Source organism: Oncorhynchus tshawytscha, linkage group LG20, assembly GCF_018296145.1.
Source record: "Oncorhynchus tshawytscha isolate Ot180627B linkage group LG20, Otsh_v2.0, whole genome shotgun sequence".
Lineage (NCBI taxonomy): Eukaryota > Metazoa > Chordata > Actinopteri > Salmoniformes > Salmonidae > Oncorhynchus > Oncorhynchus tshawytscha.
Genome location: NC_056448.1, coordinates 6,670,917 through 6,815,095, shown reverse-complemented (window position 1 = coordinate 6,815,095; position 144,179 = coordinate 6,670,917). Strand labels below are relative to the sequence as shown.

General features: G+C 42.5%; 1 protein-coding gene across 6 annotated transcripts; it reads left to right on the top strand.

Moving 5' to 3' along the window:
* The first annotated feature begins 27,736 nt into the window (after positions 1-27,736).
* Positions 27,737-126,150, top strand: LOC112219617 (mitogen-activated protein kinase 10). 6 transcript variants are annotated; one of them, XM_024381019.2, is made up of 14 exons: positions 27,737-28,023; positions 49,130-49,201; positions 59,454-59,623; positions 81,856-81,985; positions 82,376-82,434; positions 84,370-84,508; positions 84,916-85,081; positions 87,056-87,127; positions 100,906-101,088; positions 109,505-109,629; positions 116,439-116,465; positions 117,608-117,671; positions 118,138-118,215; positions 125,865-126,150. In XM_024381019.2, exons 1-14 carry the CDS (start codon positions 28,021-28,023, stop codon positions 126,005-126,007), a joined length of 1,431 nt encoding a protein of 476 aa, XP_024236787.1. In that variant the 5' UTR covers positions 27,737-28,020; the 3' UTR covers positions 126,008-126,150. The 6 variants fall into 6 exon arrangements, with proteins under 6 accessions (XP_024236787.1, XP_024236789.1, XP_024236791.1 ...); XM_024381021.2 differs by having other exon boundaries at positions 49,130-49,228; XM_024381023.2 differs by having other exon boundaries at positions 125,860-125,991.
* The last annotated feature ends 18,029 nt before the right edge of the window (positions 126,151-144,179 follow it).

The following is a 144,179-nucleotide window of genomic DNA, read 5'->3' as shown; positions in this document are numbered from 1 at the left end:
AATTCACTGTATCACAGTTCCAGTGGGTCAGAAGTTTACATACACTAAGTTGACTGTGCCTTTAAACAGCTTGGAAAAATCCAGAAAAGTATTTTATGGCTTTAGAAGCTTCTGATAGGCTAATTTACATCATTTGTGTCAATTGGAGGTGTACCTGTGCATGTATTTCAAGGCCCTCCCCCATTCTTGATACACATGGGAAACGGTTTAGGGTGAAAAACCCAGCAGCCTTGCAGTTTTTGACACAAACCGGTGCACCTGGCACCTACCACCATACCCCGTTCAAAGCACTTAAATATTTTGTCTTGCCCATTCACCCTCCGAATGGCACAATTAATGTCTCAATTGTCTCGAGGCTTAAAAATCCTTCTTTAACCTTTCTCCTCCATCTACACTGATTGAAGTAGATTTACAAGTGACATCAATAAAAATCAAATGTATTTGTCACATACACATGGTTAGCAGATGTTAATGCGAGCGTAGCGAAATGCTTGTGCTTCTAGTTCCGACAATGCAGTAATAACCAACGAGTAATCTAACCTAACAATTTCAAAACTACTACCTTATGTGTGTACAAGTGTAAAGGGATAAAGAATATGTACATAAAGAAATATGAATGAGTAATGGTACAGAACGGCATAGATGCAGTAGATGGTATCAAGTACAGTATATACATATGAGATGAGTAATGTAGGGTAAATAATTTATTTATTTATTATATATATTTTTTACCCCTTTTTCTCCCCAATTTCATGGTATCCAATTGTTTAGTAGCTACTATCTTGTCTCATCGCTACAACTCCCATATGGGCTCGGGAGAGACGAAGGTTGAAAGTCTGGTGGCACAGCTGGCGCTGCCTTTAACCACTGCGCCACCCGGGAGGCCACACTGTAGGGTATGTAAACAAAGTGGCATAGTTTAAAGTGTCTAGTGATACATGTATTACATAAAGATGCAGTAGATGATAGAGTACAGTATATTCATATACATATGAGATGAGTAATGTAGGTTATGTAAACATTATATTAAGTGGCATTGTTTAAAGTGGCTAGTGATATATTTTACATCAATTTCCATCAATTCCCATTATTAAAGTGAATGGAGTTGAGTCAGTGTGTTGGCAGCAGCCACTCAATGTTAGTGGTGGCTGTTTAACAGTCTGATGGCCTTGAGATAGAAGCTGTTTTTCAGTCTCTCGGTCCCAGCTTTGATGCACCTGTACTGACCTCGCCTTCTGGATGATAGCGGGGTGAACAGGTAGTTTGCCCCCGGTGATGCGTTGTGCAGACCTCACTACCCTCTGGATAGCCTTACGGTTGTGGGCGGAGCAGTTGCCGTACCAGGCAGTGATACAGCCCGACAGGATGCTCTCGATTGTGCATCTGTAGACGTTTGTGAGGGTTTTTGGTGACAAGCCAAATTTCTTCAGCCTCCTGAGGTTGAAGAGGCACTGCTGCACCTTCTTCACGATGCTGTCTGTGTGGGTGGACCAATTCAGTTTGTCTGTGATGTGTACGCTGAGGAACTTAAAACTTACTACCCTCTCCACTACTATCCCATCGATGTGGATAGGGGGATGGTCCCTCTGCTGTTTCCTGAAGTCCACAATCATCTCCTTAGTTTTGTTGACGTTGAGTGTGAGGTTATTTTCCTGACACCACACTCCGAGGGCCCTCACCTCCTCCCTGTAGGCCGTCTCGTCGTTGTTGGTAATCAAGCCTACCACTGTAGTGTCGTCCGCAAACTTGATGGTTGAGTTGGCGGCGTGCGTGGCCACGCAGTCGTGGGTGAACAGGGAGTACAGGAGAGGGCTCAGAACGCACCCTTGTGGGGCCCCAGTGTTGAGGATCAGCGGGGTGGAGATGTTGTTACTTACCCTCACCACCTGGGGGCGGCCCGTCAGGAAGTCCAGTACCCAGTTGCACAGGGCGGGGTCGAGATCCAGGGTCTCGAGCTTGATGACGAGTTTGGAGGGTACTATGGTGTTAAATGCTGAGCTGTAGTCGATGAACATCATTCTCACATAGGTATTCCTCTTGTCCAGATGGGTTAGGGCAGTGTGCAGTGTGGTTGAGATTGCATCGTCTGTGGACCTATTTGGGCGGTAAGCAAATTGGAGTGGGTCTAGGGTGTCAGGTAGGGTGGAGGTGATATGGTCCTTGACTAGTGATCATAGCTTTCACCTGGATTCACCTGGTCAGTCTATGTCATGGAAAGATCAGGTGTTCTTAATGTTTTGTATACTCAATGTATATGTTTTCAAAAGCATCAAATTGACGAAGTAAAACAGATGTTTCCTGTTGAATACTTCTTGACCGCCTTGCAAGGATCTCACTGGAAAAGTTGAATGCCATTAGATGTAATTTTATTCAACCAAAAATCTATGTACATTAATAAAAAGAAAAGAAAATCCCAATCCTTACCATCATAAACACTTCAGTTTCATGGCAACACCAATACTAGACATTTATTGAACTCAACAGTGTCAAAAAGACTGTCCAACAACCCAAACACCGTGCGAATGACCTTGAAGGAGAGACTACATACAAAGGCTTAGACTACTGCAGTCATGCAGGCCAAACGGAAACTTCATTATAAGGGTTTGGGAATCAGATAAATGATCAGGCAGAGGGTCAGCGAGTAGCTAGCTAGGGCTCTAAAATTAGCAGCAAGCAGCACAAACTGTACTGTTTCATGCTAGCTAGGTCCCAGTTTCTATCTCAAACTAAACAACTTAAAAGGCTATGACGACATAATCACAAAACTTTTTGGCAACACTTTCTATGAAGCACGAACACAACGCCTTAAGTGTCCGATAATCCGATATGATGAACTTCAGGGATTCTTGAAAATTGGGACTATCAACTTTTTAAAATTATAATTTCAAATATATATTTTGATAGATCAAATTATCAGCTATCACAACATGTAAAGAGACAACCTGTTTTTTGTATTTTTTTCATAAAATGCAACTGGATTTATGTTAACTCCGTCAGACACCATAAAAAGCATTAGATTTGTACATTTATTGTTCCACACGTGTGTTTAAATGCCTTGATTGTGTAATTGTAACAGATTATTCAAATATGAAATACAAATCTCCAAATGTTTGTTTTTGTTTTATAGTACTATAAATGCAACAGCATTTTTGCATGTTTTTCTAGATTCAGAACATAAAGCATTTATAAATCCAAAATTATGCCTTAAATCTAGCACAGCAAATATTTCAATAGATTAAGGAGATGTTACAGAACAGTCATTAACAGAGTCATTAACAGTTATCAGATACTCAACATACATATTTTTGCCTCCAAAAATAAGTTTAACACAAACATTTGTAAAATATGGAAAATTATTCATTATAAAATCCCTAATAAAAACAGAAAAATTCTATCAGATAATTCTGCAATCTGATGGACTTGACAAAAATGTAATTTTTCTTCATTCAAAGTATCAAATATTTTTTTCCTCAGTTCCTTTATGACCAAAACCTAATTAAAATAAACATATCTGAAACAAAATTCATATTCTGCCTTAATCTATCAGGGAGATGGAGTTGACGGTCTACAGTTGGGGCCATGTTGATTTCAATATTGTTTACTTAAATCTATCAAACTAGAGAACTTTACAGACCATGAGTGGTCTTGTTACACAACATGTAATGAGGACATGAATAGTGGGTCCTTATGGTATAGCTGACTGATGCTCATTCATGAATTAAAGATTGACAAATCTGTCGGAGTTGACAAAATCCCGAGACATTTTTCTTTTTAGGAATCACAGTTTTGAGAAGAAAAAAAATCTACAACGGCATAGAGGGCTATTGCAAGAAACTACCAAAAACCCTTAGAATTTTTTTTGAGAGTTTGAAATTGAGATCCTTTGCTCATAGAGCCGACATGGAAATGAATAATAACAAATATTTTGAAGATTCAAAAACAAATATTTGTCCTTATAAAATTCCCCTTATTTTAAATTAAGATAAAATAATTATAAAATAAATAAATCAAATGAAAAAGAAAAAGAAACATTTCCCTGGATGTGAATCTCTCCTTTCATGAAGGATTCAATAAGCATCTAGATACATGGGCTGAGATACATTTGAATTTGAAACAATTCGGTGCATTTCGGTTTGATTAGGGGAACGAATTGATGCGATTCGGTTCGATGCACTAACATTTTTTTGCATGAACTCATTCATTTTCCATTTTAAATTCATATCTACTGCTGATTGGAGCTCAGGCGATAGGCCTCTGTCTGAATCCGAGATGACTTCTCTAAGCTGAGTTGGCCGTGTATGTGTGTGTGTGTGTGTGTGCGTGTGCGTGTGTGTGTCAATGGTATGTGCTGAGACTTTGGGCTTTTTGTCCCCCCACTTACCTGAAAACGCCATCATCCACTGATTAACTTGTCATTTTTGCAGATTGAAAATGTTTTGAGATAGTACTATGTCGATATCTACACTTAGAAATAAGCGTGGCGTTTAGCCAATTAGTATAATGCAGCATTGGCTTTCACCAGTCTTGAAAGTGAATGGTTTAGATATTTGGAATTTTACAGAGAGCTTCTCCCGCTCTGACCAATGAATGTGAAATTATTGCTGTTCTTAATGAAATTACTCTGTTCATGTTAAAATGACAAAATACACTGACTGTTTAAAACAAAACTGTGAAAACTATTTCTTATGGTGAACCTGAACAATCTAAATACAATCTGAATGATTGAAACCCCAAGCAGCAGTTGGATGTGAGTTGTATCCACTCCGGTAGGCTACACAACTCCAGTTAAACCATTTTCTACAGTGCATTTGGTAGCAATGACCCAGCAAATTACATTGGTTGTCACTCAACTAATAATGCCTATGATTTGACATTGCGAAATCCATTTTTACAAGCATCTGAATGATGAAGGTGCCAGATGTACGAACAGCCTATTAGAACAGGGATAGGCAGGGGTGCACTGGACCTCTGGCTGGTCCACTTTTAGCCTAGTTGAACAGTCTAACTTTTTTTAGTTTGCCCAAAATGATCATTATCTGGCTAATAATGGGTTGCTTCAAGGTAAGAAACGGGTCGTTGCGGGGGCCTGGTGGGGGAAAAAATGGGCTGGTGTGTTAAAAAATGTCCAGGACGATTTCTGGTCTAGGTCCACACCTGGGGATAGGCCTTTTTGGTGTACATTTTGTGTGTGTGTGTACAGAGCGCTCTGTGAATATTGCACCATCATTTTCTGTGCACTCAGTGAACGCTCTGGTTGTCTCGCTTCACATGCTTTTCTCAGCTCTCATCTGAGATGCAGTAAGTGAAATATGACCAATGATTTGCATAGGGAGCGACACATCACATTTCCTCTGCCTGTGAGCATCACAGCTCTGCTTATAATGTGGCATGTGAAATGGGAGAGCCTAGCGATTGCAGCAAACACAGTATCATCTCGCCGTGATGTTCTCTGGTGGATTTAGTGCTCTCAACATTTTTTGTTCTTGTAGAATTGAAACAAGACCCCTTTCTCTTGGTCACAGAGGGAAAACATTTGGTGCTTAAAGCTGAAGTCAGCAGGCATTTGAATGGCGTTTCTGCATCGCTCAGAGGGCACTGGGCATAGAATGCTATGTTCCCAGTTATATGAAATGCAGCCAATTGTGTTTTGTCACTAAGTATGATCACATTTATTTTGCAGTTATGAGGTGAAATATTATAGTTAGTAGTTTATAATTTGATCGTTACTATAAGTTAGAAAGCCTTTCAATCCACTTGTTGAATAGCGAAAAATCATGATTTTTTATATTTGTACTGTGTACTTGAGATAGTGTCCACAAAAGTGACTATACCTCAGCTATTTATAATTATTTTTTACCTAAAAGGTGATATTTTTTATCTTTGTCAGTAATAAGCATTACTAGGTATTGTTAATTGCCCTCATAAATAATTTAGGCAGAAATTCTACATTTTACATTATATTTAACAGGTTTTAAAAGTAACTGCCCAGTGAAAATCTTGCTTAATAAAAGTTAATATTCTGTTAACTCATACCCAAATAATCTTGGTTGACTCGTCCCATACTTACAATTGTGGCCAAAGCATAAATAAATAAATAGAAAAACACTTAAACTTCACCTCTAACGTGTATCTCAAACAGACAGTTTAAAAAATGCTTGCTATCTCATCATTAGATATGATGTAATAATCTTGAGGAGGATAAACTGGCCAGCGGTCTAACAATCAGCGGTCTAGAGGAGGAGGAGCTGGCTAATCAGCAGTCGACTTGCATGAAGAAAAAAAATGTATGACCGGTATACACCCACACCATTCCAACACAGAAAAGCTGCTTTTTAACACAATTAAAACATTTTTGGAGGAAATGTTATTTCACTCAAATTTTAAGTAATTATAGGTCAAATTTCATTGAAACTTGGAAAAACTGGGCAGTTACTTTAAGGGGGCAGGGTTGTACTATGGCAACTACTCTAGCTGAATTATCCTGCAATTAATTGCTTTATTTCCACCACAAGATAGAACTTGACGAAACTATTGGTAAAAGTAGGGCAGAGTCAGGAACACAAGTATACACACGAGACCTACATGCAAATAGAACTAGTCTATTAGGCCTAGAGACAGTTTTGTGAATAGTGAAAACAGCAGTTGATGGGTCTTGGAAAGAAAAAAAGAAAGTAAAAGAAACGTCCTCTCACTGTCAACTGCGTTTTTTTTCAGCAAACTTAACATGTGGAAATATTTGTATGAACATAACAAGATTCAACAACTGAGACAAACTGAACAAGTTCTACAGACATGTGACTAACATAAATGGAATAATGTGTCCCTGAACAAAGGGGGGGGGGGACGACAAAGTAACAGTCAGTATCTGGTGTGGCACACCAGCTGCATTAAGTACTGCAGTGCATCTCCTCCTCATTGGCTGCACCAGATTTGTCGTTCTTGCTGTGAGATGTTACCCCACACTTCCACCAAGGCACCTGCAAGTTCCGGGACATTTCTGGGGGGAATGGCCCTAGCACTCACCCTCCGATCCAACAGGTCCCAGACGTGCTCGATGGGATTGAGATGCGAGCTCTTCGCTTGCCATGGCAGAACACTGACATTCCTGTATTGCAGGAAATTACGCACAGAACGAGCAGTATGGCTGGTGGCATTGTCATGCTGGAGGGTAATATCAGGATGAGCCTGCAGGAAGGGTACCACATGAGGGAGAAGGATGTCTTCCCTATAACGCACAGCATTGAGATTGCCTGCAATGACAACGAGCTCAGTTCGCTGATGCTGTGACACACTTCCCCAGATCATTACGGAACCTCCATCTACAAATTGATCCCGCTCCAGAGTACAGGCCTCGGTGTAACGCTCATTGCTTTGATGATAAACGCAAACCCGACCTTCACCCCTGGTGAGACAAAACCGCGACTCGTCAGTGAAGAGCACTTTTTGCCAGTCCTGTCTGGTCCAGCAACGGTGGGTTTGTGCCCATAGGCAACATCGTTGCCGGTGATGTCTGGTGAAGACCTGCCTTACAACAGGCCTACACGCCCTCAGTCCAGCCTCTCTCAGCCTATTGGGGACAGTCTGAGCACTGATGGAGGGATTGTGCGTTCCTGGTGTAACTTGGGCAGTTGTTGTTGCCATCCTGTACCTGTCCCGCAGGTGTGATGTTCAGATGTACCGATCCTGTGCGGGTGTTGTTACACTTGGTCTGCCACTGTGAGGATGATCAGCTGTCCGTCCTGTCTCCCTGTAGCGCTGTCTTAGGCATCTCACAGTACAGACATTGCAATGTATTGCTCTGGCCATATCTGTAGTCCTCATGCCTCCTTGTAGCATGCCTACGGCACGTTCATGCAGATGAGCAGGGAGCCTGGGCATCTTTCTTTTGGTGTTTTTCAGAGTCAGTAGAAAGGCCTCTCTAGTGTCCTAAGTTTTCACAACTGTGACCGTAATTACCTACTGTCTGTTAGTGTCTTAACGACCGTTCCACAGGTGCATGTTCATTAATTGTTTATGGTTCATTGAACAAGCATGGGAAACTGTGTTTAAACCCTTTACAATGAAGATCTGTGAAGTTATTTGGATTTTTATGAAGTCTTTGAAAGACAGGGTCCTGAAAAAGGGACGTTTCTTTTTTTTGCTGAGTTGATGTAGATGAAAGGGAAGTATGAGAAACCTTTTCCAGGAATTTTACAAGGTCCTTAGAATGCTGCAGTGGACCTTCTTTGGCATTCCTCTTGGCTAACCAAGGAACCAGCAGAGCATGCATTTTAATGCTGGTGGTTGTTGTTTTCATGGTGGTGGGAGAACGTTCTGTAGCTGTGTAAGAAGTTTCTTTCGATCACATCTGGTTCTCATAGCAAATCCTTCACTCAGCATTCCATAAACATGCGCATGAGTATTAGCCCACAATATCTTCAACATGAGTAGAAAGTTTATACTCAAGAGTTTAACTGTAACGGGATTCTTCCTGGGAAGGAGAGGTGGACCAAAATGCAGCGTGGTTGAAGTTCATGTTTTTCAATAAGAACTAAACATGAACATAATACAAAACAATAAACGTGGAAAACCCGAAACAGCCCTATCTTGTGCAACAAACACAAAGACAGGAAACATCCAAAGCAAACTATGGTCAGGGTGTGACATTAACCATAAAGAGTAGCAGCTGACTTCAGTCTTTGCTTAAATAAATGCAGCTCAAAGTTTCAGTTATTGCCATTCTCAGTAAAACAATGTATTCTACAGCAGTTGATGGGTCTTGGAATATACGTACATGAAAGTGAAGTATGATAAACATTTTCCAGGAATTTTACAAGGTTTTTAGAACGCTGCAGTGGACCTTAGAATGACAGGCATATTTCTGAGCTGAGTTATAAAAGCCCTTTAACTGTGAACTTGTTAAATCTAGAAGTGAAAAAACAAAGCTTTTCATGAATGCTCAGAGAGGGGCCTAGATCAAGGCTAGACTTGACATCACATTCATTGACCAAGGACAGTAGCGTTTCTGAAGACCCATAGCAAACCGGCTATGTCACACGCCCCAAACCGGCTCTGTCATCCCCAGTTGGAGAATTCCTGAAATAAGGAAAGAATAAGCAGGAAGGGAATCCTCCATGCAGGATTTCTGAAAAAAAAAAAACGTAACTTTGGGAAAGTTACCAGAATTGTGTAATCCTACTCAGAATCTGCAGAAGCTGGGAATTGTCCTATGACCCCAGTGACTAAATTGATCTGCACAGTTTCTAATCTCTCTCTCTGCAGCAACCAGTCTAATATGAACATCAGTATTTGCATAGATGAATCATTCTATGTATAGTCAAAAAGGCTGGCATCCAGTCACACAGAGAAAGCAGGCAGCAGGGCCTTTTGAACCTCCTCCATGTCAATCCAGAATTCACACAGTGGACAATAAAGCTAGCCTCGCTAAGCTGCCTGATCTCGCAAGCTTACAGGAATGTTGCTGCAAGGATTGCAGTCTGGAAGGGCAGCAAAGGCGTGATCATTTTAATCCCGCCTTTTCCCATTACAGTTGCATCAGACCAATCTGCGTCCGCTGATGAACTATGGGGGTGGTTAAGTTGATGACGAATGCGTAGTGTTGTTGCTGACAGGCAGTCGACAACAACGCATGTAAAGTCATACTTATGAGGTGATAGCTAAATATAAAGCTTCACATGACAGTCTGCACTCTGTAAAATAAACTTTACTCCATATCATACCTTCTTCATTCTATGGGAAAACATATACAGGTATAATGAACAAAAATATATACGCAAAGACTTAACTGAGTTACAGTTCATAGAAGGAAATCAGTCAATTGAAATAAATTCATTATGCCCCAATCTATAGATTATTACAGACAGAAATAAACCTCAGCAGAAATGTTGCTTATATATTGAGTCCGTGTCAAAACGGTGGACACACCTACCCATTCCAGGGTTTTTATTTATCTTTACTATTTTTTCATTGTAGATTAATAGTGAAGACATCAAAACAATTAAATAACAGAACAAATGTTTAATCAAAATATATTTTTGATTCTTTATAGTAGCCACCCTTTGCCTTGATGACAGCTTTGGACACTCTGTCAACCATCTTCACCTGTAATGCATTTCAATTAACATGTATGCCTTGTGGAATTACTTTCCTTCTTAATGCTTTTCAGCCAATAAGTGTTGTTGTGACATGGAAGGGGTGGTATACAGAAGATAGCTCTAGTTGGTAAAAGACCAAGTCCATATGATGGTAAGAACAGCTCAAATAAGCAAAGAGAAACAACAGTCCATCATTACTTTAAGACATGAAGGTCAGTCAAGCCGTAAAATTTCAAGAACTTTGAACTTGTGCAGTCACAAAACCATCAAGCGCTATGATGAAACTGGCTTTCATGAGGACAGCCATAGGAAAGGAAGACCCAGAGTTACCTCTACTCCAGAGGATAAGTTCATTAGAGTTAACTGCACCTCATATTGCAGCCCAAATAAATACTTCAGAGTTCAAGTAACAGACATCTCAACATCAACAGTTCAGAGGAGACTGCTTGAATCAGGCAAATTGCATAGTCATAGTCAAATTGCTGCAAAGAAACCACTACTAAAGGACACCAATATCAAGAAGATACTTGATTGGCCCAAGAAACAGAATCAATGTATATTAGACTGGTGGAAATCTGTCTTTTTGTCTGAGTCCAAATTTGAGATTTTTGATTCCAACCGATGTGTCTTTGTGAGACGCAGAGTAGGTGAACGGATGATCTCTGCATGTGTTGTTCCCACCACGAAGCATGAAGGTGGTGGTGTGATGTATGGGTGTGCTTTGCTGGCGACACTGTCAATTATTTATTTAGAATTCAAGGCAAAATTAACCAGCATGGCTCCCACAGCATTCTACAGCGATACGCCATCCCATCAGGTTTGCGCTTAGTGGGACTATCATTTGTTTTTCAACAGGACAATGACCCAACACACCTCAAGGCTGTGTAAGGGCTATTTTACCAAGAAGAAGAATGGAGTGCTGCATCAGATGACCTGGCCTCCACAATTTTGATTTGTTTAACACTTTTTGGTTACTACATGATTCCATATTATGTGTAGTTTCATAGTTGTGATGTCTTTACTATCATTCTACAATGTAGAAAATACATATTATGTGTAGTTTCATAGTTGTGATGTCTTTACTATCATTCTACAATGTAGAAAATACATATTATGTGTAGTTTCATAGTTGTGATGTCTTTACTATCATTCTACAATGTAGAAAATACATATTATGTGTAGTTTCATAGTTGTGATGTCTTTACTATCATTCTACAATGTAGAAAACACAAAAAAAGGAAGGAAAACCCTTAAATGAGTAGGTGTGTCCAAACATTTGACTAGTTCTGTATATATATAGCTAGTTCTAACATTTCTTAATTACTTTCTTTTAATTTTGGCAATTTGTGTGTAATTTGTATTGTTAGGTATTTCTGCACTGTTGGAGCTAGAAATAAGCATTTCACTACACAAAATGTGTATTCGACCAATACAATTTTATTTGATATGTACAGTTGAAGTCGGAAGTTTACATACACCTTAGCCAACTACATTTAAACTCAGTTTTCACAATTCTCGACATTTAATCCTTGTAAAAATTTCCTGTCCAAGGTCAGTTAGGTTCACCACTTTATTTTAAGAATGTGAGAATAATAGTAGAGAATTATTTATTTCAGCTTTTATTTATTTCATCACATTCCCAGTGGGTAAGAAGTTTACATACACTCAATTCGTATTTGGTAGCATTGCCTTTAAATGGTTTAACTTGGGTCAAACGCTTCAGCTAGCCTTCCTCAAGCTTCCCACAATAAGTTGGGTGAATTTTGGCCCATTCACCACAGAGCTGGTATAACTGAATCAGGTTTGTAGTTCTCCTTGCTTGCACATGCTTTTCAGTTCTGCCCACAAATGTTCTATTGGTTTGAGGTCAGGGCTTTGTGATGTCCACTCCATTACCTTGACTTTGTTGTCCTTAACCATTTTGCCACAACTTTGGAAGTATGCTTGGGGTCATTGTCAATTTGGAAGACCCATTTGCGAACAAGCTTTAACTTCCTGACCGATGTCTTGAGATGTTGCTTCAATATATCCACATACTTTTCCTGCTGAGCAGCCTTTTAGGTTATGTCAGTATAGGACTCGTTTTACTGTGGATATTGATACTTTTGTACCTGTTTCCTTCAGCATCTTCACAAGGTCCTGTGTTGTTGTTCTGGTATTGATTTACACTTTTCGCACCAAGTACGTTCATCTCTAGGAGACAGAACGCATCACCTTCCTGAGCGGTATGATAGCTGCGTGGTCCCATGGTGTTTATACTTGCGTACTATTGTTTGTACAGATGAACGTGGTACCTGCAGGTGTTTGGAAATTGCTCCCAAGGATGAACCAGACTTGTGGAGGTCTACAATATTTTTTCTGAGGTCTTGACTAATTTCTTTTGATTTTCCCATGATGTCACGCAGAGGCACTGAGTTTGAAGGTGTGCCTTGAAATACATCCACAGGTACACCTCCAATTGACTCAAATGATGTCAATTAGCCTTTCAAGCAACCACAAAAAGCTGCAGTTACGGGACAAAGATTTACATCCTAAATCACTTCTCAGCCCTAGTCATTCTAAATGGAGAAAGAAGTTTAGTACGCAAGCAAAGTCTTCCCAAGGTACTGATACAATCTGTTAGTGGAATTGTAAAAGATGAACTATTGATAAAATATTTTTGGCTTAGTGGCAAGTATGTGAAATATTTTCAGGTGAACTTCAGTAACTACAATGCTGTCATGAGTTTCTTGAATGAGAACCAGAACCACTGGAAGTTCATTGTGAGTAAAATCCTTTTTCCAAAATTGATTTAGATACATTTTGTGAAGGATTATGAGGGTTGTGATATGGGTAATTTAATAGTAAAATCATTTAAGGGATCAATACATTTCTATATTGCTTGCCCAGTATCTGCATGAACAATCAGGCCAAGTGTTTTTGGTTGACCCTGCTGGACAGAAAGAGAAGGAGGAATCGGAACATGCTGCATTCAAATTCCTGTCTTAGTTATTCCATTGTTCTGGATCTAATACATATTTGCATTTTACTTACATTCATAAGTGTAATCATTTTTTATGACATACTGTGAAAAACTTGGCTGCTGGCTCTGTCACTTTCAGACATGCGCAGAGCAGATTGAAAGAGGAAGGATAGCTCTTGACTTGAACCACAGGGGTTCTCTGTAAAGAGAGAGTAATCCAAAAGGCACAGACACATTCCTTGACTTTCAATTGGCACCCTTGACCTGGGTATTTTCTCCCAATTGGCTCTGTGGTGCTTAGTCAATGGGAACTCCATTGCTGGCCCCATCATAAAGTTTTTACACAGTCTGGCAGTCTGACTAAAGTGCCAGAGGTATGAGGAGAGACATCCTCCTTTGTATTTATGGGTACAAATATTTCCTAACACTTTGGATCCTATTCTTGGACAGTTAGAAGACAATGCTTCAATGCAAAAAATATATATAATTTCTAATTACTGTCCATGAGTAACCTCAACCTTGTGGTTCTGAGGGTGTTTCGTCCAATAACGTGCCAACTAAATTCTACCACTGACTAGTCTCTCATGCCCCTATGAACAGGGATACAGGGCAGTAGTTTTTAATCTAAACCAGACTTTTTTACTGGAGTACACTAACCCCTAATTGGGGCACTTTTTTTGACACACCGTAGCAGTTTACAGATAAGAAATCAAGAAGATCAAAAAGTAGATTGTTGTAAGGGTGTATTACGTCCTGTGCTGGCCCCATTGTCATATCCATTCTGGATTCTGAGTGGTAAAATCATAGCTGAAAAATGCCTCTATGTATGTGTATACTGTATGTGGGAATATTTTATGTCCGTCCTACATGTAGTGTTCGTACATGGAATATTCTTCAACGGCATATATCATAAATTGCTATTTCAAATAGAAGTATTATGTTCAACAACTGACATTTTCAGATATTATTTTGACAAACACATTTGAACTATAACACACTTTGGTACTTACAATTCATTCTCTATTGTCATAGATTTGGTGGGCACTGTCATCTGTGATCTTTGTGATATGACTTTCTTTAAGCACGTACTGATGAAACTGTCACTTAATATTTTTTTCTTAAAATTTACAAACACTCTACATTTATTCACTCTGTGAAAGGGTTGGATCCTATACTGTACATATGTACATGAATGTATTGTGTGGTATCCCAGGAGGTCAACACCGAGGGATGGTAATAGCGGGGAGGTACGTGAGGCGATGTTGGTTCCCTCTGCTGGGAATACGGGAGCTGGGCACCCCGACACGGACAGCTAAGTGGAGGTAACTAGAGGAAAGTGCCAACCAGCCGTGGAGGCTAAATAAAAGGAGCACGATGGCACACCGCGGGAGAGAGATGGACACCAGTTAAGCGAGAGAAGGAAGACTGAGCTAAACCTAAGTTATTTCTTTGATATATTTATTTTCTGTCTTAAGTAAAGTTGTTTTTCTGATAAAAGCCTCCCTGTCTCTGTGTCAATCTCTGCACGCTCAACCCAACACCCCACGTTTACCACAATAGTTAAATTGACTGTGCATATATGATAAACAGAGAGTAGCAGCACTGTAAAAGAGGTTGGGTGGGGGGGGACACTCAATGCAAATAGTCCGGGTAGCCATTTAATTTCCTGTTCATGAGTCTTAAGGTTTAGGGGTAAAAACTGGCACGGTCTCTGCTTTCTTAATGTGAGAGAAAGGCAGGCAGGCTGGCAGATTCTCTGAGCGATGGTCCTAAAGTCAACCATTCAATACGCTAAACAGCCGTTGCATTTTAATTGGGATTGGAATGATTTTGGTCTACTTTTTTGTAGCCTACTTTGGCATTTTTGGTCTTGTGCTAGGGTGGATTTCGTGTTGGATAAGCTTCAAGATTTAAGAGACTTACCCAGTGATATTTTGTATGATATTCATGACATAATCTGTGTTTTAGCACTGTAGTGGGATTGCAATTTTCCTAATAATTCCTAGTTATAAAGTTGTCCTATCATTTACTTGCATCATGTCGCAAAGGGATTCATAGGATTTTTGTATTCTAAAATCAAATCCAATTTTATTTGTCACATGCGCCGAAAACAACAGGTGAAATGCTTGCTTTATACAAGCCCTTAACCAACAATGCAGTTTAAAGAAAATACCCCTCCAAAAATAAGAGAAAATAATAACAAAATAATTAAAGAGAAGCAGTAAAATAACAATAGCGGGGCTATATACAGAGGGTACCGGTACAGAGTCAATGTGTGGGGGCACCGGTGTCGAGGTAATTGAGGTAATATGTACATGTAGGTAAAATTATTAAAGTGACTAGAGTATCCAATACTCCAATACTCTACTCAGCAAACTGGATGCAGTTTATCACAGTGCCATCCGTTTTGTTACTAAAGCACCTTATACCACCCACCACTGCGACCTGTATGCTCTAGTCGGCTGGTCCTCGCTACATATTCGTCGCCAGACCCACTGGCTCCAGGTCATCTACAAGTCCATGCTAGGTAAAGCTCTACCTTATCTCAGTTCACTGGTCACGATGGCAACACCCACCCGTAGCACACGCTCCAGCAGGTGCATCTCACTGATCATCCCTAAAGCCAACACCTCATTTGGCCGCCTTTCCTTGCAGTTCTCTGCTGCCTGTGACTGGAACGAATTGCAAAAATCGCTGAAGTTGGAGACTTTTATCTCCCTCACCAACTTTAAACATCTGCTATCTGAGCAGCTAACCGATCGCTGCAGCTGTACATAGTCCATCGGTAAATAGCCCACCCATTTTGTCTATGACTAGGGTGGCTAGAGTCTTTGACAATTTTTAGGGCCTTCCTCTGACACTGCCTGGTATAGAGGTCCTGATGGCAGGAAGCTTGGCCCCAGTGATGCTCTACCCTCTGTAGTGCCTTGCGGTCGGAGTCCGAGCAGGTGATTGTTGGTGATGTGGACACCAAGGAACTTGACGCTCTCAACCTGCTCCACTGCAGCCCCGTCGATGACAATGGGGACGTGCTCAGTCCTCCTTTTCCTGTAGTCCACAATAATTTCCCTTGTCTTGATCACGTTGAGTGAGTGGTTGTTGTCCTCGCCCCACACTGTCAGGTCTCTGACATCCTCACTATAGGTTGTCTCATCGTTGTCAGTGATCAGGCCTACTATTGTGTCATCAGCAAACTTAATGATGGTGTTGGAGTCGTGCCGGGCCGTGCAGTCATGAGTGAACAGGGAGAACAAGAGGGAACTGAGCAGGCACCCCTGAGGGGCCCCTGTGTTGTTACCTACCCTTACCAACTGGGGGTGGCCTGTCAGGTAGTCCAGGATCCAGTTGCTGAGGGAGGTGTTTAGTCCCAGGGTCCTTTAGCTTAGTGATGAGCTTTGAGTGCACTATGGTGTTGAACGCTGAGCTGTAGTCAATGAATAGCATTCTCACATACAGTAGGTGTTCCTTTTTTCCAGGTGTGAAAGGCAGTGTGGAATGCAATAGAGATTGCATCATCTGTGAATCTGTTGTGGCGGTGTGAAAATTGGAGTGGGTCTATGGATTCTGGGATAATGGTGTTGATATAAGCCATGACCAGCCTTTCAAAGCATTTCATGGCTAAAGGTGTGAGCTCTACGGGTCGGTAGTCATTTAGGTAGGTTACCTTAGTGTTCTATTATGGTCTCTTGAAACATGTTGGTATTACAGACTCCGACAGGGAGAAGTTGAAAATAACAGTGAAGACACTTGCCAGTTGGTTAGCGCATGCTCGGTGTACACATCCTGGTAATCCTTCTGGCCCTGCGGCCTTGTGAATGTTGATTTAAAAGTAAACCTTTGTCACCCCTGCCCAGCAACTGGGGTTTATCACACTGGATGTGTCCCAAAATGACACCCTATTCCCTATATAGTGCACTATTTTTGACCAGGGCCCATAAGGCTCTGGTCCAGGGTTTCCATTAGCCGGTAATAGCCAGCTTTTGACTATTAAAAAAAAATCTGATTTTAAATAAAGTTGGTGCCAGCCAATTGTTCCGGGATAATTTTTAAACTCCCATTGCGAAATAATGCATTTTAGCCTATTAATTTAATGACATACCAGTCGATGTACCACGAGTGCTGCCACAGCTCCCCAAATCGCTTGTTCATTGCTGCTGGAGCGAAACGTGCTTTTACTGTATAAGCCCAATCATTGGGCAACAATTCTAATTGCAATCGTGTCTTAAACTGTTTTGATGGCCACAATTAAGAAGGGATTTGAGATTTCTCAACTGGTAATTGAAGTGCACTTCCCATATGTGGCATTCAAAACTACTGGGAACTTGTACATCTCCAACTTCAGAGTGTTCAAGACAACTGGGAACTCAAAAAAACGGGAGGGAGGGAACACAGCCATGGGAGACTTCTCTCTTGAAGAGAACCAGAGAGAGAGAAAGAAGCTGTCACTGCTCCACAATCAGCAAAGAAGTCCAAGATATGCCTTTGGAGCTTCTTTATGAAAACCAGTAATGCACCTGCCTTAAGAACCCAGAGACAGGTCATCGAGCAAGAGCTGGACAGCTACACTCTGATGGCAGCGGACAGTGAGGCTGATCCTTTGGAGTGGTGGCGAGTTCAAGCATCCAACTTCCCACAAGTGAGTTGTCTGACAAAGAAATACATATGCATCCCTGCCACAAGTTTGCTCTCTGATAGAGCATTTAGCACTGGGGTCAATGTGGTCACAGGCCACAGGGCAACTTTGCAGCCAGAAACTGTCAATAGGCTGGTGTTCCTGGCACGGAACTTGTGAAGAGGGAGGCATTGAATTGTTGCATGGTGAACTGAGAAACATACAGACTGTCTGGATAATGCTTGCTTGAAGAAGTTAGTTTGAAAAGGTTTAAAACTTGAATACTTTAAATATTATCGTATTACATTTTCTGCAAATTTAACTCCTGGTTTTGTTTATGTTTCATGTTTGCACAGTTTTACCACAGAAGTAAGAAAAATATATATAAAAATATGCAATGCCCCCTTTCTGTTTCTATAAGATTGGTCTGCTTGTGTTGTCCTGCAGTAGCAAGCTTACTATATCGTCACTTTCTTAAGCCATGGATGGATATGGGGACTTGTGGTTTTGATTGAATTATTTGTGCTGGCCAATGATTATGACTGCGATTTCAATCTAACCATAAATTAATATGTTGGCCTCTCGAGTGGTGCAGTGGTCTAACACTGAACCCAAACCAGCTGCGTGCGTGCACCATCGTGCAAAAATCTATTTTGTCCCCCTACACCAAACGCAATCACGACACGTAGGTTAAAATATCAAAACAAACTCTGAACCAATTACATTAATTTGGGAACAGGTCAAAAACCATTAAACATTTATGGCAATTTAGCTAGTGAGCTTGCACTTGTTGTGTTTCGGAGGACGCATGGCTCTCGACCTTCGCCTCTCCCGAGTCCATACGGGAGTTGCAGCGATGGGACAAGACTGTAACTACCAATTGGAAACCACGAAATTGGGGAGAAAAAGGGAGAAAAGTTCAAAACATGTTTTTTTAAATAATATGTTGTGCAACTGGTCTGAGACGATTTGAAGTTTAATATGTAGTCTAGTAGGCACACGGTAACTAGCTAGATAACTTAGCTGGTTCATTGTTGTCCATGCGAGGAAGTTAGGCTAGCAAGCATTTTAGCTAGGTAGCCTATGACAACAAAAACTAAAAGTGTACTGTATGACAGTGCCACAGACCGTTTTGCCAACATGAAAGGGGAGGATGGCAATGGCGTTCAACTAGTCTTAATAATATTAAAAGTAGGGTGAGTAAACAGTTCTTCTTTTACTTGCGCGCACACACATACACACAGACTGAAATCAGTACCATGGACAGCCACATGATATTTAAACACATTGAGTGGACTAAATCGTTTTTGGTATCTTTAAGTTTGTTTCCTCTGTATTAAACTAAGCATACAGTGCATTCGGGAAGTATTCAGAATCCTTCCTTTTTTACACATTTCGTTGCAGCCTTAATCTAAAATGGATTAATAAAAATGTTCCTGATTACAATCTACAAACTACTACCTCATAATGACAAAGTGAAAGCAGGTTTTTAGAAATGCTTACTCATTTAATAAAAGTAAAAACAAGTACCTTATTTACATAAGTTTTCAGACTTTTTGCTATGAGACTCCAATTTGAGCTCAGGTGCATCCTGTTTCCATTGATCATCCTTGAGATGTTTCTATAACTTCATTGGAGTCCACCTGTGGTAAATTTAATTGATTAGACATGATATGGAACACACTCCTGTCTATATAAGGTCCCACAGTTGACCGTGCATGTCACAGCAAATACCAAGCCATGGAATTGTCCATAGAGCTCTGAGATAGGATTGTGTCGAGGCACAGATCTGGGGAAGGGTGCCAAAAAATGTCTGCAGCATTGAAGGTCAAATCAAGGGAAAGATGAAAACCTGCTCCAGAGTGCTCAGGACCTCAGACTGGGGCGAAAGTTCACCTTCCAACAGGACAACGATCCTAAAAACACTGCCAAGATAACACAGGAATGTCTTCGGGACAAGTCTCTGAATGTCCTTGAGTGTCCCCCTTGAGTGGCCCAGCCGGAGCCCGGACTTGAACCCGATCTAACATCTCTATAGAAACCTGAAAATATCTCTGCCACGACCCTTCTCACCCAACCTGACAGCGCTTGAGAGGATCTGTAGAGGTGAATGGGAGAAACAACCCAAATACAGGTGTGCCAAGCTTGTAGTGTCCTATCCAAGAAGATCAAATCAAATGTATTTATATAGCCCTTCGTACATCAGCTGATATCTCAAAGTGCTGTACAGAAACCCAGCCTAAAACCCCAAACAGCAAGCAATGCAGGTGTAGAAGCACGGTGGCAAGGAAAAACTCCCTAGAAAGGCCAAAACCTAGGAAGAAACCTAGAGAGGAACCAGGCTATGTGGGGTGGCCAGTCCTCTTCTGGCTGTGCCGGATGGAGATTATAACAGAACATGGCCAAGATGTTAAAATGTTCATAAATGACCAGCATGGTCGAATAATAATAAGGCAGAACAGTTGAAACTGGAGCAGCAGCACGGTCAGGTGGATTGGGGACAGCAAGGAGTCATCATGTCAGGTAGTCCTGGGGCATGGTCCTAGGGCTCAGGTCCTCCGAGAGAGAGAAAGAAAGAGAGAATTAGAGAGAGCATATGTGGGGTGGCCAGTCCTCTTCTGGCTGTGCCGGGTGGAGATTATAACAGAACATCAAGGCTGTAATTGCTGCCAAAGGTGCTTCAACAAAGTTCAAAGTAAATGGTCTAAATACGTATGTAAATGTGATATTGCCGTTTTATTTTTTGCAAAAATGTTTTTTTTTAAACTATTTACTTTGTCATTATGGGGTATTGCTTAGATTGAGGAAAAAAATACAGTTGAAGTCAGAAGTTTACATACACCTTAGACAAATACATTTAAACTCAGGTTTTCACAATTTCTGACATTTAATCCTGGTAAAAATCCCCTGTTTAAGGTCAGTTAGGATCACTGATTTATTTTCAGAATGTGAAATGTCAGAATAATAGAGAGAATTATTTATTTCAGCTTGTATTTATTTCATCACATTCCCAGTGGTTCAGAAGTTTACAAACACTCAATTCGTATTTGGTAGCATTGCATTTAAATAGTTTAACTTAGGTCAAATGTTTCGGGTAGCCTTCCACAAGCTTCCCACAATAGGTTGGGTGAATTTTGGCCCATTCCTCCTGACAGAGCTGGTGTAACTGAGTCAGGTTTGTAGGCCTCCTTGCTCACAGACACTTTTTCAGTTCTGCCCACAAATTTTCTATTGGATCAAGCAGCTGTCGGGAGACCTCAAAAGAGTTGATCCACACAGCTAACCCAAAGTGTGCTAAATCGAAACAGAACCGAACACATAAAAAGTGAACCGGTATGGTACTAGGGGTGGTTCAAATGCTTTTAAGATACAAGTGCATCGGTCCGCAAGACCCCAAATCAATCAAAATGTAGCATGCATTGGTCATATAATTTTTAAGTTTTAAAAGTTTAAAAGTTTAAAGTTTTAAGTTCCTCGGCATACACATCACAGACAAACTGAATTGGTCCACTCACACAGACAGCATCGTGAAGAAGGAGGCTGAAGAAATTTGGCTTGTCACCAAAAGCACTCACAAACTTCTAGAGATGCACAATCGAGAGCATCCTGGCGGGCTGTATCACCGCCTGGTACGGCAACTGCTCCGCCCACAACCGTAAGGCTCTCCAGAGGGTAGTGAGGTCTGCACAACGCATCACCGGGGCAAACTACCTGCCCTCCAGGACACCTACACCACCCGATGTTACAGGAAGGCCATAAAGATCATCAAGGACAACAACCACCCGAGCCACTGCCTGTTCACCCCGCTATCATCCAGAAGGCGAGGTCAGTACAGGTGCATCAAAGCTGGGACCGAGAGACTGAAAAACAGCTTCTATCTCAAGGTCATCAGACTGTTAAACAGCCACCACTAACATTGAGAGGCTGCTGCCAACACACTGACTCAACTCCATTCACTTTAATAATGGGAATTGATGTAAAATATATCACTAGCCACTTTAAACAATGCTACCTAATATAATGTTTACATACCCTACATTATTCATCTCATATGTATACGTATATACTGTACTCTATATCATCTACTGCATCCTTATGTAATACATGTATCACTAGCCACTTTAACTATGCCACTTTGTTTACATACTCATCTCATATGTATATACTGTACTCGATACCATCTACTTTTGGAATTGTTAGTTAGATTACTTGTTGGATTATAACTGCATTGTCGGAACTAGAAGCACAAGCATTTCGCTACACTCGCATTAACATCTGCTAACCATGTGTATGTGACAAATAAAATTTGATTTAATTGATTCAAACGTTACGAATCGTCAGTTCACTTTCTTTCTACCTTCTGAAAATACGCTAGGAAGAGTGATTCGCACATTGACCAACAACCGAGGTAAAGACAATTTCAAGTTGGATATTCAACGTATATTCGCTCTTTCAAACCTCAATAGCTTTCAAACCACTTGAGTCACAGTCTCCAATAAGTGTCATGATGATGGAAAAATTGCGCACAACATTGCACAGGTGTTATTTACACGATTTGGACATTAATTTGCTTTCTACATGTGGAAATGTTTATTGTATTCCTAGTTGAATTAGTTAGGGAGTGTAAACAAAGTACACACTTTTATTTACATTTGAATTTCAATAGCTCCTTGGTCATGTGACCTAATGACTTCAAACGAGGTTCAGAATGTCCACTCAGTGGGCCTACACATTGCACACCCTTTAGTTTGTCAATTTTCATCTCACTGTCACGTTCTGACCTTAGTTCCTTTGTTTTTGTCTGTGTTTTAGTATGATCAGGGCGTGAATTGGGGTTGGCAGTCTATGTTTGTTTTTCTATGTTGGTTTTTGAGTTCGGCCTAGTATGGTTCTCAATCAGAGGCAGCTGTCAATTGTTGTCCCTGATTGAGAATCATACTTAGGTAGCCTGGGTTTCACTTTTGGTTTGTGGGTGTTTGTCTTCCGTGTCAGTGTTTGTCGCCACACGGGACTGTTTCATTCATTTCACGTTTATTGTTTTGTATTTCGTAGTGTTCAGTTTATGTTGTAAAATAAACATTATGGACACTTACCACACTGCGTTTTGGTCCTCCGATCCTTCTTGCTTCTCCTCCTCAGAAGAGGGGGACGAGATCCCTTACAGAAACACCCACCACAAAAGGACCAAGCAGCGTGGTAATGGGCAGCAGCAGCAGCAGCGGCCAACATCACAAGACTCCTGGACATGGGAGGAGATTCTGGATGGCAAGGGACCATGGGCACAGGCTGGAGAATATCGCCGCCCCAAGGCTGAGCTGGAGGCTGCGAAAGCCGGTGGTATGAGGAGGCAGCACGGCGGCGCGGCTGGAAGCCCGAGAGGCAGCCCCAAAAATGTATTGGAGGGGGCACACGGGGAGTGTGGCGAAGGCAGGTAGGAGATCTGCGCCAACTTTCTGTGCTTACCGGAGAGAGTCTCGTACTGGTTAGGCACCGTGTTATGCGGTGGAGAGCACGGTGTCCCCAGTACTCGTGCTTAGCCCGGTGCGCTACATCCCAGCTCCCCGTATCGGCCGGGCTAGAGTGGGCATCGAGCCAGGTGCCATGAAGCCGGCTCTGCGCATCTGGTCTCCAGTGCGTCTCCTCAGGCCGGCGTACATAGCACCAGCCTTACGCATGGTGTCCCCGGTTCGCCAGCACAGCCCAGTGCGGGCTATTCCACCTCGCTGCACTGGCCTGGCTACGGGGAGCATTCAACCAGGTAAGGTTGGGCAGGCTCAGGGCTCAAGAGCTCCAGTGCGCCTTCGCGGTCCGGTCTATGCGGTGCCACCTCCACGCACCAGCCCTACGGTGGCATCCCCCCGCACCAGGCTGTCTCTCAGTCTTCTCCCTACAGGTGCTCCCGCCTGTCCAGCGCCGCCAGAGTCTCCCGTCTGTCCTGAGCCGCCAGAGTCTCCCGTCTGTCCTGAGCCGCCAGAGTCTCCCGTCTGTCCTGAGCCGCCAGAGTCTCCCGTCTGTCCTGAGCCGCCAGAGTCTCCCGTCTGTCCTGAGCCGCCAGAGTCTCCCGCCAGCCAGGAGCCGCCAGAGCCGCCAGCCAGCCAGGAGCCGCCAGAGCCGCCAGCCAGCCAGAGCCGCCAGCCAGCCAGGAGCCGCCAGAGCTGCCAGCCAGCCAGAGCCGTCAGTCAGCCAGGCGATGCCAGAATCGCCCTTCACTCCGGAGCTGCCGGAGTCTCTCGCCTGTCCGGCGCTGCCGGAGTCTCCCGCCTGTCCGGCGCTGCCGGAGTCTCCCCCTGTCCGGCGCTGCCGGAGTCTCCCGCCTGTCCGGTGCTGCCGGAATCTCCCGTCCATTCGGGACCTGTTGTGTGGGTCTCCAATTCAAGGTCGGCGGCGAGGGTTGCCGCTCTAAAGAGGCCACAGAGGCGGGCGAAGAGGCTTAAAAAAAACTATGGTGAAGTGGGGTCCATGTCCCGCGCAACTACCGTTGGCATGCAAAACATTCAATCTAAAACAAAACAAAGCGTAACACGTTATAAATAATATCAAATATCAATGCAGAATGACGAATTAGCCATCCATTGTGTTATTTCATAAAATGTCTTACAATGTGTCACTGTTGTCAAAAGATTATAATACATGTTAAATAAAGTTACTAACCCAGTCAGTCTTTGGGCCAAATCCAGGTTCTTTATCAGTGGCACACATGAAGCAGTTGTTGGCTTGTTGAAATCTGAAATCATAGGCATGAACTGAACATATGGCTGTCCCACACAGCTACATAAAAATAAAGAATTAGCATTTACTTAGAATTAAATGTCATTACATACCAGAAATGTTAGTATATCCACAGCCATTTCTTTTCACAGTTGCTTCATGTGTTTTTGTGAAGGTTCTATATCAATTTTGGAGGAGTTGTTGGGAAAGTTCTGTGCAACTACCTTGGCCATCTACACCAAAAAATACAATAGAGTTTTCGACCTAATTGTCACATAACAGCTAACCATTCATTATTGAAAATATAACTATCAAACCTGCATTACAAAGACCCCACAGGTGAAAGTGTCCTGCTACACGGTGTGAATTATTTCCTCTCCTTTTCACTTTGTCTTTTCCATGGCAGGATCTTCTCATTTTGAAGTATTCTCTTTTTTATGTAAACATAATGGAATTCTGATTAGTTATAGGCAAATGAATACACAGGCCAACATTGTATGCTGTTTTCCTTATCACTATAATCTAGTAGAGGTCATTTCCTTCATGCCCCATTATACATACAGCCTAAATTATAGGCACTGAACAATTTACAGGATAATAATAAAAGTAGCATACAGTCTTGGCCAAAATTTTGGAGAATGACACAAATATGAATTTTCACAAAGTCTGCTGCCTCAGTTTGTATGATGGTAATTTACATATACTCCAGAATGTTAAGAAGAGTGATCAGATTAATTGCAATTAATTGCAAAGTCCCTCTTTGCCATGCAAATAATTTCCACTGCATTTCAGCCCTGCCACAAAAGGACCAGCTGACATCATGTCAGTGATTCTCTCGTTAACACAGGTGTGAGTGTTGACGAGGACAAGGCTGGAGATCACTCTGCCATGCTGATTGAGTTTGAATAACAGACTGGAAGCTTCAAAAGGAGGGTGGTGCTTGGAATCATTGTTCTTCCTCTGTCAATCATGGTTACCTGCAAGGAAACACGTGCCGTCATCATAGCTTTGCGCAAAAAGGGCTTCACAGGCAAGGATATTGCTGCCTGTAAGAGTGCACCTAAATCAACCATTTATCATTAAGAACTTCAAGGAGAGTGGTTCAATTATTGTGAAGAAGGCTTCAGGGCACCCAAGAAAGTCCAGCAAGTGCCAGGACCGTCTCCTAAAGTTGATTCAGCTGCGGGATCAGGGCACCACCAGTACAGAGCTTGCTCAGGAATGTCAGCAGGCAGGTGTGAGTGCATATGCACGCACAGTGAGGAGAAGACTTTTGAAGGATGGCCTGGTGTCAAGAAGGGCAGCAAAGAAGCCACTTCTCTCCAGGAAAAACATCAGGGACAGACTGAAATTCTACAAAAGGTACAGGGGTTTGACTGCTGAGGGCTGGGGTAAAGTCATTTTCTCTGATGAATCCCCTTTCTGATTGTTTGGGGCATCTGGAAAAAAGCTTGTCCAGAGAAGACAAGGTGAGCGCTACCATCAGTCCTGTGTCATGCCAACAGTAAAGCATCCTGAGACCATTCATGTGGGGGGTTATTTCTCAGCCAAGGGAGTGGGCTCACTCACAATTTTGCCTAAGAACACAGCCATGAATAAAGAATGGTACCAACACATTCTCCGAGAGCAACTTCTCCCAATCATCCAGGAACAGTTTGGTGACGAACAATGCCTTTTCCAGCATGATGGAGCACTTTGCCATAAGGCAAAAGGGATAACTAAGTGGCTCGGGGAACAAAATATCGATACTTGGGGTCCATGGCCAGGAAATTCCCCAGAACTTAATCCCATTGAGAATTTGTGGTCAATCCTCAAGAGGCGGGTGGACAAACAAAAACCCACAAATTCTGACAAACTCCAAGCATTGATTATGCAAGAATGGGCTGCCATCAGTCAGGATGTGGCCCAGAAGTTAATTGATAGCATGCCAGGGCGGATTGCAGAGGTCTTGAAAATGAAGGGTCAACACTGCAAATATTGACTCTTTGCATCACGTTCATGTAATTGTCAATAAAAGCCTTTGACACTTATTAAATGCTTGTAATTATACTTCAGTGTTCCATAGTAACATCTGACAAAAATATCTAAAGACACTGAAGCAGCAAACTTTGTGGAAATTAATATTTGTGTCATGGGGATTTTTTAAAAGGCAGTATATGAGGCTGAATTAACTGTTTCGCTGCCAGACAATGCTCCACTGATAGCCAGGTGTAGCAGTGATAAGGTGTTGGGACTGCTGTTGGGACTCTGCTAGAGGGACAGCTTTATGTAAGGCCCTAACAGTTTGTAGGCACTGTTTGTCACCGTTATAGTGCAAATAATACTTGATCAGTTTGGGTTTCTTGCAGTAAATCTGCAGTGTCCAAATTATTTATATCTATGTTCCAGCCCCCAGATAATCCGCTCGAGGAAAATTCGGCCCATGGGTGAATTGGGGACCCCAGTTGTATTGTGTGATGCCCATATCCCTATATGTCTCTCAGAAGTATCTATATGATCAACAAAAGCATTTTTAGCATAGCAGTTAAAAATAGCAACGATGAGCACTAACACATCAACTATAGTCAGGAAGTAATTTAGCATCAAGGACTTCATTCCTCAGTTTGGGCCCTGTCACCTGTTTGTAGCTCACTATTTGCCCTCTAGTGGTTAAAAAAACAATTGCGAATACTATCAGATTTACAAATGTGTGCTTGTTCAAGGGATCTCGGTGAGATGTGTCTGGTCAATGTTCATTTGGAAGGAAGACAGTAGGTAGGCTACATCACCATTGAATATCTCATGTGCCAGTGTAGGGTGTTGTCTTTCGGATGGGACGTTAAATGGGTTTCCTGACTCTCTGTGGTCACTAAAGATCCCATGGCACTTATTGTAAAAGTAGGGGTCTTAACCCCAGTGTCCTAGCTAAATTCCCAAACTTGCCCTCATACCATCATTGCCACCTAATCATCCTCAGTTTCCAATTGGCTCATTCCTCTCCCCTGTAACTATTCCCCAGGTTGTTGCTGTAAATGTGAATGTATTCTCATTCAATTTACCTGGTAAAAAAATATATTAAATCAGTATTCCTTTAAAATAATTGTTATGTGTGTGCAATACATCCTTTAATGTTTATAAACTCAAAAGGGAAAGATATGTGTGTGTGTGGAATGAGTGAGTGAGACCTATGATATGGCCAGGCGCGCTTAACCGCCTCCCCGCATATCTTGAGCGCACTGGCAGGACGTCGCAGGATCAGAGAGAGGGAAGCTCGAGCTTCTCTCCTTCATGCACACCCCTCCCATCCATTCCCGGCTATGCTTTGGGTATGACGTCACATGTGCTCCCTTAGGTTGCCATAGCAATTTCTTTCCCTAACCCCGTTCTTTTTTCTGTCCCTCCTCCTTTCTGGTACGTTCCCAATGGTACAGCCAGCATCTTGCAGCATAATGCTTACAAGACGGTAAACGGGGAGTGATTCAGCATTGCAATCGTAATTTCAAGGCTATACCGGTATTTTTTTTTTCTTCCATCGCTGCATTTTTTTCTAGTTATCTCCATGTTCACTTTTATTTTTCTGTGCGTGCTAAGTCGTTAAATGTCTCTCGTCGGAATGTTTTGAACAGAACTGTCACCGGCCTAGGATCGTCGTCAGCTGGCACGGAATGGTATGTTTGCTCGGTGTGGTGTGGTGGAACAGTGATGTTGATGCAGCGGGAACCTGCTGACGGATGGGGTGATGATTATTGCTCTAAGGTTAATGACGTCGACTAATGGCGTTTCTTTCAGTCTTAGAACGCGACAGCGACAATAACAAACCTCTTTTGATTTGACTTGTCCAGTGTTTGTTATAAATATGTGGTCAGGGATGGAATTAATAAGGTGTTGATTTGATATGTTATTGATGCAGGACACAAATGTTGTTGTCCACGAGGATGTTTTTTTCTACCCTTGATTGATGGTCCTGCCTATACATGCACCGACATTTCATAACATCCCTTTCATTATCACTAGGCTGATGTGTTAGTATGTAGGCCTCTCAACAATTGAGAATATAATATCAACAATGTTGCAATCTAAATATGTCAATACATCAATGAATGCTATATTATTTAGCGTTTATAAGGCATCACGATAGGACTTAAGGCTAGATCTGGGCCTGGCTACATTTAACTTACATTTGATCAATTTAAACGGTAGACCATTCAGCCAGGACTTTATAGATAGGCCTATGCACCCACTCTCAGATGTCAGCTGAACCTTGTGTGGGCTATGGACTCAATCACCTACAGAATGACTTTGCATCAATGCATCTCCGTTATAAAAGTACACATTTACAAACTCCTCCAGAAACAAACTAGTCCAGAAAGATCATGAATGAATGGACCACCTGACATATTATTGCACAATGCATGATGAGATGTGAGAGATCTCATGAGATTGAATCTCAAGAGATTGAATACATTATTGATACAGTAACAGGTGCTTGAAATTTGAACACAGCAAAACACACTGATTGTTTTGGAGTTGTCAATATATATATATATAGCTTCTTACTGAGTTGTGTTATGCTATGTGAATGAGACAATCATCCGTTTTAAGGTGGTCAATATACTGTATAGCCATTAAGTTGTTGTGGTGATCTTGGTACAACGAGAAAACAAGGTCTCATTAGAATATGTCAAAATAGTGGCATTCAACCATTATAGTTTTACAGTACCAGTCAAAAGTTTGGACACCTACTCATTCAAGGGTTTTTATTTATCTTTACTATGTTCTACATTGTAGAATAATAGTGTAGACATCAAAACTATGAAATAACACATATGGAATCATGTTGTAATCAAAAACGTGTTAAACAAATGATTTGGATTCTTCGAAATAGCCACCCACTGCCTTGAAGACAGCTTTGCTCTCAACCAGCTTCACCTGGAATGCTTTTCCAATACCCTTGAAGGAGTTTCCACATATGCTGTGTCACACCCTGGCCATAATAGAGAGGCTTTTTATTCTCTATTTTGGTTAGGGTGTGACCAGGGTGGGCATTCTATGTCCTTTTTTCTATGTTTTGTATTTCTATGTCTTGGCCTGGTATGGTTCTCAATCAGGGACAGCTGTCTATCGTTGTCTCTGATTGAGAACCATACTTAGGTACCCTTTTCCCCACCTGTTTTGTGGGAAGTTAACTTTGTAGTTGTTCAGGCCACATAGCCCAAAGCTTCACAGTTGTTTTTTTTGTTCTTCGTTTTGTCGGCGTCATTTTTAAATAAAGTTAAAATGTACGCTTACCATGCTGCACCTTGGTCCAGTCCTTCAGCCAGCCGTGACATGCTGAGCATTTGTTGGCTGTTTTTCTTTTACTCTGTGGTCCAACTCATCCCAAACCATGTCAATTGGGTTGAGGTCGGGTGATTGTTGAGGCCAGGTCATCTGATGCAGCACTCCATCACTCTCCTTCTTGGTCAAATAGCCCTTACACAGCTGGGAGGTGTGTTGGGTCATTGTCCTGTTGAAAAACAAATGATAGTCCCAATAAACACAAACCAGATGGGATGACATTTCGCTGCAGAATGCTGTGGTAGCCATGCTGGTTAAGTGTGCCTTGAATTACAACGTCATAACATTAAACATTCTTCAAAATGAAAATGTCCTACACCCTTCAAAAGATTAGAATCTTGGCAATCAAACTATGTTTTCTGATTTAAAATAGCTATTACAGAGAACAAATACCATGCTTTTGTTTCAGATGAGCAATCAACAACAAAAACATTTTCCGCCATGACAGTTTTTACACATTCACATCTGAAGGTAAAATTATGACTTACATTCTGATATCTTGCTCTTATTTCTCTTGCGGAGGGTCCCAGTGATTACATGAAGTGCCGTTTTCTTTAAATCAAAACATTTTGTAAACCGTTTGTGCTGTGAATTCCATGTCTATCATTTTTTTTACGGAGCATTCGACACAATTACACATGGTAAACAATCGTTTATCTAGTCATGGATGGTTTCAGTGCATTCCTCTGGATGTTTGCAACACAGCCAAATGTCATTGTTTTTTTTGCGGGGAGTATTGACCGAAGTGAACTGATTTGAAGACAACGAGCAATGACTACCTTGCACACCAATAATTTTAGCGAAGTTTTGTTGATTGACTGTATTTTTACCCAATGACCACTGATCTTCTTGAAATCTAGCTGGGTAGATAGCCAATGAGCTGAGGTAAACGCCAGTATTTAATGGTTTTGGGTTGGACCACCATTCCTTGTTTGTAAATGCACGCGTAAGGAACTCCATTCTCGCCTTGACTATCAGAGGAGTTGCCGTGACGCTTGTTACGCGCAGCAGTATTTCAGAAAGTTTCAACGATTTCATTGAAGACATCATGGCGAATGAATCAGGGGAAGCGAAGTCAAAGTCTAAAGTGAAAAAGTGAAAGTGAGACAGATTTTTTGTTTGAGGAATCTTTGAGTGTTATGATTCAAACAGGAACTGTTTCTGCAAGGACAGGACGTACTTCTGGACGGGTAAGTGCTAATGCCATTTTATGAAATAAATATATATATATATATATTCTTTGTGCAAAATAAATATATATATATATATATATTTAGCAATTCCACACTGCACAAAAAAATGAAGGGAACACTAAAATAACACATCCTAGATCTAAATGAATAAAATATTCTTAATAAATACTTTTTTCTTTACATAGTTGAATGTGCTGACAACAAAATCACACACAAATTATCAATGGAAATCAAATTTATCAACCCATGAGGTCTGGATTCTCTCTCAAAATTAAAGTGGAAAACCACACTACAGGCTGATCCAACTTTGATGTAATGTCCTTAAAACAAGTCAAAATGAGGCTCAGTAGTGTGTGTGGCCTCCACGTGCCTGTATGACCTCCCTACAACGCCTGGGCATGCTCCTGATGAGGTGGCGGATGGTCTCCTGAGGGATCTCCTCCCAGACCGGGACATCCGCCAACTCCTGGACAGTCTGTGGTGGATGGAGCGAGACATGATGTGCTCAATTGGATTCAGGTCTGGGGAACAGGCGGGCCAGTCCATAGCATCAATGCCTTCCTCTTGCAGGAACTGCTGACACACTCCAGCCACATGAGTTCTAGCATTGTCTTGCATTAGGAGGAACCCAGGGCCAACCGCACCAGCATATGGTCTCACAAGGGGTCTGATGATCTCATCTCCGTACCTAATGGCAGTCAGGCTACCTCTGGCGAGCACATGGAGGGCTGTGCGGCCCCCCAAAGAAATGCCACCCACACCATGACTGACCCACCGCCAAACCGGTCATGCTGGAGGATGTTGCAGGCAGCAGAACGTTCTCCATGGCGTCTCCAGACTCTGTCACGTCTGTCACATGTGCTCAGTGTGAACATGCTTTCCTCTGTGAACACAGGGCGCCAATGGCGAATTTGCCAATCTTGGTGTTCTCTGGCAAATGGCAAACGTCCTGCACGGTGTTGGGCTGTAAGCACAACCCCCACCTGTGGATGTCGGGCCCTCATATCACCCTCATGGAGTCTGTTTCTGACCGTTTGAGCAGACACATGCACATTTGTGGCCTGCTGGAGGTCATTTTGCAGGGCTCTGGCAGTGCTCCTCCTGCTACTCCTTGCACAAAGGCGGAGGTAGCGGTCCTGCTGCTGGGTTGTTGCCCTCCTACGGCCTCCTCCACATCTCCTGATGTACTGGCCTGTCTCCTGGTAGCGCCTCCATGCTCTGGACACTACGCTGACAGACACAGCAAACCTTCTTGCCACAGCTCGCATTGATGAGCTGCACTACCTGAGCCACTTGTGTGGGTTGTAGACTCCGTCTCATGCTACCACTAGAGTGAAAGCACCGCCAGCATTCAAAAGTGACCAAAACATCAGCCAGGAAGCATAGGAACTGAGAAGTGGTCTGTGGTTACCACCTGCAGAACCACTCCTTTAATGGGGGTGTCTTGCTAATTGCCTATAATTTCCACCTGTTGTCTATTCCATTTGCACAACAGCATGTGAAATTTATTGTCAATCAGTGTTGCTTCCTAAGTGGACAGATTTCACAGAGGTGTGATTGACTTGGAGTTACATTGTGTTGTTTAAGTGTTCCCTTTATTTTTTTGAGCAGTATATATTTTCCATGTCAGATATATATATTCATTTTTTTTATTCAAATGGAATAGAGTAGAACAGCAAACACACACATGGCCACTGCGCCTGCTACTCCTCTCCATTTCCATATGAAATAGCCATTGGGTGCTGTTCAGGGGAGGGCAGGCCCACAACAATAGCCGGAGTTTAATGGAACAGCACTTCATCTTAGTGACTGTTCCCTCTGCTCTATACAATACATATCTGTTTATTTTATGTGATGATAAAAGGCTCATACAATACAAATATTTTTTAAATGTTTTCTTTCAGTGATAGCGACTCCGACTGGGAGCCCCCGGTGCCAAGCTTCCCGCCCTACCTCTGCCCCCTCTACTCCTGCCTCCAGTGGTGTTCATATGCCACAGTTCATTACTGCAGGCATGACTGTGCCTCAGGGCCAAAAGGGCACAGCATGGAGGCGTCGTTGTGCTCTGTGTCGCATGAACTGCACCACTTGTTCAGTTTGCCTCTGCTTTACATCAGAAAGAGACTGCCATGGGACATGGCACAGGCAGCAAAATATTGTGTAGAGGACTTCCAAAGGGTGTACTGTTTTTTTTATATTTTTTTAAAATTTTCTAATATTTTTTAAAAACATTTTTTGTGTGTGTGTGTGTTAGAATTGCTTTTTGATATGTTGTATATAGTTATTTGCACTGTTGTATATAGTTATAGGTCATTTCAGCAATTCGGCCACTTGGGTACATTTGGGCAACTTGTGTGGGACACCTGGGTGACTTCATGCTAAATGTCATGTAGCTCACCCATTCCTGAAGTTATCAGTCTGAAACGTTGCACACCTACAGTTGCCCTCTTGTGTTATCCATCAAACTTATCTCCAGCATTCTATCTGACTGTGTGGCTATTCTAGTACACGTGAAAGATGATGCTACAACAATAAAAAACAGAAAACGTATGCTCTTGCTTTCTCTTTTCTTCCACCAGATCTACTGTGTTATATTCTCCTACATTCAATTAACATTTCCACAAACTTCAGAATGTTTCAATTCAAATGATACCAAGAATATGCATATCATTGCCTCTGGGGCTGAGCTACAGGAAGTTAGATTAGGGTATGTCTTCAGGCGGAAATTGAGAAAAAGGGATGCAGCCATAAGAGGTTATTAAGAAGGAAAGAAATTCTACAAATTAACATTTAACAAGGCACGCCTGTTATTCAAATAATTGAAATGCATTCCAGGTGACAACCTCATTAACTGGTTGAGAGAATGCCAAGAGTGTGCAAGGCTGTCATCAAGGCAAAGGGTGGCTACTTTGAATAATCTCAAATATATTTAACACTTTTTTTGGTTGCTACATGATTCTATGTGTTTTTCTGTAGTTTTGATGTCTTCACTATTATTTTTCAATGTAGAAAATAGTCAAAATAAAGAAAAATCCTTGAATGAGTAGGTGTGTCCGAACTTTTTACTGGTACTGTATATGTCACCTATGTCGATGGCAACATGATGACATATTACTAAAAAGATAGCCTATGTCTGAAGAGGATACTGTGCAATGCCAAGAGGCGGCATCATGGGCCAAAATGTGTGTTACTTTACAGCCTATTGCATATGATACTGGTGAATACTGTATGGCTGTTGAGCATGGTAAAAAGGGAAGATGTGCAATCCAAGAGTAGCACTAGCCAAAAGGTTGTTACTGAACAGCCCATTGCATGCATACAAGGCTTAAGAGAGAAGGTTTGAAAGACTGTAACCTTGTGGGCTAAATTATTGAACACTATGAATGGGAAGAAGTGCTGCCGGGAGTAACTTAACAATTAATCAATTCATTTATTTGTGTGCTGGTTAGAATGTGCTGCTATCCTCCTAAGAGATACACTAGACCCACGTAGGGCTGCGTGCCATATGACACCTTATTCTCTATTTCAAATCAAATCAAATTTTATTTGTCACATACACATGGTTAGCAGATGTTAATGCGAGTGTAGCGAAATGCTTGTGCTTCTAGTTCCGACAATGCAGTAATAACCAACAAGTAATCTAGCTAACAATTCCAAAACTACTACCTTATAGACACAAGTGTAAGGGGATAAAGAATATGTACATAAAGATATATGAATGAGTGATGGTACAGAGCGGCATAGGCAAGATACAGTAGATGGTATTGAGTACAGTATATACATATGAGATGAGTATGTAAACAAAGTGGCATAGTTAAAGTGGCTAGTGATACATGTATTACATAAAGATGCAGTAGATGATATGGAGTACAGTATATACGTATACATATGAGATGAATAATGTAGGGGTAATATAAACATTATAATAGGTAGCATTGTTTAAAGTGGCTAGTGATATATTTGACATAATTTCCCATCAATTCCCATTATTAAAGTGGCTGGAGTTGAGTCAGTGTGTTGGCAGCAGCCACTCAATGTTAGTGGTGGCTGTTTAACAGTCTGATGGCCTTGAGATAAAAGCTGTTTTTCAGTCTCTCGGTCCCAGCTTTGATGCACCTGTACTGACCTCGCCTTCAGGATGATAGCGGGGTGAACAGGCAGTGGCTCGGGTGGTTGTTGTCCTTGATGATCTTTATGGCCTTCCTGTGATATCGGGTGGTGTAGGTGTCCTGGAGGGCAAGTAGTTTGCCCCCGGTGATGCGTTGTGCAGACCTCACTACCCTATGGAGAGCCTTACGGTTGTGGGCGGAGCAGTTTCCGTACCAGGCGGTGATACAGATACATACTCTCGATTGTGCATCTGTAGAAGTTTGTGAGTGCTTTTGGTGACAAGCCGAATTCCTTCAGCCTCCTGAGGTTGAAGAGGCGCTGCTGCGCCTTCTTCACGATGCTGTCTGTGTGGGTGGACCAATTCAGTTTGTCTTTGATGTGTACGCCGAGGAACTTAAAACTTACTACCCTCTCCACTACTGTTCCATCGATGTGGATAGGGGGGTGTTCCCTCTGCTGTTTCCTGAAGTCCACAATCATCTCCTTAGTTTTGTTGACGTTGAGTGTGAGGTTATTTTCCTGACACCACACTCCGAGGGCCCTCGCCTCCTCCCCTGTAGGCCGTCTCGTCGTTGTTGGTAATCAAGCCTACCACTGTTGTGTCGTCCGCAAACTTGATGATTGAGTTGGAGGCGTGCGTGGCCACACAGTCGTGGGTGAACAGGGAGTACAGGAGAGGGCTCAGAACGCACCCTTGTGGGGCCCCAGTGTTGAGGATCAGCGGGGTGGAGATGTTGTTGCCTACCCTCACCACCTGGGGGCGGCCCGTCAGGAAGTCCAGTACCCAGTTGCACAGGGCGGGGTCGAGACCCAGGGTCTCCGAGCTTGATGACGAGCTTGGAGGGCACTATGGTGTTAAATGCCGAGCTGTAGTCGATGAACAGCATTCTCACATAGGTATTCCTCTTGTTCAGATGGGTTAGGGCAGTGTGGTTGAGATTGCATCGTCTGTGGACCTATTTGGGCGGTAAGCAAATTGGAGTGGGTCTAGGGTGTCAGGTAGGGTGGAGGTGATATGGTCCTTGTCTAGTCTCTCAAAGCACTTCATGATGACGGAAGTGAGCTCAGTTACCTTAGCTTTCTTGGGAACAGGAACAATGGTGGCCCTCTTGAAGCATGTGGGAACAACAGACTGGGATAGGGATTGATTGAATATGTCCGTAAACACACCAGCCAGCTGATCTGTGCATGCTCTGAGGGCGCGGCTGGGGATGTCGTCTGGGCCTGCAGCCTTGCGAGGGTTAACACATTTAAATGTTTTCCTCACGTCGGTTGCAGTGAAGGAGAGTCCGCATGTTTTGGTTGCGGGCCGTGTCAGTGGCACTATATTGTCCTCAAAGCGGGCAAAAAAGTTATTTAATCTGCCTGGGAGCAAGACATCCTGGTCCATGACGGGGCTGGTTTTCTTTTTGTAATCCGTGATTGACTGTAGACCCTGCCACATACCTCTTGTGTCTGAGCCGTTGAATTGAGATTCTACTTTGTCTCTATACTGATGCTTAGCTTGCTTGATTGCCTTGCGGAGGGAATAGCTACACTGTTTGTATTCGGTCATGTTTCCGGTCACCAAAGCAGTGGTTCGCGCTTTCAGTTTCACGCAAATGCTGCCATCAATCCACGGTTTCTGGTTTGGGAATGTTTTAATCGTTGCTATGGGAACGACATCTTCAACGCACGTCCTAATGAACTCGCTCACCGAATCAGCGTATTCGTCAATGTTGTTGTTTGATGCAATACGAAACATATCCCAGTCCACGTGATGGAAGCAGTCTTGGAGTGTGGAATCAGATTGGTCGGACCAGCGTTGAACAGACCTCAGCGCGGGAGCTTCTTGTTTTAGTTTCTGTCTGTAGGCAGGGATCAACAAAATGGAGTCGTGGTCAGCTTTTCCGAAAGGAGAGCGGGGCAGGGCCTTATATGCGTCGCGGAAGTTAGAATAGCAATGATCCAAGGTTTTTCCAGCCCTGGTTGCGCAATCGATATGCTGATACAATTTAGGGAGTCTTGTTTTCAGATTAGCCTTGTTAAAATCCCTAGCTACAATGAATGCAGCCTCAGGATATATGGTTTCCAGTTTGCAAAGAGTCAAATAAAGTTAGTTCAGAGCCATCGATGTGTCTGCTTGGGGGAAATATATACGGCTGTGATTATAATCGAAGAGAATTCCCTTGGTAGATAATGCGGTCGACATTTGATTGTGAGAAATTCTAAATCAGGTGAACAGAAGGACTTTGACTTAGTGCACTTTATACGGCTAGTAGGTTCAACCTCTTCATCATCAATAGGCTTTCGGTAATTGTTTACAGTCTAATTGGAGAGACAATTAGATTAAATATAAGTAATACAGTATTTGATTATTGTTACTATTCAAGTTGTTTAATTTGAAGCATAAGATATACAAAATCCTCATGTTTATCCTGCTGTTTCAAGTAATGTGATGTGGGCTTAGATAAACATATACAATTCATCAACATTGATTTTGAGGTATGCTCCAATTCCCCCCATGGAGTGGTCTCAATGGCAATTGTCAAGCCATTGATAGATAGATTCAATTGAGCATTAAGTGTGGCCGTCTTGGTGTAGCCTGCTTTGCTTTTCATTTGTGGTTCTTGGCGTATGATACAATCTGATGTTATGGAACAAACATCAGTGTGTATTGAAGAAGAGATAATGATGAGGATACTGTAGTAGGAAAGTCTGATCTGGTCACTAATTAAATGTTGCAATACGAAAATAAGAACAGACATTTGAATAATGTGTTTTTGTAAATTTGACACCTCAAGAGGTAGCGACAGACTGCAAATTGGCCTTTGACAAATTGTTGTAAATGTGTTTGGAAACATAATCCTAAAAGTCAAAGGTTAGAAACAAGGAGTCAATGTCTTAACTGCATCCTAAAGTCATTTGTATTTGTATTCATTAAAGATCCCCATTAGCTGTTGCCAAGGCAGCAGATACTCTTCCTGGGGTCCAAACATTAAAGCACTTACATTACACCACTACATACAGTGGGGCAAAAAAGTATTTAGTCAGCCACCAATTGTGGCAAGTTCTCCCACTTAAAAAGATGAGAGAGGCCTGTAATTTTCATCATAGCTACACTTCAACTATGACAGACAAAATTAGAAGAAAAAAAATCTAGAAAATCACATTGTAGGATTTTTAATGAATTTATTTGCAAATTGGAAAATAAGTATTTGGTCAATAACAAAAGTTTATCTCAATACTTTGTTATATACCCTTTGTTGGCAATGACAGAGGTCAAACGTTTTCTGTAAGTCTTCACAAGGTTTTCACAAGGCCCATTCCTCCATGCAGATCTCCTCTAGAGCAGTGATGTTTTGGGGCTGTTGCTGGGCAACATGGACTTTCAACTCCCTCCAAAGATTTTCTATGGGGTTGAGATCTGGAGACTGGCTAGGCCACTCCAGGACCTTGAAATGCTTCTTACAAAGCCACTCCTTCGTTGCCTGGGCGGTGTGTTTGGGATCATTGTCATGCTGAAAGACCCAGCCACGTTTCATCTTCAATGCCCTTGCTGATGGAAGGAGGTTTTCACTCAAAATCTCACGATACATGGCCCCATTCATTCTTTCCTTTACACGGATCAGTCATCCTGGTACCTTTGCAGAAAAACAGCCCCAAAGCATGATGTTTCCACCCCCATGCTTCACAGTAGGTATGGTGTTCTTTGGATGCAACTCAGCATTCTTTGTCCTCCAAACACGACGAGTTGAGTTTTTACCAAAAAGTTATATTTTGGTTTCATCTGACCATATTACATTCTCCCAATCTTCTTCTGGATCATCCAAATGCTCTCTAGCAAACTTCAGACGGGCCTGGACATGTACTGACTTAAGCAGGGGGACACGTCTGGCACTGCAGGATTTGAGTCCCTGGCGGCGTAGTGTGTTACTGATGGTAGGCTTTGTTACTTTGGTCCCAGCTCTCTGCAGGTCATTCACTAGGTCCCCCCGCGTGGTTCTGGGATTTTTGCTCACCGTTCTTGTGATCATTTTGACCCCACGGGGTGTGATCTTGCGTGGAGCCCCAGATCGAGGGAGATTATCAGTGGTCTTGTATGTCTTCCATTTCCTAATAATTGCTCCCACAGTTGATTTCTTCAAACCAAGCTGCTTACCTATTGCAGATTCAGTCTTCCAAGCCTGGTGCAGGTCTACAATTTTGTTTCTGGTGTCCTTTGACAGCTCTTTGGTCTTGGCCATAGTGGAGTTTGGAGTGTGACTGTTCGAGGTTGTGAACAGTTGTCTTTTATACTGATAACAAGTTCAAACAGGTGCCATTAATACAGGTAACGAGTGGAGGACAGAGGAGCCTCTTAAAGAAGAAGTTACAGGTCTGTGAGAGCCAGAAATCTTGCTTGTTTGTAGGTGACCAAATACTTATTTTCCACCATAATTTGCAAATAAATTCATTAAAAATCCTACAAAGTGTTTTTCTGGATTTTTCTTTCTCATTTTGTCTGTCATAGTTGAAGTGTACTACCTATGATGAAAATTACAGGCCTCTCTCATCTTCTTAAGTGGGAGAACTTGCACAATTGGTGGCTGACTAAATACTTTTTTTCCCACTGTATATAAAAATAGACTACATATAAAGCCAACAAATAAAATCATTGCATTGCAGGTAGAAAATATCCTGATAAAAAAATATCCTATGGATCACATTGGCTACACATGCCTGTCTGAAATGAACTTGAAACATTGTATCAACTATCAACGGGTCCAGCCATAAGCTCTTGCTAGCAAACTTGCAACATTGTATGAAATATTCAGGGCCCTCAGAGTTTCCAGTGAACTGACAGACACAGCTATAGGCTATTTTGGCAAAAGATAAGAGCTCATCAGGTAGACTTATTTTATGACGTTTCCCCTGGATCAGAGCATTGTATTTTTTCCCTTTCACGCTGAGTGGTTATCGAAAGGGAGAATGCTGGAAGGATTTTTCAAATACATTGAGGAACTATTGCCATTCTCAATGGATGTTAAAGATTTAATTTGCTTGCTGTTTGAGGTGAAGAAAACATTACTTTGAGAAACTCCACAGCTCATTAGTGGCGGTGCGTTAAGCCATTCAGAAATACTATCAGATCCCCAAATGGGCACATTTATATGCCTACATTTGCGTACAGGCCAGGTAGTCTATAGGCCTACGTCTATGCGTAATCAGGTGCATGTCTTTACTCAACATTGACAGTAGCACTCCAAACGAAAGACAGTGACTAAATTGACAACTCGTAAATTAAACAAAATGAACCAAATCTTGTGTAGCATTGGTTGTGCGCTCTGTAAACAACATGTCCACTCTGACAATGGGAACGGTAAAAGAATAATAATAAGGTTGAAGTCGGAAGTTTAAATACACTTAGGCTGGAGTCATTAAAACTCATTTTTCAACCACTCAACAAATTTCTTATTAATAAACTATAGTTTTGGCAAGTCGGTTAGGATACCTACTTCGTGCATGACACAAGTAATATTTCCAACAATTGTTTACAGACAGATTATTTCACTTATAATTCACTGTATGACAATTCCAGTGGGTCAGAAGTTTACATAAACTAAGTTGAATGTGCCTTTAAACAGCTTGGAAAATTCCAGAAAATGATATCATGGCTTTAGAATGTTCTGATAGGCTAATTGACATCATTTAAGTCAATTGGAGGTGTACCTGTGGATGTATGTCAAGGCCGAGCTTCAAACTCTGTGCCTCTTTGCTTGCCATCATGGGAAAATCAAAAGAAATCAGCCAAGACCTCGGAAAAAAAATTGTAGACCTCCACAAGTCTGGTTCATCCTTGGGAGCAATTTCCAAATGCCTGAAGGTACCACGTTCATCTGTGCAAACAACAGTACTCACGTATAAACACAGTGGAACCAAGCAGCCATCATACCGCTCAGGAAGGAGATGCGTTCTGTCTCCTAGAGATGAACGCACTTTGGTGCGAAAAGTGCAAATCAATCCCAGAACAACAACAAAGGACCTTGTGAAGATGTTGGAGGAAACAGGTACAAAGGTATCTATATCCACAGTAAAACGAGTCCTATATCGACATAAACTGAAAGGCTGCTCAGCAAGGAAGAAGCCACTGCTCCAAAACCGCCATAAAAAAGCCAGGCTACGGTTTGCAACTGCACATGGGGACAAAGATCGTACTTTTTGGAGAAATGTCCTCTGGTCTGATGAAACAAAAATATAACTGTTTGGCCATAATGACAATCGTTATGTTTGGAGGAAAAAGGGGGACGCTTGCAAGCTGAAGAACACCATCCCAACCGTGAAGCACGGGGTTGGCAGCGTCATGTTGTGAGGGTGCTTTGCTGCAGGAGGGACTGGTGCACTTCACAAAATAGATGGCATAATGAAGATGGAAAATGATGTGGATATATTGAAGCAACATCTCAAGACATCAGTTAAAGCTTGGTCGCAAATGGGTCTTCCAAATGGACAATGACCCCAAGCATACTTCCAAAGTTGTGGCAAAATGGCTCAAGGAAAACAATTTCAAAGTATTGGAGTGGCAATCACAAAGCCCTGACCTCAATCCAATAGGACATTTGTGGGCAGAACTGAAAAAGCGTGTTAATCATAGTGATTTTGAGAGTATTTTTATAATTATTTTATTAACGAAGCATAAAGCTGCCATTAGAAGTTACATTGTTTTAGTTTGACTATGACTATGACAGACAAAATGATAGAAAAAAATTCCAGAAAATCACATTGTAGGATTTTTAATGAATTTATTTGCAAATTATGGTGGAAAATAAGTATTTGGTCAACAAGCAAGATTTCTGGCTCTCACAGACCTGTAACTTCTTCTTTAAGAGGCTCCTCTGTCCTCCACTCATTACCTGTTTTAATGGCACCTGTTTGAACTTGTTATCAGTATAAAAGACACCTGTTCACAACCTCAAACAGTCACACTCCAAACTCCACTATGGCCAAGACCAAAGAGCTGTCAAAGGACACCAGAAACAAAATTGTAGACCTGCACCAGGCTGGGAAGACTGAATCTGCAATAGGTAAGCAGCTTGGTTTGAAGAAATCAACTGTAGGAGCAATTATTAGGAAATGGAAGACATACAAGACCACTGATAATCTCCCTCGATCTGGGGCTCCACGCAAGATCTCATCCCATGGGGTCAAAATGATCATAAGAACGGTGAGCAAAAATCCCAGAACCACACGGGGGGACCTAGTGAATGACCTGCAGAGAGATGGGACCAAATTGACGAAGCCTACCATCAGTAACACACTACGCCGCCAGGGACTCAAATTCTGCAGTGCCAGACGTGTCCCCCTGCTTAAGCCAGTACATGTCCAGGCCTGTCTGAAGTTTGCTAGAGAGCATTTGGATGATCCAGAAGAAGATTGGGAGAATGTCATATGGTCAGATGAAACCAAAATATAACTTTTTGGTAAAAACTCAACTCGTCGTGTTTGGAGGACAAAGAATGCTGAGTTGCATCCAAAGAACACCATACCTACTGTGAAGCATTGGGGTGGAAACATCATGCTTTGGGGTTGTTTTTCTGCAAAGGGACCAGGACGACTGATCCGTGTTGCCCAGCAACAGCCCCAAAACATCACTGCTCTAGAGGAGATCTGCATGGAGCAATGGGCCAAAATACCAGCAACAGTGTGTGAAAACCTTGTGAAGACTTGCAGAAAATGTTTGACCTCTGTCATTGCCAACAAAGGGTATATAACAAAGTATTGAGATAAACTTTCGTTATTGACCAAATACTTATTTTCCACCATAATTTGCAAATAAATTCATAAAAAATCCTACAATGTGATTTTCTGGATTTTTTTCTCATTTTGGTCTGTCATAGTTGAAGTGTACCTATGATGAAAATTACAGGCCTCTCTCATCTTTTTAAGTGGGAGAACTTGCACAATTGGTGGCTGACTACATACTTTTTTGCCCCACTGTATATTGTCCTGCTAATAACAGGGTTAATGATATATCTGTGAGAATATCCAATGGGCTTTTATATAATTCTAAATTCATCATTAATAATAATAACAATAATAATAATCGCTTTGTTTGTAAAATAACAATATTTTGGAGATTATTTAGTTTTCAAATAACGTAAAATGAGTGAGGGAAAGGCCATTCTTGAACATGGGGTGAGACTTTGTAACTAATTTGTAAATAAAGGCAGTTTTTAAATTTATTTATCTTTTTAGAGGGAGATAAACCTACAATCATCTCATGGGTCACCCATTCGGGGGCGGCACAGTTATTTAACCAGCATCTGTAGCAACACAGCTTGCACTGCTATGCAGTGTTTTAGACCGTTGCCCGTTGCGCTGTATAATATGACCGGTCGGGAGTGGCCTATAGTTCTACAGTAAGAGCAAAATAATCCTAACAAAATAAAATAATACAAATCTTAGTGCAACAACAGTTTTCGTAAATAATACTGAAGTCATGCACAATTATCAGTTTATATTTAGGTTTATGTCGCCCAGTTCATTGTCAGTTAGAGACACAGTATGACCCAAAAGCATAATGAATGCTCTAACTCCCCCTTGTGCAATGAAGTGGTGACGCAGGGTACCGTACTACACCACAAATTACCTCAAAGTCTCGCAGCATAATCGCAAAACTTTTAGTGAAGCAACCACTGTAGTGCACTACTTTTGACCAGGGCCCATAGTGCACTATGTAGGGAATGGGATGCTATTTGGGACGTAGCCATATCTGCCCAGCCCCTCCCCATGATAAGCAGCAGCATAGGGAGAGGGATTATGTGTGTGTGTATAGTCTCTGCCCAATCCTCTCCCATGATAAGCAGCAGCATCACATCTGTAACGCGAGCAATCTCATTAAGGGGTCACACAGCAAGGCAGGGGCTATCAAAGGATTTAACAGACAGCATTAATCTGGACTGATAGCCACAGTGAAACTGATCCTGATGTGCACCACCACCTTCATGATATAATATAATATAATACAACGTCTTTATGTGGAACAATGGGCTTGAAATAACTTGAGACATTTTTGCGGTACCTTCTGTCCTCTTTGAATAGAGGACAAGTTTAATTGCTCAGTGGAATTCAATAGTATGCTTTATTGTCCTCATGTGAAGACATTCACAAATGTAGGTCACAATTTCTCAAACTACAGTTCTACGTTATAAGTAGCACATTAAACCAGAATGTTTAGCAGTAAAAATATAATATTATTGCTTCAGATAATTGCAAGTGATTTACTTATGTTCAAAGACTGTGCGGAACTGCTTGCTCACTGCTTGCTGCTTGCTCACTGAAGGGCTAGATGTTCAAAGTGGGTTGCTCCGGCCCTAGCATCCAGCTTGATTATGTTTCAGGTTGATTTAAGAATGTGCTAAATAGACTCACTATCCATGTTCATGTTCCAGCCCTCGGGAAATTGCAGCATCAGCAAGTTTCCATTTCCATCCTACACCGCCATCGTTCACACTGACAGAGGGAGGGATATAGAGGAAGAGAGAGAGAGAGATGTGGAGAGAGAGCTGGAAGAAAGAAAGATAGAGAGTGAAGTGTGTGTGTCTGTGAATAACACAAAAGCTATTCAAGCTGTGTTTTTGCTATTTCTACCTCTTCAAATTCAAATGACCTCTTTAAGGCCTTGAATTGTGTCATGCATTTTTTTTAAATATGTAGGATAATTGGTGTCATGGAGCATATGTACATGACTTGTAGACAATGACACTGAAACAAATTATTGGTTGAAGAAAGACTCTATTGTATCTCTTCAATGTATAGCCAGGAATCCTGAAACAAAATAGAATATGTTGCATTGAGTAGCGCATTCCATTTGCCAACAATACTTTGACATAAGGCAACAAAGTTGACTGTTTGTTGTGCAAGCCAGTTACTAAAACAATGTAACTTGTTAACCATCTTTCTGTTGTGTATAAAGCTGCCCATTTTAAATGTACATGCTCTAGCAATATGAAATATATTATTAGAACAATGATCAAAGTATTTGTAGAGTATAATCATATCAGTTAACCTACCTTGTGTGTTTGTCTGAAGACCCGCTCTGTCTCCTTATTTAAGTGCTGGTGTGCATTACGCAAGAGGCAAATTAGACTACGAGCTACGAGAATATCCAAAGTGATGAATTATCCCGGGGGTGAATTACTTCATGAATGTGCATTGTGTGACTTAAAGAAGAAGTTATTTCACAAGTTATTGAAGTGTGTGTGTATATAAAACTGTTGTTTATGATGTTGTATGTCCATGGGAAATTACGCATTAATGGTAGAAATGTGTTTTGGGGCTATCATTCCTAGCTGAAGGGAGTTCCTGGAAAGACTACTTAGGTGCTCAGTTGGCTTTTGCCTGGGGGGAGAGCAGGCAATAGGTTGGCTAGAGTAGAGTTAAACCAGAGTTTTGTTATAGAAAATAGAGTTGTTGTCAGAATAGTATATACTGAGAATATCTTTGATTCAAGTCTTTTACAACTTCCTGTTTGTTATTTTCCATACGAAGTTTATTGGCCAATTAGTCCTGTTAATATTTGTAAATATGATTTAACATGATTTGACATCATTTTTTCTGTGGCCAATGACCTTGAGTCTTCTTGGATGGGGACTTCTAATGTAAATCTATGGCAGTACAAACTGTAGATTTTGTACTTGAGTGACAGAACACTGAGCCAATCACAACGCAACTAGATAACAACATTGCTGTATGTAAAAAAAACAATTTCAAATGTTGCTACATAAGACCGAATCAGGTGGTGAGTCATAATTGTTCAGCAGTCTTATGGCTTGGGGGGTAGAAGCTGTTAAGGAGCTAGAATTGGCGCTCCGGTACCGTTTGCCGTGTGGTAGCAGAGAGAACAGCCTATGACTTGGGTGACTGGTCCTTTCTCTGACACCGCCTAGTAATGAAGTCCTGGATGGCAGGTAGCTTGGCCGCAATGATGTACTGGGCCGTACGCACTACCCTCTGTAGCACCTTACTGTCGGATGCCAAGCAGTTGCCATACCAGGTGGTGATGCACCTGGTTGTGTCGTCAGCAAACTTAATGATGGTGTTGGATTTGTGCTTGGCCACGCTGTCGTAGGTGAACAGGGAGTACAGGATGGGGACTGAGCACTCACCACTGAGGGGCCCCTGTATTGAGGATCAGCGTGGCAGATTTGTTGTTGCCTACCCTTACCACTTAGGGGCGGCCCGTCAGGATGCCATTACCACTAGGGGGCGGCCCTTCAGGATGGTCCAGTTGCAGAGGGAGGTGTTTAGTCCCAGGGTCCTTAGCTTAGTGATGATCTTTGTGGGCACTGTGGTGTTGAACGCTGAGCTGTAGTCAATGAACAGCATTCTCACATAGGTGTTCCTTTTGTCCAGGTGGGAAAGGGCAGCGTGTAGTGCTATTGAGATGGTGTCATCTGTAGATCTGTTGGGGTGGTATGTGAATTGGAGTGGGTCTAGGGTTTCTGGGATGATGGTGTTGATGTGAGCCATGACCAGCCTTTGAAAGCACTTATTTTAGGCAGGTTTCCTTCGCGTTCTTGGACACAGGGACTATGGTAGTCTGGTTAAAACATGTAGGTATTACAGACTCGGTCAGGGAGAGATTGAAAATGTCAGTGAAGACACTTGCCAGTTGGTCCGCACATGCTCGGAGTACACGTCCTGGTAGTCCGTCTAGCCCTGCGGCCTTGTGAATGTTGACCTGTTTAAAGGTCTTGCTCACATCGGCTACATCGAGATCGGATACGGAGAGCGTGATCACAGTTGTCCGGAACAGCTGGTGCTCTCATGCATGTTTCAGTTTTGCTTGCTTCGACGCGAGCATAAAAGGCTAAATGCCTGTCTGGTAGGCTTGTGTCACATGCTATGCCTGTTTGATGGTTCATCTGAGGGCACAGTGGGATTTCTTATAAGCGTCCAGATTAGTGTCCCAGTCCTTGAAAGCGACAGCTCTAGCCTTTAGCTCGGTGCGGATGTTGCCTGCTATCCAAGGCTTCTGATTGGGATATGTACTTACAGTCACTGTGGGGACGGTGACTGAGGTGGTATACTCCTAAATGCCATTGGATGAATCCCGGAACATTTTCCAGTCTGTGCTAGCAAAACAGTCCTGTAACGTAGCATCTGTGTCATCTGACCACTTCCCTATTGAGAGAGTCCCTGGTACTTCCTGCTTTAGTTTTTGTTTGTAAGCAGAAATCAGGAGGATAGAATTATATGTCTTTGTGCATGGAGTTAAGCTGGTCTTTTTCCTCTGGTTGCACATGTGATATGCTGGTAGAAATGAGGTAAAACAGATTTAAGTTTGTCTGCATTAAAGTCCAGGTCCACTAGGAACGCCACTTCTGGATGAGCATTTTCTTGTTTGCTTATGGCCTTATACAGCTCGTTGAGTGCGGTCTTAGTGCCAGCATCGGTTTGTGGTGGTAAATAGACAGTTACGAAAAATATAGAGGAAAACTCTTGGTAGGTAGTGTGGTCTACAGCTTATCATGAGGTACTCTAACCTCAGAGATATAACCTGTATATATAGCGTAGGGTCCTACTGGGGAGAATAGGATGGCCAGAGATATTTGGGCCAAATAAAGGATCACTACTAGTAATATGCTGCCCAATGCTCAGCCACTATACTATGTAAGGGATATAGACGTTCTGTAAATTACCTTGGAAATAATAGACGAGGCAGTGCTGAGTTTTCCAAGCATTTTCCAAGCTAATGTACAGAATGGAGGCGTTTATCCCGCGAATACCACAGTTACCAAAGAAAACGGCTAACTACACAATGACATAATGGGTGGACTGGCGGCCATTGCGAGTGTATCCATAAGAGCAAAGCAGGAAGTAAAAGCAGGAAGTAAAAGCAAGTGTACTTATCAATATGTGCTGTGATTTGTTGATTCAACTCAACTGACCTTACTAAAAATACATTCCGTAGCATGAGCCACATCAGTTAACAATTTGAATGAACATTCTACATTACCATGGAAATCATTGCATCATAATACCAGGCAGCCATTGTGTACACATGAGTCAAATTGCCAGGGTTTCAGACTGTTGTATTCATTGTTTTTATATGTCTGCTGCTGCAATTTACTTTCATTTTTTTGTGCTTCTTTGCAGTGCTTCTTTTTTTGCTTCTTTTCATTTTTTGTGCTTCTTTGCAGTGTTGCAGGACTTGAGACCGGTCTCAGTCCTGAATCCAGTCTCAACACCACATATTGAGTCCCTAGGTTTTGTCTCAGTGTCTGCATTTTTTTTACTCGGTCTCGGACAATGAGGACTCGTAATTTCTTGCCGAGACCAGCAGAGTGAAAAACTCATAATTATCAGCCCCTAAAAACCGCTTCGCCAGGCCATATGTCCACACTCTTTCCATGACACATTAATATCTAGTTGCCTATTGAAACCTGGGCTTCCTGTTTTACTTGTAACATTACTGTCCTTTACTTTTGTTGAAAAATATCCCAAAATTTTGTCGTGCTCATCAGAATTTCCTTGATTCGCTGTTAAGGAAGAGTGGGGGACATTGTTTGGAAGTTGCACACTCACTATTAGTAAGAGGAGACCAGAGGAAGTTGTAACATAATTTGTATTTTTATCTATACTGAACATAAATATAAATGCAACATACTACATGATTCCATATGTGTTATTTCATAGTTTTGATGTCTTCACTATTATTCTACATTGTAGAAAATAGTGAAAATAAAGAAAAACCCTTGAATGAGTAGGTGTGTCCAATCTTTTGACTGGTGCTGTATGTCTAAAAGACACATCTGGATTCAGATATAGGATATGGTGCATATCCACAAAACTCAAATTATGGATTGAAAATGGTCTTTAATAGAATATAAAAAAACGTGTCATGTAAAGATATCCCTTTTCGCCCAGTGTCTTGACAACTACTATAGTCATTGTCATCCCAAACTCCCATACAAGTTGGCTACCGTACACACAGATCTGAGACCAGGCTACACTGCCAGAGTCTAGAAAGACCCCCACTCTCCTCTACCTTCCACAGGTTGTTGCTGTAGAGAATGTGTTCTCAGGCAACCTAACTGGTAAAACAAGGATTAATAAATGAATGAACCTCTAATCTCTAACCTCTCTTCTCTCCTCTGTTTGTGTATTGCAGGTATTTATGAGCAGGCATTTCTTCTATTACTGCGGTGAACCAGTCCTAGATGTGAAAATAGCCTTTTGTCAGGTGTGTGTTCCTTACAGGTAAAATAAGGTACAGTATTCATTCACTTCCATTTCCTCTTCATTAGTGTTATGTCTGTTTCATAGAGCTGGAAAGAGTGTTAGCACTATTGAGGGACTAGGTCTGCCTTAAAATGGTGGTGGTGAAAGCCTTCTACGGGGCCACCCATGCTAAAACAGGCTTTGTGGCAAGTGTACCATCTATCCAAATCAATGGTGTGTTTGTGTCATATGATGACCCAACAGGTACTGTAGCCTTGTCCTATACTGTATGTGCTGTAGCGAACTACTTTGTGTTAGCGTTAGTGTTAATAAATCAGTGATTCCCAAACCAGGGGTCATGACCCCATGTTGGGCCACCTATTGTGAAAATGGGGTCCTGGGAGAATTTCCAAAATCGTGAAGAAAAAATATACATACAAAAATATATATATATTATAATATCGTCTTTGTATCTAAACATCATTCTAATGTGGTTAGCCTTAAAAATGTATTTAAATGAGAATTATTCAAATCTTAAAGAGAAATTCAATCAGAAAGCGCCCTTAGATCATGGGAAAAGGCCACACATGGCTAGGCCCGATATGCTATGAAACCACACACTATTGCAGAGACTTCAAAGTCATTACATTCCTGGCCTCCAGGGGCGGACTAAAATAATAATTCAGGCTGGGAATTTGACTCCATCCCAGGCCATCCTGTTCACGCAAACCACCAGACCGCTAATTTTGTAGGCTAACCCTATTTGTTGATGTAACGGGTACTGAACTAGTTATACATTTGGCCACTATGTTCATCTGGGAAGAAAGTTATGCACATTACAAAATACAAACACTTAGGCTACTTATTGGTCAGTCCCATCTGAACACTGAGTTTTCAAGGTATGCTATGGCTATGGGTGCACCCTCAAAAACTCACTAGGAATACACCAATCATAGCACATACAAGGCTAGACACACAAAACTATTAGCCTACATTTTTTTTAAAGAGAAGGTGATAAACAGAGTTAGCTCAAATGTTCAAATGATTATCTTTATATTCAAGCATATCAAAAGTATCAAAAAAACTTCACACACACACATTCACTGAACTTGAACATAAGCTACAACAATGTAAGTAAGTATAATACAAAAGTCGAAAAAGCACTTCTCTACAAAAAAATGTAGATTACAATGTTCACTCACTGGTGTCCATAAAGCAAACAGCACAAAAGTAAACACATCTATACACTGAGCCAATGAAATTGAACATTGGCTACATAACTGCAAGTATAATATGAAAGTCTAAAAAACATGCCTCTGTCAAAAGCTTTAACTCAACAGCAAATTTTCTTTCACCAATGTCAGCCTGTTAAGGAAGAGTCATAGCATCACTACTTTAGAGTAACCAGTAAGTAATTACCACTAGTAAACCAGTAGGCGGCAAAGTAACTCACTGCTCTCTGCCATCTTGTCAATTATGTCATCTTTGTCAAGTCCCATAAGAATATCCTTCTCTGTTGCCATCAAAAGGAATGCTTCAAGGTTCTCTTGAGTGAGGGAGGTTCTTAGGCGGTTCTTCACGAATTTCAGGGTTGGCTACATAACTGCGGTCCTCTCACTAGTCACCTGAGTGATGGATAGAGTGAGGAGGAACTTGTAGCCCAAACCAATGATGTGATACTCATCCGTGAGCAGATTGTACTGAGACAGGAGAAGATAGCAGCATATCGGGCAGTTTTTACATGTGGAACAACTGCTCACCAACTTCACACTTTCATCAGGATCCTCAAAGCCTTCCGCTGATTCATCACTGGTGGCGGCGGCCCTGGTGTTGTACTCCTCCAATGCTGACTGTTTCAGTCTTTCCCACTGTTGTGCAAGGCTGATCAGTTCAGCCTGCAATGCCTCAACAGTGGCATGTTCATCAAATTCAATTTGCTGAGCTCCTTCATGGCTGTCTCACAGCACTGCATTTGCTGCATAAATGAGGTGAACACTTTCAACAACAGTGTCCAGTACCACATGTGGATCTTGATTTTGTAATCCATGTCTGCATTAGCAATGGGCTCGTCTTCTGCCAACTCACCTGATTTTCTCTTCTGTTTTTTGTTCTCTTCTCTGGGAGAGCAGTCTGAGCTTTGGCATCACAGTCCTGCTACTCCTCCAGAATGCCATTGTCCCACTCAACAAAGTTGTCTGCTGCCTTCTTCACACCCTCAAAGTCTCGGGCACACTTTCTCAGGTTATCCTCTGTTCCAGTCACCAAGTGCTGTGCTGTTACGATATCCATGCCACTGGTTTGCAAGTATTTAGAGAGATGGGGATGTCTGCTCAAATATCCTGAGAAAAACCTCAGCTGTAAGTATGGTTTCATACTTTAGGAGAGCATCATTGTACCCTTGGGCCTTGCTTCGGAAGGCAGGTTTTATGGTCACATCCTTTTCAATTCTTTCCATAGTGATGACCACATCTGTGTAAAGTACACGGTCAGACTTTGCAAAGCTTCCAAATACTTTCCTCAAGGCCTCGTCTTTGGCCCACCAGCCTGTTTCACCAATTACATCAAGCCGTCTGTGTCTCCTGTCCTCACTGGTTTCCTCCCATAGCTTCATGCGCTTGTAGGAATCTCAAACGAACACTGCAATGTCATTCAGTAGTGAGAAAAGGGATTCACTTGCCACAACAACCCCAGTGGTGTCAGTTAGCACAAGGTTGAGGACATGTGAGTGAAACCATATGTGTACTTGGTTAGGAGACTACTGTGAGCAATGCAGAGAAGCCCCTGTATTGTCCCTGCATATGATCTGCACTGTCTGTTGCATTACCAACACACTGTTTGATATCTATGTCCATCTTCTCAAGGTGCTGTTTCACAAGGTCCACTAAGTACTTTCCAGTCGATGACTCACAGTCAATGACTGCAATCAGTCTCTCTTGGACAACATCAGTGACATATCGCAAACTACTGCACACTGGTCTTTGGATGTTAAATCCTGTGTTGTGTCCATTTGTATTGATAACATCCCTGCCTTTCTCACTTTAACAGCAATTGTCTGCTGAATCAACATTCTAATGATTCTGATTTTGCTTAACAACAATATAAGCTCAAGAAACTTGCCATGATTGACGGAAGTCTGCTTGCTGGCTCTGAGGAAAAAGGCTTCTGCACTTTCTCTATGGGTCTTGCTTCTCTCATGTTCCTGTACTCTCTGATGGGCATGTTTCCAGGCCTGCATGCCTCCTTTGACAAATGCACTATCACTGGCTGAAGGTTTTGCAAATGCAAGACATACTGAGCAGAAGTGAGTTACTTGATTGTATGTCAGACATTTTCTGTTTGTGCCATCTTTGGAGTGGAATACATTGGGAAAGACACATTGAGGGGTTTGTCTCTGCTAGGTAAAGCCCCGCCTTATCTCAGCTCACTGGTCACCATAGCAGCACCCACTCGTAGCACGCGCTCCAGCAGGTATATCTCACTGGTCACCCCCAAAGCTAATTCCTCCTTTGGTCGTCTTTCCTTCCAGTTCTCTGCTGCCCATGACTGGAACGAATTGCAAAAGTGAGTCTCCAGCTTCAGAGACATCTCCCTCACTAGCTTTAAGCACCAGCTGTCAGAGCAGCTTACAGATCACTGCACCTGTACATAGCCCATCTGTAAACAGCCCATCTATCTACCTACCTCATCCCCATACTGGTATTTATTTATTTTGCTCCTTTGCACCCCAGTATCTCTACCTGCACATTCATCTTCTGCCGATCTACCATTCCAGTGTTTAATTGCTATATTGTAATTACTTCGCCACCATGGCCTATTTATTTCCTTAACTTACCTCATTTGCACTCACTGTATATAGACTTTTTGTTTTCTTTTGTTCTACTGTATTATTGACTGTATGTTTAGTTTATTCCATGTGTAACTCTGTGTTGTTGTATGTGTCGAATTGCAACGCTTTATCTTGGCCAGGTCGCAGTTGCAAATGAGAACTCGTTCTCAACTAGCCTACCTGGTTAAATAAAGGTGAAATTAAAAAAAGTATATATATTTTTTTGGATGGTACTGAAAAAAATAAGTAAAAATCCTCTCTCTCTCTCCCTCTCTCTCTCTCTCTCCCTCTCCCCATCTGTGGCAAGGACCTTTCTCTTTTTTATTCTCTCCCTCTCTGCTCCACCTTTCCTTTTCTGACCGTCCATTTCGCCGTGCGACTTGTCTAAAATGTTATCGGTAGACAAGCAGGTAGACGGTTGCTATGTGCGTCGCGCGTACCCTTGTGAGGGGACACTGCAGCGAGAGAGTGAGAGAGCGACATGCATCTAGCACACCCATCTCATTAGTGGTTGTGAGATAAAATACACATTAAAAGTATGTGATGGTGAGTTGAGAAGACCATCATAAATACTGTTAGAATGTTTTTTCATTGTCTGCCATAGCCCGAAATAAAAAAGTTAACATTGGCTGTTAATTATATATGTTTTTTTTCACATGGTTGGGGTCATGATATTTTTCAAATATCAAAATGGGGTTGTGAGCCAAAATAGTTTGGGAAGCCCTGTAATAGATTGTTATCATCATAGTTGTCATGCCATCCAACAGTTAGCTACATCACATACAGTATGGGACAATGTTACACTACTGGTGCTAGTGGTGATAACGAACCAATGGAAGATTCTTATGTTAAACTGATTGGGGTTGATTATTTGTTATTTGTTGCGATTCGAACCACTGGCATCATATCATAAATGGCGTCCAACTGTGTAAAATATATAGAAAATATATATTTTGATCATTTGCAGCAGAGTCAACGATGAATGGATGGATACATCTCTGGGATGTAACCTGTAGTTAATAAAACCTGTCTAGAGCCCTCTCACTAACTTCAATAAAATATTGCAATTATATAAAATCTTTATTAATTACGATCAAATTAGCCTTGTCAGTTTAATTGTTAGTCGGCTCTAGGATGAAAAGCATGTCTCTTGGTAGAACTGGACTTAATGGACTGACTGTTGATTTTCTTCCCTTAGTCTAGTTATCTTTAGATATTGCATGTGACCCAAGTGCCACCCTATTTCCTATGTAGTGCACTATTTCTGACCAGGGCCCACAGGGTACTGTGCATAGAAATATAACTAAAGCACTATATACAGTATCTCTGGAGTGCAAGTTCACAGCTCTCTTATCCAGAATTATGTGGATGTGATTTGTCATGGAATATAGTTGGATTATGTACGCATCTTTGGACAAGCAATTACTAGATTGGACTGGACATGTACTGATATGCACACGGAGTCATGTGTGCGTCCTATGTGGCTCAGTTGGTGAGAGTGTGGCACTGGTAATACCAAGGCTGTGGGTTCAATTCTTGCAGGGATCACATGGATTTTTTTGGAGTGGAGCAGTCCCACTCCATTTGTAATTTTGTTACTTTATTGTAGAGATAGTAAAATGATGGAAAGACAGGGGAGATAGGAGGAGCATGAATCAAAGGGTTTTGGGCCGTATTCGAACCCATGCCGACTCTGGCATACAATGGGGCAAAATAGTATTTAGTCAGCCACCAATTGTGCAAGTTCTCCCACTTAAAAAGATGAGAGATGCCTGTAATTTTCATCATAGGTACACTTCAACTATGACAGACAAAATGAGAAAAAAATCCAGAAAATCACATTGTAGGATTTTTTATGAATTTATTCGCAAATTATGGTGGAAAATAAGTATTTGGTTAATAAAAGTTTATCTCAATAAAAAAACTTTGTTATATACCCTTTGTTGGCAATGACAGAGGTCAAACGTTTTCTGTAAGTCTTCACAAGGTTTTCACACACTGTTGCTGGTATTTTGGCCCATTCCTCCATGCAGATCTCCTCTAGAGAAATGATGTTTTGGGGCTGTTGCTGGGCAACACGGACTTTCAACTCCCTCCAAAGATTTTCTATGGGGTTGAGATCTGGAGACTGGCTAGGCCACTCCAGGACCTTGAAATGCTTCTTACGAAGCCACTCCTTCGTTGCCCGGGCGGTGTGTTTGGGATCATTGTCATGCTGAAAGACCCAGCCACGTTTCATCTTCAATGCCCTTGCTGATGGAAGGAGGTTTTCACTGTATGTGTGTGCCGGGTCAGCGGCTGGACTACACCGGCCACTGGGATCACATGGAGGTTTAATGCAGACCTACACTGTAGACATACCCACAGCACCATGTTGCATCCCTATCCTGTCCGGTTTATGCTGCCTGCTGGTTATGTCTCCCTGCTAGTTATGTATGATGATACGCCCACTCTCATGCAAGTCCTTTGTCCACAGAATACTGTACTGTATGTTTTGTTTTCATGGTTGTCTGTGAATGTCCATACAGAAAAAAGGATTGAGGAAATGGAGGGAGTGCCTTCAGAAAATATTCATACCCCTTGACTTATTCCATATTTTGTTGTATAACAGCCTGAATTCAAAATGGATGAAATAAAAAAAAATCTCACCCATCTACACACAATACCACGTAATGACAAAGTTTAAACATGTTTTTAGAAAACTTTGCAAATGTATTTAAAGTGAAATACAGAAATATCTAATATCTTTACAGAAGTAATCACAACCCTGAGTCACTACATGTTAGAATTGCCTTTGGCAGTAATAACAGCTGTGAGTCTTTCTGGGTAAATGCCTAAGAGCTTTGCACACCTGGATTGTACACTATTTGCACATGATTCTTAAAAAATCTTCAAGCTCTGTCAAATTGGTTGTTGATCATTGCTAGACAACCATTTTCAGGTCTTGCCATAGATAACTCTGCATCTTCCAGTGTCTGGTGGAAAGCAGACTGAAACAGGTTTTTCTCTATGATTTTGCCTGTGCTCCATATTTAGTATTTTTTTTAATCCTGAAAAACTCCCCAGTCCTTGACAATTACAGGCATACACATAACATGATGAAACCACCTTATGCTTGAAAATATGGAGAGAGGTACGCAGTGATGTATTGGATTTTCCCAAAACATATCACTTTGTATTCAGGACAAAAAGTGAATTGCTTTGCCACATTTCTTGCCATATTATTTTAGTGCCTTGTGGCAAACAGGATGCATGTTTTGGAATATTTTTATTCTGTACAGGCTTCCTTCTTTTCATTTTGTCAATTAGGCTAGTATTGTGGAGTAAATACAATGTTGTTGGTCCATCCTAAATGTTCTCCTATTACAGCCATTAAACTCTGTAACTGTTTTAGTCACCATGGTGAAATCCCTGAGCAGTTTCCTTCCTCTCCGGTGACTGACTTAGGAGCGGCGCCTGTTTTCTTGTAGTGACTGGGTGTATTGATACAACATCCAAAGTATATTTAATAACTTTACCATGCTCAAAGGGATATTCAATGTGTGCCCATCTACCAATAAGTGCCCTTCTTTGCGAGGCATTGGAAAACCTCCCTGGACTTTGTGGTTGAATCTGTGTTTGAAATTCTCAACTGAGGGACCTTACAGATAATTGTATGTGTGAGGTAGAGAGATGAGGTAGTCATTAAAAAATCAGATTAAACACAATTATTGCACACGGAGTGAGTCCATGCAACTTATTATGTATAGTTGAAGTCGAAAGTTTACATACACTTAGGTTGGAGTCATTAAAACTCATTTTTCAACCACTCCACAAATTTCTTGTTACCAAACTATAGTTTTGGCAAGTCGGTTAGGACACATACTTTGTGCATGACACAAGTAATTTTTCCAACAATTGTTTACAGACAGATTTTTTCACTTATAATTCACTGTATCACAATTCCAGTGGGTCAGAAGTTTAGATACACTAAGTTGACTGTGCCGTTAAACAGCTTGGAAAATTCCAGAAAATTATGTCATGGCTTCTGATAGGCTAATTGACATCATTTGAGTCAATTGGAGGAGTACCTGTGGATGTATTTCAAGGCCTACCTTCAAACTCAGTGCCTCTGCTTGACGTCATGGGAAAATCAAAAGAAATCAGCCAAAACCTCAGAAAGAAATTGTAGACCTCCACAAGTCTGGTTCATCCTTGGGATGAATTTCCAAATGCCTGAAGGTACCAGGTTCATCTGTACCCAAGTATAAACACCATGGGACCACGCAGCCGCCATACTGCTCAGGAAGGAGATGCATTCTGTCTCCTAGAGATGAACGTACTTTGGTGCGAAAAGTGCAAATCAATCTCAGAACAACAGCAAAGGACCTTGTGAAGATGCTGGAGGAAACAGGTACAAAAGTATCTATATCCACAGTAAAATGAGTTCTATATCGACATAACCTGAAAGGCCGCTCAGCAAGGAAGAAGCCACTGCTCCAAAACTGCCATAAAAATAGCCAGACCACGGTTTGCAACTGCACATGAGGTCAACGATTGTACTTTTTGGAGAAATGTCCTCTGGTCTGATGAAACAAAAATATAACTGTTTGGCCATAATGACCATCGTTATGTTTGGAGGAAAAAGGGGGAAGCTTGCAAGCCGAAGAACACCATCCCAACCGTGAAGCACGGGTGTGGCAGCATCATGTTGTGGGCGTGCTTTGCTGCAGGAGGGACTGGTGCACTTCTCAAAATAGATGGCATCATGAGGAAAGATAATTATGTGGATATATTGAAGCAACATCTCAAGACATCAGTCAGGAAGTTAAAGCTTGGGTGCAAATGGGTCTTCCATTGACCCCAAGCATACTTCCAAAGTTGTGGCAAAATGGCTTAAGGAAAACAAAGTCAGGGTATTGGAGTTGCCATCACAATGCCCTGACCTCAATCCTATAGAGAATGTGTGGGCAGAACTGAAAAAGCGTGTGCGAGCAAGGAGGCCTACAAACCTGACTCAGTTACACCAGGCGCTTGATTGATTGATTGGTTTGTATTATGCAGTCTGAATATATGCTTTATGCTTTATGTTGCAGACATGTTGTAGTCATCATGATATTAATTAAAATTGCATTTTATACACTACTTGACCAAAAGTATGTGGACACCTGCTCTTTCAACATCTCATTCCAAATTCATGGGCATTAATATGGAGTTGTTCCCCATTTGCTGCTATAACAGCCTCCATTCTTCTGGGAAGGCTTTCCACTAGATGTTGGAACACTGCTGCGGGGACTTTCTTCCATTCAGTCACAAGAGCATTAGGGAGGTCGGGCACTGATGTTGGGTGATTAGGCCTGGCTCACAGTCTGCATTCCAATTCATCCCAAAGATGTTCAATGGGGTTGAGGTCAGGGCTCTGTGCAGGCCATTCAAGTTCTTCCACACTGTTCGAGACAAACCATTTCTGAATGGACCTCGCTTTGTGCACGGGGGCCTTACCCAAACTGTTGCCACAAAGTTGCATCATTAAGATTTCCCTTCACTGGAGCTAAAGGGCTTAGCCTGCACCATGAAAAACAGTCCCAGACCATTATTCCTCCTCCATCACACTTTATAGTTGGCACTATACATTCGTGCAGGTAGTATTCTTGCATCCGCCAATCCCAGATTCATCTGTCGCACTGTCAGATGGCGAAGCGTGATTCATCACTCTAGAGGACGCGTTTCCACTGCTCCAGAGTCCAATGGTGGCAAGCTTTACACCACTCCAGCCGACACATGGCATTGCACTTGGTGATCTTAGGCTTGTGTGCGGCTACTTGGACATGGAAACCCATTCCATGATGCTTCCGACAAACAGTTATTGTGCTGCGTTGCTTCCAGATGCAGTTTGGAACTCGGTTGTGAATGTTGCAACCGAGGACAAGCGATTTTTACATGCTTCAGCACACGGCGGACACGTTCGGTGAGCTTGTGCGGCCTACCACTTTGCGGCTGAGCAAAACAGCACAATAATATAACTTACAGTTGACTGGGGTAGCAGGGCAGAAATTTGATGAACTGACTTGTTGGAAAGGTGGCATCCACATTGAAAGTCAGTGAGCTCGTCAGTAAGGCCAATGTTTGACTATGGAGATTGCATGGCTGTGTGCTCGATTTTTTTTTTTACACCTGTCAGCAATGGGTGTGGCTGAAATAGCAGAATCCACTAATTTATTTTTGTATATATAGTGTATTTGTTGTATTTTTTGAAACTGCACTGTCGGTTAGGGGCTCATAAGTAAGCATTTCACTGTGTTGTATTCGGCGCATGTGACTAATAACATTTGATTTGATTTGAATGAATGAATAAACGCACAAACAAATGGACGAACAAATTACTTAAATGTAATAATTCAACTGGTGGTAGAGCCAGTCAGAGAGGTGAAAGTGACATCACTGACCTTTGTTTGTTTGTTTACTGCAGGGTTTTGGTAAACAATTGGATGTGTCATACATTGGCAAGCATTACAACATGAGCAAATGCAAAGTGGACAACCAGTTCTACAGTGTGGAAGTAGGAGATTCCACCTTCACAGTTCTCAAACGTTACCAGAATCTAAAACCCATCGGTTCTGGAGCTCAGGGAATCGTCTGGTGAGTACTGGAATCCTCATTTTACACTCTTTATAGTGTAGTGAATGAAAATGTACATTATAGTGGCAAAACCAACTGTATACCTTAATATTTGTTTGATGTATAATGTGTTAGTAGATAGTTGTGTGGCTGTATGGTCATTGCATTATGATCTTTGCAAAGATTTATACTGTGTATCAAGGTGGCACGTGTATTTGTATATGTGTTTGTACAGCATGTGTGAGATTAAAACCTTGAGTTTGATTAATGAAGAGTTCTAGAAGAATACCAAATTGATTATTAAAGCTGCAAGCAGCAATGCTGGGGTTCAAGCTGTGGGCCCACTGTACCACCATCAGGACAAATAGGGCACAGCACCCTAGGATGAGCTACTTCTGTCATTTTACCATGCTTGCCAAATATCAGAACTCAACATCAAACAGATCATGCAATATGCGATTGATGTATTTTGGACCATTTGTATTGATGTTGACTACTTTAAACGTCTTCTTCTCCAGAACCGCTTAACTGATCATTACCAAATTTGGTACATAACATCTATGTACCCATGTTTTTGAATGCAGGACTGTAGCTCAAACTTTATGGCCGCTATGAGCCAATGAGCTTGCATTAATGTTTTTTCTTGTCCAACAGGGCCACCATGCAGCCAAACTGAACCATACTTTTATTTTTTAAATTTATTTCACCTTTATTTAACTAGGTAGGCTAGTTCAGAACAAGTTCTCATTTACAACTGCGACCTGGCCAAGATAAAGCAAAGCAGTTCGACACATACAACAACACAGTTGCACATGGAATAAACAAACATACAGTCAATAATACAGTAGAAAAAGTCTATATACAGTGTGTGCAAATGAGGTAGGATAAGGGAAGAAAGGCAATAAATAGGCCATGGTGGCCAAGTAATTACAATATAGCAATTAAACACTGGAATGGTAGATGTGCAGAAGATGAATGTGCAAGTAGAGATACTGGGGTGCAAAGGAGCAAGATAAATACATACATACAGTATGGGGATGAGGTAGTTGGATAGGCTATTTAAAAATGGGCTATGTACAGGTGCAGTGACCTGTGAGCTGCTCTGACAGCTGGTGCTTAACTTCTCTAGGATAGGGGGCAGCATTTGGAATTTTGGATGAAAAGCATGCCCAAATTCAACTGTCTGCTACTCATCCCCAGAAGATAAGATATTCATATTATTAGTAGACTTGGATAGAAAACACTCTGAAGTTTGTCTGTGAGTATAACAGTAGCAGGCAAAACCCCAGAGGACAAACCATTCAGATTCTTTTTTTTTAGGTCACTCTCTTTTCATTGGGAATCCAGATTTCTAAGGGACTTGCTTGCAGTTCCTACCACTTCCACTGGATGTTACCAGTCTTTAGAAATTGGTTGAGGTTATTCCTTTGTGTAATGAAGAAGTACGGCCATCTTGAAAGAGGGTCACTTCATGTGTACTGTTTGATAGAGGAGCGTGACCAGAAAGCATGCGTCAGTTTGTTTTTTATTTATTTTATTTATTTTACCTTTATTTAACCAGGTAGGCAAGTTGAGAACAAGTTCTCATTTACAATTGCGACCTGGCCAAGATAAAGCAAAGCAGTTCGACAGATACAACGACACAGAGTTACACATGGAGTAAAACAAACATACAGTCAATAATACAGTATAAACAAGTCTATATACAATGTGAGCAAATGAGGTGAGAAGGGAGGTAAAGGCAAAAAAGGCCATGGTGGCAAAGTAAATACAATATAGCAAGTAAAACACTGGAATGGTAGTTTTGCAATGGAAGAATGTGCAAAGTAGAAATAAAAATAATGGGGTGCAAAGGAGCAAAATAAATAAATAAATAAAAATTAAATACAGTTGGGAAAGAGGTAGTTGTTTGGGCTAAATTATAGGTGGGCTATGTACAGGTGCAGTAATCTGTGAGCTGCTCTGACAGTTGGTGCTTAAAGCTAGTGAGGGAGATAAGTGTTTCCAGTTTCAGAGATTTTTGTAGTTCGTTCCAGTCATTGGCAGCAGAGAACTGGAAGGAGAGGCGGCCAAAGAAAGAATTGGTTTTGGGGGTGACTAGAGATATACCTGCTGGAGCGTGTGCTACAGGTGGGAGATGCTATGGTGACCAGCGAGCTGAGATAAGGGGGACTTTACCTAGCAGGGTCTTGTAGATGACATGGAGCCAGTGGGTTTGGCGACGAGTATGAAGCGAGGGCCAGCCAACGAGAGCGTACAGGTCGCAATGGTGGGTAGTATATGGGGCTTTGGTGATAAAACGGATTGCACTGTGATAGACTGCATCCAATTTGTTGAGTAGGGTATTGGAGGCTATTTTGTAAATGACATCGCCAAAGTCGAGGACTGGTAGGATGGTCAGTTTTACAAGGGTATGTTTGGCAGCATGAGTGAAGGATGCTTTGTTGCGAAATAGGAAGCCAATTCTAGATTTAACTTTGGATTGGAGATGTTTGATATGGGTCTGGAAGGAGAGTTTACAGTCTAACCAGACACCTAAGTATTTGTAGTTGTCCACGTATTCTAAGTCAGAGCCGTCCAGAGTAGTGATGTTGGACAGGCTGGTAGGTGCAGGTGCGATCGGTTGAAGAGCATGCATTTAGTTTTACTTGTATTTAAGAGCAATTGGAGGCCACGGAAGGAGAGTTGTATGGCATTGAAGCTTGCCTGGAGGGTTGTTAACACAGTGTCCAAAGAAGGAAGTATACAGAATGGTGTCGTCTTAGAGGTGGATCAGGGATTCACCAGCAGCAAGAGACCTCATTGATGTATACAGAGAAGAGAGTCGGTCCAAGAATTGAACCCTGTGGCACCCCCATAGAGACTGCCATCCAATATGTTGAGTAGAGTGTTGGAGGCTATTTTGTAAACAACTTCGCCAAAGTCGAGGATCGGTAGGATGGTCAATTTTACGAGGGTATATTTGGCAGCATGAGTGAAGGATGCTTTGTTGCGAAATAGGAACCTGATTCTAGATTTAATTTTGGATTGGAGATGCTTAATGTGAGTCTGGAAGGAGAGTTTACAGTCTAACCAGACACCTAGGTATTTCTAGTTGTCCACATATTCTAAGTCAGAACCGTCCAGAGTAGTGATGCTGGACTGGCGGGCAGGTGCAGGAAGCGATTGGTTGAAGAGCATGCATTTAGTTTTACATGCATTGAAGAGCAGTTGGAGGCCATGGAAGGAGAGTTGAATGGCATTGAAGCTTAGTTCGTTATTTAACACAGTGTCCAAAGAAGGGCCAGAAGTATACAGAATGGTGTCATCTGCATACAGGTGGATCAGAGAATCACCAGCAGCAAGAGCGACATCATTGATGTATACAGAGAAGAATGTCGGCCCGAGAATTGAATCCTGTGGCACCCCTATAGAGACTGCCAGAGGTCCGGACAACAGGCCCTCTGATTTGACACACTGAGCTCTATCAGAGAAGTAGTTGGTGAACCAGGCGAAGCAATCTTTTGAGAAACCAAGGCTGTTGAGTCTGCCGATAAGAATGTGGTAATTGACAGAGTCGAAAGCCTTGGCCAGGTCGATGAATACAGCTGCACAGTAGTGTCTCTTATCGATGGCGGTAATGATATCGTTTAGGACCTTGAGCATGGCTGAGGTGCACCCATGACCAGCTCTGAAACCAGATTGCATAGCAGAGAAGGTACGGTGGGATTCAAATGGTCAGTAATCTGTTTGTTAACTTGGCTTTCGAAGACCTCGGAAAGGCAGGGTAGGATAGATATAGGTCTGTAGCAGTTTGGGTCTAGAGTATCTCCCCCTTTGAAGAGGGGGATGCCCGCCGCACCTTTCCAATCTTTGGGAATCTCAGATGATACGAAAGAGAGGTTGAACAGGATAGTAATAAGGGTTGCAACAATTTCGGCAGATCATTTTAGAAAAAGAGGGTCCAGAATGTCTAGCCCGGCTGATTTGTAGGGGTCCAGATTTTGCAGCTCTTTCAGAACATCAGCTATCTGGATTTGGGTGAAGGAGAAGTGGGGGAGGCTTGGGTGAGTTGCTGTGGGGGGTGCAGGGCTGTTGACCGGGGTAGGGGTAGCCAGGTGGAAAGCATGGCCAGCTGTAGAAAAATGCTTATTGAAATTCTCAATTATAGTGGATTTATCGGTGGTGACAGTGTTTCCTAGCCTCAGTGCAGTGGGCAGCTGGGAGAAGGTGCTCTTATTCTCCATGGACTTTAGTTTCCCAGAACTTTTTTGAATTTGTGCTACAGGATGCAAATTTATTTTTGAAAAAGCTAGCCTTAGGAAAGCTAACTGCCAGTGTGTATTGGATCCTAACTTCCCTGAAAAGTTGCATATCACGGGGGCTATTCGATGCAAATGCAGAAATTCACAAGATGTTTTTGTGCTAGTCAAGGGCTGTCAGGTCTGGAGAGAACCAAGGGCTATATCTGTTCCTGGTTCTACATTATTTGAATGGTGCATGCTTATTTAAGATGGAGAGGAAGGCACTTTTAAAGAATAACCCGGTATCCTCTACTGACGGGATGAGGTCAATATTCTTCCAGGATACCCGGGCCAGGTCGATTAGAAGGGCCTGCTCGCTGAAGGGTTTTCAGGAGCGTTTGACAATGATGAGGGGTGTGTTGTTTGACTGCAGACCCATTACGGATGCAGGCAATGAGGCAGTGATTGCTGAGATCTTGGTTGAAAACAGCCGAGGAGTATTTGGAGGGCAATTTGGTTAGGATGATATCTATGAGGGTGACCGTGATTACGGATTTTGGTTCATTGATCATTTGTGTGAGGTTGAGGGCATCAAGCTTAGATTGTAGGATGGCCGTGGGTTAAGCATGTCCCAGTTTAGGTGACCTAGCAGCACTAGCTCTGAAGATAGATGGGGGGCAATCAATTCACATATGGTGTCCAGGGCACAGCTGGGGGCAGAGGGTGGTCTATAGCAAGCGGCAACATTGAGAGACTTGTTTCTGGAAAGGTGTATTTTTAAAAGTAGAAGTGTTGTTTGGGTACAGACCTGGATAGTAAGACAGAACTCTGCAGGCTATCTCTGCAGTAGATTGCAGTTCTATCTTGTCGGAAAATGTTATAGTTAGGGATGGAAATTTCAGGGTTTTTGGTAGCCAGGATTCAGACATGGCTAGGACATCCGGGTTTGCAGAGTGTGCTAAAGCAGTGAATAAAACAAACTTCGGGAGGAGGCTTCTAATGTTACCATGCATGAAACCAAGGCTTTTACGGTTACAGAAATCAACAAATGAGAGCACCTGGGGAGTAGGAGTGGAGCTAGGCACTGCAGGGCCTGGATTAACCTCTAAATCACAGGAACAGAGGAGGAGTAGTGTAAGGGTACGGCTAAAGGCTATCAGAACTGGTCGTCTAGTGCGTTCGGAACAAAGAGTAAAAAGTGCAGGTTTCTGGGCACGGTAAAATAGATTCAAGGCATAATGTACAGACAAAGGTATGGTAGGATATGATTACATTGGAGTAATGATGAGAGAGATATTGTCTCTAGGGACGTTTAAACCACTGCATATGTTGGAGGTGGAACTAAATGGTTTGTTAAGGCATACTGAGCAGGGCTAGAGGCTCTACAGTGAAATAAGACAATCACTAACCAGAACAGCAATGGACAAGGCATATTGATATTAGGGAAAGGCATGCATAGCCGAGTGATCATAGGGGTCCAGTGAGTGGTTGGGCTGGCTGGAGACACGGCGATTCAGACAGCTAGCAGGCCGGGGCTAGCAAGCTAGCAGAACGGCCTTAGAGGGACGTCATGGCGGAGGAAAGTCTGTTTTAGCCACGGCGTGCGGTGACGTCGATAGACCGTGATGGATTGGTAGGGTTCTGAGTAGCATAGGGGTCCAAGTCCAATTGACAAAATAGGTATAGTGGCCCAAGAAATTGGCCAATGGATCTATTCAGCTAACAGTCCAATATGCTCTAGACAGCTAGTGGGCCGTGGCTAGCAGGCTAGCAGATGGGCATTTGGGGGATGTCACGGCGGAGGGGCCTGTTGGAAAAAATCCCACAGGCAGATTACGTCGGTAGTCCAGTCGTGATGGATAAGCAGGGCTAGTAGCTAGTGAGCTGGCTAGCTTCTGTTGAGGGATTTCGGTTCCGACGTAAGTAAAAATACTTTAGAATAAACAGATCCACACCGCATTGGGTAAGGCGGGTTGCAGGAGAGTATTTTGAAGTTGAGGTTTGGAAAAATATATAAAAGATATGCGAAGAAAAAAAGATATACATGGGACACGACAAGACGAAGGACAAAGACGTCGGACTGCTACTCCATCTTGGTTACTTTACAGGTTAGCTAGACTCCTATGCCTGAGCATGTGTGCCAAATTCCATCACTGAGTCAAACGGATCACGACAGCTCTGTTAGAGGCTAAGGAACAATAGCCAATACTTAACTTGCGCTTCCTTGGAAAAATAGTTATCCATTTTGACACTTTGTCAAATGTTATTCTTCCCTGGTCTGTCTGTCCACTGGAATCAGGGGATCTGGGCTTTTTTTAGTCTGCTTAGTCTTGTGCCTCCGCTAGGGCGACACTGGACATAACTTCCGGCTGTCTCCCGTGCCCTCCTTTCCAAGGTGATTGTCACGATTTACTAGGAGTGGTGGGTGGAATCAGGCGCAGAGAGCAGGGTTCAGTAGATTGTCAATTTATTCTCCGGCGCACAAAAACGGTCACGCCAACACACAAGGCGCATACAATAGACCAGCTCAAACACAGGACCAAAATAGTCCGGAGAATAACCACACGAAAAAAACACCATACAACAGAGTAACAAAAACAATCCCGCACAAAACAAGGGCGGGACAACCTACTATATATAAGGACACTAATTAAACTAAAATACACACAGGTGAAACTAATAAGACAAAACCAACAGACAAACGAAAAAGGGATCGGTAGTGGCTAGTAGGACGGTGACGACGACCACCGAGCACCACCCGAACAGGCAGGGGAGCCAACTTCGGTGGAAGTCGTGACAGCGATTGTATACATTTGCAAAGAGCTGGGACTGCCAATGTGAGGATTGGGCTAGTTTTTCAAGCCCTGACCTTAGAGAGCCTTGTTTATTCTCTATTTGGTTAGGTCGGGTGTGACTTCTATTTCTTTGTTGGCCTAGTATGGTTCCCAATCAGAGGCAGCTGTTTACCTTTTTTCCCACCTTAGATTGTGGGATCTTGTTTTTGTGTAGCTGCCTGTGAGCAGCCCAGAATGTCACATTTCGTTTTCTTTTGTTTTGTTTGGTGAGTTTCATATTTATTAAACATGTGGAATTCTATGCACGCTGCGCCTTGGTCTAATTCTTCCCTCAACGAACGTGACAGAAGATCCCACCACCAAGTGACCAAGCAGCGTGCCCAGGAGTGGAGGACATCCTTGACCTGGGAGGAGATAATGCCATGGAAGCAGGCGGAAGCAGCGAGAGAGGAACGGCGACGAGACCAGGAATCAAGGAAACGACGGAAGCCTGAGAGGCAGCCTAAAAAAAATGGGAGGGGGCACACGGGATGGTACACGGGGTGGCGAGCAGAGCAAAGGTGGGAACAAGAACCAACTCCCTGTAATTACGATGAGGAGTTGGTCACGGTTCAGATACCATGTTTTCCGGTTCTGCACACCGTGCCTCCAGTGCGCACCCTTAGCCCGGTGCATTCGGTGCCTGCTTTCCGTACTTGCTGTGCTAAGGTGAGCATCTGTCCGGGACAGATTGTGCCGGCTCAGCGGTCCTGGTCTCCAGTGCGCCTCCTCGGACCAGGATATCCTGCGCCAGCTCTACGTAAGGGATCTGCAGTTTGTCAGCACAACCCAGTGCGGCCTGAACCAGCTCCCCGCACTTGCCGTGCTACAGGGGGTATTCAGCCAGGATGCGTTGTGCCAGCTCTACGCTCCAGACCTCCAGTGCGCCTCCACGGCCCAGTATATCCTGCGCCGGCTCTACGCACTATGCCTCCAGTGTGCCTTCACAGCCCAGTGCGTCCTGTGCCAGCTCGCCACACTTACCGAGCTAAAGTGGGTATCCAGCCAGGACGCGTTGTGCCAGCCTCCAGTGATGATCCATGGCACGAAGCCTCCAGTGACGATCCAAGGAACCATGACCGAACCATGACCGAATACAAACAGTGTAGCTATTCCCTCCGCAAGGCAATCAAACAAGCTAAGCGTCAGTATAGAGACAAAGTAGAGTCGGAAACCAACGGCTCAGACAGGAGGTATGTGGCAGGGTCTACAGTCAATCACGGATTACAAAGAAAACCAGCCCCGTCACAGACCAGGATGTCTTGCTGCCAGGCTGACTAAATAACTTTTTTGCCCGCTTTGAGGACAATACATTGCCACTGACAGGGCCCGCAACCAAAACATGCGGACTCTCCTTCACTGCAGCCGACGTGAGTAAAACATTTAAACGTGTTAACCCTCGCAAGGCTGCAGGCCCAGACGGCATCCCTAGCCGCGTCCTCAGAGCATGCGCAGGCCGGTGTGTTTACGGACATATTCAATCAATCCTTATCCCAGTCTGCTGTTCCCACATGCTTCAAGAGGGACACCATTGTTCCTGTTCCAAAGAAAGCTAAGGTAACTGAGCTAAACGACTACCGCCCCGTAGCACTCACTTCCGTCATCATGAAGTGTTTTGAGAGACTCGTCAAGGACCATATCACCTCCACCCTACCTGACACCCTAGACCCACTCCAATTTTCTTGCCGCCCAAATAGGTCCATAGACGATGCAATCTCTACCACACTGCACACTGCCCTAACCCATCTGGACAAGAGGAATACCTATGTGAGAATGCTGTTCATCGACTACAGTTCAGCATTTAACACCATAGTACCCTCCAAACTTGTCATCAAGCTCGAGACCCTGGGTGTCGACCCCGCCCTGTGCAACTGGGTACTGGACTTCTTGACAGGCCGCCCCCAGGTGGTGAGGGTAGGTAACAACATCTCCACCCCGCTGATCCTCAACACTGGGGCCCCACAAGGGTGCGTTCTGAGCCCTCTCCTGTACTCCCTGTTCACCCACGACTGCGTGGCCATGCACGCCTCCAACTCAATCATCAAGTATGCGGACGACACTACCGTGGTAGGCTTGATTACCAACAACGACGAGACGGCCTACAGGGAGGAGCTGAGGGCCCTCGGAGTGTGGTGTCAGGAAAATAACCTCACACTCAACATCAACAAAACAAAGGAGATGATTGTGGACTTCAGGAAACAGCAGAGGGAGCACCCCCCTATCCACATCGATGGGACAGTAGTGGAGAGGGTAGTAGGTTTTAAGTTCCTCGGCGTACACATCACAGACAAACTGAATTGGTCCACCCACACAGACAGCATCGTGAAGAAGGCGCAGCAGCGCCTCTTCAACCTCAGGAGACTGAAGAAATTCGGCTTGTCACCAAAAGGACTCACAAATTTCTACAGATGCACAATCGAGAGCATCCTGTCGGGCTGTATCACCGCCTGGTACGGCAACTGCTCCGCCCACAACCGTAAGGGTAGTGAGGTCTGCACAACACATCACCGGGGGCAAACTACTTGCCCTCCAGGACGCATATACCACCCGATGTTACAGGAAGGCCATAAAGATCATCAAGGACAACAACCACCCGACCCGAGCCACTGCCTGTTCACCCTGCTATCATCCAGAAGGCGAGGTCAGTACAGGTGCATCAAAACAGGGGCCGAGAGACTGAAAAACAGCTTCTATTTCAAGGCCATCAGACTGTTAAACAGCCACCACTAACATTGAGTGGCTGCTGCCAACACACTGACTCAACTCCAGCCACTTTCATAATGGGAATTGATGGGAATTGATGTAAAATATATCACTCGTCACTTTAAACAATGCTACTTAATATAATGTTTACATACCCTACATTATTCATCTCATATGTATATGTATATACTGTACTCTATATCATCTACTGCATCTTTATGTAATACATGTATCACTAGCCACTTTAAACTATGCCAATTTGTTTACATACCCTACATTACTCATCTCATATGTATATACTGTACTCGATACCATCTACTGCATCTTGCCTATGCCGTTCTGTACCATCACTCATTCATATCTTGATGTACATGTTCTTTATCCCTTTACACTTGTGTGTATGAGGTAGTAGTTTTGGAATTGTTAGGTTAGATTACTCGTTGGTTATTACTGCATTGTCGGAACTAGAAGCACAAGCATTTCGCTACACTCGTATTAACATCTGCTAACCATGTGTATGTGACAAATACATTTGATTTGATTTGATTCACCTTGTCAGTCTGTCATGGAAAGAGCAGGTGTTCTTAATGTTTTGTATACTCAGTGTATACTGTAATGTACTATTATGATGATGACTATTATGATTTTACTTTACAGTAAATTGTATCTGATGTTGACAAGATCAGAGATGTAGTGTATGTAACAAATGCATACCCTGTACAGTAAACATGTATCCAAAATGAAGTTGGTGGGGTTTACACTGCTTTACTTAAATTGCATTGGCCAATAAATTACTGTAATACCATAATACAATATATTCCTTTTACATAGCAGACACTTTTATCCAAAGTGACAACATTGAGTCTGCACATTTTCGTATGTGACCCCAGTGGGAATCGTACCCACAACTCTGGTGTTGCTAGTGCCACACGAACTGAGTAACGTACAGGAACAATAAAAATACTGTAAAATACAATACATGACGATTACAGTACAGGTGAAAGATGTATCATTGCCATACCCATGAGACTACCACCCTCATTCAGGCCATGAATGAGACATGCAATGTCATCGTTCCAGACCTGTGTCAGGCTTGGGTTCGCCATGCCAAAAAGGTTTTTCCCTAAGTACATGAGCAATGGGCACATTTACTGTGATGTCGATGAGAACCTATGGCCAAATGCTCAAGACAGGCTTAATGCAAACTAGTGCCTGCGAAATATTGTTTCTTTCATTTAGTTTTATTTGATTACAGAATACCTACAGTATGTTATAATTAAACAATACATTTATTTTTTGTATCAATGATTATTGAAGATGTCTTCAATGATCACTCACACCTTTGATCAGACATGGGATAGAAATTATGGAAATGTGATGTTCAGTCAATGTTAAGGAGTAATGCAATTGCCTAATGTCAAAACACTGTTCTGCACTGTAATATCACATTCATAGGGTCATTGTATTGGATTAACTGGTTGTTAAAACGTTTTGTTTTATTTAACTAGGTAAGTCAGTTAAGAACAAATTCTTATTTAGGATGACTGGCTACCAAAAGGCAAAAGGCCTCCTGCGGGGACGGGGCTGGGATTAAAAATGAAAAATAAATATTGGACAAAACACACATCACGACAAGAGATACAACACTACATAAAGAGAGACCTAAGACAACAACATAGCAAGGCAGCAACACATGACAACACAACATGGTAGCAGCACAAAACATGGTACAAACATTATTGGGTACAGACAACAGCACAAAGGGCAAGAAGGTAGAGACAACAATACATCACGCATGATTGAGTCTTTGAATGAAGAGATTGAGATAAAACTGTCCAGTTTGAGTGTTTGTTGCAGCTCGTTGAATGTGGAGGATCAGGGCTGCATCTCAGATATATCTCAGATAAGGGGGAGTGAGGCCTAAGAGGGTTTTATAAATAAGCATCAACCACTGGGTCTTGCAACGGGTATACAGAGATGACCAGTTTACAGAGGAGTATAGAGTGCAGTGATGTGTCCTATAAGGAGCATTAGTGGCCAATCTGATGGCCGAATGGTAAATAACATCCTAGCCGTTCGAGAGCACCCTTACCTGACTATCTATAAATGATGTCTCCGTAATCTAGCAAGGGTAGGATGGTCATCTGAATCAGGGTTAGTTGGTAGCTGGGGTGAAAGAGGAGCAATTACGATAGAAGAAACCAAGTCTAGATTTAGCTTTAGCCTGCAGCTTTGATATGTGCTGAGAGAAGGACAGTGTACTATCTAACGATACTCTGAAATACTTGTATGAGGTGACTACCTCAAGCTCTAAACCCTCAGAGGTAGTAATCACACCAGTGGGGAAAGGGGCATTCCTCTTACCAAACCACATGACCTTTGTTTTGGAGGTGTTCAGAACAAGGTTAAGGGTAGAGGAAGCTTGTTGGACACTAAGAAAGCTTTGTTGTAGAGCATTTAACACAAAATACGGGGAGGGACCAGCTGAGTATAAGACTGTATCATCTGTATATAAATGGATGAGAGAGCTTCCTACTGCCTGAGCTATGTTGTTGATGTAAATTGAGAAAAGTGTGGGGCCTAGGATTGACCCTTGGAGTACTCCCTTAGTGACAGGCAGTGGCTGAGACATCAGATTTTCTGACTTTATACACTGCACTCTTTGAGAGAGGTAGTTAGCAAACCAGGCCAAAGACCCCTCAGAGACACCAATACTCCTTAGCCCGCCCACAAGAATGAAATGGTCTACCGTATCAAAAGCTTTGGCCAAGTCAATAAAATAGCACCACAACATTGCTTAGAATCAAGGGCAATGGTGACATCATTGAGGACCTTTTAAGGTTGCAGTGACACATCCATAACCTGAGCGGAAACCAGATTGCATACCAGAGAGAATACTATAGACATCAAGAAAGCCAGTCAGTTGATTATTGACAAGTTTTTCCAACACTTTTGATAAACAGGGCAAAATAGAAATAGGCCTATAACAGTTAGGATCAGCTTGATCTCCCCCTTAAAATAAAGGATGAACCATGGCTGCCTTCCAAGCAATGGGAACCTCCCCAGAAAGGAGAGGCTTGTTAAAAAGTTCAGAGAGAGGCTTGGCGATGATAGGGGCAGCAACCTTAAAGAAGAAAGGGTCTAAACCATCTGTCTCAGATGTTTTTTTGGGGTCAAGTTTCAGGAGCTCCTTTGGCACCTCGGACTCAGTGACTGCCTGCAGGGAGGAACATTCTAGCGGGGCAGGGGAAAAAGAGGCAGAAGCATCAGGGATAGTTGAATTAGAAGGGATGGGAGATGAGGAAATGTTGGACGGGCAAGGAGGCATGGCTGAGTCAAATGGGAATCCTGACTTAAAGAGGTGGTGATGTAAAGAGCTCATCTATGTGCTTCCTGTTTGTAACAACCACATCATCAACATTAAGGGACATTGGCAGATGTGAGGAGGAGGGTTTATTCTCCAGGTCTTTAACCGTTTTCCAGAACTTCTTGGGGTTAGACCCACAGAGAGAGAACTGCTCCTTAAAGTAACTAACTTTGGCCTTCCGGATATCTTGAGTGCACTTATTTCTCATTTGCCTGAACATGAGTATGCATGTTGTCACGCCCTGGTCAAAGTATTTTGTGTTTATCTTTATGTATTTGGTCAGGCCAGGGTGTGGCATGGGTTTTTTTGTAATTGTGGTGTGTTTGTCTTGGGGTTTTGGTGGTGGTATTGGGATTGTAGCTTAGTGGGTTGTCTAGCAAGGTCTATGGCTGTCTGGAGTGGTTCTCAATCAGAGGCAGGTGCTTATCGTTGTCTCTGATTGGGAACCATATTTAGGCAGCCATATTCTTTGAGTTTGTCGTGGGTGATTGTCCTTAGTGTCTTACTTGTACTCTCTGTTAGTTTGCACTAGATAGGCTGTTTTCGGTTTTCCTTATGTTTATTGTTTTGTAGTGTTTAGTGTTTAGTCGTGTTTACATTTTTGTTTAATAAATATGGATCGCAATCGACACGCTGCAGTTTGGTCCGACTCTCCTTCATCACCACTAGAAAACCGTTACAGAATCACCCACCACCAACGGACCAAGCGGCGTGTCAACAGGCAGGAGAAGCCGAAAAAGGAGATGCTTAATAAGGATTTCTGGACATGGGAGGAAATCCTCGACGGGAGAGGACCCTGGGCTAAACCAGGGGAGTGTAGCCGCCCAAAGGTGCAACAGGAGAAGCGAAAGGAGGACGTTATGGACAGCAATGGCATGGAGTATACGACGTGGGAAGAGATCGACAGGTGGGCGGCCGACCCAGAGAGAGTGCAGGAGCCCGCATGGGATTCGCTTGAGCAGTGCGAAGAAGGCTATAGGCGAATGGAGTCTAAAAGGAAAACACGGCGGCGCAGAGCGAAGCCCGAGAGTCAGCCCCAAAAATTTCTTGGGGGGCTTACAGGGAGTATGGCTATGCCAGGTAGGAGACCTGCGCAAACTCCCTGTGCTTACCGGGGGGCTGGAGAGACCGGGCAGGCACCGTGTTATGCTGTGGAGTGCACGGTGTCTCCAGTGCGGGTGCACAGCCCGGTTCGGTATATTCCAGCACCACGCACCAGGCCTTCAGTGTGCCTCGCCTGTTCAGCGCAGCCAGAGCCTTCCTCCTCTACAGCGCTGCCGGAGCCTCCCGCCTGTTTAGCGCAGCCAGAGCCTTTCTCCTCTCCTGCGCTGCCGGAGTCTCCCGCCTATCTAGCGCTGTTAGAGCCTTCCTCATCTCCAGCGCTGCCGGAGTCTCCCGCCTGTTTAGCGCAGCCAGAGCCTTCCTCCTCTACAGCGCTGCCGGAGCCTCCCGCCTGTTTAGCGCAGCCAGAACCTTTCTCCTCTCCTACGCTGCCGGAGTCTCCCGCCTGTTCAGCGCAGCCAGAGCTGCCAGTCTGCAAGGAGCAGCCAGAGCTGTCAGTCTGCATGGAGCAGCCAGAGCTGTCAGTCTGCATGGAGCTGTCAGTCTGCATGGAGCAGCCAGAGCTGCCAGTCTGCATGAAGCAGCCAGTCTGCATGGAGCAGCCAGAGCTGTCAGTCTGCATGGAGCAGCCAGAGCTGCCAGTCTGCATGGAGCAGCCAGAGCTGCCAGTCTGCATGAAGCAGCCAGAGCTGTCAGTCTGCATGGAGCAGTCAGAGCTGTCAGTCTACATGAAGCAGCCCGAGCTGCCAGTCTGCATGAAGCAGCCAGTCTACATGGAGCAGCCAGAGCTGTCAGTCCGCATGGAGCAGTCAGAGCTGTCAGTCTACATGAAGCAGCCCGAGCTGCCAGTCTGCATGAAGCAGCCAGTCTACATGGAGCAGCCAGAGCTGCCAGTCTGCATGAAGCAGCCAGAGCTGTCAGTCTGCATGGAACAGTCAGAGCTGTCAGTCTGCATGGAGCAGCCAGAGCTGTCAGTCTACATGAAGCAGCCCGAGCTGTCAGTCTGCATGAAGCAGTCAGTCTACATGGAGCAGCCAGAGCTGTCAGTCCGCATGGAGCAGCCAGAGCTGTCAGTCTACATGAAGCAGCCCGAGCTGCCAGTCTGCATGAAGCAGCCAGTCTACATGGAGCAGCCAGAGTTGTCAGTCTGCATGAAGCAGCCAGAGCTGTCAGTCTGCATAGAGCAGTCAGTCTGCATGGAGCTGCCAGTCTGCATGGAGCTGCCAGTCTGCATGGAGCTGCCAGTCTGCAAGGATCTGTCAGTCTGCACGGAGCTGTCAGTCTGCACGGAGCTGTCAGTCTGTAAGGAGCTGCCAGTCTGCAAGGAGCTGCCAGTCAGCACGGAGCCGCCAGAGCGGTCAGTCTGTAAGAAGCCGCCAGAGCTGTCAGCCTATATGGAGCAGCTAGTGCCGCCAGTCTGCCCAGCGCCGCCAGTGCCCCCAGTCTGCCCAGCGTCGCCAGTCTGCCCAGCGCCGCCAGTCTGCCCAGCATCGCCAGTCTGCCCAGCACCGCCAGTCTGCCCAGCGTCGTCAGTCTGCCCAGCACCGCCAGTCTGCCCAGCACCGCCAGTCTGCCCAGCGCCGCCAGTCTGCCCAGCGCCGCCAGTCTGCCCAGCGCCGCCAGTCTGCCCAGCGCCGCCAGTCTGCCCAGCGCCGCCAGTCTGCCCAGCGCCGCCAGTCTGCCCAGCGCCGCCAGATCTGCCAGTCAGCCAGACTCTTCCAGATCTGCCAGTCAGCCAGACTCTTCCAGATCTGCCAGTCAGCCAGACTCTTCCAGATCTGCCAGTCAGCCAGACTCTTCCAGATCTGCCAGTCAGCCAGACTCTTCCAGATCTGCCAGTCAGCCAGACTCTTCCAGATCTGCCAGTCAGCCAGACTCTTCCAGATCTGCCAGTCAGCCAGACTCTTCCAGATCTGCCAGTCAGCCAGACTCTTCCAGATCTGCCAGTCAACCAGACTCTTCCAGATCTGCCAGTCAACCAGACTCTTCCAGATCTGCCAGTCAACCAGACTCTTCCAGATCTGCCAGTCAGCCAGGATCTGCCAGTCAGCCAGGATCTGCCAGTCAGCCAGGTTCTGCTGAAACCACCAGCCAGCCAGGAGCTGGTAGATCTATCTACCTGCCTGAGCTTCCTCTCACTCCTGAGCTTCCTCTCACTCCTGAGCTTCCTCTCACTCCTGAGCTTCCTCTCACTCCTGAGCTTCCTCTCACTCCTGAGCTTTCTCTCACTCCTGAGCTTTCTCTCACTCCCGAGCTTCCCCTCAGTCCCGAGCTGCCTCGGTCCCGAGCTGTCCTTCAGTCCCGATCTGCTCCTCAGTCCAGTGGGGTTCTGGGTGGGGACTACTAGGCCATGGTCGGCGGCGAGGGTGGACTATCCAGGGACGAAGGGAGAGGGGACTAAGACATTAAAGGAGTGGGGTCCACGTCCCGCGCCGGAGCCGCCACCATGGACAGACGCCCACCCGGACCCTCCCTATTGTTTTGAGGTGCGTTCGGGAGTCCGCACCTTAGGGGGGTTCTGTCACGCCCTGGTCAAAGTATTTTGTGTTTATCTTTATGTATTTGGTCAGGCCAGGGTGTGGCATGGGGTTTTTTGTAATTGTGGTGTGTTTGTCTTGGGGTTTTGGTGGTGGTATTGGGATTGTAGCTTAGTGGGTTGTCTAGCAAGGTCTATGGCTGTCTGGAGTGGTTCTCAATCAGAGGCAGGTGCTTATCGTTGTCTCTGATTGGGAACCATATTTAGGCAGCCATATTCTTTGAGTTTGTTGTGGGTGATTGTCCTTAGTGTCTTACTTGTACTCTCTGTTAGTTTGCACTAGATAGGCTGTTTTCGGTTTTCCTTATGTTTATTGTTTTGTAGTGTTTAGTGTTTAGTCGTGTTTACGTTTTTGTTTAATAAATATGGATCGCAATCGACACGCTGCAGTTTGGTCCGACTCTCCTTCATCACCACTAGAAAACCATTACACATGTGCCGATTCTTTCGCCAAATGCAATTCTTGAGGTGGAGAAACTCTGCAAGATCATGGTCGAACCAGGGGCTGAACCTGTTTTTAATTCTCGTTTCCTTTATGTGGGCGTGTTTGTTGAGAATACCACTGAAAATATCAAAAAAGAAGGCCCAAGCGTCTTCGACAGCTGATTCTGTACCATTTTACAGCGGCCAGTTCATGAAGGAAGGCTTGCTCAATAAAGATTTTTAGCAAGCCTCTATGACAAATCAGAACAGATAGTTTCACTGAACAGACATTCCAAACTCAGGCTGTAAAACAGTGATCACTAAGGTCATTACAGAAAACACCAGACTGATACCTATCAGGATTATTTGTGAGGATAACATTTAGGAGAGTAGCCTTTTCTGGGTGTTTGGAGTCATACCTTGTGAGATTGGTAATAATCTGAGAAAGATTTAGGAAGCTCTATTGCTTTAGGACTTGGTCAGGTAGTTTAAGCATGTCCCGGTTTAGGTCACCTAGCAGGACAAATTCAGACTTAGTCTAAGGGGCCAGGAGAGAGCTTTGGGCAGGTAGGGTACAGGCCGGTGCTGATGGAGGATGATAGCACCCAGCAACAGTCAACAAAGAGCCATTTGAAGTTTATGCTTAAAACCAGCAAATCAAATTGTTTGGGGACATACATGGTGGAGACAACCGAGCACTGAAGGTGATCCTTGGTAAAGATAGCCACTTCCCCACCTTTGGAAGATCTGTCTTGCCGAAAAAGGTTATAACCAGAAAGGTTAACATCAGTATTCAAAACACTCTTCCTTAACCACCTCTCTGTAATGACTAACACATCTAGATTGGAGCTGTGAGCCCACACTTTCAATTGATCCATTTTAGGTAATAATCTTCTAGTATTAACGTGCAGAAAACCCAGGCTTTTACGAGAGCAGAAATCTGTGAACCAGATATCAGAGCACAAGTCAGAATTGGTGCTAAAACAGTAGATGTGTACATGCATATTTCCAGATATCATCAACAGTCATACAATCAAAGCACGGCTTAGGACAGGGAGAGCTTGGCAGTGCTGATTTATGACATCTGAATGTGCATTAGATGGCAACAAGATCATATTGTACAGCATTTTCATCAGGTAACATGAATACAAAGCCAGCAAAAGGTGGTTAGAATAGGATGGGAGGCCAAAAGTCTGTGTAACCAATAGAGAGTCGGAGTCCCGAGTGTGGGAACAAACAGTCTGTCCCATGGCTTGATAAAGAAAGTTTGAAGTCAACAAGGCATGCAGGAGTCATGAGGCAAATGGCAAAATGCAGAAAATGCAGAAAAATAACGACTTGGGGTTAGCCATTGTAAGTTCAGAGTCACTCGCCCCAATAGTGCGTGTGTGCTGGAGGTGAGCGAAAGCTCAAGAGAGAGGGGGGAGTGTTGTGAAGTTACCTGTACCAGACTGGGAGACAGGCCAGGGCAGGCGGTGAACAGATCGCCAGGTGGAATCCAAGCAGCAGTGCAGCAGGCAATGGGAATAGGTGTCACACCCACTTGGGAGAATCTTTAATTTCTGGATTTCTTGTAGAAAATGTCAGTGGATGGCTTCAAAGTCTGCTGCCACTTGTTGGGCCCAAAGGCATCGACACCTCTCACTTCACACCTCAGTGCTAATTGAAGTTGTATCTGGTCTGTCCTAGCAAGCTCAGTTCCAGGTTGTATGGTGTCTTCAGGTCTCTGCTGTTTGTTTGCTAAAGCACCCTGTGTATACAGTTGAAGTCAGAACTTTACATAAAACTCATTTTTCAACCACTCCACAAAAGTCTTGTTAACAAACTATAGTTTTGGCAAGTAGGTTAGGACATCTACTTTGTGCATGACATAAGTCATTTTTCCAACAATTGTTTACAGACAGATTATTTCACTTATAATTCACTGTATCACAATTCCAGTGGGTCAGAAGTTTATATACACTAAGTTGACTGTGCATTTAAACAGCTTGGAAAATTCCACAAAATACCTGTGGATGTATTTCAAGGCCTACCTTCAAACTCGGTGCCTCTTTCCTTGACATCATGGGAAAATCAAAAGAAATCAGCCAAGACCTCAGAAAAAAAATGGTAGACCTCCACAAGTCTGGTTCATCCTTGGGAGCAATTTCCAAATGCCTGAAGGTACCACGTTCATCTGTACAAACAATAGTACCCAAGTATAAACACCATGGGACCATGCAGCCGTCATACCGCTCAGGAAGGAGATGAGTTCTGTCTCCTAGAGATTAATGTACTTTTTTTTTTATCGTACTTTTTGGAGAAATGTCCTCTGGTCTGATGAAACAAAAATAGAACTGTTTGGCCATAATGACCTTCGTTATGTTTGGAGGAAAAAGGGGGAGGCTTGCAAGCCGAAGATCACCATCCCAACCGTGAAGCACGTGGGTGGCAGCATCCTGTTGTGGGGGTGCTTTGCTGCAGGAGGGACTGGTGCACTTCACAAAATAGATGGCATCATGAGATAGGACAATTATGTGGATATATTGAAGCAACATCTAAAGACATCAGACAGGAAGGTAAAGCTTGGTCGCAAATGGGTCTTTCAAATGGACAAGGACCCCAAGCATACTTACAAAGTTGTGGAGAAATGGCTTAAGGACGACAAATTCAAGGTTTTGGAGTGGCCATCATAAAGCGTTGACCTCAATCATATAGAACATTTGTGGGCAGAACTGAAAAAGCGTGTGCGAGCAAGGAGGCCTACAAACCTGACTCAGTTACACCAACTCTGTCAGGAGGAATGGGCCAACATTCACCCAACTTATTGTGGGAAGCTTGTGGAAGGCTACCCGAAGCGTTTGACCCAAGTCAAATACTGTAAAGGCAATGCTACCAAATACTAATTGAGTGTATGTAAACTTCTGACCCACTGGGAATGTGATGAACGAAATAAAAGCTGAAATAAATAATTCTCTATACTATTATTCTGACATTTCTCATTCTTGAAATAAAGTGGTGATCCTAACTGACCTAAGACAGGGAATTTTTACTAGGATTAAATGTCAGGAATTGTGAAAAACTGAGTTTAAATGTATTTGGCTAAGGTGTATGTAAACTTCCGACTTCAACTGTATATGGGTGGGTGTGTGTGTATGTACAGTATGTGTCACGACCTGACCATAGAGAGCCTTTTAATTCTCTATTTTGCTGCGCCTTGGTCCGAATGTTATTACAACGATCGTGACAGTATGTATGTATATAGATACATATATTTACCCCCAAAATATATGGTTGATTGGAAATGATGGGGGGGTTGTTTTTAACACTTTTTGGTTACTATGTTATTCCTTATGCGTTATTGCATAGTTTCGATGTCTTCACTATTATTTTACAATGTAGAACATAGTAAAAATAAAGAAAAATGCTTGAAAGGGTACTCTATATTACGTTACAGCCTTATTCTAAACAGGATTAAATTGTTGTTTTTTTCTCATAAATCTACACACAATACCCCATAATGACAAAGCTAAAAACAGGTTTTAGACATTTTTGCAAATTGTATTAAAAAAATATACAACTGAAATATCACATTTACATAAGTATTCAGACCCATTACTCAGTCCTGTGTTGACGCACGTTTGGCAGCGATTACAGCCTCGAGTCTTCTTGGGTATAAGCTTGGCACACCTGTATTTGCAGAGTTTCACCCATTCTTCTCTGCAGATCCTCTCAAGCTCTGTCAGGTTGGATGGGGGGCTTTGCTGCACAGCTATTTTCAGGTCTCTCCAAATATGTTAGATCGGGTTCAAGTCCGGGCTCTGACTGGGCCACTCAAGGACATTCAGAGACTTGTCCCGAAGCCACTCCTGCGTTGTCTTGGCTGTGTGCTTAGTGTCGTTGTCCTGTTGGAAGGTGAACCTTCACTCCAGTCTGAGGTCCTGTGCTCTCTGGAGCAGGTTTTCATCAAGGATCCCTCTGTACTTTTCTCTGTTCATCTGTCCCTCGATCCTGACTAGTCTCCCAGTCCCTGCCGCTGAAAAACATCCCCGCAGCATGAGACTGCCACCACCATGCTTCACCATAGGAATGGTGCCAGCTTTTCTCCAGAAGTGACGCTTCAGGCCAAAGAGTTCAATATTGATTTCATCAGACCAGAGAATTTTGTTTCTCATGGTCTGAGAGTCTTTAGGTGTGCCTTTTTGCAAACTCTAAGCGTGTTGTCATGTGCCTTTTACTGAGGAGTAAAGGAAGGACAACCTTTATGGCCACTAGCATAAAGGTCTGATTGGTGGAGTGCTGCAAAGATGGTTGTCCTTCTGGAAGGTTCTCCCATCTCCACAGAGAAACTCTGTGGAACCATTGGGATGCAACCATTGGGTTGCACCTGAGCTCAATTTAGAGTCTCATAGCGAAGGCCCTGAATACTTATGTAAGTAAGGTATTTCTGTTTTTTATTACCAAAAATGTCTAAATGTCTGTTTTCGCTTTGTCTTTATGGGATATTGTGTCTAGATTGCTGAGGATTTTTGTTTTATCCATTGTAGAGTAGGGCTGTAACGTAACAAAATGTGGGAAAAGTCAAGGGGTCTGAATACTTTCCGAAGGCACTGTATATAGTGCACTGCTTTTGACCAGGGACCCAAAGGATATGTCTACACTGGTGGTTCTGGTGGATTTTCTCTGGCATCAGAAGTCTGCATTAAAGTCAATCTACAGGTATTCCCTATGTAATTCGAATATCAGCACAAATGGCTTTAGATGGTTACACCCTAGCCTGGTCCCACATCTGTTTATGCTGTTTGGCATGACAACTACCATAGACGTTGGCTATACAGCAGAACCAGATCAGGGACCAGGCTAGTTTATGATCATGGTCAGAACAGACAGAAAGGCCCTGGAAGAGCCCAGGACCACCGATCTTGATCAATAGCAAACCCTTCAATCTTTCACAGGACTTCACTTATCATTCTCATTTGTCTGCCATGTGCTGTCTCTGACTCACTTCCTGTTTTGTCCTATAGAAACATAATGACCAGAATGGACAAAGCCCCCCACACGACAGTAAGTTGACTGGTACATTCCTGTGGTTCTAATTCAATGTTTTTGTCCTGTGTTTTCTGCAGTGCCGGGTACGATGCAGTCCTCGACAGAAACGTGGCCATCAAGAAGCTCAGCAGACCCTTTCAGAACCAGACCCATGCCAAGAGGGCATACAGGGAACTGGTGCTCATGAAATGTGTCAATCACAAAAATGTGAGATGTCTCAATGGTTAAACAAATAACAAGATGATAGTCTAGCTGGTGTTTTGTGGTCTTTTATTGGCCCATTCTGTGGTGCTGATAGAGTGAGTCCCCTCCCTGTAAAGTGAGTCAGTGACCAGAATACATTTCTTGCCTGCCTGGGGCAATGTGTATGATGGGAATTGATACAGACAGACAGATTGTTTTGTTTTTCCATGGATATAATCCTCACAGAGCAGATGTCTGTCTGTCTCTCTCTCTCTCTCTCTGCCCCTATATCCAGTTTTGAATATGGCAAAAGAAATCAGCAATGTGCTGTTATTGTTGTTACTGTAGATGGACTTGGTTAACCTGATACTGAATGTTGACCCAGTTTTTTTCTCTGTTGTCTTTCTTTTTCAGATCATCAGTTTATTAAATGTTTTCACACCACAGAAATCACTAGAAGACTTTCAGGATGTGTAAGTACAGAAAACAATATTCAGAGGAAAAAGGAATAATCGTGAGATTATATTTACTTTATGTAGGCCAATTACATTTCTAGTTTCATCAGACTTAAGTCTGATTTCAGATGAGCAAGATTATATTATGTACATTCAAGACTCTTGTTAAATTATTCTCAGTCTGAGAAAATAACCACTAAGAGTGATGTCAGTGAAAGTGATATTAGTGTAGTATAATTTGAAGCCTCAGGCTCTGTCTTTTTGTACTGGATGATTCATGAATGTGTAGATTGCTGATACTACAGTGAATGGAAGGAAGCATGCTTATCAGCGCAAGGTAGTGCAAGGAATGGTGTGTCTCTGAGGAATAGAGTTTGTTTTCAATCCAAAACTGCACAAAATTAAACAAAGTATGTGCTTGAAATTAAAAATGTATTACAGCAATTTAAATAAGTATGGGCTTTTCTATGTACAGTAAAAACATTTTTTTACTTCTTATGGGCACCGTCCCACCTGGCCAACATCTGGTGAAATTACAGAGCGCGAAATTCAAAAATACCAAATATTTTACATTCTTGAAAATACATGTGTTATACATCAAAATAAAGCTTAACGTCTTGTTAATCCAGCCGCTGTGTCAGATTTCAAAAAGGCTTTATGGTGAAAGCAAACCATGCGATTATCTGAGGACAGCGCCCCGCATACAAAGACATGAAAATCATATTTCAACCAGGCAGGTGCTCCACAAAAGTCAGAAATAGCGACATAACCTTACCGTTGAAGATCTTCTTCTGTTGCCACTCCAAAATGTCCCAGAAACATCACAAATGGTCCTTTTGTTCGATAATGTCCTTCTTTATGTCCAGTTCACGCGCACCAAAACAGTAGAGTCCACTTGGAGTGACACTTACAATGAATAGGACTACTTCTTCATTTCTCAAAAAAACATAGAACAATTTCTAAAGACTGTGGACATCTAGTGGAAGCCATACGAACTGCAACCAGGTTCCTAATAATAAGGGTATCCCATAGAAAACAATTGGAAAATCCTATGACCTCAATTTTTCCCCCCTGGATGGTTTGTCCTCGGGGTTTTGCCTGCCATATCTGTTCTGTTATACTCAGACATTTGTTTTCTATCCAAATCTACCAATTTAATGCTTATCCTAGCTTCTGGGCCTGAGAAACAGGCAGTGTACTTTGGGCACACTTTTCATCCGGAGGTGAAAATACTGCCCCCTACCCAAGAGAGGTTTTAAGTATGTACATTTTTGAGAAAGAGTATGTGGATTCCCATTGATGTTCTGCAGTGTGGTGTCCATTGTGTTGAGAATAGATGTAAAGGAGGAATAAAGGAGGAAGGAGAGAAGAGATGTGGTAGGGAGGAGAGTGTGAATCATAAGTATTTTTATTTAACCTTTATTTAACTAGGCAAGTCATTTAAGAACAAATTCTTATTTACAATGACGGCCTACCCCGGCCGAACCCTAACCTGGACGACGCTGGGCTAATTGTGCGCCGCCCTATGGGACTCCCAATCACTGCCGTTTGTGATAAAGCCTGGAATCAAAACAGGGTCTGTAGTGACACCTCTAGCACTGAGATGTAGTGCCTTAGACCACTGCGCCACTCGGGAGCCCACATTAGAGTAGGGCCTCTTGGGTTGAAGCATCTCATCTCTTTTATTAGACCTCTGTTCCAGTGAACGTTATTATAACAGTTATGCCGAAGTGTAGGCTATTAGAACCTCTCCTTGTGTTACCCTGGCTCTCTCTGGTGTTGAGGGTTTTCTGAAGCAAAGATGACAGTGACATTCTGGAGATTATTTTACTTCAGCCATATTCTCCATTGAACATGCTTTTTAGTCTTAATCTGTGTCCAGAAAGCCAGTCTCAGCCTCAGTGCATTACCAGTTATGAAAACATATTATAACTGTATGTATCACCATCCCAGGTACCTGGTGATGGAGCTGATGGATGCAAACCTATGCCAGGTGATTCAGATGGAGCTAGACCATGAGAGAATGTCCTACCTGCTCTACCAGATGCTGTGTGGCATCAAACACCTGCACTCAGCTGGAATTATACACAGGGTGAGAAGGCCTGTGTGTGTGAGTGCGTGTGCCTTTACGTGTACTGTACCCATGTCTGTGTGGCATCAAACACTTGCACTCCGCTGGCATCATACACATGGTGAGACGTCCTCCAACCTAGAAATATAATTAATCAAATTTTCCGTCAGGTCTCGAGCAGTAACCCTAGTCATTGATATTATGTACTAGGATGTTCTGGATATAGTAAACATTACTCATGCTCAACCTTGCACTGCTCATAACCCAGTGGGCAGCGCTGGTGGAAGTTACGTCATTGCAACCGGTTTTGTCTGCTGTGAAACGCCATCTGTCGACATTTAAAATAAAAATACTGTAGTAGCTAGCATCACCCGTTAAACTTTTACCTCAATAATCCTCATCTCTTTGATGTTGCTTTCCGTCTGAAGGACCTGAAACCTAGCAATATAGTGGTGAAGTCTGATTGTACGCTGAAGATCCTGGACTTTGGCCTGGCAAGGACTGCAGGCACAAGCTTCATGATGACCCCGTACGTGGTGACACGGTACTACAGAGCTCCAGAGGTCATCCTGGGCATGGGGTACAAAGAGAACGGTAAGACAGGTTTGAAAATGTGTTCTGGTGTTCTAACACTGTAACATGCTACTGATTGAGTGTGTTCTAATACTGTAACACACCTCTGCTGGGCGCGTTCTAACATTGTAACATGCACTTGCACTAACAGCCAGGGTTGGGATCAATTAACACCCATAACTCACTGACACCTCTGGTGACACAGAACATAAGCATATCTTCTTCTTTGTCACCTTATCTATTACTGAAGTGTGTGCCTTGAACACCTAATTTTATGCACTGTGTTTCGAATCCACGTACCCTTTTGGAAATGAGATAAAGTTACTTCCGGTAGCTAACTCTAGCCTCCATTGAATGGATTGAGTAAATGAATGTGTAAATAAACCTTTATAGCTCTGTATATAACTGGTGACCTTGGTGATTACTGAATAGCTGTATGGTTCACAGCATTACCACCCTGCATCCCATTGCTGGCTTGCCTCTGAATCTAAACAGGGTTGGTACTGGTCGATCCCTGGATGGGAGATCAGATTCTGCTGGAAGGGGTGTTGGAGGGCCAGTAAGAAGGAACTCTTTCCTCTGTTTAAAAAAAATGCTGCAGTGATTGGGGACATTGCCCTGTGTAGGGTGCTGTCTTTCGGATGGGATGTTAAACGAGAGTCCTGACTCTCTGTGGTCACTAAAGATCCCATGGCACTTATCATAAGGGTGTTAACCCTGGTGTCCTGCCTAATTTCCCAATCTAACCATCATGGCCACCTAATCATCCCCAGCTTCCAATTGGCTTATTCATCCTCTCCCCTGTAACTATTTCCCAGGTCGTTGCTGTAAATGAGAATATGTTCTCAGTCAACTTACCTGGGTAAATATAAAACTAGACTAGACGTAGGCAGAGAGAGCAGACCATGGATTTCCTGCCACCAGCAAAGCCCCTGGAGACTCTAACTGCTTCTCTTTATTAGTGGAATAGTCATTTGTCTGCATGCTACCTCTCTTCTCTCACACTAATTATTTCTCAGTCTGAATAATCAACCGCCACATTCAAATTACTTTGTTTCCGATAGCTCTCTACCGACAAGGGTTCTTTCTTAATTCCTCATTCCTCGATTCCTTGCACCCTCTATCATATCCTCACCTCATTCTCAAAACGCATCGGAGGAGAACTTGAAGGTCCAAGGGGAGGGACTGTTACTGTAATTTAATTATTCCAATATGTTTTCATTAATTGAATTCCCTTAATCTATTTTTTGAGAATTTGTAAGATTCTTTTTTGCATAAAATAGACGGAGACCAGTCTTATCAATAACAGGTAACAGAATTTATTCTCGGAGCGCGCTGCCACGTTACCACGAGCAACAGTTTATATACAATAACATGACATAATTTCATTGCTTCTAGAATGAATCCCCTCCTCCCGACCTAGAATTAAGTGAGTTTAAAAGTTCATTCCAACTCACTAACACACTCACAGGTCACACAACATAACTGAATTAACTCTTGAACCCTCACCATTATCGATCACCACTTAGCTGACAGCTCTAATTAACAGAAAACCTAGGAATGCACTCACTGCCTTATCTAAAACACCCCAGAGCTAAGTTTAGTCGGTTCAACCATATGTTAACGACCCTATCTGCTTACTTTATCCACAACCCATTCCTCCCCTGCCTAGTTGAAATGGTGTTCATTAACTTTAATTACTCCTTGTCCGTGTCACATAATCCCTTCTTATGAACTCATATTGTTAAACAGATATAATAAAACAGAGTATAAGTTTACTTAGTTGCAGTTCTATTTAAAATTAGACTATTGTTTAGTCATTTATTCATAATATTCCTAACAGGGACCTTGAATCTTCACCTCTAATTCGTTTTGAGAAAGAAGAGAGGAGAAAGGATGCAAGGGATCGAGGATAAAGGAACTGAGAAAGAGCCTACGTTTTCTTTTCTAATGCTAACCTCTGACTTATCTCTCACTCTCTCTCTGTACCTGCAGTGGATATATGGTCGGTGGGGTGCATTATGGGAGAAATGGTGCGTCACAAAATCCTGTTCCCTGGCCGTGACTGTATCCTTATTCAGATAATGTAAATAATGGCCGTCGAGCTAGTTCAAAGAATAAGGGTGCCATTTTCCCCCTCGCAAAGACAGCTGTGAACACTCCGTATCATTTTTAATAAACTGGAGCTCCGATAAAGTACGACCTCACAGAAATGGTTCAAAAAAAGTTACATAAATCGCACTGCATATTATAATTTCACTTGTTCCGTATATTTACATTGTGTTAGCTTACAGGGAAGGTGTCTTTGTTGTTCTCGGAGTGCGCTGCCACGTTACCACGAGCAACAGTTTATATACAATAACATGACGTCTTGTTTCAACAAGAGTTGTGCATGTCGTGTTTGCCATCATGTTTGGATTTTACACTGCATGACCAAAAGTATGTGGACACCTGCTCGTCGAACATCTCCATTAATATGGAGTTGGTCCCCTCTTTGCTGCTATAAAAGCCAACATTCTTTTGGGAAGGCTCCACTAAATGTTGTAACATTGCTGCAGGGACTTGCTTCCATTCAGCCACAAATGCATTAGTGAGGTCGGGCGCTGATGTTGGGTGATTAGGTCTGGCTTGCAGTCGGTGTTCCAATTCATCCCAAAGGTGTTCAATGGGATTGAGGTTAGGGCTCTGTGCAGGCCAGTCAAGTTCTTCCACACCGATCTCGACAAACCGTTTCTGTATGGACCTCGCTTTGTGCACAGGGGCATTGTCGTGCTTCTACACCTGCATTGCTTGCTGTTTGGGGTTTTAGGCTGGGTTTCTGTACAGCACTTTGAGATATTAGCTGATGTACGAAGGACTATATAAATACATTTGATTTGATTTGTCATGCTGAAACAGGGCCTTCCCTAAACTGTTGCCACAAAGTTGTAAGCACAGAATCGTCTAGATTGTCATTGTATGCTGTAGTGCTAAGATTTCCCAACACTGGAACTAAGGGGCCTAGCCTGAACCATGAATAACAGCCCTAGACCATTATTCCTCCTCCACCAAAATGTACAGTTGGCACTAGGCATTGGGGCAGGTAGAGTTCTCCTGGCATCCGACAAAATCATATTTGTCAGACTGCCAGATGACGCGTGATTCATCACTCCAAAGAATGCGTTTCCACTGCTCTGTAGTTCAATGGCGGCAAGCTTTGGAACTCGGTAGTGAGTGATGCAACCGAGGACAGATTTTTACATGCTATGTGCTTCAGCACTTGGCGGTACCATTCTGTGAGCTTGTGTGGCCTACCACTTTGCGGCTGAGTTGATGTTGCTCCTTGATGTTTTCAATTCACAATGACAGTACTTACAGTTGACCGGGGCTGCTCTAGCAGGGGAGAAATTAACTTTTTGGACAAACTGACTTGTTGGAAAGGTGGCATCCTATGACGGCGCCACGTTGAAAGTCACTGAGCTCTTCAGTAAGGCCATTCTACTGCCAATGTTTGTCTATGGAGATTACATGGCGGTGTGCTCGATTTTATACACCTGTCAGCAACGGGTGTGGCTGAAATAGCAGAATCCACTCATTTGAAGGTGTGTCCACATATGTTTGTATATATAGGGTATGAACAGTTAGATTACGGAAGTTATTTGTATCACAAAAAATACATATTCAATGCATGCTGTGCACTCTTTCTACTGATACAACATTTAGAAAAATAAATACAGACAAATCTATTTATTTTTTAGATTATTACTATGAGCTCTATTTTAACCTAATGCAATGGTACATCCTAGCGCAGAACAGTCTTATGACTAGGGTGGCTTGGAGTCTGACAATTTTTAGGGCCTTCTTCTGACACAGCCTGATATAGAGATCCTGGATGGCAGGAAGCTTCGCCCCAGTTATGTACTGGGCCGTCCGCACTACCCTTTTAGTGCCTTGCGGTCAGAGGCCGAGCAGTTGACATACCAGGGAATGATGCAACCATGCTCTCGATGGTGCAGCTGGAGAACCTTTTTAGGGTCTTAGGACCCATGCTAAATATTTTCAGTCTCCTGAATAGGTTTTGTCATGCCCTCTTCACAACTGTCTTGATGTGCTTGGACCATGTTAGTTTGTTGGTGATGTGGACACCAAGGAACTTGAAACTCTCAACCTGCTCCACTATTCCCGCGATTTGACAGTTGTGTCCAACAGACGAAAGTGGAAGATCCATTTTGTTAACAAAATTACAAAGGAAGGGAAAAACATTTTTTTTTAAACAATAAATTGCAAAGGAAAAACAATAATAACTTAATGTGCCTAAACAGATTCCCTACAGTCACTGACAACTTTCATTCAATGGGCATAAATAGTCCAAACTTTTCACAGAAGCTGCATGGACAAATATAATGTCCAATATAAAGAAAAAAATGTAATGTCTGTTGACTGTTTTGCTGCTGGTGATATTTTAATAAAACATTAGCATATAATCATTGATCAGGCTACTCCGCTGGCAAAATCGATGCCATAACCAATTGAGTTACAGCTAAGAACAGGTTTTGGTATATCACCAGTAGCGCTGCTTGAAATTTGCACATTGGTGCACGTTAAGGACACAACTAAATGATTTCCACCCCTCCCTCCTCAGCACAAGTAAGCTGATATAAGACAAGTAAATTACCAACCCTGGCGCCTGGCTTTGACAAGTCAAAATTGCCAAAGAGCGTGCGTTAATGGCAGACGAAAATAGAGCCCTATGACTCTCAGACTCTCTGAAGGTGAATCAAATCAATACGTGGCCTGTACTCCTCTGTTAGGTACAATGGTTTCCACGTAGCTCTATTGTCTCTAACCAATCTTGCTACTGTACTGGCTGGCTTCATAACACCTCTAATAGCTCAAATAATATATTTAATAATAATATATCACCTTTTCAATAATTCACCATAAATTCAATAACCCCTAAAAAAAATACATATTTTTTTTCTCCAAGTCCTGTTTATATAAATGAATTACTTGAAGTATGTGATGACAAACCAATGGATCCATCATGGAATGACTCATTATATTTCTATGGGAATCCATCCTGTATTTAACCTATTTTATTTCGGCACCCCTTTGGCAGAATGAGACATCCCTCACTCTGAATATTTATTGGAATATTTCTGGCGCCGTGTGCATCTGCCTGGAGTGTGTTGTGGGGTCAGACACCGTACACCATGCCCCCCAGGTTACATATCCCAGCATGGCAGGGATGGCCCCCTGGAGCTAATGGGAGAGCAACATGCATGCCGATAATTAGCAATAATTAGCATTCTAGCTTTCAGGGTGTGTGTGTGTGTGTGTGTGTGTGTGTGTATGTGCTTGCGTGCGTGCATCTATCAGGGTGTATGCCAGGACAAAACAAGGATATTTGGTGGCTCTTAGACAATCAGTCATAAGTAATAATCAATCATAAGTATTAATTTATTCACCAACAGTGAATTGAGTTGAGCCCCTTCAGAAACCTGTATTAAACCTGCTGAAATCCAGATTGCACTATAAGGGCCAATATGTCTTCATCCTAACATGATAGTCAATGCCAATCAAGACACCAGCAGAGTGAAATCTGGAAGTTACAAGAACCTACAGTCCTCTTCTGCATGATTTGTGCTTTAAGAAAAGCCCTGCAAGGACAGTGTGGCGTTACTCACATACTCTTGCTAGATCAGTGGTCACCAACCTCTTCTGAGTCAAGATCACTTTCACAGTCAAAAAGCAAGATCTATTGCTCAGACTTTTTTTTACATGATTACATTTTTTAACATTAACCTAATAAAAACAGCTCTTTAGGAATGAGGTTTGTGCAATAGGCCGAATATATTATCATAGCATATTGGTTATATGCCTGGCCTGCCAATATTGTTTCCCCCGACAATAATATATTTCAAAACTAAAGCTTTGATAGCAAAATAGATCAGTTGGTGTAGCAATTGCGAGGCACAGCTGAGCATAAACTGGAACTAAAAATTTAAAAAACGAGCTCAAATCATGACGTCAGTGGTCTTCAGGTCAAGAAAGTCTGCACTTCAGAAAGATGAATTTCTGACTTTGAATTCCGAGTTGGATGATCGTTCGAAAACATAATTCCTAGTTCCCAGTTGTCTTAAACGCTCTGAAGGCAGATGTCGGGGAGATTTCCCAGTTGTTTTGAACACGGCATTAGTCTCAGCAAAGGGAGAGCAGCAGAGGGTCCACCTCTCACGGTCCCTGCTCTCTCCTTCCTTTCCTCTGGTGAGACTGACCAGACAGAGGGGACACCGTCTTCCACCTGGAGAAACTCGAGTTGCACCGCATCCGCATCTGCCTCATGCAAAAATTCATGTTGCTGACCAGAGAAAGTAAAATATTCATCGATATTAAAATAGACAAGACGAGCTGCTAATAATAAAAATGCACGGCTATCGATACACTTGGCTACTCATTCATTGCAGCGCGAGCGGAAGTAGGGAGAATCATGTTTTATGTTTGTAATAATGATGAATAAAAACAGTGTTCACGAGAGCACGTGATGCGGCGGAGCTGAGCAGACGTTGACAAACCGAGCTCTTAAAAGTTATTCTATTTTTACCTAAATAACAACGTTGAAACAATATTCTAACATCGGCTGATAAATTGTCAAGTACTTACCTTCCCAAAGAGCCATGGACCTCCGACCGAGAGGCAAGAAGGACGACCAAAACGTTGTTGATTCCCAAGATAACGATAACGCTACAGCTAACAAGATTAGCATTAGTCCTCATAACTCAGACAACAGTTCCAGACTGTTGCTCCCAGCAGCCTCTTGCAAGCCTGCCGACATGCTGGCTACTCTCCTCCGGGAAATGCAGGATGGTAACAAAGGTCTTTCTATGAAAATTGATAAGAAATCGGCTGAACTCCATTCTTCCATTGACGACCTGAAATCCTCCATGAATGATCTCCTTTTGAGAACGACTGAGGCAGAGTTGCGCATTAGCACAGTTGAAGATACCATCGCTCCACATGACCAAGTCTTGATACAACTGCAAAAGGACAATGCCTACCTCAAAAACGAGGTAGATCAGATGGAGAACCAGAGTAGATGTAGTAATATCCGTGTGGTGGGATTGAAAGAGGACAGCGAGGGTCGTGACCCGGTCCGTTTCTTCACTCAAATGGATCCCGGAGGTCCTAGGCATAATCAACTTCACCAAGCTGCTGGAAATCGAACGCGCCCACAGAACATCAGTGCCGAAACCCCGGCCAGATGAGCCCCCATGGGCCGTCCTGATCAGGTTCCTCCGTTTCCAAGACAGAGAGAAGATACTGCAACTCGCAAGAGCCAAAGGGAACATCAGCATCGATGGAAAGAGGGTCAGCCTTTTCCCAGATATGAGCGCGGATCTCACCAGACGTCCGTCGCAAGCAGTTCAGACCTGCCGCCAAAGCACTGAAGGCGAAGAACATCACCGGCTACCTCATCCCCCCTGCGCAGATGAAAGTTCAGTACAAAGGCTTAAGCCATCTCTTCAAGACACCGGGAGAAGTGCACACTTTTCTCAAAGAACTGAACGACGTCTGAGCCAGGACGGTCTCTCTGGGGGATAAAATGCATGGGGGATAAAATGCAGTTCTCTCTTATCCGGACTGAACTGCATTTTCAACTAACCGTATCTTTTCGGGGTGAGTTCTATTACATTTACAGGAGAGTATATTTTGGTTTAGTCCATATCCACTGGGCGAAGCAAATAAGTGGGCTTAGGCCCACTGCTTTCCCCCTCATTTATGTTCATCTTTTCAAAAGAGACTCAAGCAGCCCTTACCGTGGGCAGTAAATATTCAGCCATAAATATCTATTCACAACGTTTGTTTTCAACTTAGAGAGCTCGCAGGTTTTAGTTTACGCCAAGGTTTAGCTAGTAAGAGCAAGATGGAAAGCGAGCAGCAACGTATCTCTACAAGTGTATTCATGTTTGATTGTTGGGATTGTTGTTTTAGTCTGACAATCAGGGTGGGCGGGGTTTTTATTATTTTTTTCTTCCTTTTTTCTATGTTTATTGTTTCCTTCCTAAAGAGACACATACGTCACTTCTGTGTTCAAACCAAAGTTGAAACATTTCCTAATTATCTACATATGATAGATTTCCATTGTTACATATTTGAAACCCAATTTATGCTTAATCCACTAAAATATGTCACATTCAACGTAAAAGGTCTTAACAGCCCGATTAAAAGGAAAAGAGTCTATACATACCTTAAGAAATTAAAGGCTGACATTGTGTTTTTCAAGAAACACATCTTACAGCCAGTGAACACGAGAAATTGAAGAGGGAATGTGTAGGACACGTTTTTGCGTCCTCTTTTAACTCCAAAGCAAGAGGAACTGCAATTTTGATAAGTAGACACATCCCCTTCTGCGTCAACATCCCTCTGGCAGGTTTGTTTTCAGAGTCTTGGACCCTATTGAATATTTATGCTCCTAACTTCCATGACCATATGTTTATTCAGAATGTCTTCATTCAGGTCACTCAAGCACCACCAGGATAGCTATTGGTTGGAGGAGATTTTAATTTTTGTTTAGATACAGTTCTTGATAGGTCCTCTGATAAACCCTCACTTATTACCAAAGCCGGCAAGCTGAGAGGGCCATCACTAAATCAAGACAGCGTTATTACGAGCTTGGAGAGAAAGCTCACAAAGTATTGGCATAGCAACTGAAAGCAGAGGAAAGTAAAGAGAACAATTAATGCTATAGAAACTCTTACTAATGAGATATCTTTTGACCCTACTGAAATTAATAATACTTTTAAGAAATAGTATGAAGACCTCTACACTTCCCAATCAAGTGATGATCTATCAGAGATCGACTCCTTTCTCTCCTCTCTCAACCTCCCATGCCTGTCAGGGGAAGACAGCGAGCGCCTGAGTGAACACTTCTCAGTTCCAGAATTGTTGGAGGCCATTAAATCCGTACCTTCTAATAAATCTTCTGGGGAGGATGGCTTCCCTCCAGAGTTCTATAAAGAATTTAGGGAGCTGTTGGTCCCCTACCTTATGGAGGTACTTAAAAAAGCCAGGGAAGACAACTGCTTTCCAGAGTCTTTCTCTCAAGCAGTGATTACTGTAATCCACAAGAAAGGGAAAATATTCTCAGAAGGTTCTTTGATATAATTCACCTTGCTAACAAAAACAAAATACCTAGTGTCACGGTCTCCCTCGACGCTGAAAAGGCCTTTGATAGGGTTGAATGGCCATAACTCTTTTGCGTCTTGGGAAAATTCGGTTTACGTACCGTGTTTGTAAATTTGATAAAATCACTCTACAAATCTCCTAAAGCTAGGATTGCTACCAATGGGATTACTTCCTCCTCTTTCCCTCTTTATGGGGGGAACAGACAAGGTTGCCCAATTAGCCCCCACCTTTTTGCCCTCGCCATCGAGGCTGAGGCTATTAGAACGTGCCCTGACATACATGGCTTTGAGGTGGGCCCCCATACCTATAAATTATCACTCTTTGCGGACGACCTTATCTTATTTCTAACAAACCCAGAACACTCCCTCTCTCACTTGCAGATTCTACTGCAGTGTTATAGTTCTTTCTCTGGATATAAGGTCAATTTTGATAAAAGTGAAATCTTACCGTTGTCTGTCTTTGACCATCAAGCACCAAGTTCCCTTTTAGATGGTCGCCTATGGGCTTCACATATTTGGGCATAATGGTGGATGGTAATCTGAACAACCTCTATAAACTCAATCTGGCCAGTTTGTTGCAAAAAATGGAGGGTGGCCTTTGTAAATGGATGGACCTACCTCTCACTCTACTGGGTAGAATCAATGTAATTAAAATGAATATCCTGCCCAGATTTCTATATCTGTTTCAATCTTTTCCTATCCCTGTTCCCGCAGCATTTTTTCTCTCTCTCGACAAGCTGACCAGACGGTTTATCTGGCACGGCAAAACCCCTAGGGTTGGCCTGGATAAACTGACCCTTGATTACAGTCATAGGGGAGACGCTAGCGTCTCAACTGGCCAATTTCCAGGGGAAATGCAGAGCGCCAGATTCAAATAAAATGCTATAAAATTCAAACTTTCATTAAATCACACATGTAAGATACTCAATTAAAGCTACACTCGTTGTGAATCCAGCCAACATGTCAGATTTTAAATATACCTTCGGCGAAAGCATATGAAGCTATTATCTGATAGCCTGCAGCCATCCTCACCAGCAGTAAACAAAGGGGCTAACGTAGCAGGCGCCACGCTACAAAACGCTGAAATAAAATATAAATTACCTTTGACAAGCTTCTTTTGTTGGCACTCCAATATGTCCCATAAAGATCACAATTGGTCCTTTTGTATGATTAATTCCGTCCATATATATCGAAAATGTAAATTTTATAAAGCGAGTTTGATCCATAAAAAAAACAGCTTAGAAAAACGCACGTCTTGTGCAACTCACAAATGTATCCCCTGTTCCAAGTTGGCCTACTTCCTGTTAAGACAAAGAAATAACCTCAGCCATATTCCAAACACTGGCGACATCGTGTGGAAGCGGTAGGAAGGTAGGAACTGAAAGTATGTTCCTATTAAATTTCCAATGGCAAAGACAATTTAGGGAAGAGAGATGGGGGGGGGGGAATAATTCTGAACAGTTAGCCCTCGGGGTTTTGCCTGCTACATAAGTTCTGTTATACTCACAGACATGATTCAAACAGTTTTAGAAACTTCAGAGGGCTTTCTATCCAAATCTATGAATAATATGCATATCTTATATTCTTGGCATGAGTAGCAGGAAGTTGAAATTGGGTACGCTATTTATCCAAAGGTGAAAAATCTGCCCCCTAGCTTTAAGAGGTTTTAAACCTCAGCAATTGTAGAATGTACTCCTGGGCTGCACAGTCTAGGTTTCTGGCTCAGAGGTTTGACAATGGTCCCTCTCCCTCCATGGTTGAACATTGAAAAGCTTGAGGTAAATGAATGACACTGGGCAGAATTGTTTTACAAATGGGACAGAAATTGTATAAAAACCATCACAGACAACCCTTTAATCATACATTCTGTCCTGGCATGGTGCAAACTGCATGAGCTGTTCGGACGAGGGGGATTTCTTTCCCCTAAAACCCCTTTATGGAACAATAGATTGATTCCTATGTTTTTCCAGAATAGTAACTTTAAACCATGGTCTGATAAGGGGATCACTCTTCTGGAACATCGTTACGAGGAGGGAGTTCTTATGTCTTTTGATCAGCTGAAACAGATACCACTTGCCTAACAGGGACTTCTTGAGCTACCTACAACTACGAAACTTTATTAGGGTGACTCAAGGGACAATGGAACCTAACTAAGATGTCACCTATTGAACAACTCTGCCACGCAGACGAACCACTGTTCAAGACAATTTCCTGTGTATATGATGCTCTTATGTCAGGACTAACACTGCCTGAGCTAGATAAACCCCGACTTAGATGGGAAAAAGATCTGGGTATTGATCTTGATGAGGGTCTATGGAGTGACCTACGCAGGGATGGTGTTACATCCACATTGAACTCTAGATACAGACTGATCCAGTTTAATTTCCTCCATCAGCTCTATATCACCCCATCTAGACTGCACAAGTTCAACCCAGATATCTCCTCCCTATGTTTTAGATGTGGCTCAGATGAAGGAACATTCCTCCATTCCACTTGGCAGTGTTCAAAACTACACGGTTTCTGGCAGGGGGTATGCGATACCATATCCTCAAATCACGGGGTTGCATTCCCTTTAGACCTGGAGGTCTGTCTACTGGGCAACTTTACTAACACCAATCTTAGGCAAAGCCATACTATAAAGCTAACAGAAATATTGCTAGCGATTGCCAAGAAATGTATTGCCTTGAAATGGAAATTGGATTCCTCCCTGCCAGTTGCAATGTGGCTATCGGAAGTTAATAGTTGTATCCCTTTGGAGAAAATCACTTACTGGTTGAGGAATAAGTTAATAAAGACATTTTATAGAATTTGGCAACCTTTTACTGACTATATGGAGAATCTCATTGATTGAATCTCTATATAATCCTCACATAATGTTTCACATGTAATGTATAATATGTAGCCTACGGCAAGTGATCCAATGTCTCATTATAATTTTTTTTCCTTATTGTATGTTTGTATATATAATTATAATATATATCGTCTGTTACTGTCACTTTGTCCTAGTGTTGTCTAATATCTTTTCACTTTTGTTTTGAATGTTCTTAATTGGAAAATGCAAAAATAAAATATATATATTTAAAAAAGTGTTCACAGTGCTTAATAAAAACTTAAATGTGAACTCATAAAAACAGCAGCTCTTTGCTGTATTCTTTGACATTCTCTCTCTGGACATGGTTTTAAAAGTTATGAAATCTCAGGTAGGCTAGTATCAAACTTTGCTGTGGCCAGAGTCTTGGAACCTGTAGGTACAGTGATTTGAGCTATTGGATTGGCCAGCACAGTAGGCACACATTATTTAGCCACAGATCTCCCGGTCCACTAGGTAGGCAGAGTTGGTCTTTTAAGACAAATGAAATGGTCCAAAATGTGAACACCTCACCTACCCAGTTCGCAACGCTTCTGAATCAGGTGCATCTACCGCCAACAGCGCAAAACACGAATAAATAAAAAAATGTATCATTGGCTTTTCTAAAGAAATATTTGGTGATCGACTAGGAATGTCTCGCGATCGACCGGTTGGTGACCACCGCTAGATAATAACTGACAAAGACAGCAGTGTCTTAAGTTTAACAGCCATTGCTGTGGTAAACAAAACATAACATGTTTGCAAATTACATGACAGACAGGACTCACAAAGACGTGGAATTTTTTTGCATGTCTGCGTGCAGTGTGTGGTTGATGGAGTTTGTGTGACATGTGTCATGTATGTACCTGCATGTATGCTGGGTGACTGGTATGGGACTGTGTCTGGCTGCAGTGGACATGTGGTCTGTGGGCTGCATCTTTGGAGAGGTGATAAGAGGAACAGTGCTGTTCCCTGGCACCGACCGTATCCTTGCCTCCTTGTCTCCTTCTGGTACTGTCATCAACACTATACTGTACACTGCAAGAAGAACCAAATACTGTATAGGGTTAAATGGCTAGCGTCATACATGGCCCTTAAAGCAGTTCTATATAGAACATTTTGAGAGGTATCCTTGCCTCCTTCTGTAGACTGTAACTCGAATCAATACATCGACACATTGGCTGTGCTACTAGTTTACCACAGCTAACTAGCTAGTGATTTCACATTGGCTACACGTACATACTTCTGGCCTTCTTCTAGCCTTTACTATATATCAGGTCTGTCATCGAGATGAGCAGTTTGAACACCATCATAAAATCTGAACATTTAGAAAATAGCCTAAATTCATGATGAGGGATACTCATGTATAAAAAACAATACTTTATTTTTAATTCAACACAAATTAACATATTTATCTATCTGAAACTTTTATGGAACTATTTTTTAAATCAAATTAGACAGCTTAACACCCATGTTGAATCATTTTAAGGAATGAAAGCCAAGGCTCCTCTCACTGCATTGTGTAGATTGGACTCCCTTTCCTGCATTGTGTAAATGTGATTGCCAAAGTATGACGTAGACAAAGAGGAAATGAAAGCGGCGTTCCAGCAAGATGAGGTCATGTGTTTCTGTTTGTCCTGGCTTGCTGGCACTCTCTTTGAACTGGCACCCACCTGTGGGAGATGGAGAGAAAAAAGACATAGACCCCCTCAGCCTGGCCACCCTCACACACAAACACACACACCATCCGTTCCCCCTCTGTTCCTATCCCAAAATAGTGCTGATAATTCAAATCAAGTTTCAAGTTGATTTGCCATTTGTAATAAATGACAATAAAAACAGCAATCTAACACAAAATCACACCAATTGGCATTTGGAACTTTGTACAGTACCAGTACAATAATCTGCATATTCATAAAGCAATGGTTATAAATTAGAGAGAGAACTAGGAGCTGTTTCAATCTGCTATCTGCTAGCTTTAAAACCCACATTAAACACAAATGTGCTTGCAACGTATTTAACCCAGCATTAGGAAACAGTTTAAATCATTTAAAGGGCTAGGAAACCAAAGAGGAAATCATTCCCACCAGTGAAGTGTTGGCTCCGCTCACTAGCACTGTGACGATGTCCCAAATGGCACCCTATTCCCTATATTCTCACGCCTGCTCTCGCTTCCCCTCGGGCACTAGGCTGCCCTCCATTACGCACTCCTGACACCATCATTAGGCACATCTGCGCTCATTGGACTCACGTTGTTGTTTGACCCCTCTATACATGTCTGTTCTTCAGTTTTGTTCCACGTGTCAGCGTTATTGTCGTAATGTCGATTTTGTTCCCCCCCGTCCAGACTCTGTTCTTGTCATGTTTGATGTCCGTTTTCTATTAAATGTTCACTCCCTGTACCTGCTTCTTTCTCTCCAGCGTCTGTCCTTATAGAATGCTGACACCACTATTTGATGCAAATCATTGTTTTTTGTTTTTGGTCGTGACGCCGGGTCTGGGTGCTGCCGCTGATGGAACCGGGGGTGCCTCAGCTGGCTCGTCGGTTTCCACACCTTAGCTGGCTTGAGAGGTTTCCTTTCCTCGGTTGGCTCGGCAGGCTCCCATCCCACGTCATGGCTTCCAGGCTTCTACGCCTCAGCCGGCTTGTCCCGTCAGGCTCGCCCAGGTGGGTGGCGCCCCTAAAGGGGGGGTACTGTCACACCTACTCACACTTCCCCTCGCCAGGCTGCCCTCCATTACGCACACCTTTCACCATCATTAAGCGCATCTGTGCTCATTGGACTCACCTGGACTCATTCACGTTGTTGATTGCTCCCTCTATATCTGTCTGTTCCTCAGTTTTGTTCCTCTGTGTCAGCCTTATTGTCGTAATGTTGTTTTGTTCACCCTGTCCAGACGCTGTTCTTGTTTTGTTTGAAGTCCGTTTTCCATTAAATGTTCATTCTCTGTACCTGCTTCTCGTCTCCAGCGTGTGTCCTTACATATATAGGGGCCCTGGCCAAAAGTAGTGTACTATATAGGGAATAGGCTGCCATTTGGAACCCCTTTAAGGTTATGGGAAATGGGGAGGGCTATAACGTAATAACAAAAGCTTTAGTATTAATAGGGTCTTTCTTATAGCAGACTAAAGCAATGGAATTACCATTGCAGATGAGATGAGGAGAGGGGGGTGAAGTCTCTGACCAATAGTACATTCAGACAGGACTCTCTATACATTGTTCTGACACGTGCATCTGGAGAGTTTTGCATCAGTATAGATATTATACTGAGGTACTATACTAGTGTTTATTGTTGACAATGTAGATATTTTTTTATCTATTTAATTTGTTTATTTGTCAGGGACCATGCACAACACATATCGCACAATTGGCAAACTCCATTCCATTGGAGATCCCTCCCTACAAGTTGACACCTTTTTGCAGTGATTCATAGGATTTACAAGGACTTGTTCGTTTGTGAACCCAGTCACAGTCCATACCGCAACTGCACAATGTTGATCAACATCTGTTTGACTGTCAGAATAGGAAGAAATCTGTTTGTTTACTATGATTGAACTAATTAAATATGGAAGAGAGAACTTGTTTAAGAAATGGCAGATTATAGAAAAGTTGTCTGTTACTGTTACACTTTGCTCATGTCCCTCCATTTAGTGATATGTCCCAATGTGGCTCTTACGCATCTGCTTGTAGGACTATTGTAGGCTTATGCAATTGTCCCCTTCAACTGGTTAGTGCTATATATTAAAGGCTATATGTTTTTTATTTGAGACAGCCAGAGTGCTGTCCTGTCCAGGTTTGTTGTGTGTTTTTCTTAACCCCAACCCCTATCAGATATCGACCAATGGAATAAAGTGATTGAGCAGCTGGGCACACCCTCACCAGAGTTTATGAAGAAGCTGCAGCCCACTGTCCGTAACTATGTAGAGAACAGACCCAAATACGCAGGCCTCACCTTTCCCAAGCTCTTCCCCGACTGCCTCTTCCCTGCAGACTCAGAGCACAACAAACTCAAAGGTAAGTGAGACAATAAAGTATTCTATAGCCTAATAATTCTGGTATTTCTCATTCTATGCTTACAGCCCTTAGAGTACGTGTGTGGAGGTTGTGTAGTTTGAGGCAATGTGGCTCGCGAGGTGCCAGCCTAATTTAAGTAATATAGCTTCACTTAAATTGGTTAGATGAATTCAGGCAAATCTCCTGCTTTTGATGTTATACCAATTGATTTTTAAAAATGTTTAAAAATTTTTTTTACAGAAATTAAATTAAGTTTTCTCGCCTGCTTACATTTTTCATTTCAACGGGTAACTATCAACCACCCAAAGAGGTGGGATGATTACATTACTATTGTAGCAGGAGGCAAATGGTCGATATAAAAGCCATGTACACCTCAAAAACTGGAGACCACTCGCTTTATTGTGCTTGAAACCAAAATGTCCTTATATGCAGATGATGGAACATTTTATTTGATTTAAAAATGATATCATTGACAGTAATGGGAATTGTAATATCAAGCACTGTGCACAATGTATAGGAATAGGCAGTTTATTAGGTACAACCATCTAGTACTGGGTCGGACCCCCCAGAGTTCTTTGAGGCATGGATTCTACAGTGTGTCGAAGACGTTCCACAGGAATGTTGGTTCATGTTGACACAATTACATCATGCAGTTGTTGCAGATTGGACCACGGTACATTCATGCTGAAAGCAGCCCGTTCGATGCTCTATGGTCAGCAACAATGTTTTGATCAGCAACAATGTTCAAATACACTGTGGCATTCAATTGTTGCTCACTTGGTATCAAGGGACCTAACGTGTTCCAGACAAACAGTCCCTAAACCACCGCCACCAGTCTATACCGTTGACACCAGGCAGGTTGGGTCCATGGACTCTTGCTGTTTATGCCAAATCCCGACACTGTCATCAGCATGATGCCACAGGAAATGGGACTCAGACCAGGCAATGTTTTTCCACTCCTCAATTGTCCAGTGTTGGTGATCGCATGCCCACTGGAGCCGCTTCTTCTAGTTTTTAAATTCTAGGAGTAGATCGACGAGTTTTGCATTCCGAGATGCAGTTCTGCACACCACTGTTGTACTGCGCTGTTATTTGTCTGTATGTGACCCGCTTGTTAGCTTGTACGATTCTTATCATTCTCCTTCGACCTCTCTAACCAACAAGATGTTTTTGCCCACCATCCGTCTTGCCCACCATCCACATCAAGATGTGTTTGCCCACCATTTTGTTTGTCGCACCATCCTCTGTAAACCCTATTTGCTGTTGTGTGTGAAAAGGCCAGGAGGAAGTTTCTGAGATACTGGATCCGGCGTGCCTGACACTGACGATCATACCACGCTCAGTCGCTTAGGTCACTCGTTTTGCCCATTTTAACATTCAATCGAACATTAACTGAATGCCTTGATGCCTGTCTGCCTGCTTTATATCGCAAGCCACGGCCACATGACTCACTGTCTGTAGGAGCGATCCATTTTTGTGAACGGGGTGGTTTATCTAATAAACTGTCAACTGAGTGTATGTACAAATTATAATAACAATCAGTTACTGGCAGCAATTTCAACAGAATGGGGGAAAAAGTTAAGGGAAAGAAAAGAGAAACTGTTTGTTTGTAGACCTCATATTAAATCTCACAGATGGGAAACTATAGTTAAAATCAATGAAGCCATACCATTTTCATTTTGGTTGCCTTGACACACAAATTTCACTCTTTGTAGGAAGAGCAGTTTGATACTCCCATCCCTTGAAGACAACAGGTTTTTGGTTTTATTTATAAAACAACATTTACACTCCATCATCATGTGGAAAATATTGTTAAAATATCTGGCTACTAACAAGATGATGATGCATAAAAGAATCCTATTTGTGCCATTTTAGTGGTGTGGAGGATTTGATACAAATCTGGTATTGCCCCATAACTTTATTATTCCTTTTTTTTTACATTAACATTTGTTTTGTTTGTAATTTTAACCCCCTTTTCTACCCAATTTTGTGATATCCAATTGTGATCCATTTACAACTCGAGCCATGCGTCCTCCGAAACATGACCCGCCAGGCTGCGCTGCTCCTTAACACCCGCTCGCTTAACCTGGAAGCCAGCTGCACCAATGAGGAAACACTGTTCAACTGACGATTGAGGTCAGCTTGCACAAGGAGACGCTAGAGCGCGATGAGCCAAGGAAAGCCCCCCGGCCAAACCCTCCCCTAATCCCGGACGACACTGGGCCAATTGTGCGCCCCCCTATGGGTCTCCCGGTCACGTCCGGATCAAACTCCAGGCTGTAGTGACACCACAACACTGCGATACAGTGCCTAAGACCGCTGTGCCACTCGGGAGGCCCATAGTTGCTAACTTTTGGGTAAAAGTAAAACAGTGGTTACTCCCTGTTCTAAACAATTTTGTTATATCGCCACCAACAGTTATATTGGGTGACTTAAGGGATAGAAGCAACATGATATACCATCTCTTAATTCTGCTGGCGAAAGCTTTCCTTTTTTAAACTTCAAAATAACTGTCAAACACTAGGATGATTAATTTCAAAGAAACTGGGAGGTCACAAGATTTTACTGATAAGTGGGACCAAATAACACGTCATGAGAGATGGGCCTGATTTCATAGACAAAGGAAATGTGCTCCTGATCGACAGTTATATTATATATAATATTATGTTATATATAATATTATAATTATATATAACATTATTATTTTTGTATTATATATATATTTTTTGTGGTGTTTTTATTTTATGCGCTTTTGTAGTTAAAGTAATTGCTTGTTTGTTTTTGTGTGTCCACCACATTGAGGTTTTGGGATGAAGAGGATGGGGTGTTCTTGGGTAGGCGTGGAGGGTAGTCTGGTGGTCATGTCAATGGTAATACATGCCAATGATTGAAAAAAATTAAGGACAGAAATATCAAAAAATGAAGAAGAAAAAAATATAATATAAAAAATACTTCTCTTTGCAAAAAAATACATTTTTAAAATATTTGGAATAAAAAATAAACATTTTAAATAATACAAATAGTTTAGTTTTACAAATGTAAAAAAATATATATGTATATTAAAAAATAAAATAAATTCAGAGGAAGATGTTTTAAACGAAGACGTAATGCACTACATTTCCCTCTACATTTACAAATAATATTCCCAATAAGTATTCCTACATTAGGCTACCAGAGAATATCCTAGAAGGATATATCAAAGGAAGACAGATTCCCTAAATACAGTATAATTAAATCTGCTGCTCTGGTGTGTTGTTGTTGCCTTGTGCTGCTGCTAATGTTGTATGTTTGGGAAGGAAATTCACAGGAATCACTCTATATTCCTGCTGCTGCCTGCTGCCTGCCTGATCTCTGCAGATACATGGCACAGGAAAGGGGCGATAAGAGGAATCATCCACTGAGTCATAGAGGCTGTAATGGACACTGTCACAGCCAGAGACACAGTAGAGATGTAAGGAAGCGTAAGAGTTAGAGCGATTGTATTTGAGAGGGAGTGTGTTAGACACTGTTTTAGAGCTACTGTGTTACAAAAATTATGGTAAACAATTTTTACACTACTTAGCCGAGCTGGCCTGGTTACGCATCCCCCATAGACAAAATTAAAATAACATATCTGAGCCAGCACATTACGGTTCAGGTCAGCATGAAAGTGTGAAAAGAGCATTGTGTACATAGCGGTCAGTGGAAGCTGGAACTCCCAAAAATGGCTGAATTTACCAAGTAGCTCCAAGTCTGGGAATTAGTTTATTACAGAGAATTAAATCATGTTAGTTAGGGAACCAATAAACCTACTGAAGCCGTTCATGTTTGAGCCAATCGTGCCCCAGAACAAATACTTAATTCTCGTAGTAGTAACAACACAGATATGCCGCCTGAAACACCTCAGCTAGAGGGTCTGCGTAACCAAACACAAACAGGTGTGAGTGGGGATGCTGCCAGATAATGGCTAGAGTAGGAGTGTGTGTGTTGTGCTGTATCGCCACCATTTCTCTACAAAATCCCAGCGGAAGGTGGCTGTATTACATCCAGTCAGAGGTTCCTGTAAGTCTGTCTGGATGGCAATGGACAGGCTAACATTTCTAATGATTTTGTTTGCAGAGCATACAGGCTAGCAGTTTATTGCCAGTTCACCCTATGGGCACAAGGGATAATTGGATGAGGTGAGAGAGAATACAGAAGACGGCACGCAGTATACAGTAGATGGCACCCTATGTCAGGATAACGTGTGCATGCACAAATATGCTCAGGACATCCGGTCAGGGCATCCTGGCGGGAAGTTATCACTTGGTTATGCCCATATAAGTGCATCCTGTTCCTGTTGTCACATGTCAGAGTGTGTGTTAATTTATGCATATATTGCATCTATTCCTTTGAAGTTGTCATGATGATTGATGTGTAGGGACCTCGTTGAACTGGGGGGGGGGTTTAATCATTTCAAAGAGGATGGCCCCACACCCCCTATTTTATTGCCCTTAGGGCTGTTGTCTATGAAGCAGGAATGTCCTGGGAGTATTGTGTTGTGGGAAGACGCATTATAAATAAGACCCAGAACAACACAAGCGACCATGATAAACCACTAAAGAAATTAAACATGGATTTTGTGATCAGCGGCAAAGCAGTGATGACCGTAACAACGGAAGCAGGACCACGGTTGAAACATAGAGAAAGGTCCGCGTATAAAGCAACAATATACGATGCGCCAAAAAAGCGGTTTCTAAATGTGTATAGATCCCAAATACCGCCTGCAATGTCACTGAAAGATCAAGTGATGATGTCTAATGGACAGCAATGGGGTTATCAGTTTGATTACCATGCCTGTAGAGTGAAACTCTCCTTCTCCGAAGGAGAAGAAAATACAGACCAGACTTGAAGACTGGCAGGTTTTTCGCAAGGTGGTGTGTCCCAAACTGAGAGTTATCACAAAAGGCTTTAGCGTGTTCACGGGGTACCAGACCCGTTGGGAAAGTGCCCCTGACTCCTCAGAGAGAGTCACAGGGTGAAAATACAAAGAAAGATTGGACTTCCATGTGGGTGCGTGGAGATCTATATCAGCAACGAGGAAGTCCGCAACCAAAATATTTGTGATGGTGGCCTGACTGGGGATTTTAGGTTGTGCGTGCTTATTCCTTTTAAAAGTTGGGAACTAATAGAATTGAAAATGTTAGTTGATGGACGCTCTTTGTACAGAGCCAACAGCGGCAGAGCATTGTTGGGCTAAGGGAGTGCATAATATATACGAATCCTGAGGATTTAGATTCAAAGGAATCCCAAGAAGGGACATCCTCAGAAGGGTCAGCCCCCGAAGAAAACTAAGTATGTGGCTGCGTTAACCACGCCCTGATACCAAAGGACTGGTTCAACAATAAAAGGAGTGCCCATAAATCCTCTGGTTCTTCATTTCAGCATATACCATGGATATTCATACAACATACCACGACTCCGATACGTCATGGGTGCCAGACCCTAAGGACTCTATGCCTCGCAGCACACCATTCTACTCCCCCCTGGCAAGACCCCCGACACACCCTACATGTACACAGCCTGAGGATGTGTTTGATGGGGTGGTCAGTACTATTTTTCTGGACACCATCAAGGCCTCTGTAGCCACACTTTTAGACGTTGTGATTGGAGAGTATTGAAGAGAAAAATGCATAGGTTGTGAGATCAATCACCCCAGCCAGCACCGTCATCCGTGTTTATACGAGCCCCACCACCCAGGTGGTGCAGTGGTCTAGGGCACTGCATAGCAGTGCTAGTTGTGCCACCAGAGACCCTGGGTTCGCGCCCAGGCTCTGTCGCAGCCAGCCGCGACTGGGAGGTCCGTGGGGCGATGCACAATTGGCCATTGGGAGGTTGGCCATTGTGCGTCGCCCCACGGACCACCCAGTCGTGGTGGTCTGCGACAGAGCCTGGGCGTGAACCCAAAGTCTCTGGTGGCACAGCTAGCGCTGTACTAGGGAGGGTTCGGGAGAGACGAAGGTCGAAAGTCTCATCGTGCACCAGCGACTCCTGTGGCGGGCCGGGCGCAGTGCACGCTAACCAAGGGCGCCAGGTGTTTCCTCCAACACATTGGTGCGGCTGGCTTCCGGGTTGGATGCTCGCTGTGTTAAAGAAGCAGTGCGGCTTGGTTGGGTTGTGTTTCAGAGGATGCATAACTTTCGACCTTCATCTCTCCCGAGCCCGTACTGGAGTTGTAGCGATGAGACAAGATAGTAACTACTAATAATTGGATACTACGAAATTGGGGGTAAAAAATAAAGGAATGGTAACTACACTGGGCAGCTACTTGGCAGAATCAAAGTAGACTATAATATATGCCATTTAGCAGACGCCTGTATCCAAAGCGAACTGGGTACAGATCATAGTCCTTGCATCTATAGCTCTGTCTATGAAGTTGAAAGTGGTTTCATTTCTCCAGCCCCATCTTTTTTACCAAAAGAGGAGCAGCGAGACACTGTGTAATTGTTTCTACTGCTGATTGCCATTTAAGAAGTTAAGATGCAGATTAAATAGATACATTACAAAATATGTTACATATACTATAAAAATGTGCCATTACTCAGACAGCATCCAGCACAGCAAACAATCAATCACTCAAATGTATTTTACAAAATCCCTTTTTACATCAAAATCATAAATGTCAATTGGCTTTTCATAGCTGAGTATTCACAGGTTGAGAGAGAGAACCGAAACAGCAGAACTGGGACAAGGTAGCACATCCGTTGATGTGGAAAAACAATTCCACTCCGATGTGTATTTTTGAATTCGCTCTGAGTTCTGGTCTTCACTGATCTCACTCTCCGTCAACTCCATCTGTGGCCGATAGGGGCAGGACTCGGTTGTATACTGATGGTCGTGAGCGCAATCCTTCTGGGCTCCAAGCTCTTTAGTGATGGTGGACCTCTTCTCCACCGAAGCACAGGAACACTCTGGCACCTAGGGGTCAGTTTGGCATGCTGTACTAACCTGCACAGTCTCCTCCAGAATGAAAACATTTTCAGGGAAGAAGATGTCATCCTAAGACAACTCAACCCAAATATATCAGTTGGCATTAACAAGCTTCCTGTCTCGTATGCTTTGTCACCACACACACACACACAGCAAATACAGGGACATTTATTTTCAGTCTAGCTAAATGAGGAGGAGCTAACAAAACATTACAAAAACAAATCTGTCAACAAAATGTATTACAGTACTAGACAATCTGAGGTGGAAGCTACATTAGCTACAGTAACTACCTAATAACGGGTACAAGGAGAAACTTGAGTTGAGTTGCTAAAAAGTTGAAAGTTGAGTTGCTTGCTAACGTTATTTGCTGGGGGGTGTTACACAAAACACTTCAGACGCAATTAGCTAGTTACCTTCAACTAGAGTTGCAACAAAGTTGTCCAGTGTCTAACGCTAGCCTAGTCAACAACAGTCATGACCGGTTAACATTAACGTTACCTCAGGCTCCGTTGCATTGACTCCTCCATTCAGTCGCTTTTGCTTGACTCCAAAGTCAGCGATGTTGATGATGGTCGGTCGGTAACCACTATACCATAACCCTCAAAATGTCAAATGGAGGCGCAAGCAGAGGGCTTCAACGTAGGCTCCTTTCCATTCGGAAACTCCCGGTTGCTGCATCGAAAGTGCCCTTCATCGCGAAGTCTGCCTCCGCAAAGTGCTGTCTGCAGATCCTTCTAGCTCAAGCTGGCACGTCCTTCCTCTTCAGGACATGGAGCCACTTTTTCAAAAGTTGTGGGTCCTTGGGCAGGATGGTAATTTACCAAGGGATTTTTTTTGTTGCCAATTCATACAGCCTGGCGCTATACAGTTCATGTTTGAATTACTACTTGTTGTTGCCATCTTCGTTGTCTGCACCTAACCTTACTCTCTTCGATTCACTCTCCGCGCGAAGACACAATACCACAGACAATTTGCTGATTTCTGCCAGTGACGCACTGGCGTCAGTCGTTACTAGGGCAATTAAAAAAGGGCGCTAACCATAGCACAAATAAACCTTGTTGACGATCAAAATACTGAATATAGAGATGTTTTTTATGTTAAATGCACATTTAGTATTAGTGGATTGAATACATCTCTGCTTAGATTTACTTCCTAAAGTGTTTCCATTCCCCTTTAAGCCTTGACTGTGGTGCTATGGAAACAGAGGGAGAATCTTAAAGGCACTGTAAACTATTGTCTCACACCTTGGCTGTGTCTGAAATGGCACCCTATTCCCTATATCGCATACCTCTTTTGATCAGAGCCCTATTCGAATTTAGTGCACTACATAGTATAGGGTGCCATTTCAGATGCAGACTGTTTGATACAGTGTGTTATTGCTGATTGATTTTCTTCCTCTCTCATGTCCTTTCCCTTGACTCCGAACCCTGTATGGAACCTGAATCTGCTTCTATTTCTGTCTCCACAGCTAGCCAGGCCAGAGATCTGTTGTCTAAGATGTTGATTATTGATCCAGCCAAGCGGATACAAGTGGACGAAGCCTTACAGCACCCCTACATCAACGTTTGGTACGACCCAGCCGAGGTGGAGGCGGTGAGTAGGAAAAGCAATGAAGGAATTAGAATGACGTCATTCTATGTGGATGAGTCTGTACCCAGCTAGCACATACAGTACCAGTCAAAAGTTTGGACACACCTACTCATTCCAGGGTCTTTTCATTATTTTTACTATTTTCTACAAAACTATGAAATACCACACATCATGTAGTAACCACAAAAGTGTTAAACAAATCTAAATATATTTTAGATTTTAGATTCTTCAAAGTAGCCACCCTTTGCCTTGATCACAGGTTTGCACACTCTTTCTTGGCATTCTCTCAACCAGTTTAATAAGTAATGCTTTTCCAGCAGTTTTGAAGGAGTTCCCACGTATGCTGAGCACTTGTTGGCTGCTTTTCCTTCACTCTGCTGTCCAACTCATCCCAAACTATCTCAATTGGGTTGAGGTCGGGTGATCGTGGAGGCCAGGTCATCTGATGCAGCACTCCATCACTCTTCTTGGTCAAATAGCCCTTACACAGTGTGTTTTGGGTCATTGGGCTGTTAAAAATTAAATGATAGTCCAACTAAGCGCAAGCCAGATGGGATGGCATATCACTGCCGAATGCTGTGGTAGCCATGCTAGTTAAGTGTGCTTTGAATTCTAAATAAATCACAGACAGCGTCACCAGGAAATCACACCATCACACCTCCTCCTCCATGCTTCACGGTGGTAACCACACATGCAGCAGAAATCATCTGTTCACATCTGAGGTGCAGTTAACTCTAATGAACTTATCCTCTGCAGCAGAGGTAACTCTGGGTCTTCCTTTCCTGTGGTGGTCCTCATGAGAGCCAGTTTCATCATAGCGCTTGATGGTTTTTGCGACTGCACTTGAAGAAACTTTCAAGGTTCTTGAAATTTTCCTGATTGACTGACCTTCATGTCTTAAAGTAATGATGGGCTGTCATTTCTCTTTGCTTATTTGAGCTGTTCTTGCCATAATATGGACTTGGTCTTTTACCAAATAGGGCCATCTTCTTGTCACAACACAACTGATTGTCTCAAAAGCATTAATAAGGAAAGACATTCCACAAATTAACTTAACTAGGTGTTAGAGGAATTTAATAATCCCATAACACTAGGCACACCTGTTAATTTAAATGCATTCCGGGTGACTAACTCATGAAGCTGGCTGAGAGAATGCCAAGAGTGTGAATCTCAAATATTAAATATATTTAGATTGTTTAACACTTTTTTGGTTACTACATGATTCCATATGTGTGAGCAGGTGTGTCCAAACTTTTGACTGGTACTGTAATGTTCTGAGAACCATATGTTTCTTAGAGCTTTGTGAAGTCATGGTTGTATTTTGCATACAACCTTCCCACAACTTTTTGGGAATGGTGCAGGATAGTTGTTTGGCATTGGAAAATTCTCAGCACATTTAAGGAACTTGACAAAAACAAATGTATTTTCTTGGTATTTCATTACTAACTGTTATTTAAAAATATTCCGTTCTTAGCATTATCAAAACTTCTTGAAATATTAAATAAAGGTTCTAAGGAAGTTATTCAATTAACAAAATTTTACAGGAAAATAATCAATTAACCAGAGTAAATCATTCTCAGAACATCCCTGCAACCTAAAAATAAATGTTCCCAGGAAGTCAAAATGTTCACTTCTGTTTTCAGAACATTTAAAAAAAAATCTGTTTTACCTGTCAGGAAAGGTATGGCTTTGTTCCCATAACCAATGTGAATCCAAAAACATACATTCCCACATTCCCAAGGCACCAAATGTGCTAGCTGGGTAGCCAGGATGAGAGTGGCAGCCTTATAGATTATTATATATTTTTTATTTAACCTTCATTTAACGAGGCAAGTCAGTTAAGAACAAATTCTTATTTACAATGATGGCCTACCCCGGGCCAAACCCTAACCCGGACAATGCTGGGCCAATTGTGCGCCGCCCTATGGGACTCCCAATCACGGCCGGGTGTGATACAGCCTGGAATCAAACCAAGGTCTGTAGTGATACCTCTAGCACTGACATGCAGTGCCTTAGACCGCTGCGCCACTCGGAAGCCCAAGATCAGTAGCCCTTGCTCAATCCTATAGCTCAGTGCCTATTTAGTTAAGCCTGTTTCCATTTGCCATGTTTGTATTAGAGGTGTGAAGATATACACTGCTCAAAAAAATAAAGGGAACACTTAAACAACACAATGTAACTCCAAGTCAATCACACTTCTGTGAAATCAAACTGTCCACTTAGGAAGCAACACTGATTTAAAATAATTTCAAATGTTGTTGTGCAAATGGAATAGACAACAGGTGGAAATTATAGGCAATTAGCAAGACACCCCCAATAAAGGAGTGGTTCTGCAGGTGGTGACCACAGACCACTTCTCAGTTCCTATGCTTCCTGGCTGATGTTTTGGTCACTTTTGAATGCTTGTGGTGCTTTTCACTCTAGTGGTAGCATGAGACGGAGTCTACAACCCACAAAAGTGGCTCAGGTAGTGCAGCTCATCCAGGATGGCACATCAATGCGAGCTGTGGCAAGAAGGTTTGCTGTGTCTGTCAGCGTAGTGTCCAGAGCATGGAGGCGCTACCAGGAGACAGGCCAGTACATCAGGAGATGTGGAGGAGGCCGTAGGAGGGCAACAACCCAGCACAGGACCGCTACCTCCGCCTTTGTGCAAGGAGTAGCCGGAGGAGAACTGCCAGAGCCCTCCAAAATGACCTCCAGCAGGCCACAAATGTGCATGTGTCTGCTCAAACAGTCAGAAACAGACTCCATGAGGGTGGTATGAGGGCCCGACGTCCACAGGTGGGGGGGTTGTGCTTACTGCCCAACACCGTGCAGGATGTTTGGCATTTGTCAGAGAACACCAAGATTGGCAAATTCGCCACTGGCGCCCTGTGCTCTTCACAGATGAAAGCAGGTTCACACTGAGCACATGTGACAGACGTGACAGAGTCTGGAGACACCGTGGAGAACGTTCTGCTGCCTGCAACATCCTCCAGCATGACCGGTTTGGCAGTGGGTCAGTCATGGTGGGGGGTGGCATTTCTTTGGGGGGGTCGCACAGCCCTCCATGTGCTCGCCAGAGGTAGCCTGACTGCCATTAGGTACCGAGATGAGATCCTCAGACCCCTTGTGAGACCATATGCTGGTGCGGTTGGCCCTGGGTTCCTCCTAATACAAGACAATGCTAGACCTCATGTGGCTGGAGTGTGTCAGCAGTTCCTGCAAGAGGAAGGCATTGATGCTATGGACTGGCCCGCCCGTTTCCCAGACCTGAATCCAATTGAGCACATCATGTCTCGCTCCATCCACCAACGCCACGTTGCACCACAGACTGTCCAGGAGTTGGCGGATGCTTTAGTCCAGGTCTGGGAGGAGATCCCTCAGGAGACCATCCGCCACCTCATCAGGAGCATGCCCAGGCGTTGTAGGGAGGTCATACAGGCACGTGGAGGCCACACACACTACTGAGCCTCATTTTGACTTTTCAAAATGTTTTCCACTTTAATTTTGAGTGTGACTCCAAATCTAGACCTCCATGGGTTGATAAATTTGATTTCCATTGATCATTTTTGTGTGATTTTGTTGTCAGCACATTCAACTATGTAAAGAAAAAGTATTTAATAAGAATATTTCATTCATTTATATCTAGGATGTGTTATTTAGTGTTCCCTTTATTTTTTTGAGCAGTGTATATAATGTAGGTAAATGGACAGCTTTCTTTGTATGTTAAGTTCCCCTCTCATAATGGTTTCTATGGGAACTGTCCAGAGAGAGTGCCTTTTTTTTCTTCTTTTCTTTTTTTTTTCGTCTCATAATATTTATTTTTTGGTCACCCCTGCTTGTCTTCATGGTTTGACCTTTAATGGCCATCTCCGACCCACTTAGGCTTATCTGGTATTGTGTAATCATAGAAACATGTTCGCATGTTACTGACCATCATGTACTGTAGATACATCCCAGCAGGCTAAACTGATTGTTTTGCCTGCTGGAATGTGCATTATTCCTCAAATAGGACACATACACACTGTATCGATACTTTTGGAGAATACACTACATTCTCCTCCAAGGGTTGTGATTGATGGTAGTTGTGTGATAAGGACAGATCTTACTGGAACGTAATAGGCATAATAGCAGGCATTTATTGAGGTCCACTGGTTATGTGCTTATGTATTAAGTATAGTCATTCCCTCTTAAAGACCTTTGTCATTATGAGATGATAGTGAGATTGGGAAAACATCCATATGCAGGCTGTCTCTTGCTTGATTAATTATTTAGATGCATCACACACAAAGTAGGCCTATTTGCCTATGCATAATGCAATACAGTAGGAATGGCTTTCCCTGAACTGTAAATACAGTGAAACATACAGTACATAGGACTGGCATGGTGCATGATAAGCACATGTATATATGTTCCCAATAATGAAATGTAGTACAGTGCATTCAAAAAGTATTCAGACTCCTTGACTTTTTCCACATTTTGTTACATTACAGCCTTATTCTAAACTGTATTAAATCAATTTTCCCCCTCATCAATCTACACACAACACCCCATAATGACAAAGCAAAAACAGGTGGAGATTTTTTTGCAAATGTATTGAAAATAAAAATTGATATTTCGACTCTGTCAATCACCACATCCTCATCGGCAGACTCGACAGCCTTGGTTTCTCAAATGATTGCCTCGCCTGGTTCACCAACTACTTCTCTGATAGAGTTCAGTGTGTCAAATCGGAGTGTCTGTTGTCCGGGCCTCTGGCAATCTCTATGGGGGTGCCACAGGGTTCAATTCTTGGACCGACTCTCTTCTCTGTATACATCAATGATGTCGTTCTTGCTGCTGGTGAATCTCTGATCCACCTCTAAGCAGACGACACCATTCTGTATACTTCTGGCTCTTCTTTGGACACTGTTAACAACCCTCCAGGCGAGCTTCAATGCCATACAACTCTCCTTCCGTGGCCTCCAATTGCTCTTAAATACAAGTAAAACTAAATGCATGCTCTTCAACCGATTGCTGCCGGCAACTGCCCGCCTGTCCAAAAATAATATATATATCACATTTACATAAATATTCAGACCCTTTACTCAGTACTTTGTTGAAGCACCTTTGGCAGCGATTACAGCCTCGAGTCTTCTTGGGAATGACGCTACAACCTTGGCACACCTGTATTTGGGAAGTTTCTCCCATTCTTCTCTGCAGATCCTCTCAAGCTCTGTCAGGTTGGATTGGGGAGTGTCGCTGCACAGCTATTTTCTGGTCTCATCAGAGATGTTCGATAGGTTTCAAGTCCGGGCTCTGCCTGGTCCATTCTCGGACATTCAGAGACTTGTCCTGAAGCCACTCCTGTGTTTTCTTAGCTGTGTGCTTAGGGTCGTTGTCCTGTTGGAAGGTGAACCTTTGCCCTAGTCTGTGGTCCTGAGCAGTCTGGATCAGATGTTCATCAAAGATCTCTCTGCACATTGCTCCGTTCATCTTTCCCTCGATCCTGACTAGTCTCCCAGTCCATGTCGCTGCAAACCATCCCCACAGCACAGCATGATGCTGTCACCACCATGATTCACTGTAGGGATGGTGCCAGGTTTCCTCCAGAAGTGATGCTTGGGTTTCACCAGACCAGAAAATCTTGTTTCTCATGGTCTGAGAGTCCTTTAGATGCCTTTTGGCAAACCTCAGCCGGGCTGTCATGTGCCTTTTACTGAGGAGTGGCTTCCGTCTAGCCACTCTACCATAAAGGCTTGATTGGTGGAGTGCTGCAGAGATGGTTATCCTTCTGGAAGGTTCTCCCATCTCCACAGAGGAACTATGGAGCTCTGTCAGAGTGACCATCAGGTTCTTGGTCACCTTCCTGACTAAGGCCCAACTCTAGGAAGAGTCTTGGTGGTTCTTCCATTTAAGAATGATGGAGGCCACTGTGTTCTTCGGGGACCTTCAATGCTGCATAAATGTTTTGTTACCCTTCCCCAGATCTGTCCCTGTCTCAAAGCTCTATGGACAATTCCTTCTACCTCATGGCTTGGTTTTTGCTCTGACATGCACTGTTAACTGTGGCACCTTATATAGACAGGTGTGTGCCTTTCCAAATCATGTCCAATCAATTGATTTTACCACAGTTGGACTCCAATCAGGTTGTAGAAACATCTCAAGGATGATCCGTTGAAACAGGATGCACCGGAGCTCAATTTCAATGCTCATAGCAAAGGGTCTGAATACTTACGTCAATTAGGTATCTGTTTTTTATTTTTAATACATCAGCAAAAATATCATAAAATCTGTTTTCGCTTCATCATTATGGGTTATTGTGTTTAGATTGAGGACAAAAAAATATTGAATCCATTTTAGAATAAGGCTGCAGCAATAGAATACTTTCTGAATGCAGTGTATATTAGTTTGGATTTCAGGCTACGACTTTATATAAAAAGAAGTGTATCAATGCCTCTCAACAAGATCAATGAATAAATTGATCACGTTTATTGTTACTTCCTTATTTGAGAGCGAATCACACTACTTCACTATAATATCTTTCTTTGAAAATAGGAATATGCATTTTAAAGTATTATGACTATGTTAATGTATATATTTAATTTGTAGCATGCCTCATTCTTTTGTTAAAACATACATTTTAGTTTATCATAGCAAATATCACCAAAAAGTGATACCCTTCATGACGATGTTAGTTGATGTAGCATATATGAGGATGTATAGATGTGAAATACAGTATATATACTGTATATATATTATATTGGCCATCTATGGCATTACCATTTCCCTGAAACCAATGTTGTACTGTTTTTTTCCCCCCTCTCTATTGTCATTTCATGCTGATGAAGGCCAGGGATCTCGTCCAAATATCAATGGTAAATAAAAAACTATACTACCTCAAGAGAAATATATCATACAACATATGGAGCATTGCAAACATGATATGACCAGATATGACTGTACAAAACTGTACTACATATATTTTGGGGCGGCTCCAAAACCCAATCTTCAGCTCTTTTTCAATGACCTCTTAGAAAAATGGTGCTACCTTTTTGGTTGTAAGTGTACAGTATATAGGACAGCATATAAAAACTGTACAGCATATATAGAGCTTTACAAATATAACATGACCAAAGTTGCACCATCCAAAGAAACCCCTCGGTAACATGTTCTATGAGGCACATACATAATGACTTCTAAGGGAATTTATAATGAGTTATATTACATTTTATGGTGCATTATAACACTTCTTTTAAGTTGTTAGAACAACTCTTACAGAGATGACATGGCAGAATGTATATGTGCTGTGTCTGTGTGGCTTTCTCCTCACTAATGGAAAGCAATATAGGCTGGCATGCCTATAGGATGTTAGACAACAACATATTCATATGGAAATATTTGAAGGGCCTGGTCTGTAGGCTCTACACGTTAAATATTATTATTATTATTATTACTACATCCCCAGAGGAGGTGTTGTCCGTCTTCCTGTCAATCATCTAATCATAAAGGAAAACTAGAGCAGATTGTCTTAGTTGTTCAGAGATTCATTGTCATGAAAGAGGCATTGTAAATGATTGTAAGAAATATCTTTCATTCCTCATCTCAATTCGGTAGCCTATTGTCATCCCAACCCACCTCTGTATCTTACCATTCTTTGTTCTCATCATGATCTCTGTTCTACTTTTACTTGTCCTTTACACTTGTTCTGTGCAGTGAATGGGTTTGGCTGTTCAAACACCTCATGCAACTGATGCTGAGAGTGTATATTATGTCCCCTCTGCTGATTTACAGATCTCTCATGCATTGTGTGGATGCGTGCATATTTAGTAAAGATGGCTAGTGTTGCACATATTTAGAGCTTGTGTCATTTAATTTGTAGTTGAAACTTTAAATTGTATTCTTTTCAAGGGATAATTTAAATGCTGTCATGATACTGGCAGTTCTTAGATATCACCAATCTGTTAGCCATTGCTAAAACCAGGTTCAGCAAACAGTCAATTTATCTTTCTCCCTCCAGCCTCCTCCTGCTATCTACGACAAACAGCTGGATGAGAGAGAACACTCTATCGATGAATGGAAAGGTAAACATGTCATATTCCTTTATAGTTACTAATTCTATTGCTATGGATGCCTCTTTTGGGAGTATCTCTGAATAAGGTAGGATCTCTGAATAAGGTAGGATCTCTGAATAAGGTAGGATCTCTGAATAAAAGCTAAATTATTTGTAAGTTGTAACGTTTGTGGTCTCTAGGGAGACAATTCCCAACTTACATTCACTGCTTTTCTCTATTCTCTTCTACCTACTGTAGAAGCTTGTCAACAATTAAGTATTCCTATCTGTTTTCTATTTGTTTCTGTTTACTAACTTTGTATATTAACATTTCCAATGACCTTGTAACCTTCCCATGGTAATTAGACTTACAACAAGAGACAGCCAAAGCAGAGAATAGATTTCTGTGCTGGTATTTTAATGTTTTTTCCTCCCCTTTTCTTTCGGTCTCTCCCTCTCCTTTCTCTCTCTCATGCTCGCTCTCTCTCTCTTTTCAGAACTAATCTACAAAGAGGTGATGAACTTTGAGGAGAGGACGAAGAACGGGGTGGTGAAGGGACAACCCTCTCCCTCAGGTACTCTCAGTGCATAACCTAGTCCCTCTGTAAGTTGATTTAATAATACTGTATAATCACTGGGGTCTTCTTGTAACAGAAATCCATCTGTGCGTTGACCCATGCGTCTTTGTCTCCCATCTTGTTTTCCCGAGACAAATATAATTGATAGGCTACATAAGTGTTATATCTGTAGGAATTTGTAGATGAGTAATTATATCTGTATGTAAAAGTATCCATCTAAACCAGGGGTGGGAAACTCCAGTACTAGAGGGTGTGATTAGTGTCACACTTTTTCTCCATCCCTATCCAACACAGGTGATTTTCAATTGCATTCTAAACTGAAGATCATGATTAGGTGATTATTAGAGTCAGGTGTGTTAGCTGGGGCAAAACTGTGACACCAATCAGGCCCTCGGGACTGGAATTGCCCACCCCTGATCTAAACTGTAGATTTGGTCATTTTTGACCAAACTTGCATGTTTTGTGTTTCATCTTTATTTGAATGGTATTACTGTATGCAATTAAGTGTTAAGAAAGATATCTGTGACTCCACTCTATATTGATTAACAGAGCAGTGTTAATGTGGATTGATTAACAAGGTTGCTATCCACCTACTCTCTGCACATATCATGTAGACTATGTTTATTTTCTTCACATCTGTGTATGCACTGTCACATATCATGATTTAAGGCTGGGGTCCTTGGTCCATACTCTTCTAGATAGCACTAGAACTCATCTCATTTTCAGTAAAAAATAATCAAATATTGGAGTGTTTACCAAAGCGGCAGCTGCGTGTCATTCACCTGTATGGCCACTGTGGAGCAGTGTGGAAACATGATGGCACAGTATTGGTAACATTATTATGGCGTCCATCCAGAGTCTAGTGTTGCTGAGAGAGGAAAACAACTTGCCTCGGTTGTTCTCTGCAGCAAATTTCTGCAGTGAATGTTTTCTGGATGGCTTGGGATCTACAGAGGGAACCCCTTATATGCCTGTTATGGGCTCTTGGACAGTGATAAGGCTAAACTGCTATCTTGGGATTGATTTAATACGTAGTGTGATACTGTAGCTCTCTCCCTTCACTGTCCCTCATCTCTCTGTTTCTCTACCTCTCTCTGTCTCCCTTCCTCTCTAGAACTCTGCAATTAAGCAGATGGGTATTCCTAGTGCTGAGGACAGACAGTGCAGCTGAAGAGCCCCAGATGGCAATATTTCACAGCAGTAGCAGTACCAGGCTCTAAAGCACTGCCTTTCAGCATCACTTGGCTCAGGGCTTAAATAGATGGATAGCATTAGAGTAAGCATGTTATTCTGTTATTGGACACAATCTATAAATGTTGATTTTGCCTCCCTGTTTTATTGGAGGTCAGATTAAATGTATTCCACTGTTCTTTAATCACCTGCCTCCCACTGCTACAGACACAAACAGGAGATTAATGGTCTGCCTACATATCACTGCACCATTGGCATGCTCTGGACTGAGAGGGATCGTTTTAGCAAGCCTTAACAAACTCACTTTTTCTCTTAACTGGCTTGTTACATTTACATTTTAGTAGACAGATACAGAGCAACTTGAGTGCATACATTTTTCATACTTGTCCCCCATTGGGAATTGAACCCACAACTCTGGTGTTGCAAGTGTTATGCTTTACCAAGTGAGCCACACAAGTGCAGGTACAGTAGATCTTTTGTATCTGGTCATCTTTCTCATTCTTCACAGTCTGATGCTTTGTCTAGGACAAAGACTTGAGATTTGCTAGCTACCTACGATAGTTTAACGCCACAGATTCAACAGGAAGCTTAAATGTCTGCTCCGGGAAGATAGGAGCATACAAAGAAATAAAACTGTTCTATCGCTATGGGAGCATAGGGCTTTTACAAGAACCAAACACCTTTTGTGTTCCTACTTGCTTGAATATTTGTATCTTTAGTTTAAAATTCTGCTCTTTAACTTGGTCAGTTTCCCAAACTCGGTCCTGGGGCCCCTCATCTATTTGTTTTCTGCTAATGTTTATAGACAACCATGTCATAAGGGGCAAGGGGTTACCCATTCTGCCATACCATGTTATGCTGGTGTCAATTTTAGCCCGGGAAAACAGAACGAGCTCAATCAGATTTTAATCTACAAGAAATTATAGATAGTGCTATTTAATTTAACTTCAGAGCAAATGGCTCTATCTAATCCTCTAAAGGAAAGATAAATGAGGACCTCTTGAGTTCTGCATATTACAATAAGATGTCTGAACGAGTCATTTCAAATGAATCAATTCGTAACCCTGTGGGAGAGGGAAGTAGCTTGAGGTAACATTCTTGGTGCGAACAGAAGCCACTGGGGCGAGTACAAAATCTTCATCCAGGAAAGGAATGACGGGCCAAACCCAAATCTCTCTAGTACTGTAAATAGATATTCCCACTCAACCCGGTCGAAAGCCTTCTCAGCATAAAGAGAGATGACGACCTCTGGCTGTCGAGTTGAGTGGGCAGAATAAAGAACTTTAAATATCCGCCGCATATTATAGAAAGATTGCCTACCTGAGAAAAATCTGGTTTGGTCAGAGTTAATTATATTAAGCATCACTGTCTTTAAACGGCATGAGAGGACCTTAGTGAGAATTTTATAATCGCAGCACAAAAAGGGGGTTCTTGTCCTTTTTAAGAAAAACAGAATGGGTCTCCTGGGTAAATGTCTGGGGCAGTTTCTGACTAGAAAGGATTTCATTGTATATTGAGCTGAGCCTAGGGGATAGTTTAGAGGAGAATGCTTTATAAAATTCAATAGGGAAGCCATCAGGCCCAGGAGCTTTACTGCTCTGCATGGATTGGATTGCCAGAGTAGCTTCATCATCACTTATTGAGGCATCCATGTTAGTTTGTTCATCTGAGATGAGACAGGGGATGTCCAGATTGTCTAGAAATGCATGCATACGAGATGTGTCAGGAAGAGCCACTGACGAGTAAAGAGCAGAATAGAATTGCTTGAATTGATTGTTGATTTATTTGGGATTGGTAGAAGTTAAATCAGCTGCAACACACATTTCAGGTATGGTGCTGCTAGCAGTGGATTGTTGAAGCTGGTGAGATAACAACTTGCCAGCTTTCTCTCCGTGTTCATAAAATGTCTGCCTCGACTTAAACAGAAGCTGCTCCGTTTGTTCAGTGGAAAGATTGTCAATTTCCGATTGGTGTAGCAGTCTCTTTGTAGAGTTCAGGAATCGGAGAAGAGGCAAATCTAGAATGAGTTGACATGGCTCCGATAAGTGTTTAGTGCGCTGTTTATTGTCATACGCTGTGTATGAAATCATTTGGACCCTTAGATATGCTTTTAACGACGCCCACACAGTAGAGTGAGACACGTCAGGAGTGCAGTTGATCTGTAAAAAGACATCAATGTGAGTTGATTTGTATTTTTTAAAGGCACTACAGTATAGTAGTAGTGGGTAAAGTCGCCATGCGCGTTGTGATGCAGTACTGTCCGGAAAGCGAATATCTAGCTGGACAGGGCTATGGTCTGAGAAAACGATGCTGTGATATTGGCTATTAGTTACAAAAGGAATAATTATATTATCCAGCAGGAAAAAGTCAATCGTAGTGTATGAGTGGTGGACTGGATTAAAAAAAGGAGTACTGTTTAGCAGTGGGATTGCTCCTGCTTCATGGATAAGACAAATTATAGGATTCTAGAAATTATTTGATTACTGCGATTTTAAAATTACATTGTTGGGCTTTGGTCTAGATCTACCTAGACTTGGATGTAATACACAATTGAAATCTCCACTCAGTATCAAATGATGAGAGTTAAGGTCAGGAAGTGTTGCAATGAGGTCTGAGAAAAATTGAGCGTCATCCCAATTAGGACCATAGAGGTTAGCCAGAACAACCTGTGTGTTAAAGTATTTCCCCATCACTATAATACACTGCTCAAAAAAATAAAGGGAACACTTAAACAACACAATGTAACTCCAAGTCAATCACACTTCTGTGAAATCAAACTGTCCACTTGGGAAGCAACACTGATTTCACATGCTGTTGTGCAAATGGAATAGACAACAGGTGGAAATTATAGGCAATTAGCAAGACACCCCCAATAGAGGAGTGGTTCTGCAGGTGGTGACCACAGACCACTTCTCAGTTCCTATGCTTCCTGGCTGATGTTTTGGTCACTTTTGAATGCTGGCGGTGCTTTCACTCTAGTGGTAGCATGAGACGGAGTCTACAACCCACACAAGTGGCTCAAGTAGTGCAGCTCATCAATGCGAGCTGTGGCAAGAAGGTTTGCTGTGTCTGTCAGCGTAGTGTCCAGAGCATGGAGGCGCTACCAGGAGACAGGCCAGTACATCAGGAGACGTGGAAGAGGCCAACAAACCAGCAGCAGGACCGCTACCTCCGCCTTTGTGCAAGGAGGAGCAGGAGGAACACTGCCAGAGCCCTGCAAAATGACCTCCAGCAGGCCACAAATGTGCATGTGTCTGCTCAAACGGTCAGAAACAGACTCCATGAGGGTGGTTTGAGGGCCCGACGTCCACAGGTGGGGGTTGTGCTTACAGCCCAACACCGTGCAGGACATTTGGCATTTACCAGAGAACACCAAGATTGGCAAATTCGCCACTGGAGCCCTGTGCTCTTCACAGATGAAAGCAGGTTCACACTGAGCACGTGACAGTCTGGATACGCCGTGGAGAACGTTCTGCTGCCTGCAACATCCTCCAGCATGACCGGTTTGGCGGTGGGTCAGTCATGGTGTGGGGTGGCATTTCTTTGGGGAGCCGCACAGCCCTCCATGTGCTCGCCAGAGGTAGCCTGACTGCCATTAGGTACCGAGATGAGATCCTCAGACCCCTTGTGAGACCATATGCTGGTGTGGTTGGCCCTGGGTTCCTTCTAATGCAAGACAATGCTAGACCTCATGTGGCTGGAGTGTGTCAGCAGTTCCTGCAAGAGGAAGGCATTGATGCTATGGACTGGCCCGCCCGTTCCCCAGACCTGAATCCAATTGAGCACATCTGGGACATCATGTCTCGCTCCATCCACCACAGACTGTACAGGAGTTGGAGGATGCTTTAGTCCAGGTCTGGGAAGAGATCCCTCAGGAGACCATCCGCCACCTCATCAGGAGCATGCCCAGGCGTTGTAGGGAGGTCATACAGGCACGTGGAGGCCACACACACTACTGAGCCTCATTTGGACTTGTTTTAAGGACATTACATCAAAGTTGGATCAGCCTGTAGTGTGGTTTTCCACATTAATTTTGAGTGTGACTCCAAATCTAGACCTCCATGGGTTGATAATTGATTTCCATTGATAATTTTTGTGTGATTTTGTTGTCAGCACATTCAACTATGTAAAGAAAAAAGTATTTAATAAGAATATTTCATTCATTCAGATCTAGGATGTGTTATTTTAGTGTTCCATTTATTTTTTTGAGCAGTGTATAAATAAAATGTAAAAAACTGCTAAAAACAACAAAATACCCAGAAGAATACCTTGGACAACCATGCTGGCCTTACCTCTGTTGGAAGGCTGCATCTACCTCTCCTAGACTAGAGCAAAATACTACCATGTTAAACCGAACCTCAGTAGAGCTCTATCTAGGGTGAACACAATCAAGTTTACACATATGGAAGGGATTCTGTTGGGAACCACCTCGGTTACCTTATGTACCTTATGCAATATGCATATTTGAAGGATAATAAAAAATATATATTTAAAAAAAGGAGGCATATATCCCCCGTGACCAACCCCATCCACTTGGGATGACTTTAAAAAATCTTTTTTTTTTTAAATGATTGGAAAACCAACCCAGTATAATTCAACATTTGTATAAATGTAACCCTTGGTTAAACATCCTAACAAGCCAGAACACCGGCAAACGTTTATTCATCTTACAAGCATAACTGTCCACTCACCCAACTCTTGCTTACAAGATGAAACTTAAGACAAACAGGACTGCCTATTGAAAGACATTTGCCTCAAATATATTTATATTGTATTAGAAATGGTCTGGCTACTATCCATACTGTGTACCTACAGTGCATTAAAATACTGTACTGTACTATACTGTCCTGTAGCCTAAGCATGTCTGTATGTTTGCAGAAATTCATCACCATCTAGTGGTAATAAGTTGCACATGAATGCTGAAATGTCACCCTGGTCTGTAATGTTTCCAAATACAGGTAGGTAGATAGGGAACTACATCTTTTAACATAAACGTATTACATTCTTATTATCAGTGGGTCATATGATTGAGTGTAGTCTGGCCCAGGAGTGGGAAGGTGAACGGAAAGGCTCTGGAGCAACGAACCGCCCTTGCTGTCTCTGCCTGGCCGGTTCCCCTCTTTCCACTGGGATTCTCTGCCTCTAACCCTATTACAGGGGCTGAGTCACTGGCTTACTGGGGCTCTCTCATGCCGTCCCTGGAAGGGGTGCGTCACCTGAGTGGGTTGATTCACTGATGTGGTCATCCTGTCTGGGTTGGCGCCCCCCCTTGGGTTGTGCCATGGCGGAGATCTTTGTGGGCTATACTCAGCCTTGTCTCAGGATGGTAAGTTGGTGGTTGAAGTTATCCCTCTAGTGGTGTGGGGGCTGTGCTTTGGCAAAGTGGGTGGGGTTATATCCTTCCTGTTTGGCCCTGTCCGGGGGTGTCCTCGGATGGGGCCACAGTGTCTCCTGACCCCTCCTGTCTCAGCCTCCAGTATTTATGCTGCAGTAGTTTATGTGTCGGGGGGCTAGGGTCAGTTTTTTATATCTGCGGTACTTCTCCTGACCTATTCGGTGTCCTGTGTGAATCTAAGTGTGCGTTCTCTAATTCTCTCCTTCTCTCTTTCTTTCTCTCTCTCGGAGGACCTGAGCCCTAGGACCATGCCCCAGGACTACCTGACACGATGACTCCTTGCTGTCCCCATTCCACCTGGCCGTGCTCCTGCTCCAGTTTCAACTGTTCTGCCTTATTATTATTCGACCATGCTGGTCATTTATGAACATTTGAACATCTTGGCCATGTTCTGTTATAATCTCCACCCGGCACAGGCAGAAGAGGACTAGCCATCCCACATAGCCTGGTTCCTCTCTAGGTTTCTTCCTAGGTTTTGGCCTTTCTAGGGAGTTTTTCCTAGCCACCGTGCTTCTACACCTGCATTGCTTGCTGTTTGGGGTTTTAGGCTGGGTTTCTGTACAGCACTTTGAGATATCAGCTGATGTACGAAGGGCTATATAAATAAATTTTATTTTATTATTACACTAATGTGATATTATTGTATTTAAGGAGATAGCCGACAGAGTACCCCAGCCTTAACTCGCTCTCACCTGTCTGGTGACACACTGTGATGTGTTTGTATGTGGAGTTCTGGGTGTACTATTTGGTTGTGTTGTGACCGAGTGTCCAGTTTCTGTATGGGGTTATGTGTCACAATAAGGGTTGTGAATGACTGAGAATGTCCAGTAGTGTCTGTGGCAGGGCTGGGGTCAATTCCATTAAAATTCCAGTCAATTCAGAAGGCAAACGGAATTCCAATTCCACATTTTTCTAATTGAAAAGCACTGAAGTAAATTGGAATTTGAATTTCAGTGTACTTCCTTAATTGACTGGAATTTAAATGGAAATGACCCCAACCCTGGTCTGTGGGGCTCTTAGTTCGTTGTAACCCGGCTGTCTGTTGATTCCCTCAGCACAGGTGCAGCCGTGAACAGCAGTGGTGAGAGCCTCCCTTCCCCCTCCGTCAACGATATCTCCTCCATGTCCACCGACCAGACCCTGGCCTCAGACACTGACAGCAGCCTGGAGACCTCCGCAGGACCCCTGGGGTGTTGCAGGTGACTAGCAGCCTGCCTGCGCAACCCAATGTTCTTCAGAAGGTGAAATGTCCAAACAACCAACCAACTCACCAAAACCTGAAAAAGAACAAAGATTATTCAAAATAAAAAAAGTATCATATTAAAAGGGATTTAAGAAAACGTAAAGAATAATGATCGTGAAAGTTAAGCTTGCATTTTCATTCAAAAAGAAAAAACTATGAAATATGAACTTCTTGTTACTTTACTTATACACCCCATCCCCCCCAAAAAAATATGGCACCATTAAAAAAAAATTAAAAAAATACTGAGACAGTGATCTTTCTGTGAAGTGTAAATTGACTGGCTGCTGGTAACCCAAATTCCTTGCAGGCGCCTGTGCTTCAGTCGATGTGGCAAAGTGGGCCCTTTTCATACATTATTGTACAGCAATATACACTGCTCAAAAAATAAAGGTAACACTAAAATAACACATCCTAGATCTGAATGAATGACATATTCTTATTAAATACTTTTTTCTTTACATAGTTGAATGTGCTGACAACAAAATCACACAAAAATTATCAATAGAAATCTAATTTATCAACCCATGGAGCTCTGAATTTGGAGTCACACTCAAAATTAAAGTGGAAAACCACACTACAGGCTGATCCAACTTTGATGTAATGTCCTTAAAACAAGTCCAAATGAGGCTCAGTAGTGTGTGTGGCCTCCACGTGTCTGTATGACCTCCCTACAACGCCTGGGCATGCTCCTGATGAGGTGGCGGATGGTCTCTTGAGGGATCTCTTCCCAGACCTGGACTAAAGCATCCTCCAACTCCTGTACAGTCTGTGGTACAACGTGGCGTTGGTGGATGGAGCGAGACATTATGTCCCAGAGGTGCTCAATTGGATTCAGGTCTGGGGAACGGGCGGGCCAGTCCATAGCATCAATGCCTTCCTCTTGCAGGAACTGCTGACATACTCCAGCCACATGAGGTCTAGCATTGTCTTGCATTAGAAGGAACCCAGGGCCAACCACACCAGCATATGGTCTCACAAGGGGTCTGAGGATCTCATCTCGGTACCTAATGGCAGTCAGGCTACCTCTGGCGAGCACATGGAGGGCTGTGCGACCCCCCAAAGAAATGCCACTTTGAGTTACATTGTGTTGTTTAAGTGTTCCCTTTATTCTTTTGAGCGGTGTATAAACCTCCATTCACTTTCCCCTATGTGACTGTATTGCTATGTTTTAATAACCTCTAGGTTTGGTCCTTGGGTTTGTCTCTTGTGTGGGTGACAGATTGGTGTGTTTTCATGTGATTATTTCCGCAGGTGTTAGGGCTAGTGCTCGACACTGCATAGCACCCCCGACCTTTGTAAATATGTAATTCTGTACAGCTGTGAGACACAGACAGACAGACAGGCAGGCAGGCAGGCAGGCAGTACTGGATGTTCTTCTATAGCACACCTTGCCACATGACATCACCACCTTGACCCCTGACATTTGACCCCTAACCTTTCACCTTAGTTTGACCCCTTGCCTTTTAGTCCTGCTGCATGATTACAAAAGCTAACACTAATTATATGATAAATTACAACTATAAATACTTTTGTTTATAATACCATTTAACGTAATTGAACTTCTTTTCAACCATATTGGTGATGAAACCTGTGGATGGGGAGCTTCGGTTGATGATGGATATATAAATATACATACAGTGTGTGATCTTCTGCAGGAGCAGGGCTGAGCAGGTTTGGGTTCAATTCCATTTCAATTCAATTCAGTCTGAATGTCAACTCCACATTTCTCATTTTTTTATTTTACCTTTATTTAACTAGGCAAGTCAGTTAAGAACAAATTCTTATTTTCAATGATGGCCTAGGAACAGTGGGTTAACTGCCTTGTTCAAGGGCAGAACGATAGATTTTACCTTGTCAGCTCGGGGATTCGATCTTGCAACCTTTCGGTTACTAGTACAACGCTCTAACCACTAGACTAGGAAAATTGGAATAAGAACTAGAATTGACTGAATTGAAATTCACCCAAACCCTGTTGCTGAGCTGGAACCTTAAGTTCTCGTTGTTGGTTTGTGTTTTTGTGAAATGAAATCTCTTCTGACTGCATCCCTGCACCACTCCACTGTCTGTGGACAGTCCCACCCACAGCCTTGCACGTCATTCCCAATGTCACCTAACCACAACCAGGAAGGTCACTCACTCTGTTTCTGTGTCACTACTGTGGTGTAAATGAGAGTAGTTCAGGAGACAGTCGCCTTATATGTGTATTACTGTCGGAAGCACAGAACAGTTTGGGGGGGGGGATAGTTTAGTTTTTAGTTTTGTTCCTCAAATTGCATCCATTTTCATTTACATTGAATGAGTACTACCTTAATGCCATATTTTGTCAAAAGGGAATCCGATGACAGACTATAAAACCAGTAATGTTAAATATAATTTTTGACTGGAAGTTTATTTATTATTGATTTATTTATTATTTTCATCGACTGAATCAGAATAATGGGAAGTGCCTTGTTTGGAATGATGCCGTTTCCTCATCTTAGATATACAACGATGTGTGCACTGAAATTAAGCTAAAGATTGACGGACGCCATTACTGAGATGCTGAATTTAGGTATTATTTGAAGTACAATCTGAAGTTGGTGTCTGTTAGGATTGCAATATTTATGGTAACTTTCCCAAAATTCTAGGTTTTTCCGTAAATATCAGTTGGAGGAATCCCAGTTGGACGATTCCCTCACTGATTATTCCCTTGTCCAACCAGGATTTTCTGGAAAACCTGGACATTTTTTGGAAAGTTACCAGAAATGTTGAAACCCGAGAGTCTAGTGTGTCCTGTTCAATCTGATTCCGCATGATGTCACACCCATTGTCTGCTCATACTGTAGATGCACATAGTCACCGCTACTGACCGATGCCCATGTCCTCCCTATTGGAACTATACTACGACCATTACCATGTTATTGTTGCATCTTTGAATAACTAAATAATGTAGAATTTAAACCTACTTTTTAAAACACAATGGACTTGTTATCAGATAGTCATCATCATATAAAATGTTCTTCTGACCTATATAGTTACCTAGCAACTGAGCAGAATACCTCCTAATTTGTATGGTTTTGTTTTGTATCTGTAAATGTCTTATTTGATCAGTGTCCTTACATTTCAATAAAGGGATGAAATAATCCGTTTTACTTTTGTTTGTATACTGTATATAAGCATGAGATCCATGCGTAGTAGTTTAATCTACTGCACTTCTAGATTAAGCACAGTTTACGGAAACATTGGGAGATTGGTTGGGATAGCAGCAATGTTTCATTGTGTGCATTTGTCTTGTTATTATGACATTCAAATTGTTAAGGCATTCCTGCATGTTTGTTGCAAGCCAGTGCATTAGCAAAAATGTATAACTTTCTTGCTTGCATGGACAATACCATATAAATACTGTAAATAGATAGTATGTCATAATTTTCAAAAACCTATAGAAGTAATATTGATAGTCACGTTTCAATTAGAATTACACCCTTATTTCTAATGTCTCCATACTGTAAATAAGTGGGCAATTACTTGTAAGTACTGTATACAGTACAGTACACTTCAAAGAGCTACGCATACTTTTAAAAGAGCTAATAAAGTGCTAAACGGGGGTTCTGAGATGTATCCAGGATAGGGCTCGGCTTGCCGTTCACAGGCTCTAAGTAATGTTTTAGAACAGGGTAGAACTTTAATGTATATAGTATTTTAGATCAATTAACAACAATTTTCTTAACACTGGTTTATGCTTGCCCTACAAAGGCAAAACTCAGTAACTACAAATTTGGTCAAAAATCTTTGATCTGTTGAAATGGCCAGGTATATTATCTGAATAAATTTGAAGATGTTTTTGTTATTGTATGCGTAGGATAAAAAGTTCACAACAAATAAACATTTTTGCATTTAATGATCGTCCCTGTACAGTTTTAGTTGTTAGTGAGAGATTCAGTCTTTCAAAACAAGGACCCGCTTCACTTCAGTAATAATAATGACAAACGTGTGGGTTCTTATATTTAAAAACATCCAGTGGAAAATGTACAACAGCACATCAAGCTTCTGTCTGATTTGTGTGTAGTATTAACTAATTTCCACCATACTGCTCTACAAAGTCAAAATGCTGTATCTACACCATTTTTTTACTGCAAAATCTGACTTCAAAGTAGTTTTCTGTCTAGACAGATGGCAATTTCTGATACTCCATGATATATTCTGATCAACTGGCTTGTTCTTGTGTCAGGAAACGAAATACCACATTAAATCAGAAAAGTACGTGTTCTAAAGTGCTGGAAGTGGGCCTATTTTATTCCAACTGCTTCTTTTGGACAGCCAGCACATCAGTATGTACTGTAGGTGTCAGAAATCAATGTAAACGATGTGGTTTCCTACTATACCTATGACTTCCAATAAATCAGCATTTGTCAGCTGAATTTAATGGGAAAAGGCATGTGGACAAAGGGCGTTATTTTAACAATGCTCTCAGATGTTTTGGGCCTTAACTTTGTACACTACGTTATGAGGACCCTCAGGGCAGAGGAGTCGATGTAAGGGTTTTCTTTAAATTGTTGTGTGTTCTTGTTATGTACATTTAACAGTATCGTGGTAGAGTATGTCATTGGAAATATGATGAGGGGTATATACAGTGTATTTGTGTACAGTCACATTAAAACTAGAATTAGACTTGGTTGGGACATTATGGTTGGGGATGGGGTATCAATACAGAATGATCATTTCTGTAATTTGAACTGAAAGTGTTTGTGAAAGACCTACCACACAAAAGCTTTGACTAAATTAAATTTTAAAATTAAATTTAGCCTTTACAGTTAATTAATTGTCCACGAGGCCTGTCTGCATTGCTCAACCGTTGTATTTATGCCCTAAGATATCTGGCATAACATTCATCCAAAATGTCTTTGACTAATTTCAAATGAGTCTATCCTAGTCATTGAAACAACAATGCAGGTGTCCATTATTACTTCTCGATGATCATACTATAACAGTGCAAGAAACAATTATTATAGTTAAACCAAGGGGCTGATGTGAATAGCTAATAATGTTAGGAACAGAACAGATTATAGTAGATGTTGAGAGTTGTTATGTGAAGTTGAAATCTATACAGATGATTTGGTTCATCTGAATCAGGGCGTTTCAGATTTTTTTCCCATTCCTTCTCTTTTTCTGATGTAAGTTAGTGAACCATTTAGTTGACATGATAGTTATCACTTTGAAAATAATTTCTCTTGTTCACGCTGACGATCGATCTCAAGCTCCAAAGGCTAGCAATTCCAATCAAATAAAACAAACAAAGAAAATGGTTCAAAAGAGAGAAAAAATAACTGAAACCTGTTTAAAACACGTAACATTTTAAAAGCACAGTGTATGTAAAAAAAAATGTATATGATTGAAAATAAACTAACTTTGAACTTGGGAATGAGTGTGCTTTTTTTATATTGAGAATGTTTGTGTGTGTGTTTGCACACTATTGTCGTTGGCCTTATAGTGCTGCCTCCTGTTCATCTCCCATATCTCCCTTAGAAACAGGGCGGAGTTGGCATGACAACAAAGTTTCTTGTTGAGTTTGGTATGGCCCAAATAGCACCCAGTGTTGTTGCGGAGACCTTATCCTGAGTCATGACTGCAGTGAAATTCTACATGACCGCTGAGTCACGGTAATCTTCTCTGCACATGCGTTAGCGTTAGTAGTACCCAGCACGCTAACAATCATCAGGTTTCTAATGGCCTGGTGCTCAGGGCACTATTGTCCCTCTAACCACTCTGACATCATCAAAACACCATCTTAGTCCATGCCCCTCTGACATTGCTCGTCCATATATGAAAGAAGTTCAACAACAGGTTGAAACTGAGTGGAAAACAGGTTTTGAAACATCCACAAAAAACATAACACAATGAAACAGCATAAAAACAAACAAATTGGTCTAGCCTAAATTTTGAGTAGCCTAGAAAAAGGGAATTTTTTATATTTTCATAATTAATAGGCAAGGAATATTCCACACTCCCAGAGCCCTCAGCTCCTCCCTGTAGGCTAAGGGCTCTGGGAGTGTGGTGCCAGGAAAATGACCTCTCACTCAATGTCAACAAAACAAAGGAGATGATTGTGGACTTCAGGAAACAGCAGAGGGAGCACCCCCCTATCCACATCGACAGGACTGCAGTGGAGAAGGTGGAAAGCTTCAAGTTGGTCCACACACACAGTCCACCCGCAACAGCGCCTCTTCAACCATAAGAGGCTGAAGAAATGTGGCTTGGCACCTAAAACCCTCAAACTTTTACAGATGCACAATTGGGAGCATTCTGTCGGGCTGTATCACCGCCTGGTACACCTGCAGCCTCCGCAACTGCAGGGCTTTCCAGAGGGTGGTGCGGTCTGCCCAACGCGTCACAGGGGGCAAACTACCTTCCCTCCAGGACACCTACAGCACCCGATGTCATAGGAAAGCCAAAAATTTAATCAAGGACAACCACCCAAGCCACTGCCTGTTCACCCCGCTATCATCCAGAAGGCGAGGTCAGTACAGGTGCATCAAAGCTGGGGCCGAGCGACTGAAAAACATCAAGGCCATCAGACTGTTAAATCGTCATCACGAGCACATTAGAGGCTTCTGCCTATATACATAGACTGGCCACTTTAATAAATGGATCACTACTCACTTTAATAATGTTTACATATCTTGCATTACTCATCTCATATGTACATGTATGCTGTATTCCATACTATTCTACTGTATCTTAGTCCATGCCCCTCTGACATTGCTCGTCCATATATTTATATATTCTTAATTCCATTCCTTTAACTTAGATTTGTGTGTATTCTGTATATGTTGTGAAATTGTTAGAAATTACTTGTTAGATATTATTGCGCTGTCGGAGCTAGACACACAAGCATTTCGCTACACCCGCAATAAAATCTGCTGAACACGTGTATGTGACCAATAAGATTTGACTTCAAGACAAGATTCAATTGAGAAAAGTCTGATGGGTGAACATATGATCACTTGATGAGAGAACAGTGTGTGCAACCTGAGACAAGGAACAGAGCGCTAGCTTTATTTGCAACTTTCCCAAATCATCAATAGCCGATAGATGCATCATGCAGCCCATACAGTGCCTTGCGAAAGTATTCGGCCCCCTTGAACTTTGCAACCTTTTGCCACATTTCAGGCTTCAAACATAAAGATAGAAAACTATTTTTTTGTGAAGAATCAACAACAAGTGGGACACAATCATGAAGTGGAACGACATTTATTGGATATTTCAAACTTTTTTAACAAATCAAAAACTGAAAAATTGGGCGTGCAAAATTATTCAGCCCCTTTACTTTCAGTGCAGCAAACTGTCTCCAGAAGTTCAGTGAGGATCTCTGAATGATCCAATGTTGACCTAAATGACTAATGATGATAAATACAATCCACCTGTGTGTAATCAAGTCTCCGTATAAATGCACCTGCACTGTGATAGTCTCAGAGGTCCGTTAAAAGCGCAGAGAGCATCATGAAGAACAAGGAACACACCAGGCAGGTCCGAGATACTGTTGTGAAGAAGTTTAAAGCCGGATTTGGATACAAAAATATTTCCCAAGCTTTAAACATCCCAAGGAGCGCTGTGAAGACCACTGCAAATCTACCAAGACCTGGCCGTCCCTCTAAACTTTCAGCTCATACAAGGAGAAGACTGATCAGAGATGCAGCCAAGAGGCCCATGATCACTCTGGATGAACTGCAGAGATCTACAGCTGAGGTGGGAGACTCTGTCCATACGACAACAATCAGTCGTATATTGCACAAATCTGGCCTTTATGGAAGAGTGGCAAGAAGAAAGCCATTTCTTAAAGATATCCATAAAAAGTGTTGTTTAAAGTTTGCCACAAGCCACCTGGGAGACACACCAAACATGTGGAAGAAGGTGCTCTGGTCAGATGAAACCAAAATGGAACTTTTTGGCAACAATGCAAAACGTTATGTTTGGCGTAAAAGCAGCACAGCTCATCACCCTGAATACCACATCCCCACTGTCAAACATGGTGGTGGCAGCATCATGGTTTGGGCCTGCTTTTCTTCAGCAGGGACAGGGAAGATGGTTAAAATTGATGGGAAGATGGATGGAGCCAAATACAGGACCATTCTGGAAGAAAACAACCTGATGGAGTCTGCAAAAGACCTGAGACTGGGACGGAGATTTGTCTTCCAACAAGACAATGATCCAAAACATAAAGCAACATCTACAATGGAATGGTTCAAAAATAAACATATCCAGGTGTTAGAATGGCCAAGTCAAAGTCCAGACCTGAATCCAATCGAGAATCTGTGGAAAGAACTGAAAACTGCTGTTCACAAATGCTCTCCATCCAACCTCACTGAGCTCGAGCTGTTTTGCAAGGAGGAATGGGGAAAAATTTCAGTCTCTCGATGTGCAAAACTGATAGAGACATACCCCAAGCGACTTACAGCTGTAATCGCAGCAAAAGGTGGCGCTACAAAGTATTAACTTAAGGGGGCTGAATAATTTTGCACACACAATTTTTCAGTTTTTGATTTGTTAAAAAAGTTTGAAATATCCAATAAATGTCGTTCCACTTCATTATTGTGTCCCACTTGTTGATTCTTCACAAAAAAATACAGTTTTATATCTTTATGTTTGAAGCCTGAAATGTGGCAAAAGGTCGCAAAGTTCAAGGGGGCCGAATACTTTCGCAAGGCACTGTATATCTTTTGATTTCTAAGGCATTCTATAGTTTATCATTCATGGCTCAAGTTGCCAAATAACTCTAAATCTAGCATATAGGACCTGTTTCAAATACTCAGTATAGCCAATTCATATGTGTACTCTTGCTCCGGAATGGGAAAAATATCCTCTCTATTTTATTCAGTTAAGTTCAGTTAAATTCTTCTTACTTTAAAATCATATAATATAAAAGAATGGCACAGGACTTAAGCATATCGTATTCACTAAATGATTAAGCCTATGGCATGGCGCATAGCCAGATAACATGCAGTAGGCCAACTCATGTTCTGTTCTTCTGAAATATATATTTTTCTTTAGACCTGCCTAATAAATAATGGTTTTATGGTGATGGTATTTATTCAATTGATTTATTAAACTTTTTTTAAAGTAGATGTTCCAAAGGCGTGCATCAGTGGCTTGTATGCTACTTGTATGCTTGGAGGCCTAGAGAACGTGGTTATGTTAATTAACAGTCAATTCCTGTGAGACCAGAAGTCTTTTGCATGACAATAACAGGCTGACAAAATGGCATACCGCCACAGCCTTTTCAACCTTTGTTATTGATAAGGGATTTTTTATCTATAATGACTAATTATGTATACATTTCAATCAGGATGTACTAATCAGAATACTATTATGTTACTGTATATGTACTAATCAGAATACTATTATGTTACTGTATATGTATGAATTTTCTTTCTTAATCCTAGTACTGAATATAATGTGTGTAAATATAATCAAGGATTAGAACAATGACTGTCTGTTCCTTGGTAGAAATGAATGAACTAAATCTTCAGACTGGCTAGAATGCTTATCTACACCGGAAGACCTTGGCTCAGCCATAAATTATATTAAATTGGTAGGGAGACGATGTTTGAGATACTGCCTTTGTACCAGGGTGGGAGAAGAGACGGGTTGGTACTGGAACTAATGACGTCATTTTCAGTTTATAACCTGTGGTAACCTGTATCGTGTTCAGTACTCTCGTGAATAAACTCTGCTGATTGACTTTAAGACTGGGCTCTGTCCATTATTATAGAATAAGTGTCTTACAAATCCTTATGAATTGACAGAGTGTTTAATTTTAATTGGCTATTAAAACATAGAGCAATTTAATTCCTTTAACAGTTATCCTTAATAGAACCAACCTAGGAGTGTTGGGAGTGTTTAGCCCATTAACATGTGGCCAAGTGAGGAGTGATAGGGCTCTATTCAATCTGTATTGCTGAAGCGTTACAGATTGTGCAATAGAAATGTAAAGGTAATTTCTGACTGAGACTGCATATGCAACGCTTAGTACCTTGAATGCGGTCTCCGCTAATGGGGCCTTTAAATTTCAATCGCGCTGCAAAGCTGAACTGTACCAGTCAAAAGTTTGGACACCTTCTCATTCAAGGCTTTTTCTTACTTTTACTATTTTCTACATTGTATAATTTTGTACATTGTATAGAATAAGAATATTTTATATTTGAGATTCTTCAAAGTAGCCAACATTTCCCTTGATGACAGCTTTGCACACTCTTGGCATTCTCTCAACCAAAGTTGAAGCACAAGCACTCTGCTACACCCGAAATAACATCTGCTAAACACGTGTATGTAACAAATACATTTGATTTGATTTAGAAAGTGTGTTCCCTCAGGCCTGGAGCGAAGCAAAAGTCATTCCTCTACTTAAGAGTAAAGCTGTCATGCTGGTATAAAGGATTTTGGAGACAGGCGCAGGAATACACCCAAAACAAACATGTATACAAAAACCCTGGGCTGTACCCAAACAAAAGAGCGAGGGTAAATCTTGTTGACCGACACGGGACGATACCCATAATACACAGTATATATAGCACGTAGCATAACAGCTGCACCAACGCATAGGTACTCACACCACCATCGGACATGGGAACAATAATCGACCCCACCATGGTGAACAAAGGTCACATTTTTACAAATACAATCAGTGGGAATTAGGGGCCAGGTGTGCGCAATGAAAGTTCCAGAGGGATCTGTGACAAAAGCCCCCTTTACTGGCTCAAATAGCTGACCAAGCAGCCTGCAATCAACCCTTAGTAAACGTTTTACTTTCAGCATGCCTATAGGGAAGGACATTTAACAAGCATAGCACATAGCACAAATGACCAATGGTTGACTGAGAGAAATTGATGATCAAAAGAATGTGTGTGTGTGTTCTGTGTTATTATGACTTAGAAGTGTCAACCTGATCAAATCCTTCTAGTAGGACATTCAGTGATTGGCTTTGGAAAAAATTACTATCGACAGTGTACAGTGTAAAGGATATCAAATACTCAGATCTGGATTGAAAAATAGGCTAAATCATGAGAAGTTACAAATCTAGGCTTTGTCTACACTCAAGTTAAATAAAGGATGCAGGACATGAGCTCTAGGACCATGCCTCAGGACTACCTGGCCTGACGACTCCTGGCTGTCCCTGTCCCCAGTCTACCCGGTCTTGCTGCTGATCCAGTCTCTGCTGTTTCTGTCTGCAGCTATTGGAACTCTGACCTGCTCAGGGCTCACCGGAGGTGCCACCTTGTCCCAGACCTGCCGTTTGATCCTGTCTCCTTCTACCGGACTTACACGTCTCAACCTCTAAATGCTCAGCTATGAAGAGCCAACTGGCATTTACTCCTAAGGTGCTGAACTATTGCACCCTCTATAACCACTGATTATGATTTAACACTGCTGGTCATCTATGAAAGTTCTTCACATCTTGAAGAACGATCTAGCCTAAATGGCTGTACTCTTTTATAATCTCCATCAGCACAGCCAGAAGAGGATTGGCCACCCCTCAGAGACTGGTTCCTCTAAATTTCTTCCTAGGTTCCTGCCTTTCTTAGGGAGGTTTTCCTAGCCACTTTGCTCCTACACATGCATTGCTTGCTCGTTGGGGTTTTAGGTTGGGTATCGGTAAAAGCACTTTGTGACAACTGCTGATGTAAAAGGGGCTTTATAAATACATTTGATAGAGTTCTTGTATATGCTTCTATTCATGTCAATAACTCTAAATCTAAATATGATATCTTACATTTCCTCAATAGGAAGTTGTACCTTAAGACAACACTTTTTCCTGGTCTTTCCTGCTGGGGACAGGGGGCTTCAGGTTTGGCAATTGAGGGCCTAGAGAATTGGAATATTAACAATAATTAGTGTACACATTTATGAATGAATGAAATTCCGTTTGGGTTGGTGTGTATCTCATCTGATTGAGAATTGCTGATAATATACTGTATGTCTACTTTAAAAAAAAAAAATTATATGCCACCGAACCACACAATTCTATCTAGTGACAGTGCACACAACCGTTCGCTTATTTTACCAGGTCAAAAATAACATCAATAACATCATACCTGGCAAAGAGGTCAGAGCTCTCAAGTAAAAGGCATATCCATTGCAGCAGCTATGGTATGGATAAATTTAATGGGACACCACCACAGCTGCATGAATGTGTGATCTTTCTATAATATTAGCTAATTTAACCATTTCCAGACCGCACGAATAACAGAAGAGTAGGAAGGCTATTGTCGCTGTATTGTAGCCTACTGTACCCCACCCCATCAACCAACTACTAGCTAGTGACAAGGCTACGTTGTTATCATTTAATAATAATGTTGTACTGTAGCCTACTGCACCCCATATCAACCAACTTACCAACTAGTAGTGACAAGGCTATATAGTTGTCATTCAGTAATACTGTAATGGTAATGTTCCTTACTGTACACCACATTAACCATCTAGCTAGCTAGTGATACAGGCTTTTAAACTAGTTGGATATAGGGGGCGCTCTTTTAATTTTTGGATGAAAAACGTTCCCGTTTTAAACAAGATATTTTGTCACGAAAAGATGCTCAACTATGCATATAATTGACAGCTTTGGAAAGAAAACACTCTGACGTTTCCAAAACTGCAAAGATATTATCTGTGAGTGCCACAGAACTGATGCTACAGGCGAAACCAAGATGAAATTTCAAACAGGAAATGCCCCAGATTTTGAAGGCGCTGTGTTCCAATGTCTCCTTATATGGCTGTGAATGCGCCAGGAATGAGCTTACACTTTCTGTCGTTTCCCCAAGGTGTCTGCAGCATTGTGACGTATTTGTAGGCATATCATTGGAAAGATTGACCATAAGAGACTACATTTACCAGGTGCTCGCTTGGTGTCCTCCGTCGCAATTATTGCGTAATCTCCAGCTGCGTGTATTTTTCCATTTGCTTCCGAGGAGAAACCAAACGAATGATTTATCATCGAATAGATATGTGAAAAACACCTTGAGGATTGATTCTAAACAACGTTTGCCATGTTTCTGTCGATATTATGGAGTTAATTTGGAAAAAAGTTTGGCGTTGTAATGACTGAATTTTCATTTTTTTTTTTCTTAGCCAGACGTGATGAACAAAACGGAGCAATTTCTCCTACACAAATAATATTTTTGGAAAAACTGAACATTTGCTATCTAACTGAGAGTCTCCTCATTGAAAACATCCGAAGTTCATCGAAAAGCGCAAGAAAAACTGATCACTGAAAACTGAAAAAAATATCCATGCGCCACTTTCATGTATTGTTTAAGGGGCACGAAATTAAATGGGGCCGAGATAGCAAGTCCTACAGCTTCCACACGATGTCGCCAGTCTTGTCAATTGCCTTCTCGTTGTTTCTTGGTCAAACGAGTTAGAGAGACCACTTTCCATCCGGTCTCCGACAGGAAGTTTTGGAAGAGAGATTTCGGAACATGATTTGAAATCGTGGAGCTATTGAATACACATCGCCTCGTGATCAATTTGATAGATTATTAACGTTTACTAATACCTAAAGTTGGATTACAAAAGTATTTCGAAGTGTTTTGTGAAAGTGTATCATCGACTTTTTTAATTTAAAAAAATGACGTAACGTTTTGAAACTGTGTTTTTTTCTGAATCACAGTTTCCATAGATGGATATTTTGGGTATATATGGACCGATTTAATCGAAAAAAAGACCCAATAGTGATGTTTATGGGACATATAGGAGTGCCAACAAAGAAGCTTGTCAAAGGTAATGAAAGTTTTATATTTTATTTCTGCTATTTGTGTAGCGCTAATTCTTTTGTTTACGTCGCCTTCAGGTATTTTGGGGTGTTGCATGCTATCAGATAATAGCTTCTCATGCTTTCGCCGAAAAGCATTTTAATAATCTGATTTCGTTGGCTAGATTCACAACGAGTGTAGCTTTAATTCAGTACCCTGCATGTGTGTTTTAATGAACGTTTGAGTTTTAACGAGTGCTATTAGCATTTGGCGTAGCGCATTTGCATTTGCTGATGGCTAGATGGGACGATTGCGTCTCGGGTTGACGCAAGAGGTTAAGAACTGACCGATTTACACAGTGTTGAATTTATCACAAACTGCTGGTTGGGTATGGAAAAACACTTTAGGGTGATTTTAACCACTTCCAGTTGCTTCAGGAAGCTTAGAATCGACACAGGTAGACCTCATAGTGTCCTGATGGACTGTCATCAAAGACAGGTTCATGAGGCATTCATAACCCACATAGGCTTCAGGTTGACTTTAGAGGAGCAGGCAATGTATTCCTATGGGGAGAGATGTCATTGTAATCTGTGAGATCAAAAAACCCAGATTTACTGTTAAGGGTTAATGCCACACGGTCAAGGTTAGGCTTGCACAGAACGGGAGGACCTCAGGATCGTACCTGAGGTCGAATTGTGCTTCTCACCCTAACGGTTCTCTCACTGTTACCCAAAAGCAAATGACATTTAGGGCCAGGCTTAATTTTGGGCCTACTTTTTTTCACGGTCGCTGCACTCAGAGCGAGCTACGGTCAAGCGGGGCATCTCGTTGAACTCGGCACGGCCTTCAGAATATGGAAATGCCATTGCAGGCTCTGTGCGTCTTTAAGCACCACACTTTGTCACTCCATCCTTGCTGTGTGTGTGTGTGTGAGAGAGCTTTTCTTTGACATCTGTTGGGAGAAATGACTGACTTACAGTTCATGAGGGTTGACTAATCACACATATGAAGTTTTGAAAAGATCTGACCCTTTTTAACCCTTCGAAACAGCACCTATGACACCATTTTAAGGCACTTCTGGATTACACAGGAAGCTGAAAGTGAACACATAGCCTCCTTGGGGTAGGCAATTATAGAATTTTGAGTTTTAAGTCTTTATGTTAAGAACTGACTTATTTACGGAGGGTTTAGTGAGTGTGTGTTATTTCAGAAAATCACAGAAATCTCGCAGAGCTCCGAAGCACACTTTAAAAAGATTTGTATGAACACGCTGCAACTGGATCTGTAACAGTTTTTTTTTAAAACACCTATTTTTGAACCTCACCAATTTGACATTGTACGATTTCTCTTAAAATGACGATAGATAAATGGCTGGTTCTTTTTTTATTGACACCGTAGGTTCCTTTAATTTGACATGAAGTGGAAAAATTGCTCTATTTTCATTTTGGACCTTTAATCCCAGAAAAATGGCCATAACTCAAAAACCGTTGAGGCCTAGATGCCATCTTGTTCGGAGCCAACTGCCCATTATGCCAAACCTACGCTCACCAAGTTTTGTCTTCGAAGTCTTTTCCGTTTAGGAGATAAGGCCACGTCGTGATTCGTGATGTTTTGTACATTTGCAATATGATTCCATTCGCCTTCTTGTTTGATTAACCGGGACAGCGGAAAAATGACCAAAATTTGAATATTTTATCAAACGGAAACCGACTGTCTGAGAGAGTTCGTTTGACTTCCTGGTAGATCCGGCCCTGCCGCACGGCCCGACGCGAATTTTAGAAACGTTTTTGGACGTCTAGTAAGAGACCGTACATTTGCAATATGGACTTTCTCACTAACCATATGGCAAGCGTCAAAATGTTCCCTTAAAAACCTCTTAAGCCTACCCCCTACTTTTTCGAACATTGTTAAAAATCGCGCAACATTTTGGCGTCCTGCTACTCATGCCAGGAATATAGTATATGCATATGATTAGTATGTGTGTATAGAAAACACTCACGTTTCTAAAACTGGTTAAATCACGGCTGTGACTATAACAGAACGTCTGTTTCATCGAAAAGCGCAGGAAAATCTGATCACTGAAAGTGGAAAAAAATATCCATGCGCCACTTCAGCCCATTGTTAGAGGTGAACCGTATTAAATGAGGCCGAGGTTGCAGTACCTACAGCTTCCACAGGATGTCTAGAGTCTTCTCATTTGATTCGGATTTGATTCTTGGTAGAACCGACCCAAGGGAACCGATTCCCTCCGACCTCCAACTTGATGTATTGGCTGAGTTTTTCCCGGACATTTTTTCCAGACGACCACCTATCGAATTTACATCGCCTCCTGATGATTTTTATCGCTTATTAACGTGTACTAATACCTAAAGTTGCATTAGAAAAGTATTTCGAAGTGTTTTGTGAAAGTTTATCGTCGACTTTTTAACTTTTAAAAAATGACGTTACGTTATGAAACGCTATTTTTTTCCGTTTATCACACAGTCTTCATAGATCGATATCTAGGCTATATATGGACCGATTTAATCGAAAAAAGACCCAGTATTGATTATGGGACATCAAGGAGTGCCAAGAAAGAAGATGGTCAAAGGTAATGAATGTTTTATATTTTATTGTGCGGTTTGTGTAGCGCCGACTATGCTAATTATTTTGTTTACATCCCCTACGGGTCTTTTGGGGTGTTACATGCTATCAGATAATAGCTTCTCATGCTTTCGCCGAAAAGCATTTAAAAAATCTGACTTGGTGCCTGGATTCACAACGAGTGTAGCTTTAATTCAATACCAAGCATGTGTATTTTAATGAACGTTTGCATTTTAACTAATACTATTAGCGTTTAGCGTAGCGCATTTGCATTTCCAGAGCTCTAGTTGGGACGTCTGCGTCTCAAGTAGGAGCAAGAGGTATGGAAGTGGGAGTCCTGGGAGTGCATTCCGACGAAGATCAGCAAAGGTAAGTGAAGATTTATAATGCTATTTATGACTTTTGTTGACTCCACAACTTGGCGTGCTTTTGTGGCTGAATGCTGGTCTCAGATTATTGAATATTGTGTTTTTGCCGTAAAGCTTTTTTGAAATCTGACACAGCGGTTGCATTAAGAACAAGTTCATCTTTAATTATATGTAAAACCTGTATCTTTCATCAAAGTTTATGATGAGTATTTCTGTTATTTGATGTGGCTCTCTGCAATTTCTCTGGATGTTTTGGCGGCATTTCTGAACATGGCGCCAATGTATACTGAGGTTTTTGGACATCAATATGAACTTGATCGAACAAAACATACATGTATTGTGTAATAGAGTCCTGGAAGTGTCAACTGATGAAGATCGTCAAAGGTTAGTGATTCATTTTTATATATATTTCTGCTTTTTGTGACAACTCTCTTTGGTTGGAAAATGGCTGAATACTTTCTGTGACTAGTTGCTGACGTAACATGATATGTTCTGATTTTGCCGAAAAGCCTTTTTGAAATCGGACACTGGTTGGATTAACGAGAAGTGCATCTTTAAAATGGTGTAAAATACTTGTAGGGTTGAGGAATTTAAATTATGAGATTTATGTGGTTTTGAATTTGGCGCCCTGCACTTCCACTGGCTGTTGGCGAGGTGGGACGCAAGCATTCCCAGAGAGGTTAACAGACTGACCCTAGCCCCCGACACAAACTATTGCAGCATAAATACTGGAGGCTGAGACAAGAAGGGTCGGGAGACAACAATACCACCGGACAGGGCCAAACAGGCAGGATATAACCCCACCCACTTTGCCAAAGCACAACCCCCACACCACTAGAGGGATATCTTCAACCAAAAACTTACCATCCTGAGACAAAGCCGAGTATAGCCCACAAAGATCTCCGCCACGGCACAACCCAAGGGGGGGTGCCAACCCAGACATGAAGTTCACGTCAGTGACTCAACCCACTCAAGTGACGCACCCCTCCCAGGGATAGCATGGAAGAGCACCATTAAGCCAGTAACTAAGCGCCTGTAATAGGGATAGAGGCAGAGAATCCCAGTGGAGAGAGGGGAACAGGCCAGGCAGAGAGAGCAAGGGTGGTTCGTTGCTCCAGTGCCGTTCCGTTCACCTTCACACTCCTGGGCCAGACTACAATCAATCATAGGACCTACTGATGAGAATAGTGTTCAATGAAGACTTAACTGTTGAGACAGAGTCTGCGTCGCTCACAATTCCATAAAAATTGAGCTCTATAGGAGACTTTGAAGTAGTTGTTCCCCATGCTCTGCAAGGGAGCGATGGGTAACGATGATTTGAAGGTGGCTGTTGTCTATCTGTAAAGAGGGTCCCTGGTTCGGGACGGAAGTAAAACTAACACAGGCACCATTTAAAATTCTGGAGAATCTTTTCTTTGTAATTATGTATATCTGGGCAGCGAGCTCGTTTGTCATCGATCGCT

Excerpts from the sequence above, each read along its gene's own strand:
- LOC112219617 (XM_024381019.2), top strand. Across the intron at positions 85,082-87,055 it reads CATGGGGTACAAAGAGAACG|TGGATATATGGTCGGTGGGG; the intron begins GTAAGACAGGTT and ends CTGTACCTGCAG. Across the intron at positions 116,466-117,607 it reads ATCTCGTCCAAATATCAATG|CCTCCTCCTGCTATCTACGA; the intron begins GTAAATAAAAAA and ends TTCTCCCTCCAG.